At 40.8% G+C, this 144179-nt stretch overlaps 3 protein-coding genes across 3 annotated transcripts; 2 read left to right on the forward strand and 1 right to left on the reverse strand.

Moving 5' to 3' along the window:
* Positions 1–6466: 6466 nt before the first annotated feature.
* cyldl (cylindromatosis (turban tumor syndrome), like) lies at positions 6467–15303 on the reverse strand. The gene is made up of 15 exons (XM_011474274.4): positions 14988–15303; positions 14296–14756; positions 13627–13914; positions 12696–12774; positions 12444–12607; positions 12034–12190; positions 11006–11147; positions 10409–10519; positions 10235–10326; positions 10084–10147; positions 9861–9993; positions 9313–9421; positions 9113–9231; positions 7607–7820; positions 6467–7538 (listed from the first exon to the last, which is right to left on the reverse strand). The coding sequence occupies exons 2-15, from the start codon at positions 14746–14748 to the stop codon at positions 7354–7356; spliced, it is 2310 nt and encodes a 769-aa protein (XP_011472576.1). The 5' UTR covers positions 14749–14756; positions 14988–15303; the 3' UTR covers positions 6467–7353.
* A 347-nt stretch (positions 15304–15650) lies between these two features.
* Positions 15651–80637, forward strand: zc3h3 (zinc finger CCCH-type containing 3). The gene is made up of 12 exons (XM_004068230.5): positions 15651–15786; positions 17524–18805; positions 18907–19076; positions 48580–48730; positions 61601–61758; positions 63734–63788; positions 64158–64313; positions 65932–66001; positions 68516–68647; positions 78009–78172; positions 78239–78396; positions 80411–80637. The coding sequence occupies exons 1-12, from the start codon at positions 15741–15743 to the stop codon at positions 80455–80457; spliced, it is 2589 nt and encodes an 862-aa protein (XP_004068278.1). The 5' UTR covers positions 15651–15740; the 3' UTR covers positions 80458–80637.
* A 14260-nt stretch (positions 80638–94897) lies between these two features.
* mafaa (MAF bZIP transcription factor Aa) lies at positions 94898–98394 on the forward strand. Its single transcript, XM_011474275.4, has one exon. The coding sequence runs from the start codon at positions 96043–96045 to the stop codon at positions 96973–96975; it is 933 nt and encodes a 310-aa protein (XP_011472577.1). The 5' UTR covers positions 94898–96042; the 3' UTR covers positions 96976–98394.
* Positions 98395–144179: the final 45785 nt, after the last annotated feature.

The following is a 144179-nucleotide window of genomic DNA, read 5'->3' on the forward strand; positions in this document are numbered from 1 at the left end:
ATGAAGCTAATTTTCTGTTTAAGGCAAAACCTGTTATGCAAATGCATCATATATTAAAGCACCAAACAATGTTGATTAGCTTTCCATTACTTTTTCTTCAGCAAATTTTCTTTCTATAAAGCACTTTTACCCACTTCTCTTAATTATACTTCTGTGCAACTTTGCATTTCATAATTTGGTCTTTAACAGTTTGCTCTACGATTATAAGGTGCTAACATAAATTATTTAGATATTGTAAGCATGTTTCTCAAGCATTGGGGTTGCTGAACAGCAAGAGGGCACTGAAGTGTAGAGAATTTAAGCTTTAACCTGGGCAGAGAGGGGTCCCTCGCACACTCTGTGTCAGGACCCTCAAAAACCACACAACTCCAAGTGAGCTGCTCATAACGTCCCAGGATTTCTGAGTGTCCATTGTCACCGCCCCTTGAAGCAGACTAGAGCTACCGAGTAGGTTATTCCAAACAGGCTGCCAGAACAGGGCAGGGGCAAAGGCAGACCCCAATCTGGGAACTGTGTGCATGTGGTAAGCCCCCGTCCCAAACAGGAGGACAAGCCAAAGCACACCAGGCCTTGTTGTCATGCAATGGTGGAGTTGTCCAACTATTGACTGTTTACAAGAGCTGGACTGAGCGACCCTTCCCCCTCACCCCTTGTTATAAGCTGACCAACCAAAAGCCAAAATAATAGTATGTCGAACGTTTGAATGACAGATTTGATGCAGGCTGTTTTTAAGTAATAGGGGTTTAGCCTTCCAACAAACTTACTCCTGATTGGTAAGAGCAGTTGCCATACAAATATTGACTCAGACTGACTATAACCAATTGCTGCTTATTGACATGGTTTGGTTCCAACATGGCGATGTCTGTATTACAAAAAATTGGGAACTGACTGTTGTACATCCTTTCAGGAGTCGCCATGGTGAATTAGCTTTCACTAATTCCCACAGGTGCTTTGGCAGAGATTTTTCTGCCAGATGCCCTTCTTGACACGACCCTGTATTTTATCCAGGCTGGGGGCCGGCACAGGGGGACCCAGCATTGGGCCTCCTTGTGGCTACATAGTCAGGCTGTCGTGTAAGGGGTCTTGCCCAAGGACCCACACTGGATGAAGCTCATTATGCCCCCTGGGAATCAAACATGGGTTTCCCATGCACAAGACCTACACGCAGACCTACACACAGCCAACTGAAGCAACCCAGCTGCTGAAAAAATGGCGACTGAATTGACTTCATTTTGTTGGAGGCAGAAGTATGCCATTTTCTAACGATGACCTCACACTCACTCAGTCCAGGTCTCATATACAGTCAACATACAGTTGACTGCCAAGTGAATGCATTTATTATTAGAACAGTTGCATTAAAACCCAATTATAAAGGTGCTCCTATGCTTAGCTTCTAACACATTGTGTTTTTATAAATCAATTTTGTATGCAAGTTAGCATTTTTATTTTTGTGCTGCAGTAGGATTTTGCATTCACACCTAAATTAAAATAACTGTAAAATTTTCCAGTTTTATTCTTACAAATGTTTTCATTAAAAACATAGATTATTATGCCTATGAAACCTCAAGCTTGAGCAACAATATTATCGGCGTGGCCCTTTTTGCGTGAGGTCCTTCCGTTTGTGTCTCCTTCGTGGCGATATTTGGCTGATGTTGCACACGAGATTCATTTTAATTTCAGATTTCTTTCAAAGTACAGTTCAGAGAAATTCCATCTTTTATTGGGCGAATCCAGCATATCTGTTGTTGTGCCAGTGCTATTTTTGCAAATCAGTGAGTGTGGCACCCTCGCGACACATTAAATCAGAGATTAACGCAAAGTCACCAGCTGCACAGAAAACCTGTGGGAGATCGATCTGCGGTTTCTCACTAAAAGCCACGTCTCACAGCCCCATTAGGGGTAAACTCATCTCTCTGTTTATTGTAATGGATAAATCAGCTGCCACTCGCTGAGCAGCTTCTCTTTTTTCAAAAGAAATATATAAACAAGCAACCGCCCTATTGACGATCCTCTGTCTTAACTGTGTTTTCTAGTTATTTTTTTACACCTGAGATTTCCACATGATTATGTCAGCTTCTCTTCCGCCACCCATCCCAGCTGTTGTGCCAGGGGGCTGAGGTAAAAACAAAAACAAAAGAAACAAAAAGGAGCCATCTCAGCACAAAGGGAGAGTATTTAAAGTTGCAAATGAGATGGAATTAACCTTTCAAGCTTTATAATCTAAAAAAAAAAACACACATCAGATGGAGGTAGATCAAGATCCCACAGGTGCTGACGTAAAAATTTGAAACAAATCGCAGAATTCTCTGGAGAATTAGGCCACTTATACTCATAAAGTTGACTGTATTAGGCGAGGCAGTGTGCTTTAAGACAACATTGATGAGTGCTAATGCCGCCCAGTGGTTGATAGACCATATGGCTGGGAAAGTCATAACTCTTCTGGGAGAGGTGGGGGCAATAAAAAACTTTTTTCTCATGGGAGAAGAGGAACATTTTTTTTTTACTTGGGTCTCAGCAGAATGTGGCAGTTGGTGGCGTTTCTGCTTGAAGTCAGTCAGACGAGCGATCCCGTCTGATAACTTACTTCATGTTCCCGTGGACCATGTTGGTCTTTTCTGTCCAGAGGCATCAGAGAACTTTTTCCATGTACAGATTCAGACTGACGTAACTGAAAGTGTTTTCATTTGCTTTTAACCCTTGTGCAATCTTAGATGACCCCACCCTTACATTGACGTGTTCTCCCTACCATGACAAAGGTGGATAAAGGTGGAAAGAGTTCATGTAATCCATGGACACCAGTGAAGATCACAAATCATTGAAAAGGGTTCAGCGCACTGTCTAGTGGGTCTAGATGACCCAACTCCCAATGTTAAAGTGCCTAGTATAGCACAAGGGTTACATTTCTTCTAAAGTCAACAATGCTGCAATGTGAAGATCTTCAATTTGTACTTTCTGATTTTGACAAGTTCTTCACAAAGCTACATGTGACCATTTTTTTGGAGTATTCTTTTAAAGCTGACAATAAAAACTCACTAAAATCATCTTTTGGACCCATTTTTAGTATTTCTGGTAGTTTTCCATAATGAATGATTGGCTTGAAAACACATTTATTGTTGTAGTCAACAGTGAAACACATGCTGTTCTCACTGATCTAATAGAACAGCAGCTATACTGCTATGATCTAGATTTACATCTATGTTAGCTTTCATCTTTCTCCCATCTGAGCTTTATTATATTGTGAGGATGTTTTTTTGTGTTTTTATCTTGCAGCTGTGCATTAGGCATTAAGGCCAATGGGGACGTCTTTCTCTTTTTATATGCCTCACAGTTTTATAAGCATTAAGCTCAAGCTAAATAATATGGACTCACAGCTGAACAGTCAAAACACAGCGCTGCAGGGCAGAAAGTTCAGGTTACATTTTGGCACAATGCTGCAACTCGACAAACAGAGCAGCACGGTGACCTCACTCCTGCATGCAAAGTCCTTGTTTAAAGGTGCAGCAACAACATTGAACTAACTAACACAATGGTCAAAACAGTAAACAAAACAAGAAACCAGACTAATAAAACTTCAAAAACCTCAACAAACATACTTAAATACATGAGCATAATGAAAAGCAGATTTTAAAGTGAATCGCCCAAGAAATAATAACACTCACCCAAAAAAAGGCGACTGAATTGACTTAATTTGATTGGAACTGGAAGCAAGTCATTTTCTATTGGTGACGTCACACTCACTCAGTACACTTCTCATTTACAGTCAATAATCTTTCCTGGAAACCTCATATTATCTGGTTTAAAAAAAAAAAAAGTAAAAATAAATACTATGCTGTATGAAGTTCTATGGTCATTGGATACCAATGCATTGTTTTCAATAGAAAACTCCCTGATTATTCCACACTTGATCTATATTGAAATTTGGTGAAACACAAACAAAACATAAATAAATCAAATTTTCATGTGCCACATGTGGCTCTTTTAGCCCTTCATTGAGGCCCTGGTTGAGGAAAAGCAAAATATTTTTAATTTTAAACAGCGATATATTCTTAGGACTGTAAAGCAAATCAATTACAGTCAGAAAAAGTCAATTTATTTGTTGCAAGTAGTTGAAGCACAGTATGCATTTCTCCTCTCGGTAGCAGTGATGCTCCAAAAATTCCATCTAGAATTTTAAAAAATATTTGAGCACTGAGTACCACAGAAAATCAGTTTGAGGTCAGGAAATTCAGCCAGAATTTATAAATTATGTAATGTACGCTGGATTGTAATCAGCTCTGATTTAAAAGCTTTTGGATTAGATACACCAACAATGGTAAAATAAACTGAGTTTAGTTCTTTTTTAATACCTGCGGACATCATACCTTCTACCTTTGATGTAATGTGGCACAGACTTATTTTAAAAAGGAAGTTATGTGAGCCTCTCTTAAAAGTATAAGCTATTTCTTATTTAGAAAAATAGCCATTTTATATGTTTTATGTAAGCAAAAACACCTGTTAATATTGATCACAAAAGGAACAGTAACTCAAGTACAAAGCAGTGTTAAGCAGTAGTCCAGACATTTTAGATGGTCTGTCACCTATAAAAGTTACATTTTTGTGTCATTATGCCAGAAAGAATCCTTTATTCTTATAAAAAAATAATTGATGAGATTCTGTAGATTTTAATCTCCTGATTCACTATAAATTCACACAGACTTATGTGCTGCCGGGCTGCAAGACGCCTTTTTCCCTTTTGCTGCGCTCCTTATCTTCTTTCAACAAACCCAGCGGTAGATCAACTGTGCCGCTCAAACCGCCATACCTCTTCCCCTTACATAAACACACACGCTGCATCAGAACTTTTTTGCATAACTGTAATTATGCTGAACATGTGCGATCACAGGAAGGCTGCTTTGTGGAGTTGCAGATCTCGGCGTTAAGCCTGAAGGCTGCTCCCTCTGCCGCAGCCTGTGCCCTGGAGGATACTCTGAGCCCAGCTCATCACAGCGCTCAGCAAAAGCTCAGCACTCATCGCTGGAGTAGAGGTCAGTCAGGAGGCTGATTATAACGAGACAAAGGGAGACAGCAGGATCAAAAGGAGCTGGAACGAAGACAAGAATCCAATGAAGCACCAAAGTAAGTAAGAGGAGCAAAAGTTGGAGGAGCCTCCCAACCTTCATCTAGGAAATCCTTGTAAGCATTCATGTCACATGACTTATGTTTTACATGTAATCCTGATGAGGTGGTGTGTGTGGGTGTGTGTGTGTGTCGGTGCTTCAAAGCAGATGTTTCAGGTCCTATCAAGGAGGGCCGTAAGACCTGGAGCAGTGCTTTCTGCGACTGAAGGAAACCTATAACAGGACTTTGGTTGCTGAAAAATGCCTTTGCTGTCAAATGAAAAGAAGAAATAAAAACCCCAAAAAGCTTTTTGATCTTTGATTCCATAAGACGATTTGCTGCAGACGGAAAACAAACTGTTAAAAGAGGGACTCGAGTGGAACACTGGGGTAACAGGGAGCAGAGGCGGAGAAGTGGAGGGCGTCAAGTATAGTCCAAAACGACAGAGGGTGTAGAGAGGGCGGTAGAGGTGTTTGCAAGCAGGGTGACGGGGGGGATGGAGTAAGGCATGGCTGCTCAATCCTGGTCCTCGACATCTACCACCCTGCCTGTTTTCCAGATCTCAAAGCCCTGCTAGCTGCTGATCAGCTTAAATAAGATGTCTCCAGACTCTGATTGAATGAACACACCAGGTCCAGTTAATCAGCAGTAAGCAGTGCAGGGAGAGCTGGAAAACAGGCAGGGTGGCAGATCTCAAGGACCAGGAATAAGCAGCCCTGGTCTAAGGTGTGATGAGTGACTAATGAGATTCAACAAGAATGGATGGAAACGTGTCCAAGACGGTGGGGGAGAGCAGCCATGTTGTTGGTTTAACAGACCCAGGAGCTGCTTGGGGGTGGGGGTTGCCCAGAGCCCCATTATTAGCAACAATGCTAAAGAAAACATTTTATGCCTTTCATGATCCACACATGTAAAGAAAATTCAGATTTTAAAAAATTGCATTTCTGAGTAGTTTTTTATTCAAATCGTTGTGAATCAGGAGCAGATGAAAAAATTGTGCTTGAAAAGATTGTATTTGTCATAAACTCACTGCTCTGAGCTCTTACCAACAGGGAGTGTCCCGCCCACAACTCAGAGGTGAATTTCTAATGAACTACTGCCACTCTGCAGAAACTCTGCCACTCTGCAGAAACTATGTCCTACAAATCGATAGGTTTTTTTCTTTTATTTTGCTAGAAATGACACGATCATAATAAAAATGATCACTGGGAACACTTTAAAAATAGATCAACAGATGATTCGATTGGGACTTTAGAAAGTCGATACAGGAATTTCCCACATTGTGTTAAGTCCATGAATGCAGCACATCAGTTAAACATTTTTACTCCACTTGTAAAGTTTTATTATAAGAAAAAAACTATAACACTACTCTGCTTGGACCAGCACCAACACAGTCCATTTATTAGAGTCATCAGTTAAAAGGCACTTAAAAAAAAGTATAAAATTTCAGATGACCTCCACTTTAAAAAGAAATCTCAGACATGTAACTCTTGTGACATCCTAGGCACTTTACCATTGGGAGTTGGGTCATCTAGACCCACTAGACAGTGCTCTGAACCTTTTTTCTTCAATGATTTGTGATCTTCACTGGTGTCCATGGATTACATGAAACCTTTCCACCTTTATCCACCTTTGTCATGGTAGGGAGAACACGTCAATGTAAGGGTGGGGTCATGTAAGATAGCTCAAGGGTTAAAGGCTATTCTGCCAATTTTTGTTTCTCCCAGCATTGCATATTACAGCAGAAAAGGAAAAAAACAATTTATTGCATCAAAAGCAGACATTTTATTTCCTATAGGGTGAAAAACGACATTAACTCTGTGGTCCATTCACCATGACTCATTAAAAAACATCAACCTCAAGCCTTCAGGATAAATGAACATGTTTAAGAGTTACTAATCATACTCATTTGTTTTATCGTAGCCAGAAGCCCTCCTTTTAAACACCCATATAGAGGTAAAAACAAGTAATATTGATATTAGAGAATTGAAAACATTCGTCACATTTTTGTCTTTAGTGCAATTTGTTCTCAGAAAGTTGTCAGTTGTCCTTCCTGCTGTAAATGAAACTTTAGCAGTTCTGATATAAATTACTTTGGCAGGATTATCAATTCCCCACAGCAGATTTTTTTAAATGTATTTGTATATTAAATGCAAAAATGTAAATTAAAGCTGTTTTTTCCATACAAACCTGACAGAAATCAAGTAAATGAATGTTGGAGTAAAGTTAAAAGCAGCCGGGTTTGGGAGTTTCCCATCAGCGGTAGAGGCACATACTTGTGCTCTGGTACAGGTACATGTAGGCATCACAGAAGAGACGCTTGGCCACGCCTTTCATGTCTCGAGGTGCCTGATTGACAAGCTCGGCAGGAGACATTTCAAGGTAGATGGCGACCTCTGGGCAGGCGTGCACCTCTGGGATGTTGAAGCCATCCGTCTCTCCTGAACACAAACGCCGTCAGAGATTGATGGAGTTCACAGCAGTTTGATGAGGGTCAAACAGAGCTCACCTTGTCTGTCGGCCATGCTGTCAAAGAAGATCCAGTCGTGGCTTTTTGGTCCGTGTTTGACAAAGGAAACGTAGTGACTCGTCTCGATGCAGAGCACGGCAAACAGCTCCAGTCTGTCCCTGGTCAGGGTGTGGGGGATGCCACGGCCCATGTAACCCTTTGGAATCTCCAGAGCAGTGGGCTGATGGGAGCGCCGCTTGGGGTGAGAGTGCACCTGTGAGGGAAATGCTTTTACTAACAAATTGAAGGAGATTTACAAAAGGCTCAACAATTATTATTTTGCTCTGTAATAAAGAATTAGTGACAGCAAGGCAAGCCAAACTATTATCCATCAACCAGCGTGACTGACAAAGAGTCAAAGTGTGAGCTCCAAAGCTGAATTAATCACTCTGTGACATTTCTGTGTGGACTTTTAATGATTTTATAATAACCATCAGCCTGATGGAGAACAGCAATCGTTTTACTGATACCATTGCTTAAATCACACAGAGGCACGTGTTAACCACTATTGACTGTATATGTGAAATGGATCATTTTAACATATAATATAATTTTCCTTATAGGTATACCTCAACTATGAGACAAAAAACCATCCAAATGCTCTCTAGTAAACTTTAAACGGGTCTGCACATGTACTGGCTTTAGCAGGGGGACACGTCTGGTACTGCAGGGCTTGAGTCCCTTACGGCGTAGAGTGTTACTGATGGCAGTTTTTGTTACTTTGGTCCAGCTCTCTGCAGGTCAATCACTAGGTCCCTCCGTGTGGTTCTGGGATTTTTGCTCACCGTTGTGGGGATCATTTTGACCCACAGGGTGAGATCTTGTGGGGACCCCCAGATGGAGGGAGATTATCAGTGGTCTTGTATGTCTTCCATTTCCTAAGAATTGCTCCCACAGTTAATTTGTTCACACCAAGCTGCTTACCTGTTGCAGATTCAGTTTTCCAGCCACCATGGTGCAGGTCAACAATTGTGTTTCTGGTGTCCTTAGGCAGCTCTTTGGTCTTGGCCATTATGGAGTTTGGAAAGTGACTGTTTGAGTTTGTGGACATGTGTCTTTTATAGAAACAATGAGTTCAAACAGGTGCCATTAATACAGGTAACAAATGGAGAACAGAGGATCCTCTTATAGAAGAAGTTACAGGTCTGTAAGAGCCAGAAATCTTGCTTGTTTGTTGGCGACCAAATACTTATTTTCCACCATAATTTACCAATAAATTATTTAAAAAACAGACAATATGATTTTCTGGATTTTTTCTCTCTCATATAGTCTTTCATAGTGTAGGTATACCAATAATGAAAATTACAGGCCTCTCTAATCTTTATAAGTGGGAGAACTTGCAGAATTGGTGGCTGAATAAATACTTTCTTGCCCAACTGTACATTTAACTTATTATATTTTTTGTTTGTTTTATTTTTACTTCAAACCACTAATATCAACTTTTTTCTAGCAAATGTTTCCCGCTGCATGAAGGAAAAGCTGCCTTTCCCTGTCAAAGCTACCAACCTGAGCCGAACATTTCTTGCAGAAGATCTTGAATCCCGTCAGGCTAAAAGTAGGATCTTTAAAACAATCTGCACACTCTTCTACTGCCAAGTTTCCACACATTATGCACTGCTGAGGACCTGAAACACACGAACACCCCAGGTGGAATTCACTGTGAGATGTCATGTCGGTGCGTGCATCTTCTGCACATTGCATCGCACCTTCAGAGAGCAGATCAGTGATGTCCAGCTCCAGAGAAGGAATGATTTTGTCAAACATCTTAAATTTCTTTCCAAAGCGAGGCATCTGGAGGATGAGGCAGGATGGTACCTGTGGATGGAGCAGAGAGAGATTGACCCAACAGAGCCACCTACTGGACGCTTCACGTTAGACGATAGCTCACGTGTCCTTGATGCCCACTTTGATAAAAACGTTGTTTTTGGTGTTCTTAACATGTTCTTGTGGGATTTTTCTGATATAAAGAAAATTAAGCTAAAATCTGCATTTCTGAGCATTTCTTTATACTAACTGCTGTGAATCAGGAGGAAAAGAAAAGATTATATTTGTGTTGTAGAAAATAATACGATGCACAAGCTCAAAGCTCTCAGCAAAGTCTTTTAGATGTTGATCTTTTGCTTTCATCAGAGTGGGTCTTTATAAATGCTGACTAGAATCAGGAAGTCCTCGTTTAAAATAAAGTAGCAGATTTCCACCTCTGATTGTGGAGTTTTGTTTGTTTTTCATAACTTAAGTAGAAGTCAGCGCCCACCTCTGCCAACCTGAGTCCGGCACTGTGAAAGGAGTGTTCCAGCAGCTGCTGAACGGTCGGCAGAACAAGGCAGTGGTTCTGATCCAGAAATATCTGATAGCAGTAACTCTCTTGAACTTTACCAGCAGCTGACCTAAAGGGGAAGATTCCACAAATGAAAGCTAAGCAGTGTAGTGCTTAAAAAAAACAGAAGAAGCATTTTTGAGGTTTTTAGGGAGAGTACAGCTTCAGCAGAGGGTCCAGGGCCAGGATGTGATGCATGACCACAATCAGAAACTCCTCTGGATCTGAAAGACAGGAGTCCCAACCCAGCTTGAATTCAGAACTGCAGAAACTTACAAGCTGTTTACTGTATTTTTATTTCTCAGACCAACCCTTCTCCTCTGTGGTGAAAGAGCGACTGTAGCCGTGTTTCTGCAGCAACTGCCGCAGCTTCATGACGTGTTGACACTCTACAAAGCCCTTACTGCAGAAAAGAAATGTGAAGCATTGCTTTAACAAGAACCCGAAAGATGAACATACGGGATGAACTGACAAGGAAAGCCGACCTGCGCAGGGGTACAACAATGTCACGCAACAGGGTTTTCTGGATCGGGGCATCTTGAGAGGTTGTTGTTTTGAACAGCATGGAGTCCATCGCAGAAGAGCAGGAAAACAAGCTAAAAGGGAAAAAAGAGATTAAAAAAAAAGTCCCCCTCTGAAGACAATTGTGTTTTTTTAGTTTTTGACATGCATGTTTGCATTTTTCTTATGAAAGAGGACAAATGTAATATAAAATGTATAATTAATAATTTCATTTTTGCATTTCTGGGTATTTCTCCTTTTAAAAATCCTGTCAATCAAACAAAAGATGCTCGGTTTGAATTAATTGTGACGTCACAATTAATTCAAACCTATACTAAATATAAATCTGTACAAAACTATTGGAACAAACATATTTGACAAGAAAATAGTAGACGTTGCTGTTTGGCTCCTGGTAAATGAAGATCTAACAAATTAATCAAGTTTTTTCCATTTTTGGAAATTCTTAAAATCGACTTCCATGCCACTGAAGAAATGCTGGAAATGTGTTTTCATGAAATTAGGAAAATTAGCATTTAAACATATACTTGTATAAAAACAAAAAGAAAATTCATCATCCTGACCTAAAGAGGGCAGCATCCATGTAGCAGGAGTTACAGTGTCCTTGGATCCCCTTCATTCGACCAATCAGGAGATGGTCAATCTGCTCTGTGCTGATTGGAGGAACCACATCCGGATTTTCACCACTGAAGTCCTCTTCCATTTCTGACACAAACATATGAAGTTTTAGTGCCTCAATTATGAGTTTCAATCAACAAGTTTTCTTCCTTTTTCTTATACTCATATGCCCTTAAAAAAAATCATGTTTCTCGCAGTACTACCTACCTATTCCGGTGAAAATTGTGTTTTTGGTGTTTAACGTGTTTTTATGGCATTTTTCTGATGATTAATCATTGTGAATCAGGAGCAGATGAAAAGATGTGGTTGGAAAAAGCTTATAGTTTTGATGTAGAAGCTACAGCGGCAAGCCACAAGAAGCTACCTGCTCTGCTCCATTCTGATAATCCACTTGCAGACAAACAGATCCACGTACGTCTTCATTTTCCTCATCTGAACTGGTAACTGGCTCAAAACTGTATGGCTGGATAGCTCCAGTGTTGCTCGCTGTAATTGTTGCACCGCTTATGTTAGGTTAGGGGTGTAAGCTAGTAGGTGAGAGTATAAACAGAGGGGTGATGGGAAGTAGAGATGGCCTTACTCAGCACCAACAGTCTAGCCCACAACTCTGAGGAGAATTTCTAATAAACTGCTGGCCCTCTGCAAAACCATGTCCAAAAAATGACACAGGATTTTGGCTAAAAATGACTCATCATAATTAAAAGACAACTATGAATGCTTTGAAAATAGATCAGAAGAGGATCGGTGTAGAACTTTAAATAGCTAAAAGCAAAAGTTTCCAGTCTAAGTCAAGCTCCATTTTTTCCAATATCAGGTTTGTTCAAACATCTTCAGCTTTAAGTAAAAAAAAAGATGAAAATAATTGGCAACAAGTACCGAAAGTCTCTGACAACTTAATTTCAAGATATAAATTAGATGCAGTTTCAGTTAAAGAATGTTTTTCAGATGTTAGCTAGCTATGTTTTGTACTAACCAGTGTAAAAGGATTTTGACGTCTCCTTGTCCGACGAGCCATGAAAACGTGAGTCGGGGTGACAGGAGGTCAGCTTCACAAACAGAGCTCTCTTGTTAGGACACACGAAGAAGCGGACGCCCTTGAAGGTGCCGTCGCTGACTCCTCTGTCCTCCTCCTGCAGAGACATGCAAACTGATCAGGATGGCTTTAATCCAACGGATTAGAGCTAATGTTTTGTGTGAATTAGTGGGCAAATTTTCTGCAAAATAATTCTAATTTAGACACAGTTGTGTTTAGACAAGTGTAATGTCAAATCCCAAGTTTGATACGTCATTGTATGAATGTATAACTGATGATTGTAATGTTTTTGTGTACTACTCTTATCTGATTGCTTGAAATAAACCATTTCAAATCAAATCAAAACATACCAGCTCAAGTCCAGCCATAATTTCTTCTCGCTCAGGAAGTTTCCCAATCCAGCGAATTATTCCATACAGATTGCCTGCTCCTAAAGTCACCTCCACCATAGAGTTCACATCCAGGTGAGTGTAATTCTCTGCTGGTGTTGGGTCCATATCTATTCCCTCGGCCTCTGTGTCGTTTGGAATAAATGTATAAGAGAATTGCCCAAAACATACAGAATGTGCAACAGATTTCAGGATAGAAGGAGTTAATCAAACCTTCAGGAAATTCTCCTTTAGAAACGATTTCTAGAGGAACGAGAACTTCACCCCCTCGCCGTCCACTCTCATCTGTGTCCTGAAAGGATCCGCAAATCAACAACAACGTAAATGTCACGTAATCTGTGCGTGTGTGTGGGGTCTTTGAAAACAGGCCCTTTAATAAAAAGTGAAAAATTCCAAAAATCTTGACAACTTTTCTTTAAATAAGCAAAATAAACTGCCAATGGGATAAGAAAAATTGTCTTACAAAAAATTCTTACTTTAAGAAATTAATCTTGTCACCAAGACATGCTTTCTTAAATTATTTGCTATAGAAAATGTTCTTGTTAAAATAATCTTTTGGCACGACAAAATAAGACAATCGCTCGAGTCTTTTTTCCTTTAACATTCAGTTTCTGCAGTGTAAAGGTTCTTCAAACACACCGGCTGTGACTATATAAAGTCTGATGAAAATTTTAAAAATACGATAATCATTCAGGACCATTTAGTTTTATAAGAAAATGTGTCTGCACATACGTGGTGAAACATTACATTGTGATTCTGATTTTGGTGACCCGTCCAAACCTGCTTAATGCCATGTAGAATAAAAGGTTGGTTCAGTTAGTTAGACAAAATAAAAGAAATTAAATAAATCATACCATCAAAAGATTTTTATAAACCGATGCAAAATAAATAAATAAAATAAATCACTGATATTGATAAGAGTCTGAAAAGGCTACACAGGCAGTTAGTTTCTTTCATAAGGTTTAGGGTTTCTGAAAAACAACACTTATAATGTAACTTTGAACAGTTCAGAAATTTCCAAGGGGAGACCCTCTGTTCAGTCCAAAAAATTGTTTTGGAAACACAGTGTTCCGTTACAGTGTGATTTGTGTCTGGCAACAAACATTTCTGGGGAAAAAAAAAAAAAAAAGATAGATCAACTCACAGTGGAGATCCGAACTATTTGCTTCCCTTCCTGTTGCTGAACCTCCACCACCATTCCACTGCGGCCTTTATCATCAATGAAGTAGATGACTCTGTCTCCTGGAAAAAGCTCGTCTGTTTGTGGCTCACTGTGGGCCCTGGACAGCTCAGTGCTGGGAGGCGAGAGGGAGCTGGGGACGACGGGTTGGATTCTGGAGATCGGAGCTAAAACGCCACAATCTTTGTCGCACTGAAAAAGCGTTCTGCAGGGATTTGTCCCTTTTCGACTGGCCTTCCCCCTGTCAGGTCCCTAAAGAAAAGCACAGCAAGACAAGTCACTAAGTTATCAGCATGCCTACGCATTGTTTACATCCTTTTAGAGCAAAGTTTTTATTTTATTGATCTATAATTGTGAATATTTACAATAATATATAGAGTAAGGATGAAGAACCAGATTTTGTTTTGCGTGACTTTGCAACGTTTACAGTTGGGTACTGTGGTCAAGACCCGCACAGACTGATACCAACTATCCATCAACTGTTTGTGAAAGAGTTGAAAAGTTTGTTACTTTAAGTCCTTTTAACTTTGCAGTTACTTTTTTAAAACAAAAAAGTTTTTCTTCAATAGGTTGTAGACCTTGTGTAAAGCATGAATCTGGAATGCATATGAATAAGACGAAACTCATTCCCACCAGTAGCTCAATCCCGTAGTACGTTCCACTTATGGGGTACGGATACTCTGGCTCTGACAGCTTCCCGATATAGCGAACGATTCCCCTGAGAATTTTCCCATCCTCCTCCACTGTCACTGCGCTTCCCACCGTGACACTCCGGACTGCTTGGAATGCAGGCTGATCATAGAACATCCTCAGTCTCTCCGCATCCTCTGAAACTCCCAGCAGCAGCCGCGCATCCTCGAGGTTCAGCTCCTCCAGGCAGCTGACCTCCAAGTCTTTCTCTAGATGCGCGCGCGTCCCAAATACAAGGACGGAGAGGGTTTTGGGATGCTTCGTTGTCTCCTGCTGTTGTTGTTGCTGTGCGTTGTACTTATGTGAAGTCATGTAACACAGGCAACCCACATTGACGGATTTGAAGTTGCGAGGCTTTTTCGTTACTATGAAGTAACGGCAGTTTGTACTTGTCATGTTGAGCCCTGCAGGAAAGCACGAAAACAGTTAAACTTATAAATGCTAAAAAGACAACTCCTTGCTGAAAAACCCACCTAGCTAGCTAGCTAACTAACTTTACAACTAGCAACAAGATTTAGAATAGAAACGAGGAGCACGCACGCTAAAGTTAAGCGAACAGTTCCACGACAGCTTCAGGGTTCAAACAGTTCATTGGACAAGAGTCTATGACAGAACACGTTTATTTGTAAGTTTACCTTTTCGTTCCGTCTCGCTTATTGTTTAGCTTAACGTCACAGCAGCTGTTACTTGACTTGAGGAGTTTCACTTCCCTTTTGGTTTCATTTCGCGTCCAAAGCGGCGTCACCTGTCGCTTCACGGAGCTCCAACAACGGTGACACCAACCAAAACGTGTCGAAAAACTATTTCAACGTCTAATTTGACACACATTACACTGAAATTGTTCTATTTTCACTGTTAAAACGCAGAATGCGTCCAGGAATCGTTTATTTTAAAGCTGTTGACTGACGGTCACACGTCAGAATCAACAAATGAAATATTAGTCCCCAGTGATGTCTTACAGGCTATGTGGCGTTTCGGATGTTGGACTAACAAGATGAAATTGGGAGAAATACGTTGTATTAAGTAAAACAAATTGTGCCCAAATACGGGTTAAATTTGAATTAATAATTATCCACAAACTCAAGGAAACAATATCTTCACCAATTTGACAAACACAGCATCGACGTGTCTGCAAACATAGATCATTTTTGGAAATGTACTTTCTTCGGAGTGCTTTAGTTTAGCCAACTAGCAAAACAACAAATATACACGATTTAATGTCCCAGTGGTTTGTTTTGTTTCAAATGTTTTATCGCTAACATGTTTCAGTTTAATCAGGTTAACTTTTGATGAATCAGTAGGAACCTGTAAGTCTGAGATCAGGGATTACCATCTTCACAAGATTCGCGTTGTGATTGGCCAACGAAAAAACGTCACACTTTGCAAACATGGAGGAGAGAGAAGCCCTGAAGAGGCAGATAGAGCTTCTACAGAGTGAGTTGTTGTTTTATTGGATAAATGGTGGCTGTGATAACTGTAAGACGTAACTACAATACGTACATTTATTGTATATATTGATTTTGGAGGAGTCTAGAATGCAGTAGTTGGCGTGTTTTGATATGAACCGGAAGCCTCACGTCCACCGCCGTTACGCCATACGGGCTTCAGTTCCAATAACCATGATAATGTATTGTTGCGTCATTATCGTGGTTTTTACGGTACCTCTTCAACAGGAGTCTTTTAATTTATGTCAGCCAGTTGTACAATATCCTATTACCTCTATAGTAAGTACCGAATTTAGTTTTTTATGAAGCTTCAGGGGAAAAAAGTAAATGGTCGATTTTCTGACTACTAGTCACCAGAACGAGCGAGAGCCGTGAAGTCCCACCTAACAACAAACACTCTTTATTTATATTTTTGTGGCCATATAACCATTTACTTATAAAATTTAGCTCATAAATATTTACAATTATCAAAACATTGCTATTATATGACTTTTGACAGCAACACATATAAGTGCCTTTCAAAATAAAATACATTCTGTCTCAAATAAGAGCCTCTTGTCTTGCTGTAGTAGATTTACTAGCAAATGTACTGTAAGAACTTTGCCTCTGAACAGCAACTAGGAAAAAAAAAATACGAGCTTTAACTTTTCTAAAACACTCTGACACAAGAAAGACCAAACCTTTTACCATCATCTTGCTCAGTAATCTGACCAAAATGCTGGAAATGGTAAAGCTTTCAACGCCTCTTGATTCTCTTCATGAAGTCTTTGTTATGAACAAACGCATGTAGTGTCACTGACTACTTTTTCTCTCTCTACGTTGTGTTGCATGAGGCGAACCTCAGAGACTTGAAAACATTGAAACAGTGGAGAGAAGCAGCAGCACTTTACACTGACACGCATTTCTAGTTTGTGTAAATGGATTCTGCGATGTACCAACATCATATTTTTTGGGCAGTGTTTGAAACAGTAGATATTTTGGAAAAAGAATGTCTGCCCAGATGTTTTTAAAGCAAGTAAAAACTGAATTTCTGCAACCTGGTGGTTGTTTGAATGCAACATTTAGGACCAATGATGTCAAACTGACATTAATAAAACGCTTAATGTCAGTTATTATGATTAAAATAAAACAGCATTAAAAGTTAACGGACATCTGTGACAATTGTTTAAATTGGTAATTTCGTGACAACTTGATTTATAAAAGTATTTTACAAAAAGTGGCTGTGCTTTTGGGTTCTATAAAAACCATAGTAAATTCTCAATAAACATTGTTTATGAAACCCAAATAATGTGATGTTTATGTTGGAAACGTTTACAAAACGTCACTGTAAACTTTTCTTTTATTTTGGTAATCTAAATTTCTTTTTAAATGGAACTATTCAAAAAAATAAATGAGCTTACATCTTGAAGTCTTTCTGTTTACACCGAAACTTAGACAAAAGGAGAGTCTTTGTTTTTAAAAGACCCTCCGATCATCTTTGGATCTATAATTTGATTGATTGTAGTTTCAAAGTCACAAATGCACTCTGTTTTCCAACATCATTTCTTTGTCCGCTCCTGATTTACCACAATGTGAATTATAAATAAATACTCAACAATGAAATTTTAAGCTTAATTTTCTTTACATATGTCCTCCATCATGAGAAAAGTGCCATAAGAACACGTTAAAAACTCCAAAAATACCATTTTCATTGGAGTGGGTCTTCAACATTGTTCGTTCTCCTCAGATCTCATCAACAAACACAAGAGCATCCATGGAGACGCACCGTTCAACAGAGCCGAGCAGAGACTCCCAGAAACCTCAGCAGCCGCCAGAGGCTTCTCTGATGTCCATCGTGGCTCCAGGGGGAAACCATATGAGGCCCAGAACCGTGGAAGTTGGAGGCGGACGTACTCTCTTAAAAATAAAAGCCCCCAGGGGTCTGGCACTTCCTCCATGTCCTCCTTTAGCCACCAGTCCACTTCTCACAGCTTCCCTCTGCCAAGTCAAAGCAGAGGAGTGCCGACTAATCCAACCAAAAGTGCTGCCTCGCTGCCTCTGAAGAAGAAGGTGAGCACGGCAGGGCTTCAGGGTGAAAAGAAGAAGCAGAGTCTGAGTCCAGCAGGCGGGTCCTTGACGCACGAAGCTCCAAAGTTTCAGCAAAGAGCTGAAGCCCGACAGGTCTTACTGCCACAAAAGAAGGAAAGGGCTTCCACGGAGGTTCCCCCCTCATCTAAGGCAAAGTCAGCCAGCCCGCTTTTCACCAAAACCACAAACAACAGCTGCCAGATCATTTCTGCTGCTGCTCCTCTCAAAGCTGCTCACACCATGCCAGCTCTCCCAGATCTGTCCACCAAACACCTAAATGTCTCGTCTGCTACGGGGCCCCGCCCAGACTTCCCGAAAACCTCTAAGTTCACTTGGGTAAAAAGCCAGGACTCCTTTAAAGATGACTCCAGGCAAATAACTTCCCCCTCAAAGAAAGCTGCAGCTGTCACCATATCTGTATCTGGAGGTGCCTCAGGGGTTCCACCCGCGGGGGCGCTCAGTAAAAGAACTCCCCCCAAGAAGGTTGCGCGAAAGCTCGGCCCAGTCAGCGCGGCTACCAAGACCTCCAAGTACAAATGGGTCTGTGCTGCCGGATCGCAATCGAGAGCGCTGCGGAAGCTCCCGTCCCCGAAATCCCTGACTCCCCAGAGATCCCTGGAGAAGGGGGATGTCACCAGGAAGCTTAAACCTACCTCCACCCCCCCTGCCAAACTGAAGAAAGGCGCTTCGGGAAATCTCTCGGTTTATAACAGATACAGGTGGAAGGCTGGGGCCCAGGGCCCTTCTGGGGCAGAAGGAGGCGCCCTTGCTTCACCTCTGCGAAGATCTGCCTTCCACTGGACTGCAGAGAAAAGCAGCAAAGGGATGAAAGCGGGGCTCCTCCCCCCAGCTGCACCTCATCGGCCCTGCCCTCCATCAGCTTTACCTGGGGGGTTCAAGCTTCGCAGCAGGATGAAGATTATACGGAGGTATTCCAGCAGGTAAAAAAAAAATTCCATTCTATCTTTGGCCACTAGGTGGAAGCAGAGTATTTCTGTAAACCTGGGGGTTTTGGATCATAATGTCCTTATGGTCTCCACAGTGGAGGGTCAGAGAGGGGAGGGGGCCAGTCAGCCGTAAAGTTCTCCCCCCGAAGCCGAATGCACGCCTCGATCAGGAGTCCCGCCGGGGTGCGGAGGACGCCCTCCAGAGAGCTGGTGTCTTTCGGACGACACAAGCTGAGGCGACTCTCCTCACCGCCGACGAGAACAAGTAAGGCGGCAAAAACGGTTTTACAGAAGGGAACCAAAATCAAGAGTTCAGACATGAAAACAAAACATTTTCTAAAGTAATCTGATTTAGAATAAAAGGAAACAGAAACAGGAAAGCTCCAGATCCGCTACAAAGGGACAAGTATTGCTAAAAGTATCAAACCGTCCAACCAATTTCAATACTTGTCAGGTGAAGTAGCAGGAAATCTCCTTTGATTTATTCGTCTTTATTCATTTCCTCTTTTCGTCTCGTTGGATTTGGATTTATTTTGTGTGCTGGTCACTCAGATAATGACTGGAGCTTGGAACAGACATCTGGCAACACTGGAAGCCAAAGGGCCAGGAAGCTCAGTCAGCAGACCACAGTCCATCCGTCTCCTCCAATCACAGAACCCATCTAATCAGACTAGATATTCTGAAGGATTAAGTGCTGTTTAAAAGTAATTTAACAAAAAAGGCCAAAACCCTCAAAAAACATATTGTTTCTTATCTTTCTTATAGTTTTCATGTCAAAAGTTAATTTTTGGTTTGTGTTTAAGATGTAGCTTTTGGTAATTATTTATTATAATAAGCTTTTCCAAAAATCTCTTTTTACTAAAGAACATTTCAAACAGGCTAATTGTGGAATTAGTGCCTGCTGGGTAATTTTGTTTTTAGGGAAACAAATACCTCCAGAGAAAAAGTTAGGCTTCCATGCTGACAGAATGGATTTTAGATTGGGTTTCATGCTCAAATTCCTGAAGCAATCCAGATGAAGATTAATTTAAGGACCCACTCTGATGAAAATGGTGTTTTTAACCTGTTGTAGCATTTTTCTGATGATGGAGGACATCTATAGAGAAGATTAAGCTTAAAATTGCATTTCTGAGTATTTCTTTATTCAAATTGTTGTGAATCAGAAGCAGACGAAAAAATAATGTTTATAAAATATCGTATTACCCTGGGTGGGCCATAAACCCCCTCTCCTTAAAACATTTATAACAATTGTAGAACACAAAGCTGACTGCATCCTGGATTTTCCCTATTGCGGGTTAATTTTAGAGCATAACTCCTGCAATAAACGAGGGACCAATGTTTCCTGAACTGAAAAAGTTGTAGTTTTCCTTATTAAGTGCAAGAAACAGTAATAAAAGAAATATTTATAGCCAGTAAGATAAAAAATATCAGAAATCTCCTCCATTCTTAAAAAAATCGAACTTTGTTGCCATCTTTAAAAAAATAGTTCAATAAATGCTTAGGATTTTGAAAGAATCTATTGATTCTTATTCTACTGATTAGAGGAAACCAAAGAATGCTTTTATTGCAGCTTAAACCTGACAGACATACACATTCAGCTTTAAATTGCTTCTTTCTTCCCAAGCTGCTCCCTTAGTGGTTCAAATCTGCATCAAACACACGTGATCATCTGGTGATAATGAGCTAAATCTATGTCTGATCAGTTCAACTTGCTATAGAAGTAACACAACTTTAGTTTCTAATGTTTTTCTGCAAGTTATGTTTGATAAATGACCCTACACACACACACAGACACACACACACACACTCTGCTTGCTCCTCCATGCACATCCCTTTGGAGGAGATAACTGCACCTCTGGGTGACTGCAGCTGCTACCTGGTGTGTCCAGCAGAGGGCGGCAGACCACATCTCCTGCTAAAGTGACGGCATCCTGCTTGCTGTCACGGGACAGGCATTCAGACTGAGTGGAGGAGCAAAGGGAGTGGGGGGGTGGGGTGGAGGTGGGGGTTAATTGATTGCCCAATTCAGCCATGATGGTGAACAAGTGCAGATAGCGGGTAATTTGCAGAGGTGGAGGCAGGCGGCGGTGCCGCTATCATGCCCTGGCACCGCTCTCCCTCCAGCAGATAAAAGGAGCTAATGCATAATTATCCGTTTGCAAATTGGATTGTTTTAACGAACTGTAGAATATAGGCCTAACCTGATGGAAAGCAATCACTGTTTTACAGCCACTGCCCCCCTCTCGCTTCCCTGTTCGTGCCCCACCAACCCCTGCGGTCATTCTGTGTACCCCGCACTCGTCGTGCCCATCCCAGCGTAATCTCCCGCTCTTGACGAAGTCAGAAGACATTAGAAAAGCCATCACTATTAACATTAGGCTTAATTCCTCCCTGTAGTTCGCTGTCTCCTCCGAGCTGCAGTCGGACGGAAACCTCCCCTGTCCTCATCTCCGCCACCTTTCCTCCCCACGCTTTACTCCACAGAAACAGGCGCCCCTAATTAAAGACGGGCGTTCAGCGGCAGGAAAAGGTGGAAGGGGGCGGAGGAAGATGGAGTGAGGAGAGCTCCTCTCAGCCGTCTGTGCCTCTGATAAGAGCTGCTAATAAAGAGCAAATTGAATTACTAATGATGGGAAGCAGAGTCCCTATAGATGAGCCCGTTAAAAAACACAACCTTATGACCACTCTCACATGCATGATAATACACTTGCAAACAATGGTTCTTAATTTCCTCTCCAATGGCCAGTTTGTGCCCCCCTGCCTACATCAGGCAGGATGGAGTGAAGGGGGATGGTGGGGATGGGTCCTCCTCTGAGGTGCTGCTTATCTGTGGTTTAATTTAAAGAGGGCATAAACCTCAGTAAGCAGTTAAGACTGTAATAAATCCTGCGGTGTGTGCGTCTCCGTATGTATTTCTGTACATTTAGGTTGTAAAAGTTTGCGAAATCGACTCGATTATAGGTTTCTGATCGTGTTGATAACCTCAAAGTTGAAGCGGTTTCAAAGAATATTTAAGTAGGAACATTTTTTCAAGAGGAAATAACAAACACAAATACTGTCAGTTTTAGAAGAGGCATGCAATTTCGCCCGCGATATTCGCCGACGTTTAACGCCTCGTGACTAAACAAAGGGCACCAATGTGAGTGTGCACACCGACGCGAAAAAACGCCACGCGTCAAAGCGTCACTTTTTAAAAAAGGCCTCGGGTTCGTTTTTTTGGTTTGATGCGTCGCGTCAAAAACTATACGACCAATGAGAACGGCGCTTTTGCACACGTGTCTGGAGCTTCTGAAGTTACAGTAAAACACAACTTGGGGGGGCTCAAACATCAAACTGCCTTGCTGAGCACACATACCAGCGAAGAAGGTAGACGCCAAGTAGCGTCTACACAGCTGCGAAGAAATAATGACGGACATTCTAAAATATCCCCGAACCAAGCACCAGTTGGAGCTACTGGTGCTTGAAGTATTCATGTTTTCTTTGTATGATTCTGGCAAGCACGTAAATACTTGCTCTCTTCTTCTGAGTAAAAAAGCGACTTTAAGAATCGTAAAGTTGTGCAGCGCCACCTTGTGTACAGGAGTATTTCTGTTTTACATTAAGTGCCATCTAATGTCAGGGAATGAAATTGCATGTTCACTCGGCTCATCGTCAGCGAAAATCGCCTGGGTGTGAACACAAAAAACGTGGCGAAAAACGCTGGCGAATAACGCCTGGCGAATATTCGTCCCGGTGTGTACGGGCCTTAACTGTTCTTGCTCCCCTGCCTTATTTTTTAAATGTTCTTGATTATCCACAGTTTTTTCCATGATATTTTTTCTTTATTTCAAAATAGTCAAGTGTTAAACTAACCAATCAGATGCCTGAATAAAAGTGTGTGGTCTCACATTTGAAATGTTTGATTGACAGATTCTCCAGAGCTCGTTTTTAGTGGGGTGGACTTCTGACAAGCTCACTCCTGATTGGTGAGAGTTGTTGCCATAGAAATGTTGGCTAATTTCTGCTTACTGACCTCGTCTGGCTCCAACATGGTGGCGTCCATAAAGTGAAAAAACGGCGACTGAACGGACTTCATTTTGCTGAAGGCGGAAGTTTGTCATTTTCTGTTGGTGACATCACACTCACTCGCTCCAGGTCTCATATACAGTCAAGGATTTAACCCTAGAGCATCCAAGCCGTTATTTTGTCCATAAATCACACAGGCTGTTCAGAAGAGAGGCATTTCCTCACAGAATGGTACAATTCTGAAATGTATCAAACTGAATCAACAAGTTTTATTTAACGTGTCTGCTCGGATCTAGCTTCTCCTTTTCAGCTTCGTGCCGAGATCCTTCATCTTATATAACAGCAAATGCGTGGGTGTAGCAGCCTATACATTTTTCAGGCTTCGTTACATCTGCAGCTGCTGAGTCCTCCTTTTTTTTCCTTCCTAGCTTGGCCAGACACACATTGTTTATTTCTGCTTGTTTATTTGCATCACTCTCTGGTTCACACTTGCTCCAGTTTCTCCCACTTTTCCTTCACACTGAGGCCACATGTCCTGTAGACTGGTATGTGTGTCTTACCGCCCCACATTTACACCCGCGCACCGCCTCACACACACAGCTTGCTTGGTGCACGCTGTGGGACTCGTGTGTCTGTGAGCTGATCTTTCTCCCAACTTTTGACTGCTCAAATTGTTTTAGGAGCTTGTTTGTGCGAGGATCTTCCCATCAGCTGTTTTTTCCCCTGCATACCGTTCTGGGAATGCCATTCCCGATGGCGTTATCAGTTGGTCCGATGGTGCACACACACTTGCACCTTATGGACGTTAACCTGATGAGGGGAACATGCATGCATTCTGCTCATTCCTGTGCACTTTCTCAGGCTCTCTGTGTCAAACAGGTGGAGCTTCTCTGTGTCCTGGTTCCGTTTTTTTTTTTTCTTCCTTTCTGTCCCTATTTGTCTGTCGCACGCGCTCTACAAGACAGTCGGCTCCGTCGCTCAGTAAAGGACGGAGCGTAAACGCTCTCGTTTTCAATCGCAGCGCACATTTAGCAGGAAGGCGTGCATTTATCACGGTGCCTATAAACAGCATGGCCGCGCAGGACCGTGAATGATTCTGCTTCTCATGTAAGATGATGTGTTGTGTAAGCCCGGGCTCAGTATAGCTCTCCGCGGCGGTGCGCAGTAACATTTGGCATTTTGATTAACCCTCGTACTGAGCTGTCCTGTGATCCAGCTAGAGTACTGTAAACCTTAAGTAACTCCTCCTCCTCGACTCTCATCAAACTGTCAACTGGCCATAATTAAAACTGAGCTCATTGGAGCTCAACATGCAGGCCGACCCCCCTGGCCTTTCCAAGCTTTGGTAAGCACTTGTTGCACATAACTTCTTTTGCAGATCCAAATTGTTCAGTAGTTTTCGTCACAGAATAGATGTGGTTTCTCCCGATGAGATCATATGTTGAGGGGCGATATTTGTCCTCAGTATTGGTGGGGGTCGGGGGAGATTAGCGGCATGTGTTGAAACATGAAATCTAGACCATCGAGTCTCGAAACCTGATCTGGAGATGATGGGAACTCGTTCCCAGTTAAGGAGGTAAATGTTTTCTTGGTATCCAGAGGAGTGGCCCATATGTTGGGGCGTCTGAACAAATCACAAACCCGACAGGACGCAGGCAGAGCCGCCACTAATTATTTGGGAACACATGCCTACTAAGTCCGGTGTCTGGGGATAAGCTAAATGGATTGGCAGCCAAAAAGAACACCTTTCACAAGTTTGCAGGTGTTTTAACCTACATTCTCTCTTTAGATAGATCATGTAACATTGTCCGCCTGCACTCGGTTGTTTCAATTGAATTGTTAGGTTCAGGTTTTTAGTTTCCATTGACTGTATATGAGAACTGGAGCGCGTGAGTGTGACGTAACCTATAGAAAATTGTTCACACTAAAGGAAGTCCATTCAGTCGCCATTTTTCTGCGATACGGACATCGCCATGTTGGAGCCAGATGACGCTAGAAAACACTGATTGGTTCCAGCCAGTTTAAGTCCTCATTTCTATGGCAACCAAACCTTGCCAATCAGGAGTTAGCTTATCAGTTAGCTTATTGGGGCGGCCGTGGTGCAGCGGTAGGGCGGTCGACCCATGATCGTAAGATTCACGCCTTTCACACCCATGGGCAAGACACTGAACCCCACCATGCCTCTGGTGGGAGGTTGACGCCAGTGTTCGGCAGCGATGCCGTCACCAGTGTGTGATTGTGTGTGTGTAACTGGTTGAATTTGTCTGTGACTGTAAAGCGCTTTGGGCCTTGTAGGTAGAAAAGCGCTATATAAGTATACGCCATTTACCCTTTCTCAGAGGTCCACACTCCTAGCTCATAAAAGTAGGCTTGGGAGAATGTGTCAATCAAACATTTTGAACGTTTGAGGGTGGGGCACCACATACATTAACTGAAGTATCTGATTGATCAGTTTATAACTTGAATAACTAAGAATAAAGAAAAAAATATCATGAAAAAAATAGAAAACTGTATAGTGCGGCACTATGTAGCAATTCGGACACCATGCTCTCCACTTTTTTTTTTTTTACATCATCGCTTTCATGAAATTAAAATTGAATTAATATGAGCGTGTTGCGACGATTATTTATGAATCCATTGAAGATAAAAGCATTGAGGATTTATTAAAAAGAATACATTTAAATACATTTTTTTGGCAAAAATTGTTCAGACGCAATGCTTGTGGTCTATATTCGCCAATCTAGTGAGCATCGATGCACACTGGTTTTTCGCTGAGACTTCTGGGAAATTTCTAGGGCACTTGATTTGGGAATTGTAGGTTTGGACAGCACTACAACATGGCGAACGCACTAAATAGTGCACTATATAAGGGTTAGGGTGGGAATTTGGACATAAGCTTAGATTAAATGAACTTCCCTTCCAGGAAGAGTCTGTGCTGCTAGCTCCGCCCCCAGGCTAACACACCCACTCACTTTTCCCGTGGAGCTAGCAGTGATCGGCAAAAACGCTTTCCTTTTCTATGCACAATATGCACATCCATCTTTGCAAAAGTTCAGATGTTGTTTTTTTTTTTTTTTGTGGGCAAGACACAGAAACGCTGCAAAGGCCGACTATGGGTGGACGTCATGATCTGAGCAGCACTCACAAGGAAAGCCGGTGCATCAGAAATCAAGTCGCCTTACTTCCGGGTAGCAAAATGAACTCGCAAACATAACTCATATTCCATAAAATCTGTTCTTTAGTGTGCCTATGGTAATATATTAATATAGTATATATTAACATATAGATATAGTTTACTATGAAAGGCTTAAGAAAAGCATGATATAGGCCCTTTAAACAAGCTGTAGATCAAATTTAATAAAAGTTGCATATCTTCTCACTGGGGGGATGGGGTGGGTGGGGGGGTGCAAAGCCTTGTGTGCTGAGTCTGCAGTCCACTCATCAAGAATGTCATTCTTTTGCTTCCATTATGGCTGCATTAAAAAAAACACAATACATAAAATAATAATTCATAAAACACAGCTAAGGTGCAATTAATTTGCGAGAGAAGAGCGCTTTAAAACACTCCCTCCCGGGCTCTGACAAAATGCTGAATAAATGCAAACTTCATTGTGATGAATGACAAAACTGAGCCAACTACTTTTCATGCCTTCTTGGAGTAAAGCGAGAGCCGTAATGGACAATTGTCAGAAATCACGCGGCGTGGGTCTCGCTGCGCCGCATGAAACCACGTGTTAGTCTGGCTACAGGGAAAGTGGGGGTGGTGGTGGGGGCCGTTAAAGCCGCTCCATAAATCTCCTTCCTTTGTCAGCTGGAGATGCGCCCGCCCAGCTCCTCTCCCAGCCACCCGTTGATGGTAACCCTATCTGCCCCGACTCTCTTCCATTTGTCCACAGACACTGACACGGTGCCATAATAATCATTGACGGCTTCGCCGAATATGTGGGAAGACGAGCGAAGAGCCTAAAGAGCGTCTGGCATGTTAATTATGTCCTGCACACGCTGGCATGGCAACATATATTTTTAAGCTTGGTTTTAGTTGAAAATTCATCTGAAATTTGAAGGTTTTTTTAAGTCAACTCACCACTTTTTGAGTTTCTGTGTGTTCTGGAAAAGTAAAAAAAAATTGATCGCATTGTTTTAACTTTGCATAAAAGAGGATTTCAGCCAGCAATGCCAAGCACAGACTGAGACCTTCCCCCCTATGCTTGAGTGAACCCATCATCAGCTCTTGTAACTAGTAGCTTAATATGCTCCTTTAAATGTTGTGCCCTCTTCGTACCCTCATGCTCCACCTGGCTCTCCACTTGAGCCTTAGAGCCAGGCTGCAGGTCGTGGCCCTTGGCTGAGGGGAAACTCGACACCACATTATGTTTACTTTTTTTTCAGCCTTTCTAACTTTCCATTTCAGTCTTCCAACTCTCGATATCTGAACCTTTGCTCCCCCCAAGCCTATTCTGGTCTACTGGAGTTATTCATTGAACCCCCCTCCCTCATCATTGCTCCTTATGCTCATCTCTAAGGTGCCCCGTTACTGTCATGGTCTTCTCTTCTTTCCTCCTTTCTTTCCGTTTCGTGTTCATTGGTCACATGGGCGGAAAGTTAAGTTTTCTCCGTTCTCTTTGGGGCCCTTCAGAAGTTTGACCATGTGCCTCCAACCATCACTGGCATCTAAATCTGCGCTCCACGCTTCATTCCCATAACTTTCCCTTATACCGATGACCTCCCTGCTTACAATCGACCTGGTGGTCTCTAAAGTCCATACTGATCTCCCTACAGCAGTCTTAACATGAGCTTTTTTGAAAAGATTCTTCCCAGGATGTGATGGACAAGTGTTTATGATGACCATAAATCCTGTCAACTTCTCTTGTGGCCGCTTTAGCAGCATGGGACCTATTTTTTAGCTACAATCTGTGCTAAAGGAATAAACTTTGCTGCAAGACAAAGACTTGTAGGCTTTAAATGATCTAACAAAATCTTTACTTTCTATGCTTTTTTTGTCTTTTATTACTTAAAAACTTTAACTTAAAATAAATGTGCAAAACTGAATTCTCTGGCAGCAATGGACTGCATAGTTTTATAAACAATACTTTTATTAATATATTTGTGAGTATTTCTACCTAAAGTTCCTGCAAAACTGTCAAATATTTGTAATAAATGAAGTCTAAATACTTGAACCCCAGATTTTAGTGTTTCTTTGAATGACTTTTAAGCAAGGCTTCAACTCCCCCATCCCTCCAGCATCCATCAAAATGACCCCTTTTAATTGTACATGCCTTCAAAAGAATATTCTGAATTTATGTTGTAATACTGTGATTAGTAAAGTGACAAAAATGGGGGCAAAAAAGCCAGCAGCAAGGCTGCAAAATGTCTAGCTTCTTGTCATTTTCAGCTGAAGAGTAACACGCGAACTAGTTATGAAATTTATCAAGATAAACAAAAAGTGTGAGTTTGGCACATTTGAAAGCGTTTTTTTTTTTTACTCTTCATCAGAGGATTTCTTGCAGATCAAAATATGCTATGAAACTGTACCAACTGCAAAGCTACTTCTTCAATCGGGATGTTTTTTTTTATCTGCCCAGAAGTGTCTTGAAAAAATGACGGCCCCCGTTTTTCTGTTTTAGTTAAGGCTACTTACACACCGCCCTCTGCAAAGCGCATTCAACCGGCTCCTTCCAATATAAATCTATGTAAACACGTGTTTCAGGCTTCCACATTCAAAATCCTTAGAATTGAACCTTCTGGACTTCTGTGTACAAAACGTGTGGCCATTGAACGCACGTTGTCAACTAAACTAGTTTAAACTTTGACCAATCAGGGACTTGGATTTGGTGAAACTCACCAACCTCAGAGCATAGCTGGTTTTTCTGTCTGATGTCTGCGTGGCCAATGACCCTCAATAAAAGAGAGTCAAAGCAGATTCTTTTAAGGGAAAAACGTTATGTTGGCGAGAAGAAATGGCACTTTCAAGCTAAGTGGATATATGCTTACTTTGTCATACCTTAAGGGCTGGATAAAGTCATGTGCCTGATTTGCAAGCAGGTAAATGCAATGCTCAAAGAATTCAAAATAAATCGTCACTATGTTAAAAATCATGAAAACTATGACAAATGTACCGGCGAGGAGCGCAACAATAAGCTCCAACAACTACAAGGAGGCTATGCTGCACAGCAGATGTTTACAAAAATTGCAAAATCCAGTGAAGCTGTGACAGAAGCTAGCTACTTGTGGCTTTGGAAATGACCCTGTGTAGCAAGCCCTTAAGTGACGGGGAGTTTGTAAAAAGAATGTATGCTAAAAGTAGCTGACACTAGAGCAAAAGAAGAAGTTTGAAGAATGATACACTAACTAGACGAGTAGAAGATCTGGACAGCAACCTCTGGGAAAGTATCTGGAAGGCTTGGTTATTTGTACAAACAACACTTGGTCATTAAAGTTATTAAAAACAACGTTTTCTGTTTATCCATTTTTTTTCACCAAAATTGGCCCCCAATCTAAGTCTAGCTCTGAATTTGGCCCTCCGCTACAAAAACTCTGAGAACCCCTGCTTTACAGCCATCTTGAATGTTTTTTTTTTTCTGCAGTTACAACTTAAATAAGTAAGACTAAGTAATTCTTGCATAAATAAACAACTGCCCCATAATTTATTTGTGCCTCCCCATTAGTCTTTCTCGTTTAATCCCCCAATTGACTTTATATCTGCGCTCCAGGTTGGGTTTTTACTTTTAATAATGGATGATTTTTTTTCATTGTGTTCTATTGTTAAAGGCCTGAAGATAGCCGCTAATTTCAGCTAGGTCGTATTGATTAGCTGTACAGGGTGTGGATTGTTTTATAGTCAGAGAGGAACCCTGCATCCCCCTCCATTACACTTCCCTCCCCTCATTCCTTCCTACCCACTTTCAACTCCTTCCGTCAGAAGCCCCCCCTCTTACTCTCTGGTTGAATAATTAATGCTTAACCTATTTAATTAGTGAGATTTGCTCCAAACAGAAGCAGAGTAATTGAGTCTTTGGATCTGGTTGTCGTGGCGAGGAGTACCTTACTGCGATTAACAATACCTGCTTTACTGTCAGAGCGTCTGTGTTGGCAAAAGTGGCACATGTGGTGGCACAAGTGTGACCGTTTTGGAATGACAACTGCAGCGCTGGAAGCTGTAACTTCCTGCAGCCGTCCTGCCAGCAAAGTTGGCACGGAGAGCCGGGTGGGCAGCGTGACAGGGCCGATGGGGGAAATCAATCTTACACTATGAGCTGTGGTTATGATATTAATAACTGCTGCTGCAGGCCAAATCCAATGAAGATGATGATTTGTGTGTCAGCATTGTTTGTTTTGGTTTTTTGTTCAGCAGAAAAAGCAAAATCCCTTACCGTCACAGCTCTATGGCCTAATTTGGATGTTCAGTTAAAAACTTCTTTGCAATGTCAATATTTGGGGAAAATAAAGCAAAGAAAATACTCAAAAGCTCAAAGTAAAGATATTTTACCATTTTAAAAGGGATCCAACATAAGCAAAATATGTTTAAACGACTTAATGTCTGTGTCCTCTCAGTTTTCTTTCAGGTTTAGTGCTAGTGATGTAATAAATTTGTCTGACATCTTTTTCGTGCGTTAGCTCAATTGTTGCAAGTCAAACAGATGTTTTTTCATCACTTTTAAAGATGTTTTTATGGTTTAGTTAAGATTTAGATGCTCCAGTGCTCCACATCGTTAGCATTTCTGCCTACGTTTGAAACGGCAAAAAAAAAAAGAATCTTTCAAATCACGTCTGACTTATTTTGTTGGTCATGTTGAGTCAAGAAGTAGACATCAGCCTGATTTCAATTTGCTTTGGTGGCAGCCGTAACGGAAAAAAGCAGCAAAGTCATCATTTGATATGCTGACCTTTAACCGATCTCCTGAGGTAAAAGCTGGCTGCTGGTTGGCTGTCAGCAACAGTTTGACAGTCTTGTTTTCCTGCAGGAGACAGCACTCTCGGCCTCGGTCTGCCAGTGTCGATTCTGCTGCGTGTTTTTAAGTCCAGCAGAGAGCTGGCAGGAACACATGAACCCGGGTCTCTTCTATTTATGCTCACATTTGAGTAGGTCGGGGTGTTCAGCCAGATTCACTGCTCAGTCTCACTGTCTCACGTACGTTTTTTTAGAAACACCATGTACAAAAACATCCGTGCACCTTTAGATTCTCATGGATTTCTGACAGTGACCTGTAGAGGGAGCTCTGAACATAGAATCTGCCAACCGGACCAAACTTCTCCTTTAATGATTAGTTCTGGACAGTTTTCTCCACACTCATGGGACTGTAGGTAATATGAAGAAGACAAAAATCCATTGTTAAGGTTAAAAAATTAAAAAAATGAGAAAATCTTTTAACAAAAGTTTAAAAAGTAGATGCTTTTTGCTGGTTTTTACCAGCATGTTTTTGGCGAAAAGGACCCATCCATTATGGGAAAAATCCCCAATATGGTGCATTTTCATCTAAAAGTAGTAGCTGGTGCCCATAATTTTTGTTTTCAGAGCTTAGCATGGACACACTCCAACATATATATTCCTGACCTTTTAACCCCCTACTCTTGAGCCTGATCCTTCAGCTCTACAAACCCAATTTTTTATAAATTCCTCAAACCATTTACAAAACATGACTATTTTTTGCCTTTGAAACTGTCGCTCCTCGTCTTTGGAATTCCCTACCTTTGTCGCTATGTCAGATCAACTTTGTTGAATGTGTGAAGATCTAGGACATGATGTTTTAATTTAGGAGAGCTTTTAGTTCATCTGAGCCTAATGGCGTTGGATGTTTTAATCTGTCTCTGATTGGGTTTTGATTTTTTGCTCCTTTATTTTTGGAAGGCACTTTCTGATTTTATTCTGTGATAAAAGCTATATGAATACAAATGTACTTATTTACTTATTGGTGGCCCAAAGTGGCTGATTTTGAAGCTTATCCCTTAGTCATATGCACCCGTCAGGGGTTGACCTGTACAGTGCTGTGAGTCTTTGGATGGTCCCGGGCCATAGAAGGTTGTAAAAACGAGAGGCTGCATCTTTAAGGGGAGTGCAGGTGTGTCTTGCAGTTCTTTTGAGGCTCATACATGCCACCTTAAGGGACGTCATGAAAATGGAACCCGTTCGTTGTTGTGTATGTGGTAAATGAACTGTGAAGTATTTGTAAGAATAAGTTGCACACACTTCTGACGTATGGATGATGCTGTCGTAGGATGTCCTTAAGTTTTTGCAGGATCAATATACACTGCTCATTACATTATTAAAACAATCACAAGATGTGAAATCTTACTTTAAAGTCCCACTCGATTTATCTTTTGATCTGTTTTCAGAGTGTTCCCAGTGGTTTTTTTTAACTATGTGTTTTGAGCCAAAATCCAAAAACCTGTGTAGCTTTTTAGGACATAGATTTATACATAGCGGCAGTGGTTCATTAGAAATTCGTGGGACCGTTGGTATGGAGTAAACCTGCCCCACTTCCCACCACTCATCTGGTAACACGCTCTCTCACTAGTTAACAGCCCCTTAAAACCCCAACCTAGCATTACCGGTGCAGCAAAAATGGCGAGCAATAATGGAGCTATCCAGCTGTCCAGTTTTGAGTCAGATCCCAGCTCAGACGAGGAAAACAGAGACCTACATGGATCTATTTGTTTACAAGTGGATGAATCAGAATGGAGCAGAGCAGGGAGTTTGTGGCCTGGCGATTGTAGCTTCTACATAAGAACTACGCTCTTTTCAAACTGCGTTCTTTCTTGTGCTCCTGATTCACAACGATCTGTATAAACAAATACATAGAAATACAACTCTGAGCTTAGTTTTCTCTGTATATGTCCTCCACCATCAGAAAAAAGCCACAAGAACATGGTAAAAACACCTTTTTCATCAGAGTGGGTCTTTGAGTATAATCTATTGATCAATTATTCTTTTTTTGTTTTTGTTTCTCTGCTTAGCTGTTAGACTTTAATGTAGGCAATTCTCTTTCTTATCCAGGGTATATTACATTTAAATTGAAAATAGCAACAACAACAAAAAAAGAAACAAGTATTAAACTAAATAGTTAAATCCGTTATGGAAATCCTCAGTGACACCAAAAAAACCTTCAACGTGAAGTTGCTTCTTTGTTTGGCAAAACTCACAGATCCAGTCAGCATCCTTCATTTAGACTTCATTTATGTTTACGTGTCCATCCATATTTAGATCCTGAAAGCAAATTTAGGCCTCTGTGTCTGTTTTCTGCTGTGCCTCCGTAGCTGTGCTCCAGTGTGCGCCTGAATAAGAGCAGAGCGTCTCTGTGAGAGTACAGTATCGATCCCGGGCAGTTCATTTACTGCTGTCCCCCGTGAGTTGCTCTGGGGGAAATGGCCAGTTTGTCTCCTGTCATTGTAGCTTCTGAGTTAAAGGGAAGTTAAAAAAGTAAAGTGTAGGGGAGGGGGACAACATGTCTGCTGGACACTAAAGAAGCAGCCCCTTCATCAAGCCTTCCTTTTTTGGGTTAAATATCTTGTTGAACCATAGCATTGATGAGTAGGACACTTGTTTGCATGCCTACGTTTGGTCGGATCTGCATGTGGGCTTGATATTTGGATGGGCTTCCCTGAAGAAGGTCGTATTGATCACCGATTGCTCACTCTCCCTGCTCCCTTGGGATCTGCTTTTCTGGAAGTGGTTAATTTGTCTCCTGTCCAGCCCCCCCCCCACCACCACCTAACGCACCTGCACCTTCTGTAGCTAATTTGTGCTGCTGTCTTTTGGGGGGCTTAGCTGTTAAATACCTCTCTGCAGATTTTATTGATCATTTCGTCCGATGACAGTAATGCTGGACTGATTGCCAAATAGCTGCCATTTGGAATATAAAGTCCAATTTCGATGTGGAAAATGAAAAGCCGTGTGAGACGTGAAAAGTAGTGGAAACATTTTTGTGACTCTTTACTCTATTGTTATCAGACTTTGTGTCTCCATATCATCCATCTCTTATGAGAATAAAAAAAAATCATCTTTTGAGCTATCTTAAAAGCATTCCCAGTGGTTATGATGATTATGCCATTTTAGCTCAAATCAAAAAACCTGTGGCAGGTTTCTTAAAAACCAGTTGGTGGCCGGCCCTGGAGGCCCGAGTTAGACACCCCTGCCTTACGCGATCAACGTAAATCATCTGATTTGCAGAGAAAAGCAACTGTGCATCGGCCTGCAACACTTTAAAGCAGCTTTCTCGCTGATATGCAACACATTACTAATAAAAAGTTTTGATCGTGTTATGGGTTGAAAAGTAGTAGGTAGTCTAGGGAATGCAAACACTGGAGCTAAAGTTCCGGTTGAAAAGGGTAAAAATTTTTACCGATCTGAACATTTTTGTTAATATCAATTTTTAAAGAAATAGAGCAATTAATGTTTTTTTGCCCCATTTTGAGCTCAATCGTAAAGACTAAACCATTTATTCACATTAAAAGGTTTTAAGAAAAGGTGCTTCATTTCTGAAAACTTGTGGAATATCCCCCTTTTGGTATGATGGTACACACTGACTTTGCAGTTAGATATGATGAAACATTTGGTGTCACACACGAAGACGTTCAGGCCGGAAACCTGTAAAAACTCATGCAAACCATTCGAAAACAAAGAGTCTACATTTTTTGTTGACTCTTTGTCCATGGTGTTCTGAACTGCCTTGTGGCAACGCCTCCTGTTTACAGCAGCCCCTCCTGCATGCGTGAGTGACACTGGATAGGGGGGAGCCTTACATTTTAGTTCGAGTATTTCAGGTTCGTGGCCCCAGAACTATTTTTAGGGGGATTCCTTTTTTTCTGTTCACCGCTTATTTCTCGAACCTATATGTATGTTGTTTACTGCATTCTTGCTTCAACGAGTTTTGTGAGCACGAGAGACACTTTTTTAAATTCTGCACAGTGAAGAAATTAGAACAAACCTTGGATATTGGGCTGTAACTTTGTGCATTAAGTTGCATTTAGTCTAAAAAGCCAAATTGCATTAAAAATGGAGTCATCTCCTCAAATGAAAGACCAAACTCTGCAATGCTACAGCTGCTGTGACTTTGAAGGACCTTTCGGTGTGCGCCTACGAGGGCACCCATGCCAGCGCTTCGGAGGCAGTGTCCACTCCGAGCAGATGCCCGCTCCTCCCGGTTGTGATCAGCATTTTAGTGCTCTGCTCCCAGCTCCTCCCGGACCCAGAGGGACCAATTAGGCCGTGGCAGCTGTGCCCGGAGTGCCACCGCAGAATGGATGGGCCACGGGTGGGCGGGTGAGGATGTTGCGCAGAAAAAAGGGGAGAAAGAGCTTAAGACGTGGATGTAAACAAGCAAAGAACCATTACAGAGAAGCTTGGAGATAACGGAACTGGTGTTGGAAATTCCTTGACAGAAGTGCACACAAAAAACAATAAGGTAGAAAGCAGTTTGTTTATTTGCAGCAGGCCTCCTCCCAGCACCTGTTAGCCTTCCATGGAATTTGAAAGAGGAGCGTGAAAACCCCTTTGCCCTCATGCATTCACCAAATTAGCACCCAGACCCACAAGACAGTCAAGTGCTCCTCACCACAGATGACCTTTTAGCCCCCAGAACCTTTCCTTTTCACCTCGGCAATGCCATGCCACACCAGGAGCTGGGCCTCCTCTCACTGAGCTTGGGCCAAACCGAACTGTCAGAGTCCAGTTCTTGAGTTATTCCAGCCACCCACTTCATTACACACAGACTCAAAGGTCAAATATCTGAGTTATTGCTCAGGGTTTTCAGATAATCTATACTCCAAGGGTTATTTGACATGCCGACTTTAAAAATGACACAACATGTTGGGATGATCTCACTAAAGGATGAGAGCTGAAATTTGATTCTTTTTTAAAACTAAATATGTAACGTTACTTCTGTTAACTACAGGGACCTTCTGTACTTTCCAAACAGTTTTTTTCTTTGACAGCTCTATTCCAATATATGAAACACTGTGTCCCCAATTCCTCAAGGTTCAATGTAGTTTTACTTTTTACACACGTTCAGTGGCCACGCCTGTTGTGTGTAGAGCTTGCAAACGGTCGTAGAAACTTGGAAATGGATGCATTAATGCGAGAGTTTTGAACATGGAACCCCAAAACGCGCCTCTACACAGACCTTTCATTGGAAGAGGTCGCTTGAACGTGTGTTGCCGAGGGCGACTTGAGCGTAACTTTGCAATCTATTTCTTATATTTGCTCATCGCATTAGATATAACTAAATAATCTGAAACATTACAACTGTAACATATCAGGTGCGCAGAAAGGTCAACTCTTTTTAAATAAAGGAATCTTAGTTGTTTTTATGCAAAAAAGGATAAATGAAAAATATATATAGCAAGACAGCAAACGACAAACCGACAAAGAAACATCTAAATCTGAGTGTAATTAAAGTACTGTTTAGGAAATAAGTGTTCTTTGATTATATGTTTTTTAGCTGCTCTCTCTTCTTTTAGTGGCTGCCAACTTACACTAATTTAAAATTTGATTTTATGCCAAATGTCATTTGTCCCATTACTTTCAAATATTTGTTTTAAGCTTATAGTTCCCTGCTACGTACTGGCAACCTTTCTAGGGAGTTCCCTGCATTTGCCAAACAGTAGAAAGTTAGGCTCCAGCAACACCGTGACCCCAAAGGGTTTAAGTGGGGTTTAGAAAACAGATGGATTTATGTAGTTGATAACTGTATGGTAAAAGGTACATGGATTTGCAGTTATTGAACACAAACTGTTTTGCTTTTTATTGGTTTTGATTTTTCCACAAAGGAGCAATATATTTTTGGCACGCCAGAAAGATACTGGCAGCAATGATCACACAGCAAACATGATTTCAGTTTCCTTTTTTTTTTTTTTTTGGCTTTCTGTATTTTCTGGTCTATCTTCCAAATTATGTCATACATAAGGCGCACCGAACTACAAAGCGCATGAAGCGACAGAAAAAAGCCAGAGAAAAGTCTGGCAGTGAGTTTTTATAAACTGCATTCACAATAATTTTAGAATTTATTTGCAACACGCCACATGTTAGCCATATTAGAAGCTTTAGCCACGTTAGCATATTCACAAAACCAGTAGCTCTCAACCTTGTTTGTAATACATAAAAAACAGACTAAAATAAACGTTACTGTGACTGTGCTAACTCCCAACCTAGTTCGTAACAAAAGAAAAACACAGTCCAACATTGCTATACGTTAGCCCATGTTAATGTATTTACAATAAGACCCAAACTTGTTTGCAACTTCTAAAAATAACAGATTGACATTGTGCGCAACATACTGTCATAGCAGCTTACCTTAACGTTGCAAGTGCTCCTCCTTTGTTCCTCCCGTTTCTCTGTGAAAAAACGTGATCTCCTTACAATTCCTCCCCGGAATTGTAAATCTCACGAGATCTTTCGAGACTTCGACACTTGTTGTTTGAACTTATTTCAGTGAAGTTGGCTCAATATATAAAAATTAAGTAAAAATGACTTTGTGAGGTTTTAAGACATATTTACTTGAAACAGCTATGCACATCTTACGAACGTGTTTTATTCGAGCAAAAACCACAAATTATGGATGGAGAACTTGTACAAACAGCCTGTTTCCCTTTTTTGAGTGTAATGCGCACTGTTTTACCCTTATAGCGTGGAAAATACCATAATGCTTCAGACAATTTTGAGATGCATGTGCCACTCAAAGCTGGAATGGTTTCACTGAAAAGCAATTACAGCTTAAAATTGTAAAATTAAAAAATTAAAATTTACTCCCTCTTGTGTTTTGATGCAACGATACAATGGTGTGCTCCTCGTCTGAACAGTAAATAAATGGGAACACTGCCTGGCATGTCCTGAGAATTTAGCCATTGTAAAGAGACCTTGCATTAGCAGGGGAAAGGCATCACCCAAAACCACCATTACTTTAGATTTCTCGAACTCCGAAATAAATGCTATTACAAATTCAAATTTAATGCCAATAAACCAGCAATACATGGTCTCAATGAAATTTGTTCCGCCCTAACGTGATTTGTATCCTACATTGTTTTTTCTAAGGAGTCAAAAATGAACCCCTTTCACTAAAGCAACTTTTATTTCAAATGTTATTTTCAACAATAGTTTGTATGACTGATTTGAAATGTTTGAGTATTTTAAAACCCCTTTTTTGCCGTTATCATTTATGATGTTGGGAGGTTGAGGGGGGTGTCAGTTTGACCCTATATCCCCAGAACTGTTTAGGAAACAAATCTAGAGGCGTTTTTGTTCATTTTTAGCTTTCCTTGAAGTAAATTGCTATGTACTGTTTAAAAGTAAAACATTGCTATTCTTAGCAGAAATTGCTGTCTCTCTTCTTCACGCCGAGTTGCAAATCAAGCTGCTCTGTCCGGGTCAGGGCAGCATGTTCCTGTCAGTCTATTGACTCGCTGCTGTATTGAGCTGGTGATCTGCAACAGAGGTGCTCAATGAAGTAGAAGAACTAGAGTCTGCTCTAACATGGTTTCTAGAGCAATAGTTCCCATTTCTGATCTTCAAATACCCCTGCCCATGTTTACCTTTTTTCGTTGCCTGAAGCGATGTACACACGTGTGGGGCTTTCAAGAACGCGCTGAACGTAGGTCTTTAACACGCTTTTGGCATATGGTGTTCACAAAGGTCTGTCGCTACCTGATATTAGCGCATGTACTCACAGATGGAAGAGTCTTGGTGCAAAGCGTCAACATGGTTCAAATCTCATGAATCTTGCTCCAGGCTTTTTCATTCGCAGCTCATTTGCGCTATATGAAAAACTTCTGTCCCGGGCACAAACCGCAATTATTAATTTCTCCTGGATAATCGATTTTCAACCAGTTGACACTTCTGTGAGTTGAAAAAGACTCTGCCCAAACGTCTCTCCCAAATTCAAGTCTTTATTTGGTCAAAATTCCACATGTTTAACGTTCAACGTGTGGTTTGTAAGTAGAGCCCAAACGGACTGAAAAACTTCCGTAACGTTGCATGAATGCAAGAGTTTTGATCGCAGAAACCTTAAATGCACATATACATGCGTTTACATACGGTAATCATTTCATTGGTCCGGTGTAATAGTAGCCTAACACACTTGATTAAGCTCATCATTTCTGTAGGGACATGACAGATTCTCTGATGGAACATGTTTGACATAAAGTTACTTGTAAATTTTTCCAATTAAATGAAATTCTAACTTTTGAACCTATGTTTTTTCAGCAAGTAGCCCCCAAAATATATTCTTTTTCACCTAAAATTTAGGGCAGTTTTGTTTCACCATTGTACACCGGCCGTGGCGCTGTAGTAATGCGAGTCGTTCCTGCAGAGAAGACTTACTGTAAATACTTCTTATTACCGGGCATCCTCTGGCCCTTTCGTCACCCGGACCCCTCCCTCCCTTTGGCTTGTTATCTGTCCAACTTCTCTCTTAACCCTCTGACACATTCATGATGCTCGTGTGTCTCCCGCCGGGCTTGCACGTCTCCTCTCCATCTCCCTCTGTGTGTCTCAAACAGAAGTTGAAGGCCAGTGTCGGACCGGCTGACTGGGGTCCATCACTCACTGGCCCAAAAGAATCGGCAGCATGATGGATGCGCGCTGTGCTGGCATCTGCAACCAGAACCCCAGTACTGCTTTAAATCTAGAACAGTGTGCTCCCGTGTGTGTGCGTGTGTGTTGAAGCTGACAAACTGCAGGCTCCCGCATGTGTCTTCGAGCCATCACTCAGTATGATGGAGTCTAACCAACACAGTGTTGGCCTACACGCCAGCTCTATATTACTACATTTCAGTGCCACAGAAGACAGGATGTTCTGGGCATGTGAGTACTCCTGTACTCGAGTACTTCTGTTTCCCCTCAGAAGTAGAGGCAACATTTCTCAGTTTAAGGAAGAACAGCTCAGTAACACTGTCTTAACCGTTTCACGACCTCTGCGAAGAATTAGTTAAAATTATTGTAATAAAAATTTTCATTTCAAGAAAGTATAATAAAGTTTTCAGCACTGTGGTCGAGATGTTTTCAAAACCTCACACTTTGTTGCTTTTTGTACTACATATTTAAAATTATTTTTAAGGCCCAATGGGTAAATATGTTCCTGCTCAAGACGTTTGCAAAAAGTCATGGCAATTTAACAAAGCTACTCTAATAATACTTTATGTTTGTGTTTTCTTGTCATTCAAATTAATACAAAAATAAATAAAATATTACAAATTTTAATAATTGTTAACGATGACTAACTCAGTATAAACAGTAGGTTCTTTTTTTTTTGGTACTTATAAATGATAAAATACACGGGAATATAATTTTGACTTACCATGGGTACATTGTTCAGAACAGTACACCAATGTATATTCATTTTTGTGTTCTCTGCTGTGAGATTTCTTCTTATTTGTATTGCAAATTTACAATTTATAACCCTAAAGCTACTTTCACAATGCCCTCGGGAACGTGCGTTAAAGCGATCACATCCAATGAAAAGTCTAAGTAAATGTGAGTTTCCGGCTTCTGTGTTCCAAACCTTTGTGTTTATGTGTAGCTACCCCCCTTTTTTGAGACTCTACGTACAAAGTGCGCAGTAATAAAAAATATGTTAAATATTAAACTAGGTCAACTTTGACAAATCAGGGACTCTGATTTGGTAGTGACGTATGGATAGGACATTTTATTATGTGCATTTATGTCTGTGTGTGTGGGGGGGGTTACTTGGCCGTATACCCCTATGAAATAAGGTAGTTGTGCCCCAGAGTAGTACAATAAGAAGTTTAAAATCCAAATACTCACACTAAACTATTCCAATGTGGCCAACATAAGAGCTAATGTTTACATGACCAAAATAAATAATATACGTTTATGATAAGAAAGAAAATCCCCCTTGTACACGCTCAAAGCCAGTCTTTTACCTATCATTTGCCCTCTTGTATGTTGTCTCTACTCCACCACCCCTTACACCACCCCCGTCTACATCCCTATGAATTTCTGCTGCTCCCCCGGGCTTCTCCTGTGTTCGGGGTCTTGACTTGTATGATCCAGGGCAGGGGTTCACATCCCTTGTGGAATCTCGAGTTGCCCTTTAGAAATGCTCTTACTAAACCTTCAAGTAGCCCTGTCACTAAAAGAAAAAGCTGGATGACATGCTAGCCCCCCCCCCCCCCCCCCCATTTAAAAAAAAACCTAACCTTGCCCTTTCTTTACTCACAAATAGCTGTACCTATAACATGTGTAATAATGGAGGGGGTGAGCTCCTAAGCGGAAAAACCCTGAGGCTCTTCCTCTTGATGTGTCTAAAGGGATCTGCTGATTGACAGGCACAGTCACACCTTTGACCAAGCAAGACCCCCTGTGTGTAACACAAACATCATGGGACGCTCAACAAGGTGTTTGATGTGGATCAAAAACTGACAGAGTCCAGTTCAACACCAATGTTTTGTCATCCATTGGTGTTGGGTCAGGGTCAAGGTTGATTTGTTGCTGAAAGTGTTTTTATCATGTCTTATTTACGTTATTGATGTACTTCATGGCTTTGGGGAGCATGTGGCCCCTATGGAAAAAGCACACAAAGGAGCTGTTCTTCAATTATTTATCAAGGATGTTGTCTCCTTGCAGATTATTCAACATTTGATAAAAAATACTTGGTTAACACTTTAAAGATTTTACATTGTAAGGCATTTATAGCAAAAAATATGTTCTTGATAGCTGATCAAGTTATGAAGACTTTCTTACTTTTGGTAAACATTTGCGAAATAATAAACATCAAAAACATTAATTTTAGATGGGAATTCTGACTTTTTTACAAGGCGGTCATGGCAAAATTGTTCCCCTCTGCCACCAACCTCCAGTGGTCATATGAGGAATTGCAACATTCCTATTATTTTACATTGCTTCAGATCTAGGACCAGAAGGTTGTGGCTTGGTCCATGGGCAAATCAGAGGATTGGGACAGGAAGTTCATCTTCTGTAAAACACAAATTAAATCATTACAACCCTCGATATTTGCATGTGGTGACTTCTAAAGGTTTTCTTCTTCGAGATAGGGAATACCTTGTCAATGAATCACTTTTAACTAGGATTTAAGGAAAGGTGAAAGGTTGAAGCTGGTTTGTGTTCGTGAGAAAACACAGATAATGTTGCGTCTCCCTAGCTTTTGATCACGCAGACAATGGTGAAGATGTTCAACTATATCCAACAAAAATGTTTGTCATAGACTCAGGCTACGAACACACCAGCCTCTGCAATGTCGGTTCAAGCGACCACTTCCAATCAATAGTCTATGTAAAGGTGCGTATCTGTGTGTCAGGCTTCTACACTCAAAGTTTTTGCCTTCACGCGTTGCTCTGCAGGTTTTTAAGTCAATTTTTGGGCTTTGTGTACATTAAACATATGTTGAAGTTTAACCACTTGAATCAGGGACTCGGATTAGGTAGTAACCTCCACCTATCTGTAACATACTTTTTAATTCAAGGAAGTGCCAACTGTTTGAAAATTAATCATGAAGGATAAATTAATAATTGCGGTTTGTGCCTGGCAGGAATTAAATGTCCTCAAGTATTTCATTTATTGGAATAGAGGTGTGAAAGAAAAGCCTTAGACAAGATTCACAAACTTTGCTCCCATTCGACATTTCCCACTAAGCCTCTTTCAGCTGTGAGTACATGCACTAGTATCGGGTAGCGACAATCCAGTGTGAACACCATATGCTAAATGTGCGTTCAAAAACCTGGAATCAACTCGTTCTTATAATAAAAACAAAAACAAAAAACAAGATCGGCTACTTCTTAAACCACTGCATAGAAAAACTGTTCTGCCTTCTCAGTTTGTAACATACGTTTAAGTGTAACATTTTGCAATTTATACCTATTTTACCATCTCACTGTTTTATGACCAGTAAGCCCCCCGCACATGTATGAGGGTGTTCCCTCCTTCTGCCTTGTGGTCAGTTGATGTTTCCCCGGGTCAGCTGGTGTCTGTTACAGCTGATGGCTCCATCGCAATGATTGACGAAGCCACGAGCCAGTGGCTACCCCACCTTTTTCACCCCGCTATCATTATAACCACGCATCTGTATGGTGACATCATTGAGCTGACGGAATCAGCCACATGGAGAGGAGACCTACGGTGTCCTCTAGAACAGTAAAAAGCTGCTGATTGATGTTGAGTCTGTCATCACATTTACAGTTACTCTGCTTCTCTGGAGGCATTTCTGTTATCAGTCTGGAATGAAGGGGCCACATTTGGAGTTCAACTTCCAATACTTTACAGGTACTCAGGTATTTTAAAACCCCAAACACAATACAGATTACAGCTTTTTGAAATTGCATCACTACATTGGACCACCTTCACTTGTAAATAACTCCACATTTGGAGTTCTAGTTAAAAGGATCCTGCTGAAAACATTTAGAAACTGAGCATCAATAATGCGTTTAAAAAAGATGGCTTACCTGAGTAGCAAATCACATCACAGTATTCGATTTTTCTACTGTTAGACCTCAGTATTTTTGCTTCTAGTGAAATTAGTAAATCTTATGAAGTCTCCAGTGGCATTTCACAAAGTTATGTTAAATATCCTGTGGTGAAGCCACCAACAGTTAAAAAAAAAGATTTCCCCAGAAAAATTTGAGTATCTCAATCTTTTTAGTCTCAATGGTAGTTACTGTTCCCCATCACAGTGAAGAGCTACTTTTGTTCCCCACCAGGATGCCATATGGACATCAACTTGAGTTTTATTGCTTTATTACAGCTTTTTCCAAATCATACATCTATTTCTTTTATTTTCATTGTCCATTTCAGGGTCTATTAGAGACCAATTTATCTGTTTATGGGTGGGGATATAGACATGTCACACAGGTGCAAATGACCAGACCCATTCTACTGGCAATCAAACATTTTTGTCTTAACATGAACCAAACTCTAGTTTCTGATTCCAGAGGACATCTGGAATGGGAAATCTTCCCCCATCCCAATTCATTTACGATGCAAGTGTATCTTTATAGTCATTTAAAGTGTTTTGAGTTAAAAGATGCTGCATTTTTTAGATCACACAGTTTTAGTTGGCAGGACACTGTTGACTTTTTGCAGATGGGGGTGTCAGGAGTACCTCTGTGTCAAACACTCATAACCATACAGGCTTACATTGGGTTATTAAACTGTGATAACTCCCTTGTTAAGCGTGACGTTAGCGTGGCATCACTATCTTGAGTGAGCGCTTTGGAGCTGTAGGAGTCAGGGGATGAGCCCCAGGGGACTGGAACATGGGATAGCAGAGGGAGCAGGCACTGTCAATATTAAGATTTATTATTCGTCAGCTCGTCCCGGGAAAACGGGAGACCCGCTGGTCTTCGGAATTAGCCGTCAGGAGGTTCCGTGCTGCTGCCTGTCAGTGCCCACAGTTAGAGGGCTGATGATTGGAGACAAGGCATGGAGGAGAACTTTGCTCAAAGTCAGGTCTACACTGCTTAGATGAGGCTCAGTCATCTTAGGAGACTGGTAAAACATTTTCAGATCCACTTATATAATGCTGTGTCTGTCTCTTCATGCTCATAAAGCAGGATCTACATTTATGAATTGTCAGCAGTTTTGACTGGATTCCTCAGTTAGAGGATCAAAACTGCTAGAGAAGATAAATGAGATAAACCTTTACTCTGCTTTGAAAAGTGGAGTTCTCCACATTTTACGTGGATGTGCAGACTGTTAGCAGCAGCTAATAATTTTCTTATGCGACACATATATGTCTGTCCACAACTTTTCCCCACAGCCAGAAAAATAATAGTTGTGACCATTCTGCATTTGTAATGTGTCATTTATTCAATTAAACAAACATTTCACTTTGGTCTGCAAGTGCAACCATATAACTTACTAACTCAGCAGTTTGGATAAAAGGTAAGTGTTCATAATGAAGGGCCAAAGAGACTAATTTATTTGTTAAGTCTCCAACTGATGCTTAGCTGTAAAACCATTGGACCAGAATCTGATGGTTAATATGTCCTTATTTTGCATCAACAATAATGTCTTTTTTATATATATATATGAGCTAGTTTGGTATGGGAGTATTAGAGCTATTTAAACTTGGTTGATGGTAAACTTCATAATAGTTTTGTTGATATCAGAGACTAAATTGTGCTTCCTTTTCTTGGCAAGAACTGGAATTTCCATGTCTTTACATCCATCTATTCCCATTCAGCGACAAAAAAAAAACGAAAAAGGAAGCCTCAGAGAAATAAGTGGGAAAACATGTTGAACCAGCCCTTTAATGTGGCTCTGAGATGGCAAGGCAGACTGTTTGCAGGAGGAGCGATGAGTGCGTGGAGAGTAGATTATCTGAGGATTCGCAGCACCGAGTCAGGGAGATGGATGGACAGTGTGCGAGCTGCATGCGTCTGCAAATGGTGTCTTCACAGAGCCTGGCGCCCCGTGCGAGGCAGGCCACTGTCAAAGGTCTATTAAGGGAAGATTGAGACCCCAGGTGTACATGTGTGAGTAAGTGTGTTTGTGTGCGCACGCTGAGGTGTTCACATGCTCATTGGTCATGGTTCTGTAGTGGAAGATTGAGACCCCATCGCTCCCAGAGTCACTCAAGCAACACAACCTGCAGTGTTTTACAATTGGCGGAGCACCGTCCATCCATCTGTGCTCTCCCACACCGCTGGGCGTAAATGCGGCCGTTCACGGCAAGTGTCATCAAACTGTAGCCAAGGGGAAAACAGCTGTGTGACAGCGTTCAGGACACAAAAAGTGTCACAATGTTTGCAACAAGGGTTTAGAGGCAGATTAGGACTAGGGTGGAGCGGGTGTGCACGGGTCTACGGGTTGGGAATCATGGCAGCACCTTTGACGAGGCCTATTTGTCATCTGCCAGGGCGCGCAAAGAGCTCTGACTGCAGTACGGATGGATTGTTAGAGAAAAAGCGACTACAAGCCAGGCAACTAATCCCAAGCAATCCGACCACACTCACATTTACACACATACGCACATCCAGGGATCTTGAGGCTGGGGGCCCTTTTCCAGTGATGCAGATCTTTTCCTTTCCATTTAGTCAAACTGCAACAACAACAAATGCTACATACACACCGGGCACATGTACAATGTCTCAAGAACACACTAAATGGACATTCTTAATTTGGCTTTTAGCCAATATACGTTGTTCAACATAGAGTGTTCACACTGGACTGTGGCTACCTGACAGTAGCACATGCACTCACAGTTGGAAGAGGCTTGGTTTAAATCTCGTGACTCTTGCTCCAGGCTTTTTCTTTCATACTCTTTCAGTATATGAAAGACTTGGTATTATATAATTTCGTCCAGGCACAAACTGCAATTATTATGATAAATTTTTAAACGGGTGGCACTTCCGTGTTTTTAAAAGGCTGTTACCCATATGCCACTACTAAATACAATTCCCTGATTGGTAGAAGTTCAACTGGATAAACATTTAACTCCAGTTCAATGACTGAAACTGACTTAAAAACATGCATTACTATGTGTGCATGTGAGAGTTCTGAATGCAGAAGCCCGAAATACTTTTCTTTGGAAGTGGCCGCTTGAACGCATATTTCCGAGCCCAGTGTGAATGTAACATTACATCTGTTCAGTATTCAGTTATATCTTTCTGGATTAAGAATCTCAGGCCCATGAGTCTGGAACACAAGATGACATGTGTGAACATATCTGCATGTAGTTGTGATAAGTAAATAAATGAGTAAGTAAGGTTTTGACGTTTAAATGAATATGCAGGAATCAGACAGTTTCACTTGATGGAAATATAGTAGCAATGAGGTAATAATAACACAGCTTTCGTTAATCTTATTAGAGAGCCTCAAACTTGAATGATTAATCAACCAATTTGTATTATTTTCTGGGTATCGGCCTGGACAACCCAAAAACGCACAGCACCCGTATGGGATAAGGCAATATAGTAAATAGAACATGGTGTATACCTATAGCGCTTTTCTCCCTTGATTAAGACCCAAAGCGATTTGCTATCACTGTCCCAACTCACCCATGTATCACTCATTCACACATTGATGGCGACTTATGGTCATGAAGGTCTGTCACAGAGAAACTGACAGCAAGATTTAATCATGTTAAAACACAAGCTGAACTTGAAACAAATAGAAGGGAATCTGTGAAGGAAAAAGCAGAGAGGCTGAGGTTTGCTCAAAATGGGGAAGGGATGAAGGCTTGTAGCAGAAAGACAGAGTGCACGTGTGTGAATGAGAGCAACTCATGTGAAACGGTGAGGTTACAGGAAACAGAGGGGAGGATGGGGGAGGATTTAGATTTCTTGGGATCAACAGTCCACAGTAACAAAGAGTGGGGAGAGGAAGTAGAGATAAGTGGAGGAATTGGACTGGTGTTAAAAGTGTTAAAGAGCCACTTTGACAATCTTTTAAGCTATTTTTAAAGCATTCCCAATAGTCATTTAATTATGGTTATGCCGTTTTTAGCCAAAATCTAAAAACCTGTCTTGTTTTCTTGGACATAGTTTCTGCAGAGCAGCAGAAGGTCATTGGAAATTTAACGATTTATATGAAGAAAAACTCAGAAATGCAATTTTGAGCTTAATTTTCTTTGTACATGTCCTCAATCATCAGACCAACGCCACAAGAACATGTTAAAAACACCAGATACACAATTTTCATTGGAGTGGATCTTTAACATTAATAAAAGGCGAGATCAGTGATGTCGTATGGTTTAGACAAGAAGTTTGGTAGCAGAGACAAAAAACTTGAAATCTCCCATTTTAGAAGAACTTTTAACATTCAGTACAGATGACTTGGACCTAAAACACAAGAACTTTGCACGGTTATGTTACTTGAAGCTGCTTTTTTTTAACTTGTTGAAGTTATATATGGGAGTAACATCAAAAGAAACACTTTTTAAATAAAGATTAGAAAGACAGGATGAGAAAGCTGGACATGTTCAATGGACAGATGACAAGTATATTGGTTAAAAAACATCCAGAGGAAGACCATAGAGGAGATTTATGGATGCAGTAAAGTAGAGCAAGAAGATAGTCAGAAAGACGGAGTGCTGTCGCCAACCAACACCGAAAACAAGGGGAGGGGGAAGAGGTACGAAAGATAATGACTTTTCTTTTGGCAGAATTGGGTGGATACTTTTGAGTGTAATATTCTATTTGATAAATTTCCATCCTGTAAAGTTTGTTGCGAACAGAATGCTATAAGAACTTCTTACAAATGCGACAAAGTATTGGGAAATCGGGATTAGAAATAAAATTAACGACTACAACCCAAATAGGTGTTTGTAATTAAATTAACATAAATATGCATATGAATAAATATTTATATAAGTAAAAGTTCTAAAATGTTTTCCACTGTATTTTATAATTTAATATGAACTATTGTGAAGCAGACAATGCCAATTCTATTGTGTGCACCAGCCAACTTGATCATAAAGCAACATGATGGATACCAAATAAATAAATAATTGTATTTTTTTCTCCTCCTGTCGTCCTGCTCTTACGCCTCTTCTCTGATGGATTTGTAAAATGATAAAATGAATGAGACTAAAAGAAAAGTGGGAGGCTGGGCAGGAGGGATGAAGGCAGCGCAGAAAGAGACAGAGCGCATGATTTATTAGACTCATAAAAATTCTGCTGCTGTTATTCCCTCATTTTTAGATGTGAAGCTTATTAAAGAGCACACCTGCCAGAGTCCTCAGATGCTTGTGTGCGTGTGTGTGTGTGTAAATGATTGTAGTGTATGCATTTGAAATGATGTGAATGTGCATCTCTTCCCACAGACAGGATCTTTCATTCTCTCATCCTTTGTGTGTCTACAGATCCCTCCTCATCCTCGCATCGTAGCCCCGCCTCCCAGCGGGTCTTCAGGACACGCTATAAGATGGTGACTCGTCCAGGCTCCAGCCCCACAAACACCCTTAACTACAACCCGGCTCTGTCCTGGCGGGCCAGGAGGATCCATTACGCTAGGTGTGATCGACTACTATACCCTGCACACAGAAAAATAATACAACACGCGAATGAAAGACAATCCACAGAAGAAACCAGATAGCACAGTTTACTTCTGAGATGAGTTTTGGCTTAGCAAGTCTATCGCCAGTGGAGGGCATTATGCTCTCAAAGCTCCTCACATGTTAGTTAATTCAGGCAGACACACTAATAAACATGAACACAGGTGCCATGAACTATTAAACAGCCAAAACAACTTTGTTAGTAAACCCACAGTTAGATGCTCTAAGCTAAGGTCAGCCAATCAGCTGCTGCATCACACTGAGTGTTAAGAAATTCCATCCAGGTTTATGTAAAGTTTGTGTATCTCCCTCTCTGCAGAGCAACATGAGTTCATTAGAGATTCGTTTCTGAGATTTTGGTAGGACCACTTGTGCAGAGTTTTTAAATTTTAAATTTTTTAAAAAATTAAGAAAGTTATTTTCTCTATTGAAAAATAAACAGCTATTACTCAGTCATATTTGTCAGGACAACTATTCTTGCTCTGCTACATTTTTTTTAACAAATTCAACATTTTTGAGAATATTTTTTCTATAGTGCAAGTTATTGAAGTTATAAACTGACCAATCAAATGCCTCAATAAAAGCATGTGGTCTCATGTTGAATGTTCGAAACGTTTGATTGACAGATTCTTCCGAGCTTGCTTTCAAGTGTTAGGGGTTTGGACTTCCAAACTAGCTAACTCCTTATTATGAGAGTTCTTGCTATAGAAGTGTTGACTCAAACCGATTCGGACCAGTCACTGCTTGCTGACGATTTCTGGTTCCTGCATGATGTCGTCCATTTGCAAAAAAACTGACGACTGACTTGCCCTAATTTTGTTGGAGCCAGAATTAAACTGTTTTGCATGGGTGATGTAACAGTCACTCCGTCCAGTTCTCTTATGCAGTCAGTGTTTAAATTACATAACACAATTCTTTGTACTGAATTGATCACTGAATCAATATGAATATGGTTTATATACAAAAGTGTAAATTTCATTTAGAACTCTTTGGAAAAATCTTTGTGTATGGGCGGGACACAAAGGGGTTTTGAAAAATAGTTTTAAAGCCTCATTTCTGAATTTTGAAATTAAAGTGAATTATGACAAAAACTTGTCCTTAACCAGGATAAACGTTTGGCTTTAAACAGGTGAAAAGGATAAGGTATGAATTGAGCTTATGCAAATATGGCATTTGCAGGTATATTGATTTCATAATGGCATTGCAAGAGCAGAAACCCTAAAATAATGACATCCATTGAAAATGATGTAATACATAATCTATTTTCCAACACTCACTGTGTTTGCAGTCATTTGTGGAAATCTTTTTGGCCCTTTTGCGCTTAGAATTTCCTTTTCTGCATGCGTCATTTGTGAAATCCAGATTTGGTGAGACTGTGGAGCCTGATGTGCAGACGAACCTGGCCTCTGGTGACTTATTACTATTCATTTAGCTGCTGCAGTAAATATTGATTCATCAAGGGATTTTCAATTTGAGCTTCTTGACGTCCAGTGAAATATCACTATGTGTGGAGAAGTGAGCGGAGAGATAGAGAGGGAGGGGGACAGGTTAGGTCCCTTAAGAGGGGGGAGGCACTCCCCCATTCAATCACCATCTCGCCGCTCATTCTTATCTATCTGTTTAACTCCGAAGCCCAGCAGCACTTTTATCAGCTTGGAGCTATTGAGCACATTGTGAGCTCATGTTTCTTTACTCTTAACTTTGAAGTGGTGCTCTTCATCTCTGCTGGATCATTCCCAGTGATCCCTGTCCACACAGGGAATCACCTCTTAATCTGCATATCTGCTCACAGCTGGATGCAGACCAGACACTCGTCCTGACCCAGCATTCATGTTCTCTGAAGACATTGTCAGTGCTTAAGTGAACCTGATGTTCAGAGCTGTTATAATCCCAAATATTTACTGCATTGCTCCACAACAACTCATCCACTCCCTGATGTTTTTTTTCTTCTGAATGATCTAAATGGTTCTAAACATCAAACATATTTAGAAATGTCACAAGCAGTGCTGTAGCTAGAGGGGGGCAGAAGACCTTCGAAGGGTAAATGGTAGATGGCATATACTGATATGCGCTTTATTACCTTATTAGAATCATAGTAGTAGGTTTAAAGGTTGTCATCTGGACTTGGTTTTTAAAGTTAAAGACGTTTCATCTCTTATTCAATTCAGAATTGACAAAGCCTTTAAACCTACTACTATGATGGAATCTACCTGGATGAATGAGAGTCTTCGTAGACATATACCTTATTAGAAAGCGCTTTACAGTCACAGTTCCGTTCACCCATGCACACACACATTCACACATTGAGGTACTATTACTAATGCTTAAAGAAGCTTGTATTGATGATTTCTTACTCTTTGTTAATGATGATACTAGTATTGACTTCAAAATTTAGGGGGCAAGTGTGTGGGGCTGGGGGTTTCATAAATGTATACCCCTTGCCCCCCTATAGCTCCACCCCTGATCACAAGGATTAATGAACAAAAATGAAAAGTTCTAGAAAACCACATGCCCTTATGTAATGAAGTAGCTTACCAAGTTTAGGAAAGCTATATTCGCAACCACTTTCAATTAAAAGTCTATGTAAACTATGTAAATGCGATTTTTGGGTGTAGCATTGAAAACTCATGCTCTCACGTAGCAATGCAAGTTTTAGGGCTCTAAAACGGTTGTATTTTGAACGTGCATTGAAAGTTAAACCAGGTTGAACTTTTACCAATCAGTGACTCAGATTTGGTAGTGATATATGGATTGTGTCCCCTTTGAACATTGATCATGGAGGAGAAATTCAATAATTGCGGTCTTTCATATATCGGAATATATCGTAATTTCCGGGCTATAGAACGCACCCGTTCCATTTTCAAGGGATAATCCATTTTGTACATACACAAGCCGCACCAGTATACAAGCCGCATGTGCATGCATTGAGGAATGTTAAAATGATCAAGCTAGTGCGTTTCTAAAAACCCTGCCCCACTCTGAAGAGTCTCACAGAAGGTATAATACACAGCATTGCAGCCTATTAAATTTAACACACCCACAAGCAGTCAAACAGCATGGAGCTCACTTCTGCTCATAACCCCCTCAGTCATGGTGAGGAACTTTACACCCACGATTCCCCACTTCCCATGAGTCTTAGGGGCTGAAGGGGGGGCAAACCCCCTGGTCGCCACATTGTGTTGTAGATTGAGGATGTATATGTGCTGAAACCGCACGCGCATGTAAGGAGCAGGGAGCTGCAGCGGAAGGAGGAGGGAGCGCTTGCAGTGAAAGTGTGTTGGGGGTGTGTGTTTATGTTTGTTATACAGAGTGAGAGAGAACTGTAAAAAAAAAGGTTTCCCTCTGAAGAACCATGAATGATTCTTTATTAACCCACTCTAGAGGGTCTGAGCGTCCGAACGGGGAAGTAAACAACCGAAGGAAGATCTGCCTTCGGCGGAGAGGAAAGAAAGAAAAACAGTAACGCAGGAAAGGTTCACATGATATATTTACAAAGAAAGACGGTACACAGAAAGAGTTTTCAAATTTTGAATGATATACCTGAGGTTTTCTTTCCAAACAGTGCCTGTGACATGGCAGTAACACGGCAGCAATATGGTAGTAACAGCACACGGCGGGTTAAAAAAACATACCGGTAAAAGTCACAGAGCAACAGTAACTTATAGGTACGTGCACGCTTCCTCTGTAGGTGGTGGACATGTGCTAGAAACAGTGGAAAAAGGAGAAGCCCTTCCCTGCTTGTTCGGTGTAAACACCATGGGCTAAATGCATGTTTAAGAACGCATGTCTCTGGCCTGGTCTGAACGTAGCTAGAAGTGTTTCTGTCCATAGTCACTTAAACAACATGCTCTTTACATTTTCATTTTAGTTTATTTTTTAGATGACAGAAAATAAAAGGACATTTCAGACAGATTTAAAGAAGGGTTTTGACTAGATAAATCTTAAATACTAATTATATTGGTTTGCTCTAATTATGTAGTTCTTCTCCAGAACCCAAAACTCTGTTGAATTTTATCCTTCATGTTTTTCTGGTTGAATTCCCTCAATGTTGTCCAGGTCCTGAAGCCCACACTATCATACTACCACCTCTGTGTTTGACTGTTGTTCACAGTGTTTGTGCATTTTCTGTCTATAACCATAACCAAGCCGACTGTGATTAACAGTTTGAAAGGAGGATGGGGGTCAGAGTGGGGGCGGGGGGGTCTCCTCGACAGAAAATTGATATAATCCTGACATTAACTCAATTAATAGTATCAAGAGCTGAATTAAGAAAGCAGTTAAGCATGCACTCAGGAGGATAACTTACAGCCCCTCCTCCCATTCGTGTGCCTTTCTTTAGATTATGTCCCCCCACCCCCTGTTACTTCTCCTTTTCTTTACCGTTGCGTTTAAAAACAGTTCCCCTCACTTTCTTCCATATTTCTTCGCCGTATTTCTTTCAGAAACGTTAAAGCCCCAGCGCGGCGGCACCGTCCAGCTCCTCAAAAGTACACTCTCCAAGCGAGCGCGCACACACAGTCGGTGCGGGCGCTCATCTTCTTTATTGCTTCAGTATCGATCAACACAGGATGTAAGAGACTGGGCAATAAAGTGAAGCAGCGCTATTTCCCTTCTCCACTCCTTTTGCTCCCACATTCAGCCCCTTTTACCCCCCCCCCATCCATTCATTCATTTACTCATTACCTTTCACATGAGTCATGTGCTCCTCGCTGACACTTGTATGTTATGATCCTGCATGCAGTTCTCATCAGGTGGGATTTGATGGGATGGGCTTTAGTTTTTGTTTTTTTTTACGTAGAAGAAGAGCAGCAGTCCTCCACTTTCGACTTGATGACTGCTTTTTTTTGCTGCGCTCTGTTTCAAGGGTAACTGTTTCCCAATATGAGCGAATTAATGCTTGGTTTGCAGACAAACAGACAAGGGCAGCATTATTCTGAGCAGCCGCGCGACCATCCAAACTCTTCCCTGTCACTAAAACAAAAGTCGGATCATTCATCAACAGCTCGGGTAATGCTGAATCGCGCTCTCCTTTATCTGTGCATCGCGTGGTCAGAGGAATGTACACACTCAAACACACAGTGTACATGCTGGTCTCAGGGGAACTTCCCTATGCCCGTGCTTTGTCCTCTGTTTCTTCTTTTTTGCCCTCATATTTTTCACCGTTGGATTTTGATGAGTTTAAGTCTTTCACTCTGACCTTCACACACTCTGTTTTCCCAAAAGAGAGAAAGATACACAAACTTATCATTAGGAGAGGAGTTACAGCATTAAGCAAAAATGACAGAGGCACACATGCTCCAGTTTCTTTGTTTTCTGCATTACTGTCATTTAAGGAAAATACAGAAAGAAGCCACACTTTTTTCTACTTTTAAACAGTTTTACAACCATAGATCTCCAGACTTTTGCTATCTTTTTGCTTGAAATACTGGATCCAGTATTTCTGTTTTTATGTCACAAGTTTTACAAGAGCATTTTGTACAAAATTTAGGCTGTTTGCGTTCCAGAAAAACTTTTTGTTTAAACTTTTTGCCTCTTTATGCTAAACAACCATACAATTAAATATTATTTTACCAAGAATTTCACTATGAAAAGGCCATCAGAAAGACTGATGAAATTTTACTTCAGATTATGGTATTTTCAGCAATTTAGGGGGCACCAGACCAGATTATTCAATAAATAGACTAATTTGGAACTTATATCATATATAAGGCACACCAGCGCATTAAGCGAGACAAGAGTCAGGCCTAAGTCCGTCAGTCAGTCTGACTTTATTGACTGGATTCACAATTACTTTAGAAATTGTTTGTAACACGCTACTTATTAGCCATGTTAGAAAAAAAAAAAAGAAGCATTAGCATATTTACAAAACCTGTAACTACCAACTTTCTTTGCAACACATAAAATACAGACTGATACCGCTAAACAAAACATTACTGTGACTATGCTAACTCCCAACCTTGTTTGGAACATGTAAAAAATAGAGTCTGAGACCGTTACACATTAGCTGCGCTAACATATTAACAATAAAATCCAAACTTGTTAAGAACTAGTAAAAAAAATAAACTGACATTTGAGAGGGCGCCGTGCACATCCCAAAATTGCTTTGACATCAGTAAACACAACCAGAATGAATCTATTTATAAGGCACTCTAAATTACAAAATGCATAGTTGTTTCTTGAAGAAAAAATGAAGGCTTTGAAGTCTGCCTTATAGTGTCGAAACTAATGTACTTGAAAAATTTTTTGATATAGTCTGACTGTGGTCAAAACATCATGGCTCTAAGAGCAAACTTATCTGCAAAAAAGGAAAAAAGTGGCTCCATCCACCATGTATGAAGTTGGGTCTTTTTTATAATGTTGCCAAGGTAATCAATCCTTTTGATTGCTGTAATGTTCATTTCTGTTTCCCTCTTATTTTGCAAACGTACATTTGATCTAGGCTCTTCATAGCTGGCTCTGGCTAATTTCTGGGATTGGTGGTGGTAGTGGTGGGGGTGCTTGGACTCCCAGGCAGTGGTAGGCCCCTGTCAGGGGCTGGTGGGGTTTCTGGGTGGATGGGGCGTTGAACTGGCATCAGGTCGGAGCTTAGATTCTCCATGCTCTTGTGCCTTCTTACTGTCCAGCGGCAGGGGGCTCCTTTGATGGACGTTCTTGCCATTTTTTTGGGTGGATGGTGTAGAGTTACCTCTATGCAATCTGGAGGGCTCTGTCTCCCACTGCTGATGTTCTGTCCGCCACTGGCTCTGTGTTGGAGTGGGCTGCCGGTTTCCACCTTCCTTTACATATTTTTTTAAAGGTAAAGGTAAAACACTCCTGACATGTTCTACCTTACATCTCAAAACATATTTGAGATTCAAAGATGTTTTGAGAGTGCTTTGATGTTTCTTGCACTGGTTTCATTGACCGTGTTAACAGGATCATAAAATCTGACGGAGATCAAAGAATTGGTATTGAGATCCAATGTGATGACCTGTGTTTAAAAGCAGTGTTTCCACCAGAGGTCATGGATCTTCCAGCAGGACAATGACCCAAAAATACACTTCACATAGCTCTCAGAAATGGTTACAAACAAAGCAATGATTTGTGAATTGCCCAACAATGAGTCCAGATCAGAATCCCACAGAACACCTGTGGAGAAATTTTAAACTCTTAATCGGATCATGTTTTAATCTTTGTTAAAAAGGTTCTCATAGGTCTTTTATGTAGGATTTTTCTATTTCTAGCCAAAATCAAAAAACCTGTGTCATTTTCTGGGGCAGAGTTTCTGCAGAGTGGCAGTAGTTCATTAGAAATTCGCCTCTGTGTTGTGGGCGGGACTGTTGGCGCAGAGTAAGCCTACCACCGCTTTCTGTCATCCTTCGTTATACACACTCCCCGTTAGCTTACATCCTCTCCCAACCCCAACCTAACATTGGCAGTGCAACAAAAATGGTAACCAATATTGGAGCTATCCAGCTTAAGCCAAATGGCGGCACGGATGATGAAAACAAAGATCATGGATCTAGTCGTCTGGGATGGATGCATCAGAGTAAAGTGGAAGAGGGTGCTTATAGTCTACTGATTATAGCTTCTATGTCACACATACAAAGTTTTTCAAATGAAATTTTATCGTCTGCTTCTGTATCACCACAATTTGAATAAAGAAATACCCAGAAAATTTAATTTAAATTTCATTCATAAACATGTCCTCCGTCATGCAAAAAATGTAACAAGATTATGTTAAAAACACCAAAAACCTGTTCCCTGTTTTGTTCTGTTGTGTCTTGTTAGATACTAAATTATGTTATTGAAAAAAAGGAAAATAATTGTTGAGAATGGAGATATGTCATGGGTTCAAAACTGGCCCTAAGTGAATTTAAATGGACTGTTTTATAACTTTCTCAATGCTCATAAATAAAATTTTGAAAAAAAAACCCACAATTTTCATCAAAGTCTTTAAATCAGTTGGGAGAAGTCATCCTTTAAATCTGGGTTGGCTGGAGCGGTTTGCAAAAGAAAAGTGCAAAAAATATCCTGTAGAGTGGTGTAGAAACAGTTACCAGAAGCAAGTCATTTGAAGAATTTTTTCTCAAATTGGGTGGTACCAAATATTAAGTTGAGGCTGCCAATGTTTTTGTCCTGTCCATTGCAGTGGGAATATCTACCAGGTTTAAATTTTCTTCTCGTTTTTTTGTGTGTTGTTCCAATGGAAACGAAAAACAATTAACCAAAGCGTTTGGAACAATTTTCTGAGAGAACTGTAGCAACTTCTGAGGGATTTGTAAGGGTGAGAATATTTTAGGCCATGACTGGATTCTTGGGTTTGTATAAATGTGTATTTAAAAAAATTGTCAAAGGAAAAAAAAGCTGCAATAATCATTCTTGTCATGCTTTTTTTTTGTTAGAATTTGATTGCAAATTGCCAATGTCCATATTACATCCATCCTTATCGGACATATTTACGTAAAGATTTGCTGCTCAAGTTCTATTTTTTTCTTTTTTTTACTTCACTATTCAGCCGTTTTTCAAACCAGATTTATTCCTTCTTTCATTGAAAGCTGGCAAAAAGCAGCGAGACATGAATCTTCTAAATATGACCACCATTTGTTAAGGCTCCTATCTTCATTTTAGTCACTCTCTTTATCCCTGGTTCTGTCTCCATCAGCTCTTGAGAAGAGGAACTGATTCAGCACTTACGTGCTCCAGTTTTTATACCAGATGGATCTAGCATTGCCGTCTGCCACTTTGATTGGTGCAGCTCTGAAAAAGTTCATAGCATTTCAGCTCCCCTCATGTAATATATAACATAATTATTTTTGTTCAGGCTCAGCTGATTTTTTTCTCAAACTGAGCTGTTTCAAATGGGTCACATGGAAATACTATGAAGACTGGTCAAAGAGTGCGTGCAGCAGTCTTGAATTTATTTTCTCAAGAGAAAAGTTATTTAAAATATCTATCATACGGTAAGTTTTGTTGCCTATAAATTCAGTTTTTAAAATGTTTGAAAAGTATAACTATGGACACATTGAATTGGGCTCTTAAGGGGATAAATGCTAATGTTCTGGTCTTTGGTCGTTCATTATATAACCACCGTACCATATATAACCATAACACAACCAACCCCGGTTCTACATTTCTTAGTATCCTTGCACTACTTGCCCCCCATTTTTAGATGGATTTGGGTTCCGATCACCCGAACTGTTATGACCCAAGCTGCTGGAGGGCCGCTGATGCCTGAAAAAGAAACAAGCTTGTAGATCTTAAGGACCAAGGATGGGTAGCTTTTCTTTAAGGTCAGGCAAATGTTGTCTTCACATAATAGTCGCTTCACTCTGAACAGATCAGCAGTTGATCAGCCCATTCTGATGCAAAAAGCACAAATCAGTCAATAATTACCTGAGCCAGGTAGGTAAAAGTGCAGAATTAAAAATAAAAGTGCCAGCATTTGTCTTACCATCTCCATGTAGACCCCTCCATAAAGGTGTCTACATTCTACACTTTGCCATTCTGAGCCAACCTATCATACCCTGCTAAGTCAAAACACCTGTTACTAAGACCTATAAAACTTATGTAATGTGTAAGTTTTTTTTTCCTATTCCTTGCTGCTGTTCATTTGAACTATGGTCATATAGCATTTACAGTGGTCCCTCATTTATCACAGACGTTACATTTAAAAATGACCTGTGAGAGGTGAAATCCGCAAAGTAGGATTATACAGAACGTAAGTAAGACGTTTTAAGGCTGTAAACCCCTCACTAAACACTTCAGACAGACATGAACTTTTCACACTTTTCTCTCTTTAAAACTCTCAAAGTTCAAGTTCAAACCTTCATAGAAAAAATAAGTTCACCATTATGGAATGAAAACAAAGATTTGATCGCAATCAAAGATTTATGTAGATTTGGAAAATTCTGTAATGGATGGCACAGAGAAGATTAATTGACAAGATTTACAGCCAGTCAAGACGCAGAACACAAAATGGAAAAAAAAACTTTAAAAAGCGAATGAAAAGCTATAATCTGCTAAAGTCCACTAGACGGTGAGAGACGGTGAAAGTTAATTGTTTATGGTTCATGCCAGTTGACAAAAAAAAAATGCTATATACAATAATGGGAAAATGCAGGCTTTGCTCCCTCTGTTGCATGGGAAAAGCAGGGCTCATGAGCCACATGACAGGGATGACAATGTGATGTCTGCCAAACGCTGCAGAAGCTAGTCTGTCTGAATTTTGCGTTCAAAACAAAAAGTACCCACTGTTTCCAAGAAACCAAAATCCCCGAAACTTCTATTGAGAAATAAAAGCAGGTATTGTAGCGCTACTTTTAGTGTATTGCCTTTACACTTTCAATTTAAAAAAAAAAAGCGTGGTCTTTGTTCTCATTGCTATGGAAAACCATTGCTAAATAACTGTACGAACCCTGAAAGGAGTTGTTTCACCATGGACATACCGCTGTCCACTAATTCAGAAACCTACAACGGCATCACATTTCAAAATGGCCCATATAGTGGGTTTATTTCTCTGTTTACTTTTAAATATTGAATTAGTTCATTGGATTTTAAAGTCTTGTAGTTTCATTTCATTTAAAATTGTTCCAACTTTTCCAGAACTTGTTATTTATGTATATCCAGACGTTTTGGGTTGTTTTATTTTAAATTCTGCTTTTTACAACAGTTATTTTTTCAAAAATAGGTTGAAAAATCCTGAAATACATGTTTTTCAAAAGATAAATTGGGTTGTAAAAAATCGTATCCACTATTGCTTAAACCTTTTGACATTTCAGACAATTTTCAGTTTTAAACAGAAACACAGTTTTGTGAATGGAGGTTTGAACTCCTCCAATAAACCCCCTTACAGACAGGGTGTTCACACCCTGGTTACCCCCCCCCCCCCCCTTTGTCTGCAGCTGGGTGTCAGGGTTAACTGCCATCTGTGTTAACTGTTCATGTCATATCCCCATTAACCTCCATTGTGGCTGTGGGGGCCACCCGTCTCTGTTTAAGCCTCCCTGGGTGGCAGTCAGAGCTCCAGCATTAGCCCCCCATTACAGCTCCCCTGGCTGCAGTTGCCCCGTGTAGGGCAGCCACCGATCTTGTTTCAGTGAAGCCGAGCGTCTGTGCCGCTGAGTTATGACGCGCTCATAGCCGGTGCCCTGTGCACGTGCGAGCGCAGCCGGCTCTTGGTATTTGTGCAGGTCGCGCTCTGGTTTGCAGCACTGCAGCAGCCCTCCATGCGTTGAGCGTCCGTGTCAGTTGTTTTGTGCACGGGGTGCGTTCGGGGTAACCCTCTCCCTTCCTTTAATGGGAGGCATGAACTCTCGCTCTAAACCCATTTCCAGCCCATCTGAAATACGGCAGCAAATTACCTCCTGCGGCGCCCTGCACACAAGCCCCAATCCGCCCCAAATAGAAGTGACAGGACAGTGCAATTTATCGCCATAACCCCTGCACCCCCTCCTCCCACCACCACCACACACACATACTTAGCCTCAGATGTGCAGCCCCCCGCACAAGCCAGCTGAGTGACTCCTGAATGGAGAGCCCATGTACAAACCTGGGGTTGTGTAATGTACATACTGTAACAGGAGTGTGTTGCAACTGTGTGTGCGTGTGTGGTCTCTACACTCCAGCGTCGGGGCCAACCTTGCTGCTCTGGCCCCCTGCCCTGCCTATTATCTCATTGATTTCCTCCTCTCCTCTTTTCAATTCTCTCCATTTCCACACTGCCGTCCTTTCCATTAGAGGAGCAATTTAACAGAGTGCTGTGACACGGGAGGAAGAGCAGGAGAGGGGGTGACTACAGGATGGGAAACATAAAGTGAAGAGGGGAGATGTAGTGGGAGAGCTGGAGGGAAGATGGCCCCAACAGGGGTGGAATTTAAAGGAGGGATGAGCAGATAATATTCCATGTCTGAATGCAGCCTGAACAAAGACTGTTTGAGAACTGAACCCAGTGGAAATCTCCCATAATGCCGCTCTTTAAAAAAAGTAGCAATGCACATTGACCTCTCCCCCCTCGGGTTCCAAGCAGGAGGTACCCACTGGTTACAAGAAGGCAGAATCCCATTGACCTCTATTGAGAAATAAACAGCAATTACTTAGTCATACATATTGTCAGATTCTCCCAAGCTACTTTCAAGAGATAGGGATGAGCTTTCCACCAAGCTCACTCCTGATTGGCGAAAGTATTTGTCTTAGACCGACTCGGACCAATCACTGTTCACTGACGTTGTCTGGCTCCATCATGACTTTGTCCACATCGCCAAAAAAAGGCAACTGAATTGCATTCATTTTGTTGGAGCCAGAAAGTAATTTTCCATGGGTGACGTCAAACTCACTCGGTCCAGTTCTCTTATACAGTCAATGGCAATGATATTTTCAAATGTGCCAGTACCAATTAATCTTCATTTCTCAGTTTACGACGACTGTAAAGTACATTTGTTCTCTGTGATTTCCAGCCAAACCACATGTTGAAGTTTGTTACTGATGGGTTAACAGTTGTTGTGGTCTCTAAACTCTAATCACAACTTCAGTAGATTCAAGGGATGATTTAGTTAAAAAAAATCAGCCAATGTTTGACGATTCTACTATCAAGAATTTACTCTAAAAAACACAAATACCGTTTTATGTAAAAATTCCTGATTTTATCAGTGAAAGTCATTAGTTATCTGAAAAGTGTTTTTCATAACCAAACCAAATAGATTTTAAACAATATTCATCAGTATTGAAATCTATTCTGAGATTGTAAATCGAAATGACTTTATATTTTTGTAGTGTATTTTTGTAGTACCCAACCCCACTACATTTTTTTTTATTCCTAACCCTTTCTGCTTTCATCTCTTGTGTGTTTTAGGAGTTTCCTGCAGAATCGCCTCCGAACTCCTCCTGACAGACACCCGTCACCCAGCCAGCGGTGGGCAAGAAGCGGAATATGCTGGATCCGTGGTTCACTGTATAGAGTATCTGCAAACAAGCTGTCCCGTACCGCCAACATGTCCATCAACAGAACAGGTACAGCCGTGGGCATGAGGGGCATTGAAAGACTCGTTTGGAAGACGCATTTGTATTATTGCCAGTCACATTTTTGTCAAACATACACATCTGGAGCAGCCTGAGAAAAGGAGGATTCATTTAAAACAAAAAGCCCATCATTTTTATGGGAAGAATTTCAGTTTTTACCTAATGTCTTCATCACATTTGCATTGAACGAGCTGCACCTCTCAGGTTTGCGTTGAGTCTGTGAAGCCAGCAGCAGCATCCACTCTGTTGTGGTTGCAGCAACAACCACACACTTGTTAATAGACTGAGGGGAGCAGGCTGGATTTGCCATCTGAAATAATAAAGTTGTCATCTGTCAGAGCGGCCAAGGGGAGGGCCCGGAGAAGTGGATGGCTCAGATTAAAGCTCAGATCTGCCTCCACTTCCTTCACACTTCTCCGCCACCCCTTTTCACACTTTGTACCACAACCAGAGCCTGCAGGTGAAATTGAACAGCTGCAGTTTGCGAAACTCGTGACTTGCATCCCAACACACGCCCGGCTTCCCACAACCTCCAGAAACGCACATAAGATATCTATCCGGCGGGAGTTGTAATTTGACGTCCAAACGCAGCGAGCGTCACATTTGTCCCTGGGACGGAGCCACCAGACTGTCGTCCAGCTCGGATTAAATCGCAGCAAAGCACATACTTGATGAGAAGCCTAACAGCCATAAAAGTTCCTAACTTAGAGGCCTGAATAAGATCATCTGTAACCCCAACCTCTCCGTCAGCGTCCTCATGCCCACACCTCTCACAGGCCTCTATCAACGCCCACGCACCTTTCTGCTCCGTGTTTGTGTTTGGGGGGTTGCATAGGTCTACTGATGCCCTCACACCGAGCTGGACGTCACCTTTCTGTTTGGCAGCAGCAAGTCAAAGTTGCTGTATAAATAACAAGTCGCATATCAAGCTCTACTTTCATCTGTCTTCATGCACAACTTCTGCTGTGCTGTATAACACGGAAGATGCAGGAAAAGTGTTTTGGAAATAAATCTTTAACGTTACATTCTAAAGTGGATGTTACAGATGTCTTTCTTAAACTTTTAAAACAATGATTCATTTGAAAGGTGATTTGATAAATGTTTTGCAATTTTTTTTCATTATTTTGAAGTTGTGGATAGCCATGGACACAGTAAAACTGTATTTTATCACGGTACAGATTTATTTTAGAGATTGTATTGCATCCATTTTTACTTGTTACAAAGTTTTCTAAAAGGCATTTCAGACAGAGTGTTGTAATCGGGGTGGTACCACTGCACTTTGCGCAGAATCTCAAAGGAACATAAAAAAGACCCACTCATGTTTTTGACCAAAACACTTTTTAAACTAGGTAAGATTTTTTAGGCGATGTATGAAATCTGATAACTTCCTTTTTATTGTATTCCAGAAATCAGTTTTCTGAAACTGATTTTTTTAAAAATGCTTGTATAAATTGTCAACTGCACACATGGGGGTATATACTCTGTCCACATAATCTATACATTTTGTTTTAACCACCTTTTTCTCATTTTTTTTTCTTTTGTTCATTTTCATGTCTTTTATAATTTCCTAAAATCTTATGTGCTACTTTTGCGCAGACCCAAATTAGATGTCTTGGGTCGCTCCGCTTCAATTTTTCGATAGGATCTGGATTCACGGTCCAGTAGTAATGGGACTTTTACAGCCCCATTCTGGATACAGCTATCTTTTAGATGTAATCCCAAATAACCTGAACACTTGTCACTGGTCATGTATTTTGTTTTCAGACTTTGTAAAGATTAACATTTATTCCACGTTGATGAAATTATGTAGAAATGTGTTAATTGGTCAACATTATGGAAGATTAAAAAAGCGGAACTGCTTTTTGTGAAGTTTCTTTAGGATTTGGAAAACCTCATTGGAATTTAGAATTTAAAATTCAGTTTAACCAATATTAAGTCCTTTTACCTTTTTTTCTTCCACTTCCAGGAAGGTTACCTGGCTCTTCTTTGGCCCGACCCTCCAGCACGCGTCACCTAGCCAGGTAAGAGACACAGCACCTGTGCCACTGCCTGTCATCAGACACATCAGAACTATTATGCAACAAATCCTATAAAAAAATGACAGAACTTCCTCGCTTTATACTTAGCAGCAGTTGTAAGTGGGTCAGACTCTCCTTTTACCATGAAATCGAACCCAGCCAACATGTTTGCAACTGATGCTCGTCATGAAACTGCCTTGATCACCTCCAGCGAAAGGCCTGTGAAGCCACAAACATGCTTTTAAAATTAGTGAATGTTGGACATTTTTACCCAGAAACAGACACAAGGTCGAGCTGAAACTGAATCTGCATGACCTCAGATTTATGACTCACAGTGGATACTTTTGGTTTGTCTTCATCTCCTGAATCCAGCCGGGCAGTGCAGCGCAGCATCGCCATCATCAGACAGGCTCGCCAGAAGAAGCAACAAAAGCAGTACTGCATGTATTACAACCGCTTTGGCAAATGCAACCGTGGCACGAGCTGTACCTTCATACACGACCCGGACAAGGTGGCCGTATGCACCAGGTATACCCAGATGCCCCTTTCTATTTTATTTTATTTTAAAAGAGCAGCACAGAAAGTAGCATGAGCAAAAAAGGGCTCTCCCAACTTTCTTGCTGCTGTTCTTTCAGCATCACTTTGTTCTTCATAGAACTTTGACCAAAGCAAAAATTATTTTGACTCTTGGAAGTTCCAAAAAATACAGTGCATCAGTGTGTGCAGTTGACAGTTTTGTCCATGTTGGAAAACTTTGTCAACGTTATTTTTTTGGGGAAAAAATACTGGTAGTACTTACAACGTCCTAGGTAGTTGACTTTGGAGTTGTAGTTAAGCCTACGGTCCTTCATATTAAAGTTCCTCTCATCTGTTGCCTCATGTATTGTCAGTATAGAGAATTACTTGTAAACATGTTTCTCAAACGTTTGTTTTTTACTATTTTGGTCTTAACTGAAGTCAATCAGATTAATTTAGTATTCTTTGTAGCTTCAACATCAAAAATCCACCCCTCTTGCGATATGAGCCTGACTTCCTGCTTTACAATGTCGGAACTGTAAAAATTCATTTGAGATAAAGGTTATACTGCCACTCTAACTTGTTTAATTTAAAATAATCAATTTAAAGAAGTAGGATCCCTAGAGGTGGGGATGATTAAAAGGCCTGTCCAAATTCAGATTTATCTCTGTTGAGCTGCGTTCACACCAAACACGATCCGCATGTGAAATCCGCTCCTGACAAATGTGGGATGACCCTAAACGTTTTTAGCCCAATCGCTACATGGAAGCATTGACTAATTTATAATGCATGAAAGACAGGGATGATGTTTAGAGATTAGGTTTAATTATTTTTAAGAGCTCTACAAAAGCATCGGTGAACACATCTCTATGTTTGGGTTCATGAGATCACTCAGAGACTCTCCCAGTACAGTGAAGTTCACCATCTGAATCATGTCTGCTTTCAGGGGTACTTCCATCTCTGTGACCCAGTTTGATGACTTCTTGCCCCGCATTTGTCAGAGGAAGGAAAAAATAAGGATAAATTGCCGTTGGATACTTTTTGTTATTGTCTCTGTACAAATAAGAAAAAATCATAAAGTTCAGGAAAACGATCAGATTCTCCTCCATGTTGGTTTTACACTCTTCCCGCTGATCATGTCATCAACACATCACGGGCCAAAGTTGTGTTCCTGATTTGTTGATACGACACATCTTCTTCGCCAAGGTCTGACAAATGTGCTGCTACCAGGCCGCCATGCCACGCCCGACGCTGAAATCATGCTGTCGGACCTCTGAAATGTACACTGACTTGAGACTGAAACCGATTCACTAATCGCATCGGTGTGAACGTAGCTTTGATGGCAGTCATCCTCTCCATTCACTCTTTTGCTGTCTGAGCAAAACTTCCAAGCTGTCATCTGTTCACCCAGCATTCGACTCAGGAAATCTATTCATACACCATCCATACAGTCAGTCAGTCTGTCAGCAAAAAACAAATGGTAAAGTAATCAATATCCAGAACGCCTCTGTGTTTTACTTTTCTTTAAGTTTAATTAAGAAACTCAGTTCCTTATTCTGAGCTAAACATTTTGAGGACATGGACCCTACATTGCAACACAGCTTTTCAGTCAGATTTTTCTTGTCTTCAGGTTTCTCAGAGGGACGTGTAAGCGGGAAGACGGCACCTGTCCTTTTTCCCACAAGGTCTCAAAAGAGAAGGTAACCCACACTCAGCCCCTTGATGCTGGACAACGTGGTGTTTTATGGTGGTATGGCCCAGGCTTTGGTACGTTGCAAAGGTATAAGATGACTGTTGGGTCCAGTCTTCTTGGATGGTATTCAGGCTTTTGGCACCGTTCCTGTTTCTGTGGATGGAAAGCAGTGAGGAAGACTTGAGCTGATTGGGGGTGGGGGGTGGGGGTCAACTGTTCAATCCGCCTTCATTCCTTTGAGGCGTGCGGTTGTGAGATGCCTGTTTTTGTCATTAACAGACACAGGTGTTGCACAGGTGGTGTTCACATAGAGCAGTGCTCATGCCGCACCTGTGAAAACATAATCTACTATTTTACTAAAGTAAGAAAAAAGGTTATGGTGCACTACTGCACTCTGTGAGATGTTGGTCATTCATTTATGGGTTAAGATCTGATCAAACCCAATACAGCTCAGGTTTCTTGATACCAAGTTCTGGAAAAACAAAAGATCTTGTTGCTGATTTTAAAATAGAAATTGTTCCGATAATTATTATTGGAGAAAAGATAAAAATTCTTAATCATACAAACAGCTGCACATTGGTAAAATGTTCAACAACTACTTCGGTCTTTAGAAACATTTTTAGAAATTGAGATATTTAGAAACCCTGAGAGTTTCTGACTTATCTAGAGCTCATGAAGAACAACATCAAGGTCTTTAAACAGTCAAATCTCCCACATTGCTCCTGGAGGCTTCTGGAGATTATAGGCTGGCAACAGAACCACTATGGGTGTGTGAATGTGTGTGTGCATGCTTGAATGGGACTTGACTGTAAAGCGCTTTGGACCTTCAAGGAAGTTATTAAAGCGCTGTATAAGTATACGCCATTTACCATTTTATATTGTTTCAAAATGTCCGATAGAACATGTAACGACTTCTTTTCCTACCAGGGAAGGTAGAATCATTTATTTTGGGGGGTAAAATGATTCATAATTTGGTTTTATTCATGCTTGATTTTTATATAGGCTCAATGGAAACATTGTAGAAAAGAGCATAGAGTCAATTTAAGTCAAATTCACTATTTTTTTCCCTGAAATTTAAGTTAGAGGAGGTTTGTTTGGTAAAGTTTTGATTGCTGTGTAAGGGTTTGAACTATTGACTGTATATGAAAACTGGACTGAGTGACTCCTCCCTCCTCACATTCAGAGTAAGAAGTACCCGCTGGCTCCAACAAAGTCCTATAGACTTTTATTGGGGAAAGAAACATATACTACTCTGTTATTATATTTGTCAGAATAACCATTCTTGCTCTGATACCTTTTTATAACATGTTCTTTCTAATCCTAATTTGTTTATGACATTTTTTCTTTATTGCAACTAATTGACCACTCAGATGCCTTAATAAAAGTATGTGGTCTGATGTCGTATGTTCGAAACGTTTGATTGAAAATGGTGACTGAATCGACATTTCCATTCAATTCCAGAAGCAAGTCATTTTCTTTGGGAGATATCATACTCACTCGGTCCAGTTCTCATGTACAGTCAATGGTTTGAATTCAGTGCAAAATTGGGATAAAAAGGAGAAAGTTTTCGTTTCTGTTGTTGTCTTTGTGTCCGTCTTGTGTAACAGTTGCCCTGCTGCCTCACCCTGAACTTAAACACACACCATGCTGCACACCTGTGTTGTTTGTCACACTGCTGCCCAGACAAGCCCAGCTGTCCATTTGCAATACCCCCCCCCCCTCATCCTCATTCTATCGTCAGACCTGGCCCCTCCCTTAAGGGGATACACCCGCTCTTCTTTCAAGCACTTGAGTTCATCTGGACTGGGTGGAGGTGCAGGGTTATGCATCCCCCAAACTTGATCCAGGCACTAGTGTGGATAGCCTCCCACAAATACTTTGTAACTAGACTCTCCCAGGCTAATCCCCCTGCCTCCCCTTTCAACGCACCCCTGCAGGAACACCAGCCGGCCTCCACCCCTGCCACAGTCCGTGCCCACATCCAGAGCACATAAACACATCCTGAGAGCTAGACGGGCAGCAGCCTGGATAAATATTTCTGTTGCAGTTAATTAGGTAGAACCCATCCCATCTCCCAGAGGTGGAGTCCCTCCCCCTCTCCCCCTTCACCACTCGAAGCCTCCTCAGAGGTATATTTAGAGCGGCCTCCACCAGGCTCGCCCCTGCATGTCAGAAAGCAGATCTCTGTGCATAGACACTCACCGGCGCTGTCAAGACACCCGTTCACTCTCACTCTGCTGCTGTCAACTGCAATTAGGCTCATTTAGCTGCTGGGAGTGACGGATCACTCAGCTCCCCACAAACCTGAACAAAACAGGACTAATACTCACAGATTTGTGTTCCCACATCCTATAGCACCGCCTTCTTTCTGTTGTTCTTTCAGTTACAGTCAAAAATAACAGTTTTCACAGTGTTACACATTCACAGACATGGCGGGGCAGACTGAAGTCCAATCCTGTCCGTGTTTCAGGGTCACCCAGGGCCAGAGTGACGGATTTTAAACTGTGTCTCATGCCTGCAGATGCCCGTCTGTTCCTACTTTCTGAAGGGAATCTGCAACAACAGCGACTGTCCTTATAGTCACGTTTACGTGTCCAGCAAAGCTGAGGTGTGTGAGGACTTCGTCAAAGGCTACTGTCCCGAGGGAGAGAAGGTGAGAGGACACACAAACTCTCAGAAAAGCTAAACCAGATGAAAGTGCGACAACCTTGTGTTCATTTTTTACAACTCGTCTTCTTATCATTGTGTCTTAAATGACAGTGGGAGCTGAAGAGAACTCTTGCCAAAATGCGCAAGGAAATTATATTTGAATAAGGCTGCTAACACATCCACATCATTTTTTTCATATTTTCTTCCTCTACCTCTTCCTGCTGTTTTTCTGAACTCTCTGCTTCTTCTTTTTTTAAACCTTTTTTAGGGGTTTGGCTTCTTAGTTCCTGAGTAGTTCCCGCAGCAGTGTGTCTGTGAACAAATGTCTTGAGTTTTACATATTAGGTAAAGTCAGGGTTCAAGACAGACCCACACAAATGAAAATTACATTTTTGGTGGGGATTTTTCATGTTCTTGTGGCATTTTTCTCATGATGGAGGACCTATAAAAAGACAATTACGCTTGAAATTGCATTTCTGAGTATTTCTCTATTCAAATCGTGTTGAATCAGGAGTAGACTAAAAAACACAGTTCAAAAAAGCCTGTAGCTGTGATGTAGAAGCTACAATTGGAAGACAAGCTTCCTGCTCCTGCTAGACGACTAGATCCATGTTCGTCTTTGTTTTCTTCGTCTGAGCTGGTAAAACTGTATGGCTGGATAGCTCCAATATTGCTCACTATTTTTGTTGCACCGGTAATGTTCGGTTGTGGTTGTGTGGGACTGTAAGCTAGCAGAAATGCATGTAAAAAGATATATGATGGTAAGTGGGGGAAGGCTTACTCCACGGCAAAAGTACTCCTCACAACTCAGAGGCAATTTTTATAATCAGACAATGTTGCAGATAAACACAACATTACTTTTTTTTATTATTCTATATGCTTCTGTGTGAAAAAAAAAGATTTTTTTGTCTCTTTTAAAACCAAAGTTCTGATGGTTTATCACATCTTTAGAAGGCTGAGTTAAATTTCTCTAGTCACACCAAGGCCACTTGTTGCCACACCTGCAGGACCTTTTCGTACAAAACCAAAAGCCAAAAGCTGGACCAACCGTGCTGCAACCCATGAATCTCAGGAACATATGAGACACAAAGTAATTGAGATTGTTTCGTCCAGAAAAAGTTGTGGAGCAGCCACTTCTGCTTCTGGGACTCCAGAGAACCACAGTAAAGTCCTTACCCCACAAACGAAGTAAGAAGCACCTCAATGACTCATCCAAATGATTACAGAGGACTCCTTAAAATCCACAGAACTACAGGTCTTACCTGCATTAGTTAAAGCTTTCTAGGACATAGTTTCTGCAGAGCGACAGTAGTTCATCAGAAATTGTTGGGGGGGGACTGTTGGTGCAGAGAAACCCACCCCACCGTCCCGTAGTCCACGTGTTTACATCCTCTGCTAGCTTACAGCCTCTCCCAACCCCTAACCTAACATTACCGGTGCATCAAAAACGGTCAGCAATGTTAGAGCTATGCAGCCGTACAGGTTTGAGGCAGATACCAGCTCTGATCATCTACTACTGGATGCATCAGAATGGAGCAGAACAGGAAACTTGTAGTCGCTGATTGTAGTTTTTACGTAACAACTAAAATCTTTTTCAAACTTCATTTTTTTCGTCTGCTGCTGATTACCACTGATTAGAATAAAGAATGTAAGCTTAATTTTCCTTATATGAAGAGAAAAATGCCACGAGAACACGTTAAAAACACACATTTCATTGGAGTGTCTCAAAAAAAAAAAGTCTTTCAAAATCAAACACGTTTATAGTTTCCCTTATTATAATAAAAAATAAAATGGTTACAAAACAGAAAAATACTAAGTAAAATAATGTTAAAAAGATGTAATTATTAAATATCAAACCATATCATACAATATTACAAGATTTACATAAAACATTGTCAAAAAAATTATTTTTAAGACATTTTTTGCTATTTAAAACATTTTCTTCGATGTAATATATTTATAAAAGTTTTCTTCTGCTTTTTCTGAATGTCTCCTTTTTGAAAGGGAACAAAAAAAGCGACAGCTGTTTCAGATATGTTTTTTTTTTATTTGAACATACAGTAATGTGTAACAGAGATAAGGTTCTACTGGGGCTAAACTCAGGCGTGAGTAAACAAGTATTCTGCTAAGCGACACAGCGGCTGCACACATGCATGTGCACAGTGACTCACAGGCAGCAACAGCTGCGGGGGGCAGCCGTCCATAATGGCATAACTGCAGAGTCTGAGTGACACATTGAAGGCCTGATGGGTAACGGAGAGCCATTTACACTTCACTGGAGATGCTCAAGTCATCAAATGCACACATTGTCCCATGTCCTTCTCAAACTTCTCCTCCTCCTCCTCCTTTTATCTCCTCCCTGCTCGGTTTTGAGCGCCGAGTGTGAAACAGATGCTTTTTCACACTGTCAGGCCTCATTTAAATGGAGCGTGGGGAAATGAGGGGATAGAAAACAAAAGGGATATTAATATTTATTCTATTAGCTGAAGTGCTTACCTCTGTGCTTTTTTTCTTCTTCCTCCCGTGTGTGTTTGTTTCTGCTGTGGGTCCGCGTGTGTGTTTGTGGAGCGGCGCACTGTGAGGCTCTGGCGGCTGCATGATGGATAGCAGGCAGTAATTATAGATGGGAAAACTGCTGAGGATGGCACTCTCAGCCGGTTAGGCAGACGCTCCAGCAGCTCACGGGTTAAGTCTGCTTCATCTTCCTCCTCTTCCTCCTCCATCACTCCTCATCCTGGCTTTGTCTCACTCCTACGTCTCGTGTCTTCCCCTGACGGGATACACTTTTATCCTGTTTTCTTCTAATTTCAAATGTTTGATTGGGTTCATCATCGTCCAAGTTCCTTTTTTATTTTATTTTTTTAAGTCCACAGAAACCGTGCTCTCATCCGTCATCCGCGCCTGTCCTACATTTATTCTTGGCTTTCATTGACGGTCATCAATTCCTGTTTGGCCACTTCAGCGTGTTAACAAGAATCTCTCACAATCTGTGCTCTTTAACCTTATGAATCAGCAAAAATAACCATTTTAGAATATTGCTTACATGCAAAACAGAACTTTTTAAAGATTAATTAAGATTAATAGGAGTGTAAAAGAAACCTCACTGGTCCGCTTAACAAAAAAAAATACTTGTGGCTGTTACAGTATTTCTAAAAGGTTGAGTTTTCAGCTTTTAATGTAGTTTGTGAAACTTTAAAAGACAGAATCTCAGCATGTTGAAGCACAATATCTTTATCCTGTGCTAGAATGTAAAAAATAACTGGAGTTTTTGGGTTTGGAAGCACATAAAGGTCTTATGAACCAATTCACCTATTAATATCACCTCTGTTAGATGGCCTTACTTTACCACATCTACTTAAAGAGCACTTGAGTTGTCTGTGCAGACCTGAAGATTTTTACAGTTATGTACCAGAAAGTTAAAAAAAAATAAAGCAATACATAGAATCTATTAAGATTTACTAAGAATGGTTTCAAAGTTCATACCCCTTGTTACACAGACGTTACAAAATTTATAAATTGAATAATATAATAGATGCAGCAGAATAAAATAGACATTCGTTTCATTTTGTGCCTAAACGCAGCACAAGAATTTAAAAAGAAATTAAGTATACAGTGAGTAGTGTTTGTTTTAATTCTAACTTTAGTTAAAGGGCCTAAATGCTTATTTATTTAACTCTGCCACATTTGTTAGAAACACACATTTGGAAAGGGCAAAGCTGAGTTTGTGAGTTTTTTCGCATATAAAACTGAATCCATCTTCATTTGTTATTTGTAAGTTTCTCTACTTTAAACGTTTGGACCCATTTTTGTATCTATAGCACCTGCTTTGGTTCAAATCTCACATTTTCCGTGGTTTATATTTATTTGGTTGGTTTTTTTGTGTTGTGCTATTTATTTTGCAGCATTTCAGTTCAGCAAGTAATCAGATTGATCACCATATTTTCATTTTCCTGTAATGTGCTGATACTTGTGTTCTCTTTTAAAGCTGTTGACTTTGCCTGTTCGGCGATCTCTTCTTTAAAGTCCCACTCTCTATTATAAAGCGTTCCAAGTGGTCTTTTAATTATGATTATGCCGTTTTTAGCCGAAATCCAAACATGCGTCTCGTTTTCTAGGACGTAGTTTCTGCAGAGCAGCAGGAATTCATTAGAAATTCACCTCTTGAGTTTTGGGTAGGAGTGCTGGCATGGAGAATGCATGCTCTCCCACTATCTTACATACAGCCCCTCACACCCCATGCAAACATTTGCTCTGCAACAATAATGCTAATATTGCAGTAATCCAGCTGTACAGTTTTGAGCCAGTTGCCATTTTAGACAAGGAAAACAAAGACATATATGAATCTAGTAGTCTACAAGTGGACAATCAGATTGAAGTGGAGCACGTAGCTTGTGGCCCCGCCCACCATATTTTTTACATCACAAGCACGTCTTTTTCAAACGGCACTTTTTTTAATCTGCTGAAATACTCAGAAACCAATTTTAGTTTTATTTATGCATGACCTCCATCATTATAACAGAGGCGGTAAGTTTCAATGTTAAGTCAATGGTACAGATGTGATCTGAGGTCCTGTGGTGCCATTAGAGTGACAGGCATGGCGCAAAGGTCTGGCAGCAGCGCAATTTAAGTGACATGCACAACTTTGGCGGCTTCCCGTGGCAGGCCAGAGTAAAAAAATCTGAACACAGAGGTTCAGGCATCTGCGTTGTGTAAATCAATCAGAAACTCAACTTTGAACATGTGATGTTTTCAGAGACAACAGGTAGAAAACTCATCCAACATTGTGGATCGATCTGATAGTTCTCCTCCTGAACTTACATCCATTTTCTTAACCTTTCTTAACGTTTCGGCGCAGCGGGGTTTCTGGAACCCATCCCAGCTAGTGTTGGGCGAAGGTGGGTACACCCTAGTCAATCTGTCGCAGGGCCCACAGGCCTGGAGCGATTAAGCTCACTTTGCGGCCTCCCAGGAGCAGGCTGGCGGCCAGAGAGAGGGCCGCTGCTGGATGGGGAGGCACTTTATGATCATTTTCTTTGTCTTATTTTCAACGCGACAATAATTGAAAAAGGTGGCCTAATTTTATTCTTAGGTTTAATTTTTTCCCTCTCGGGTTAACGCGGGACATCAAGCCTTTTAAATTCGGTCAGAGAGAGATGAAAATACCACAGAAGCGGCTGTCCAGACACAGCTCTCACTCCGGGGATGAAGCTCACTGTACCGGGAGAATCTCTGAATGATCTCATGATCCCAAACATGGAGACATGATTACCTGTGTCTTTGTAGAACTTTTTAAAATAAATAAATCTGATCTCACAACATAATCCGTGTTTTCCATGCATTGTAAATGGCATAAACACAGACACCGCTCCATGTAGCGATCAGGCTAAAAACATTAGCTGGTTGCTCCTCCCACACACAGCCAGGAACACATTTTATGACAGGCTGCGAAAGAGAAGCGGCCGACGCGAAGTTGCTGCGCGAATCGCGTTTGGTGTGAATGCAGCTTATGAGGTTTTGAAAAGTGAAACACGTTATAGCAAAGGACTGCTGTACTCAAGTTACCTTTGAAAAATAAAAGCTTGAAAATCATTTAAACAGAAATGAGAAATTGAAACACAACCCCTTTTATAGTGGCGTTAGATAAAACTGAGCTAACAAGTTCCATCTCTGGAGAATTCCTAGAACCCCTTCTCCTGATTGACCCATAAATGGAGCAGCATCTTTTGGTGGAGGCAGTGTGATGGTTTGGGCATCTCACTCAAAGTAAAATCTGACATATGAAGTCACGGTACCAGTGGCAAATTTTTAGATTTCCAAAGAGACAAACATCAGTCATTCAAAATGAAAAATAAAATCTGCTGAGACAGCGTGGGAATATTTGGGTTTGATAAGGAAGACTTGGCAAAACTTTTACGAGTGTAACCTACTTACGCAGCTGTGCTCTTACAAATTATTTTGAAAAGGAAGCCGACTTTCAGGGGGAAAGGGTCTAAGGATGTATTAGAAGTGAATGCAGTGAATGCAGTTTCTCTTTTTACAGTAATACAATTCAACAGGAGCTGTTTTTTTATTCACTTAAAGCTCTGTGCATCTGTGCCTCCACAGCATCAAAGCAGTGGTATCCCATAACTGAATTAGGATGTTAATGTCAATCTGATTGCAGCCTGACGCTGCGAGACAGTGAACCGCATTTCTTTCTCCATATTTAGCTCTAGTAAATTTAATAATCTATCAAGCCGGGCTCTTTTATTGTCCCTTTCCACTCACTGCAAGTTGCTCTCAATGAGTGTTGGCCTCGTGCCGAAGTTGTAAATGCATGCAAAGTCCCTTTTTTATTTCACCGTCTTCTCCGCCTCTCCCCCTCCCCTCCACTGGGTTTCTGTCTTTCCCTCCCCGCCTGTTGGTAAATGTGCTGACTCCTCCTGGTTCGGGCCCAGCAGAGAGCTCTCTAATAGACCCGAGAGACATCCCAGCATTCCTTAAATCAAGTGGAAAATTGTTAAATTGGTGTAGAATAAAGATGTTCTGTCCACTTTAGCTTTTTCCCGTCTATATCTCCATCGCGTTCTGTCTTTTTATGAAAATGAGAATGACTGGGACTAAGGACTGCGGACTGAGTTTTTTTGCAAGCAAGTTCTTGGGCTCGCACCGTTTCCAGCTTTAAACTGTCACGGTTAGACCCAAAGGAGATGTGTAAGTGATGAGAATGTGGAAATTAAGTTTTATTGCAAAGTAACATCCCAAAACTTTATTAGTACATCTTGACGTAGCAACTTAGATTAATACTAAATTTAAACTTAATTTAACTTGATAATTATGGTCTGCAGCAGTCCTGGACTACACAATTCTTCTTTCTGACTGGGCATTTGAGGAAATATTTGACCTCCGCCAAATACTCAAAAACTCACCAACTGTCAAAAGTATCAAAAGATGAATGGGGCCAAAATCTCTTATGGGACTTAAACAATTGTTGAAAATCCACCAACGACACCAAAATACACATCTTGGGGATACCCAAAGGAGGTTTTGACATAATAATGTCCAAAGGACCTATGGCTTGGGGCCAAGTTTTGTGAAATTTACATTTCATGCAATACAAGAAAAAAAAATTTGTTCGAGCAATCTTTATAAAATTTGCTGCCACTTAAGTCTACAACCACAACTAAAGTTTTGTTGACCTTTGCCCTTAAGAACAGGCCGCCATCTTGAGTTTTCAAAAAAAATTAATTACCTTTAGTACCTTCTAAGAATTGAAACTTGTCTTGGCGATTTTATTTCTTCCTAGCATTCTTGGAAAATACTAAGGGAAAACATTTCTATTTTAACAATTGTAGATTTTGAACTGCGTTAATGTGGAAAGCTCACCAAAGTTGCGTTCCCCTGTTGTTTGCTTATTTTCTGCTGAAATATTGTTTAACTGCATGAAATTTTATTTTTGTATTCCAACGTTTTTTATATTTTCGTGTACATGTGAATACACAATAGCAAGTACCCACAGTTATGCACAAACTATTTTGTATGAATTACACTGAGACTATTTCCTCTCCATAGTTCTTCTGGCATCATCTAAAGTCAGACTTCAGAGAAGCGTGATTCCTGCAGTGCTCCACAGTCACAATGATTTACACCGGGGTTTCCTAAATCTGGTTGTCTGTTACCCACCCTCGCCCTGCATGTTCTACCCTTTTACTTATCTTGTCCGACACACCTGATTCAATAAAGGTTCTAAATGACATTCCATTACAGGAAACTCTGGAAATACGTAATCCTGCAGACGTGATCTGTTTAGAAAATGTGAGGTCTCTCAGGTATTACCAGCAAGGAAACAGATTAGCTGAAACCATAAAACAATTTAAAAAAAAGAGACGTCTGAACCGTCTGTAAAGCGATCGCCCTCGACACCTGCAGCAGATCGGATTCAAACAGAGAAATGTGTCAAAACTGCGGTGCTACAAGCTGATCTGAGAAACATCTGAGAGCAAGCGGATTCTGGGTCACGCTGCCACCCATGGGTGCAGCAACACGAGTGTGAGGGTGGGGGGGCTTCGATGGCCCCTGGTTCATCAGGGGGTTGACTGAGGGTCCACAATGTTCCTGGAAAATCGATCTCGCACTCGCGCTCTATTTCTGCACTCTTTACCCCTCATCCAAAGACACACACACACACACACACACCCCCACACACACACACACACACACGCAGCTCAAACTCCACAGTGAATATAATTAGCCTTTATGACAGGTGGGAGGGATCAGGTCTCATAGAGAATGAAGTTACCAATTTACACCAGTATTACACTCCTATACACACTCAGTTGCAAACATGCATGTGAAAGCTCACGCTGTGGTGCACTGCACTCCCCAGAATGACATTAGGTGTGACCCATTTGCTCCACTTGTCAGTTAAAAGATAAAGTGACAGAAACACAGTCGCTTAGAAGGAGAAACCTTCAAAGAAGTACCTGATCAAGAGGGCGGTGTCGCATTTACTTCTTAAAATTCTGCTCCGTAGAGGTATTAGAGGCAGAAACCCATCCACGTTGTTCCCTCTAGAGCTCCTGAATTTAATTACATCTTTAATGTAAATGGGCAGGATTAAATTTCGACACCAGAAAGCACTGTTTTCCTGATTAGTGTGAGTGGACTCTGACTACCATAAACAGCAGTTGTGTCTGCAAGAGATGCTGCATGCCATCATCTATAAAAGGGATGCTGCTGTACATAGGTATAGTTTATAGAAAGCTACCAGAGGATGTTTTTTCTTCTGAGTTTATTAAAGTCCTAAATCAGCTACTTTTGCTCAAATGAAAAGATTGGCTTTGTTTTTGCCCGATCAAACTGTCAAGCTAAGGCGGCTGAATCCCTTAGAAGTCTATGGACTTAACGTTGACTGTATGTAGAACTGGACCGAGTGAGTGGTCAGACCTAACTGGTCTGAGTCATCATTTCCATGACAACCACTCTCACCAATCAGGAGTGAGCATGTTGGAAGTCCAAACCCCTATCACTTGGAAAATACCTGTCATAGTGAGACCACATACTTCTATTGAGGCATCTCTGATTGGCCAGTTTATAGCGAATAACTTCCACTACAGAAAAAATATGGACAAAAATTCAGATCAGCTAGAACATGGTTAAAAAAGGTAACAGAGCAAGAATGGTTATTCTGACAAATATTAATGACTAGCTGTTTATTTCTCGATAGAAGTCTATGGGATTTTGGCTTCTTAGAGCCAGTGGGTACTTCCTATTTGGAACACAAGAGGGGGAGGGGTCACTCAGTCCAGTTCCGTTATTCAGTCAATGGGACTTCAATGGGACTTCATCTAAATGACTGATGGGGCCCAATCTGCTCTGTTCCTCAGTGCAAGAAGAAACACACTCTGGTGTGTTCGGACTTCTTTAAGACGGGCTCCTGCTCTCGAGGCTCTCGCTGTAAGCTGCAGCACCGTCAACGTCTCAAACGCACCTCCAGCAACACCTCCAGCGCTCCCGGCAAAAGAACTCGCTCCAAGGAGCCTCAGAAGAGGTGAGGATGAAGTTATAAGGTCACTAAGATGGGTTTTGTTTTTACAATCTCCTTTTTTTTTGGAAGGCCAACTCTGTCCATCATCATGCCAAAAGATGCTCAAACGCCTCCAAGGACGCTCCCCACAGGTCTTCTTGCGTTACCGTCCTTCATCTCCCTGTCCAGCTCCCCAGAGGAGGCAGACCCACTGGACACACTGCCAGCTGACACCACACAAGTCAAAGGCATGAGCACTTGCTAACCAACCAACCAAAGCAGTTGTCACATTAAGAAACATGACAAGTTGTAAAACATGACACTCCTCTACCATAGCTTGGAATGAGGGAAGTCCAGCACACAAAAAGAGGTTTGCATGTGTGTGATTGCATGTGGTCATCATCATACTTGTTCCTCCACCCTCACTGCCCAACTGATGTTGTGCTGGTCCATCATCGACACTCTTCAGCGTCCAGAGCCTCATTAAAGGTGGACCGCAGCCAAACAAGCTCCTCTTCACTTTGCATAAATTAGCTCCAAGCCAGAGTCTCACTGCCAAACTACAACTTCACGTGCACAGATTTCCTGCACACACATACCTCCTCTTCTTCATTTACTCATCAACTCAGTTCTCATCATTCAGCAGTTTCAGACGTTTAAAACGCAGCAGTTTGGTTCCAGTGCTGAGAAAAGGGTTCTCCCTATTTCTGACATCTTTTTGTTTGTGTTTGTCAAACTTATGAGATTCAGATCATTAGAATAATCTGTTAGGAATACAAGACTGCAGGAAAATAGTCAAATATCTTGTTTTGTTAATGTGTTCCCTGATTAATTGCATGAGTTACAATAGGTGAAATCCACAAAGTAGGATTCCAGATGTTTTAAGGCTGTAAAATACCTCACTACACACTCTATACACTTTTTTCAGACAGACATTTTGACACTTTTCTCTCTTTTTTAAACGCACAAAGTTAAAACCTTCAAAGAAAAATAAGTCCGTCATTAAAGAATGAAAACAAAGATCATCCTATTTGCTGGAGTTCTCTGCACTCTGAACACAATTCTCTATTAAAAGAAAAAGAAAGAAAGAAATTTGCTTCTGAGTTGTAGGTGGGACTGTTGGTGTACAGCAGCCCGGTCCCCCTTCCCGTCACCCATAACTGAGAGCTATCTGTCAACATGTTCTACATGCTAGCTTACAGCCTTTCACACCGCCAACCCAACATTACCCGTGCAACCAAAATGCTGAGCAATATTGGACCTATCCAGCCGTACAATTTTGAGCCACATACCAGTTTAGAGGAGGAAAATGAAGACGTACATGGATCTAGTCGTCTACAACAGGATGCATCAGAATGGGGCAGAAAGCTTGTTGCCCACCCAGAAAACAAATACAATACCATACAATACAATACAAATACTGTAAAGGAACTTTTTATTCTGCTTCTCTTTACAAAACTGTTTCAGACTCAATAATTGCTTTTTGAGCATGGACACGCGTTATGGGTAATCAACCAAAGTGCTTAAGTCCGGCTTAAGTACAGACTTTGACTGGAACATCCCAGAATCCTCATTTCTAGATGTTATGTAGAAGCTACTACGGCAAGCCACTTGCTTATTTCTCTGGCCAAATATGATGCATCCACTTGTAGACTAGATCAAGGTACGTCTTTGTTTTCCTCAAATGAGTTGGCATCTGGCTAAAAACTGTACGACTGGATAGCTCCCGCGATGCTCGCCAATTTTGTTGATCCGCTAATGTTATGTTGGGGTTGTGAGGGGCTGTAAGCTAGTGGAAGGGGACGAGTGGAGGTGGGAATGGGCTTACTTCACGCCAACAATCCTGTCCACAACTTAGACAGATTTCTGATGAACTACTGTCGCTCTGCAGAAACTGTGTCCTAGAGAACGACAGATTTTTGGATTTTGGCTACAAATTATGATTATAATTAAAGACCACGTGGAACACTTTTAAAATCGATCAAAGGATGATCGGAGTGGGACTTTAAGTAATTAATGGGGGATATTCAACTACAGGATTTTCTGCTAGAGTTCAAAATTCATGTTTCCATCAACCCTGACACAGCCCCATATCATCACACTACCACCACCATGTTTGGCTGTTGCAATAATTGACTCCAGATGTAACAGAATTGAAAGCTTCCAGAAACTGATCTAAATAATTTAGTACATAAAAAAACATCTATATGTTGTAGAGAGTTCAAATACTGTGCCTTAATTTTTTTTGTCTTATGTTCACAGAGAAAAAGTTGCAGATCAAGCCACGGCTGAGACCTGACACCAGCTGAACCGTTGGTGAAAACGTCTCACCTCTTAGTGATTTCTGAGTCACAGGTTTGTCAGGACCCCCCACCCCCAACTGCATTCACTCAGGGCCTGAACATTTTTAACCTCTTTATCCTGATTTTTAAATGAGTGTTTGTGGTTCTACCTTCTTTTCCTCAGGTTAAAATAAAGCATTAGCTCAGTTTGTGTCTCCATTCATTGACTCTGCTTGTGTCCATATTGTGGCAGTGTTTGCGGGTCGCGTGTGCGCTCATGTTTCGAAGCGGCCCGCGATCGTGGGAGCTCTCATCGGCGGGGTGGTGACAGAAGCAGCAGTGGTTCTCATTAAACCGCCAGGAGAGGAGACACTCGAGCGCACAGTGACTCCACCCACAGCGCTGGGAGTTTGTGTCCTCTGCCTCGTGTGTTCATACTGCTGCTAAATGCCAGACTCGCACAGTCACCACATACTTCTTTCATCGCTGCAGCCCCATCCAGACTGGATGAACATTTCCCGCTGGCACAGTGAAGCCAACATTTACATTCCATGTAGATTTTGGCAAAGGAAAGAAATATTGCAAGTTTGTTTGTTTTTTCGTGATGTGCCTTTAAAGAGTTCAGTTGGACATCTATTTTTTTTTTAGCTTTAAATAGAACCAGCTGTGGTTGTGTGGTAGTCAACCTCCTTTTGGCTTCACCTTTAGGTCCCATTGAAAGCATTACAGAAGTGTTTGAGTGCCAAACAATGTCAAAAGAATGTTTAAAGATAAAGAAAAATACTCAGCATCAAGTATCCATCCATCCATTTTCTATATAAATAAAAAACACACATATATACCCACCTTCACCAGACACTATTAGGTACACCTTTCTAGTATCAAGTTGGACCCCCTTTTGCCTTCAGAACTGCCTTAATCTTTGGTGGCATAGAGTCAACAAGGTACTGGAAACAGTTCTCAGAGAGTTTGTATCACATAGTTGCTGCAGATTTGTTGGCTGGACATCCATGATGAGAATCTCCTGTTCCACCACATCCCAAAGGTGATCTATTGGATTGAGATCTGGAGACTGTGGAGGCCATTTAAGTCCAGTGAACTCATTGTTATGTTCAAGAAACCATTCTGAGATGGTTCCAGCTTTATGACATGGTGCCTTATCCTGCTGGAAGTAGCCATGAGAAGATGGTACATTGTGGTCATAAAGGGATGGACATGGTCAGCAACAATACGCAGGCAGGCTGTGGCACTTGAACCATGCTCAGCTGGTACTGAGGGGCCCAAAGTGTGCCAGGAAAATATCCCACACACCATGGAAGCATGGATCCATGCTTTCATGTTGCTGACACCAAATTTTGACCGTACCATCTGAATGTTGCAGCAGAAATGGAGACACATCAGACCAGGCGACATTTTTCCAATTTTCTACTGGCAGTTTTGGTGATCCTGTGTGAATTGTAGCCTCAGTTTCCTGTTCTTAGCTGACAGGAGTGGCACCCTCTGGGAACTTCTGCTGCTGTAGTCCATCTGCCTCAAGGTTGGCCGTGTTGTGCGTTCAGAGATTCTTTTCTGCAGACCTCGGTTGTAACCAGTGGTTATTTGAGTTTCTGTTACCTATCTATCAGCTGGAAGTCCGGCCATTCTCCTCTGACATCCAGACATTTCCACCCACAGAACTGCCACTCACTGGATATTTTCTCTTTTTTTTTGGACCATTCTCAGTAAACCTTATGGTTGTGGGGGAAAATCCCAGCAGAACAACAGTTTCCGAAATACTCAGACCAGCCTGTCTGGGACCAACAAAGGTCAAAGTAACTTCAATCACCTTTTCTTCTTCATTCTGATGCTCGGTATGAACTGCAGCGCATCGTCTGAACCCTGTCTACATGCCTAAATGCATTCAGATGCTGTAATGTGATTAAATGATTAGACATTTGCATTAACCAGCAGTTGGACAGGTATGCCTAACGAAGTGGCCAGTGAGTGTAATTAGGCTGGTTAAATAAGGGATATCTTTTTACTGAAGATTCTTTTGTAAAATTAGGCTGGAAACCTCAATGTTTTAAAGGTTCTCACCCAGATTTTGATACTAGCAGGTCAGACGTGGCACATTTATTTTTACTATTATTATTTTATTTTTGCAGCATTATTCTAGCTGTGTTGATCTAGTTACTTTTACTTTAACCATTAATTTACATGGATTTTATGTCAGTTTTTTTTTTTTTGCGGTGTCAATTCAATCATCATCATTCTGACAATATTATTCGTCTTTTTTTGTAAACTGTTTTTTTTTTCTCTCACTAAAAACAAGGGTTTTGGTGTTTCTTTAATGAAACTGTTGCTCTCACTACCTCAGCACTCAGAGGATGCTGGGAGCAGCGGCCTCATCTCGTAAAACTATAAATACACACCGAGTGTGGAAGTGACAGCATCTTTGAGTGCAAAGTGTCGCATTTACATCATTAACAAGCTATTTAACCGAGGTGCCATGATGGCAACAACAAGCCAGGCTCACTCGCGCAGAGACTCGGTAGGGAAAGATGTGTGTGCTAAACAGGAACATGTGTGACAGCAGTGCATGTGTGTGTGAGTGTTTGTCATACTGTGAGCCGATGCCAAAGGTAACACAACCACACTCTCATCACAGCATTATGATGCACCTACAGTAAAGAGAATAACTGTTACATCACCATCCGATTATATAAAGTTTGTTTTACTTAAACATTGATCCAGATTACTGTCTAAATCAAGTCTTAATAATAATAATAGCTCATTTTAGGCAGATTACATTTTAACAGATTTCATTGGAGTTTTTTTTTGGTGTAATCTCTGTACAAAGCAAACAAAAAGCAACAATGAAGAGGAAAACTCCATCTAAATGGAAGGATAGTAAGGATAGTAAAGTTATGTAATTTTAAATATGTGCGCTGTATATGTGATATAAAAGTTGTACATCAGTGGAAAAGCCTGTTAGACATACGTGAAATGGTCAAGCCACAAATTTGTGTGTGCACCTCGCAAAAAATCTTGCATATTTGCATAAAATTTACATAATAATTCATATTTAACTAAGTAAAATACACATAAATTCCATAATTCTCAACCGACCAATAGTTTTGAACAGCTGAAACACAGGACAAACATCCTGAAACATTTGTTTTTCAATAGGAAAGATGTTAGTCATTGTGTAACAGTCAACCAACAATATACATAACAAATATATATTTATTTTAAAATATTTTATATGTTAAAAGAAATCCACAAGTAACTCCAAAAAGATGAAAACCATAAAATGACATTAGTGACAAACACCCCTCACATTTACTCTTAAGGGACAAATTTTAGAGTCCCAAAATTAACCTCTGAGGCATGTTTTTTATACTCTGGGAGGAAGCAGGGATGTCTGAGGAAAACCCACCCATGGACGAGGAGAACACGCAAACAAGTCAGATGTCCCCCACCCAAGCCAACAAGAAAATCAACACACCCCTCCACTCACTTCACTCATTTAAGAAGAATGGCACGCAGCTGTGCTTCTGTTTGACCCATGCAGCAGAGGAGAACTCCAGCACACAAGGAAACTTGAGACACAACTGGTATGATCTCAAAAGACTCAAATCAGAGTTCAAAACATTTGTTGACTCTGTTTTTTTTTTTTTGTTTTTTTGGTAAAAGGTGAATTTAAAAACTTGAAATTGTTTAATTAATTAATAATACTTATTTTTATGGTTATCAACCTAAATAGCCAAAGTCATTGATATGAAATAAATAAAAGGTAATGAATGAGTAGATTCCAAGTCCTTAAGCGATCAAGCCTAGACCCAATGGATAATGGAATGTTTTTCAAACGACAAATTAGAGCCACCCACAAGGTCATATATGCTCTCCGAGGGAAAGGAATGTGCCAGCCTGAACAGGGCACTCAGGTGGCCCGCTGGAAATAGGATTGTAGACCACTCCATGAGCCTTTAGAGAGAACATTTTTGTGTACATTTTTCTATGGGCATGCTTCAAGCCAAGTAAATAAGGGTGAAGTAGGTAAGACGCAGGCATGTTGTACATATTTTTCTTTGTTTTAACTCTCCCTAAATCGTGAGGACTGCCCATAGTGCTGTTCACGTGATAAGTCCAGAGAAAGACCAGTACACGCACCTTAGTAATAAGTGCGGCATGAGGGCATCAAACGAGCCCATCACAAGTGCGTGTAACCTACATTAGCGTTGCAAAACTTCACACTGCATCACACGCTCAACATTGGTAGGTTCCATTTTCTTGACGTCCCTTAAGGTGGCCTAACGAGCCTAAAGGGAACTATTTGACTCACCAGCACTTCCTTTTAAGATGTGGCTGCTTCTCTCTATGACTCCACACAAATAGCCCCAAATCCCAGCACCCATATGGGTCAACCTCCCTGTACAGGTGCATCTGATGCCACAAATTCACCACATTCAGCCCAAGAAAACAACAGTTTAATTCAATGTAAGTTTTGATTGAAGACAGAACTTGAAACTTTTTTTCCCCTGTTTTTCAGAAAACTATAAAAACCAAACTCTCATCTTCAGATTTGCCTTGCTTTAACCAGCAGGTGAATTAGGCGGGATCCTCTAAAGAATCTATTCATACTTTGTTTTCAACCAGATACTCCTGCTATAGTGTGGACCCAACAAGACCAGTGTTCAATGTGGAGTGAAAACACAAAGATTTGCTCACTTTGCTAATTGGACAGATTTATTCTGGATTAAGAGCCAGCGACTTTGCGTCGCTGAATATGTGTGTGACTGGAGTGTAGCTCGTTGGTGTGTATTTAAAGAGGCACAGATGAACGGGCAACACAATTATCCTGCTTGATAAGCTAAACCGAGAACTGCTTCATCTGCATCAAGGCTGAGATAAACTGTTTTGCGATGAATATTGAAGAGAGCATGCACTTTAATATCATTGATTTTATACTTGCTGTTTGGATTTTTGAGCCGAAAGATCATTAAGCTGCATTGTGGAATTTTCTGCCAGGTGCTCATTTTCCAAAAGAAGCATAAATAATTAGGAAAAAAAAAAAAAAGAAACGTCTAGTTTTAATATGAAATGTTGCTTCCTGAGGCCAAGAAGCTGCAGCAACAAAAAAAGGATTTGTAATATATTGGTTGAATTGGTTTTGTCCAGTTGAAAAACACGTTTTTTTTTAGCATGACATTATTGAATGCTTCATTTTTATTTTACTTCTGTCAGTATTTTTAAGAATATCATATGTTGATATGATACTTAGATTACTTAATAATATTATATAATATTATATAATAAACAAACGCATATATGTATAAATAAAAGTTCTAAAGCAAAAGGAAGACTAAAAAGTTAGGTTGCACACATTGAAATAGCCTTTTCAGGCATAATTACTATGATTCAATTTTTTGATTAAGTCCTAATCATCAAGTGGTCTTGCACTGTTTTTTTCTTGTTTCCCACATTTTTTTTCCCCGCATGGCAATCTATACTTAAAAACCTTTATTTTTTTTCCCCAAAAACGTCAGTGTGCCTTAAACTCTGTTTGACAAGTACACGGCGCTCTGTGAAAATGTTTGATTGGATGTTGTTGTGCATATGCTAATGTGGCTAATGTGTCGCGGTGTTGGACTGTGGATGTGAAACCAAATTTCTTCACTACTAACTAAGTCGTACACTATTGTGCGTTCACCATTCTGTAAAGCTGTCCGAATCTGTGATTCCAAAATCTGGTGCCCTAGATATTTTTCAGAAGTCTCTGAGAAAAACCAGTGTGCATCAATGCTCACTAGATTGGCAAATATAGACCGCAATGCATTGCGTTTGAACAATTTTTGTTAAAAAAAATTATTTACATTTTTAATGAGCCATCCACGTTTTCATCATGAAAACACAATGGAGTCATCAACGGTCTTAAATGCTTATCTCTAATGATTTTTACTTTGTAAAAACGGTCGTATTTGCTGTTTTAAACAGAAAAAAAGCAGAGGGCATGGTCTGAATTGCTCATATCCAACGTTCACTTTTAGCCTTAATGTCCCACTCTAAACATCTTTTGTGAAAGTATTTCCAGTGGTCTTTCAATTGTGATTGGGCCGTTTTTAGCACAAATAAAAATAACTGTTGTTTTTTAAGGACATAGTTTCTGCAGAATGGTGGTAGTTCATTACCTCTGAGTTATGGGCGTGATCAAACCTAGCCCCCCTTCTTCTCCCTTTACAGAAACGGCGAGCTTGTAGCCCACCTAGTGTATTTTCTATGTAACAAATAAGCTTTTTTCCAACTGCATATTTTAGTCTCTTCCTCATTCACACCAATTTGAATAAAGGAATAGCCAGAGATGCAATTTTAAGCATAATTTTCTTTATGTCCCCCTTCATCAGAAAAATGCCACAAGAACATGTTAAACATACCAAAAACCACTTTCATCAGAGCAGGTCTTTAAATGAACTCAAATGTTTGCATGTTATTCTACGTTCACACCAATGAGTTATATCGCTAGAGGAGACACGCCCGCTTGAGAAGCCTGACCACCGGTGGCGGAGCGAGACGCCATCTTGGTGAGGTCGTCTGCGTCCATATTGCCTTTAGTGGCATCTAAGTAGCTTTTGTACAATGTATATATGTTTATATTTATATATATTTATACATATATATTATATATATAATTATTTACATATATAATATATATAGATGCATCATTTGTTGTTGTTAAATAAGAGAAACAGTCAGCCTTAAAAGCTCAAACTTTAATGAGAAATGCATAGTTACAGGACTTTTTACAAATCTTCTTTCTTTCTCTTTCGGCTTTCCCCATCAGGGGTTGCCACAGCGAACAAGTCGCATGTTAAACTTGGCAATGTTTTACGCCGGATGCCCTTCCTGATGCAACCCTCTCAAAGCAACCGGGCTTGGGACTGGCACAGAGGTAGAGAAGGGAACAGGGAGCAACCCGGATTTGAACCCTGGTTTCACGGATGGAAGGCGCCGCAAACCAGCACGAGCTAAACCGGCTCCCCTACAGGACTTTTTACAAATAAAAGTTTTTTTTTACAAAGAAATTTTAAAAATAATTTCTAAACGTTTAGAAGTTTTTTCTTTGACATGTAATTTAAACTATTTAGAAAAGCCCAACAATAAGTCAATAATAATAATAACAACAATATTAATAATAGATCATAATAAATCAATAGTAAGTCAATAAAAATAATAAATAACAACAATAAATAAATAGGTCAATAAATAATAATAATAAAAATTATAATAATAACTAAGTCAACAAAAAGTCCAAAAGTTAACAATAGATGTACCCTCAAAAAACAAAGAAAACCCATAGATTTACTGATTCATGTGAGTGATACATTTTTGTAACACAGATATTATGGAGCCGGGTTTCAAACGAACAGTCTGGCCAGTCTTCTCAAAATCTGTTTCCACAAAATGTTTTGAACATGGCCAGACTGTATTGCTAGTTAGTAACCACAGTGATCCATCTGGGTTAGCTCTTTTGATAGCTAAGGACCACTTTTTCCTTAAGTCTGAATCCACTAGAAACCTGCAAGAAAAGTTCAGTCACTGAGTCAGAAATGTATAAATCTATATTACTATAATAACCTAGTTCTAGTATACTGTAAATAGGTTTAACACAATAAAGTTTACATTTATTTAGACAGCAAATTATACGTACATCATGCAGCATGTTGATAAATAGCCCTGCAGCATCATGCATGTCAACATGTGTACTATTAATGAAGCCCCTGCAGCATTAAAAGAAAAAAATTATAGTACTTACCTGTCAAATGTTATGCCTTCCTCTTTCATGGACTCATTTCTCCAATTTTGGCAGTTGAAACCCGCACAATGAACTACCATTTTGCAAAAAAATGTGTTCACATGCATGCACTGCAGCAGTGACTTGACCTCACCAAGATGGCGGTGCTCTCCGCCGATGAGGAATCACGTGATGTCTCATCTAGCAATATAAGTCATTGGTTTACACCATGTATTTGACGCACATTTAGCCCATGGTGTTCACACTGGACAAGGAGGGAGGGGCTTCTTTTTCTACTGTCCACTAGTGCATGTCTGCCACCGACAGTTAGACGAGGCTTGGTGCAAAATGTCAAAGTCATGCAAATCTTGCGAATTTTGCTCCAGGCTTTCTCTTTCACAGCTCTGTTGCAATTTTGGTCAAAGTTTGAATTGGTTTAACTTTTAATGCGTTTAATGGCCGTGTGTTTTGTATGTAGAGCCTGACAACTGTCTTCGAATGAGTGCGTAGCTATGCATGAACATGAGTTTTGAATGCGGAAGCCCCATATGCGCATTTAGGTGCGTTTACATGAACGTTTCGTTGGAAGTGGTCACCTGACCGCGTGTTGCCCAAATTCAGTGTGAACGTACCGTTAAATATAATTTGTTCATACCTGATGGTACTAGAGGTTAAGCACTGAATCACGCTGAGCTGAAACAGTTTTACTACCGGTACACAATATGAACACACATCTATAGAGACACTTGAAGTGCTGCAGCCATAAAGGTTTACTGAGGTTTTTGGATAGTTTCAGAGCAGAAAGAGGAGAGTTTCACTCGCTTCTTTCTCACACCTGCATGTTCTGAGTATATAAACTAGACATAGAGAGAGTAACGGAAAAACTTAGGACACATTGTCACACGGTCACGGTTTAGTCGTGTCCAAGACAGCTGGAGCTGCGTGTGCTGCTGTCAGTCCTCCTAGCACTTCCCTCTTAAACGTATCGACGGCGGCGAGCGGAGATGGAGAGCTCGACATGTTTCTGAGAAAAGGCAGGAGACGTGGAGCCATCACTCTTCCTCTTTCACTGCACGCCCCCCCCCCCCCCTCCTCACGCGCAGCGCTCATCTCCTGCACTGAAGATGTAAGTGCCTTAGACAGATGTCTGCTGCCTCTTGTCTGAGGCCCTCAACACGAGCTGCTGAGCTCTGCAAACTCTAATTAAGATCAATATTTCAATTTTTAGTAAAAGCGTACGAGATGGAGAGACGACGCAGGGAGAGGAATCATCTGTCCACCGAGACTCACAGACAAAAGAGAAGGTCAACTGAGATCCTTCACAGTGGGTGTGTTTGAGGACGTGTAAATGTGTTACATGTGTTAACACACGTAAAAACAGTTTTGCTAGAACATGGTGGGATGATGGATGGATGGAGGATAATACAGACAAAACAGTGAGAGTGTTGAGAGACGAGAGTTCTTCCAACAAGATAATGATCCTCTGTGACGTTCGGAACCAGATGTTTTGCTAAAAAAAAAAAAAGAGTATTTTATGTGTTTTGGAGGTTTAGGCCTTTTTTGTTTTTAAAGTTTGAGTTCTGTTGAAGTGTTACACAGTTCTTATGGTGCCACAAAGTCTGTAATGTTGAAGGGGGGAAACTTCTTTGGTTTTACGTAAGGGCTGCTGGGGGGGGTGTGATGATTATTGTTCTCATCTCACAGTGAGTTGAAATGCCGGCTGGAATTTGTGCAACAGGATGAAATCTTTCTTTATGTCTTAATTACAGAAAATGTTTTTAGTCCCTAACCCCCCCGTTCAGCTTTTAGCCTCTCCTTCAGATGTTCTTCTTCGCTGGATTTTCCTTACATGTTTGCCGCTTACTTTTCAAATCTCCCTGTTTGGTGGGACATGTGGGGGAGTATCCTGTAATTATTGGAGTTCTGTTGTAGAAAATTACAAAAACTTTAAATATGTTGATGTTTGTGTGTTGTAAGGATTAGCTGATGTCCCTGTGCCTGTCACACTAATGCAGGAGCTAGGACGGGCAACTAACACAGCGATATGTTTCTTTTCTTTTTGGAAAATGGTCACATCTACAACAAATGGTGGTCTCCAAGGGTGCTGCTGTGTCACAATGTCCTTTATTTTTCTAAAAAAAACAGCACAGAAGTCATCAGGTTACATTTGCATGTTCTCCTTGTGCATGAGTGAGTTTTCTCTGGGCATTCCGGTTACTTGCCATTGTCAAAGAAAACCTTCATAGGTTAATTTGGTCTTTAAATTGGCGTAATGCTACGTTAAAATGGATCAGGTGATGTTCAAGAGCATTTTGAACGCATGTTTAGCCTATGATGTTCACACTGGACAGACAGGGAGGGGCTTATTGTTCTTTTTCTTTTTCTACTGTTTACTAGCGCATGTCCACCACATACAGGTGGAAGAGAATTGGTGTGGAATGTCGAACAGTAAATCTTGTGAATCTTACTCCAGGCTTTTTCTTTCACAGCTCAATTTCAATATGTGAAAAACTTGTAAGACTAGGGGACGTCATCCATATGTCACCACCGAATCCAAGTCCCTGATTGGTCAAAGTTTGACCTGGTTTAACTTTCAAAACACGTTCAATGTATGTGTTCCAGTTTATTTAGAGCCCAAAAACAGTTGTGGAAACTTACATAGTGATGTATGAACACAAGAGTTTTGAACGCGGAAGCCTGAAATGTGCATTTACGGAAGTTTACATAGACTTTTCATTCCCGAGGGTGGTGTAGACGTAGCTCAAAAGGGATACAGCAGTTTCTGAAGACGGATGGAGGGTTTCGCTCAAACTTCATGTCGGAGTGCTGCAAGAAAGCACAAAGTTTTTGTGCTGCTTTGTGATCGGAAACGTAAAAAAATGTGCGGCCGTTGCTGGGTTGTTTCCAGACCTCTGCTCTGAATCTGGGCAGTCTCATCATAACCACGAATGAAGCCGACGTGGCTCGCTTTCTACTTCTTTGGGGCCCTGAATCCTTTCTAATCGGTCAGAGAAACTCCTGATTTCTGAAGTTAAGCCCGGCCTGGTATCTTCACTGTCTGTGTATGTGGGTGTGTGTGTGTGTCACCCGCGCACAATTAAAGCTGATTCCTCCGCAGAGGCATTAGTGACTTACTGGCGTTGATAACCCTGAGCCACCTCTCGGATGGACTGGATGCGGGCTCTCCCGCCTCCCTCAAAGCTCCACCTTGCTGATGTCCATTTATGCTTAGGGAGAACTGCGCTCACAGCGAAGTCCCAGTATGCAAAGACACAATAAAAACCCTGACTTCAAGAATTGATGTCTCGAGCCCTCGGCCGCAGACACTCCTCTTCTCCTGACAATGAATGGACCACAGCAGATCTTCTTAAATGTGCCGTTTCAAAGCGCTCTGCTTAGCTGGCCGTTTCAAGGCCAGCTCCTGCATATTTGACTCTCTTCTAATGACACCTTAAATATCTTATTTCCGTCCCTTCATCTTCCACTCTTCTTTTCATCCTTGCCAGCAGATTTAAGCCAGAGAAGGGGGGGAGGGGGGCACGTATTTCATGACCAGTCCGGACTGGAAGTTCAGCTCAGCAGCTGCGCAAGGCATTCCTATTGAAGTTCAACTTCTTGCATCTGATTTTATTAACCTTTTTAACTCAAGCTAGCACTTTTATTCCAAATTGATCAGATTTATCATGAAGGCTTGTAAAATGGGGTAGAATGTGTATGGGGGGGGGGGGGGGGGGTCCTTGTTACTGCAGGTATATTTGAGTTGAAAAGGGATCCAGAGAAGTGAGAATTAAGTTAAAATAAATATTTGATTTTACGCTTGAAGACACTTATTTGCATAGAAAGCAACAGCAATACAGGCGTTTTTTCCTCATGTGGGTGGGGTTACAATGATCTCCCGGCCACGTCCAACATATATTCAATGGAGGACTGTTGAAACACCCTTCCCTCTATTGGATATTCATACCAACATGTCAACGTTACTTTATTTTTTAAGGAAACTAATTGACCTATGAAGCATGCTTTTTAGACTGTGGGAGGAAAATTCCCGGAGAAAACCCATACATGCACCAAGAGAACAAACTCCCAATAGAAAGCTCTCAGCTGGGATTCAAACCAGAGCTTTCTCACTGTGAGGTGAGGCCGCTAACCACTGCACCAATTGCACATTTAAATCAAATTTGCAGCTTTTCACCAGCAGTCTCGGCCACATCCTTTTTTTTGTGAAAGGGTTGCAAAGCTGGATTAACAATATGTACTACTGGGCAGTCGACCAGAGGCACGTGAAGTGTGAGAGTCCTGAACGCTGCAAGCAGTTTTCAGATGGAGTCTGATCACTGCAGCTGGGTAGTCGTGCTGCTTTATCTAAAAGGCATGCTGCTGCTGCAGGACGTCTCACCTGCCACTAAAACAAAACTCTTTCAGGTCAGTTTGGGATCACTTCAAACATCTGAGAAAAGACTCAAGTGTTAATGTTTCTGGACTGGAGAGCTTTGGGGAAAGTTTAATTGCCAGTATTTCTTTTTTTTTTTTTTTTTGCACAAAATATTTTGTTATGTCCATATTGTTCTGGGGGTTACTACTGCCTGGTGGGGTAGTGGTTAGGCTGTGCCTTACAGCGAGACGGCACAGAGTCAAGTCCCAGCTGAGACCTTTTTGTGTGGTGTTTCCTTGTTCTTCCTTTAACTGCATGGATTTTCTCTCTCTTCCTGTCACAATCCAAAAACATGCTTTATAGAGAAATGTGTTTCTAAATATCTGCTAGGTGTTACTAGGTGCGGGTTCGTGGCCCTGCGACAGACTGGCACCCTTTCAGGCGTTTACCCTGCCTCGCTCAACAGTAGCTGGGATAGGCTCCAGTAACCCATGACCCTAAGCGGATTCAGAAAATGGCTTTCCTGTCACTAAATAACCAAATCAAGTTTGGGAGAAAAGCTGTAAGTGTAGTAAACAAAATTATTTTTATTTTTTTTAAACACATAACTTTTGGAGCCGGTTTAGCTTGTGCTGGTTTGCGGCGCCTTCTGTCCGTGAAACCAGGGTTCGAATCCGGGCTGCTCCCTGTTCACTTCTCTGCCTCTGTGCCGGTCCCAAGCCTGGTTGCTTTGAGAAAGTTGCGTCAGGAAGGGCATCCGGCGTAAAACATTGCCAAGTTTACCATGCGACTTGTTCGCTGTGGCGATCCCTGATGGGAAAAGCCGGAAGAGGGAGAGAGATTTAAACACATAACTTTTAATTAATAAAACTAGGATTGTGATAGTGGTCCAAAATTCGTCCAGAGCTATACTTAAGGACCAACTGCGATGAAAATTGGTATTAGGTTGTTGAAAAACCTGTTGACTGTTCCCTTTTATATATTTTAAATTACCAAAATAAAAGCACTTTGAATTTGCTTGGGTAAAAGCAACTTATATATATGGTTAACATTGTGATCATTAAGTAAACTGAATTTTACAATTTTATTGTAATGACGGACATATTGATATTCGTTTTTTTCTTAAGTCATATTTAAAAAAAAATAGAAAAGAAAATGTGTTCCGGTATGATATCGGGATTGGTATCGCATCGTGGGACGTGTATTGGCATACGCATTTTTTTCTTGTTTTAAAAATGATCACTTTTAGGTCTAAAGGAGACAGGGGACCTTTGGGGGGGGCCGTGGATCCAATTACTCCTGGAGACCCAGAAATAATTTGTTGCGCCTCTGAGCTGCGCTGCACTCATACTTATCAGCTATATCGACAAACTGCTCAGCCTTTTGCTTTGATTACCCCCCACCCACCCACCCACCCACCACCGTAAAAACCGAAAGCCCCCACCCCTCAAGCAAAAAAAGAAGGGGAAAAAGGGAGACAGATGTGTGCAGAGTGGAGCAGTGCTCGCAGCGGCGGGGCTTAATTACCCGTCGATCCTCTCGGGTGAGTCTGGATGCAGTTTGTGGTTAATTGCCAATGAAAACCGCCGATCATACTTAACGCGCGCGCGGCCCCCGCGCGGAAATGCGCATCGATTTCCCCCGCCCTCTTTTTGGCACGCAGGCGAGCGGCCTTAAATCGATCCGGGATGGATTGATTTGACGGTTTGTGGTGTCAGGGGTCCGGCGCGCCTTCCTGCCCTAGTCCTATGTAAAGGAAGTTGATATGAAAGCGGTTTTAAAGAAGAGGAGCCTTTTTTGTTGTTTTAATCCAATTATTTAAAGTGAACTTTAACTCTTGTTTACTTCTCCATAAACCTTTCTGTTTACATTCCGTTTATGCCCCGTGCGCATGTTAGAAGTTTGTCGTTATTTGGAAAATGGGGTGTGTTAGAAAAATTAAACTCAGTTCAGTTTGTTTCTGTGCTCAAAACGTTTAATAAAATCATAATTCATATCTTTCCCTTTGGTTTTTGGGTGAATGTGTGCGTTATAGGAGTTCAAAAACAGAAGTTCACAACATTTCTAAAAGTTTTTTCAAGTGTATCCTTGCACTCTGTGTAATGGTTTGAAGAAGACGCTGACAGTCCTCCAGAAAGCTGCAAATTGTGCATATTAAGTCTAAAAGATTACAAGATTAGTTTTAAAATGTACGTAAAGTGACTTTTAGAATTTAAGAACAATAACTAACTTCATTTGAGCGGTGAAGCCAATTTTTTGGAGTTATTTCAGATTATTGTGTCCTGCAAAACTAGATTTAACCTTAACCATCAGTCTGGATCGTGACCCCCGGATGAAAAACCTGGAAGCGCCTCTTTCTGGAACTCGACGTGCGCACAGAGTCCTCACATTTCACAAAAGTCTTCCAAGCAAACATTTTTTCTCTCAGAAACTCCCGCAGATCTCGTCTTACCGCCGTGCAGTTGCGCTCCCTCGGTCACTAGAGGGGGGGGATCTGCCGCACCTGTTCTGCCTGTCCCACCCGCACCCCCCATTTCGGCTCCGCTCGGTTGTTTTCGGAGCGGAGGCTGCTCTGCGGGAGGATGCAACTTCGGAGCTGGGATCTCCTCTCATTGGTCTGATACACCTCAGTGTGGGAGGGTACGTACAGGAGGAGGGGCTCTGCGCTGAGGGCTGGCGCGATGATGGGGAGGGGGGACACTGTATTTATAAGTGCCCGCCTCCCGGAGGCTCGTTGACACTGTGTGGTTTTAACTGTGAAGCTCAGAGGAATCAGGAACAAAGGCTCAAATCAAGTGGAGTTTTGCATCTTTGAGCCACATTCCCCAAACATCCAGTCAGTGAGGTTAGCGGCGCGCGGACAGAGGTGCGAGGGCCACGTGCGGAACCGAATTTGCAGAAGTCCTGCAAATTAAGAGGAAAACTCCTGCAGAACCCAGCGCACCTTTTGGATTTGTTACTTTTTTGGCACACTTTTACGCACGCGTGTGCCGCGCTCTGTGACAGCGCGAGAAACTTTGCTTGTGCAGAGACCTCACCATGCTTTTTTAAAGTGTTGGATGCTTGGGGAAAAAAAAAGTCGAACCGAGGACTGTAAATCAGAAGGAGGCGAATTCGCGCAGAGGTGAAGCGAGGACAGATAGGCTGCTTTCTCGCGTTTCAGCCGCTTCGGGGGCGTCCATCTGACCGGGGATAAGTTGTCAACAAGAGCGGCGAGCGGAGGCGCGCTGGCAGGTGTACAAGTTCATTTACATGCATACGTCCTATCACGCCACTAAATATAGAAGTTGTCCGAGCAGCCTTAACTTTCTCCTCCCACCCGCGGCCCTGCAGCAGCTCCACGCACCGGGCGTGTGCGTGTGCCTATATATACACCACACAGGCTGGTTTTCCTTCTCGCAATCTGTATTCGAGAGGTCTGCCCGCGGTCGGTTTGGCTGTGAGGGCGGGAGTCGTCGCATGGACTGACATGGCCACCGACCTTGCCATGAGCGCAGAGCTGCCCAACAGCCCGCTGGCCATCGAGTACGTCAACGACTTCGACTTAATGAAGTTCGAGGTGAAGAAGGAGCCGCCGGAGGCCGACCGCTACTGTCACCGCCTCCCGTCCGGCTCCCTGTCCTCCACACCGATCAGCACCCCTTGCTCGTCCGTGCCTTCCTCGCCCAGCTTCTGCGCCCCGAGTCCCGGTACGCAGCCCGGCCAGGGCCTGGGCGCAGGTGGAAGCGTGAACAGCAGCGGCAACAGCAACAACAGCAGCGGCACCAACAATCACAGCGGTGCGGCCAAGCCCCAGCTGGAGGACTTGTACTGGATCCCGAGTTACCAGCACCACATCAATCCAGAGGCGCTCAACTTGACGCCCGAGGACGCGGTGGAAGCCCTGATCGGCAACGCGCACCACCACCACCACCACCAGGCCTACGAGGGCTTCCGCGGGCAGCAATACATGGGGGAGGACCTGTCCGCGGCCTCCGCCGCGCACCACCACCAGCCCCACCACCACCATCACCACCACCACCACGGCCACCATGTCCGCCTGGAGGATCGCTTCTCAGACGAGCAGCTGGTCAGCATGACAGTGCGCGAGCTGAACCGGCAGTTGCGCGGCTTCAGCAAGGAGGAGGTGATCCGCCTGAAGCAGAAGCGGCGCACCCTCAAAAACCGGGGCTACGCGCAGTCGTGCCGCTTCAAGCGCGTGCAGCAGCGGCACATGCTGGAGACGGAGAAGTGCACGCTGCAGAACCAGGTGGAGCAGCTGAAGCAGGACGTGGCGCGCCTCGCCAAGGAGAGGGATCTATACAAGGAGAAGTACGAGAAGCTGGCCAGCCGGACCTTCAGCGCCGGCGGAGCTGCCAGCACGAGAGATCCGTCCGCAAAACAGGCCGACTTCTTCATGTGAGCCGGACTCCGACCTGCGCCGCCCATCTTCCCATCACCTCCCAAACACACCTCCTCTGCGTTTGTTTACAGTTTCCCCCATTGAAAGAGAACTCTCTAAAGCTCCGCATCTTAAACTCAAACAGGCCTCGGAGTCTTAAAGACGCTGCGCTCTCAGCGCGCGGACTTTACACAAGTCTTAAAGAAAGTTTTCACTCAGATCCGAGCGCAAGTCCACAAGGAAAAAAGAAAGCTTTTTGAAATTATATTGGACCTTTAGGACTGCAGCTGCGCGCGCAGCCTCCACTTGAACACTTCTGCAACCCTGCATGCAGGACATGTACGGTAACCCCCCTCCCCACTTTTCCACAACCAGTCATCTTCCGTCCACATGTATGAAGACAGCATGACCCACGCTTCCCCACCCACCCATCTCCTTACCGCCCCCCCAGGAGAGGCGCAAAGACTCCAAACAATCCGCTCAGAACGTCTTTAATTGCTATTTTCAATCAACTTTTCTATTGTTTTAAAAAGAGATTAATCCAGACTGTATTTATGTCCACCTGTATGTACATAAGGAAATAGAGAAAAGAAAGGCCTCACTTATTTTCTCTTTTTTAAAGCTTTTGTTGCTTGGATTATCGTCTTAAAACAAATGTTTGTATGTTACAGCATGCAAATTGTCTATGATATCCTCCTTTGATCCTATGTGATGAACTGCACTAAAAAGGTGATCAAACTGGTCAGGAGATGTTTTTTTTTTTTTTTTAATAAGAAAACCTGGATGTAAATTTGATCATTTATTGGAAGGACTGCTGCTAAAACTCTATGCACCAATCTGATGATGAAAATGTGTTTTTTGTAATCTGTAGAGGAGAATGTGTCGGGCCTGCGGGTTTGTCTGATTGTAAGAAAATTAGATTTTCTTTCTTTTTTTTCTTTGCCTGATGGTAGCTGTTTGTTCTTGGGGAAAACTTGCATTATTCTGTCTACAACAAATCTCTGGTACGCGTGCGCGTGTTTTTCTGCTGCGTTGATATATGTGCAATATTGTGCAGAAGGCTACCTGTTGCATGGACTGCAAATGATGGCGTTTAGGTCAAATATTCGTTTGTTACAATTTTATGCATTAACTATATCCCCCAAAAACGTTTTATCTAAATTATTTTTATTTAATTTAAAACTTTTTTGCAACAATCCCTGCAAAAATTATTGTCATCTTCCCTGTTATAAGGAACTTTCTATTTTACCAGCCGTCCATGAAAGCATCAACTTCTGCACAGTGCTGTCAATGTATATCTGTACATATAATTTCTATATTTATTCAATGTCCTGATGTGTCAACAAGTAAGAAAAAAAATCCTGCAAAACCAATGGAACGTTGTTGGAAAAATTCTTGTTTTCATAATGTTTAATAAAAAGTTCTGTCCCCCCCCCAAAATTAAACGGAATTGTGCGCGCGTTTTATTTTGAAATAAATAAATAAAGGCCTCTTGTTCAAATGTAAACGATGCTACAAGTGCAGCGGGGTTTTATTTGAGCTTTTTACAAGTGCGCTAAAAATGATCGAAATATTAATGACAAAATTGCTAGACTTATTTTTTATGCAAAAGAGGTGACAAGCTTGTATTGTATAAAAAAAGTTTTATTTTTTAATAATACAAATTCTTTCATTTCGGGATGAATTGTCGAAACGAAAAAAAGGTAAGCATCAAAATAATACTAACCAAATATATAGTCATTTTTAGTAAATATTTATCCAAATGTGTTATTCCCAGCGTGCTTCCGGCTTCCTCTTCCTCCCTGGTGTTACAGCGTCGCGCGCCCTCCCGCAGATGGAGCTCCGCGCGGCGGGCACGCTGCCACTGTGGATCCGGGGATGAGCAGGCCTCTGCGCGCCTTTTCAGCCGCTGATGCATGGAAGGATGGATGCTAACCCGGTTTCTTTCTTTCCCTTGGTGAGCATCCTTCCCTTCTTTTTTTTTTTTATATCCGCATGTCTAAAATCCTGCTTCTGACTCTAATGTTTGTCTTGAAATAAAATACAATTATAATCTTGATTTGTTTGCAGGCCCAAATTATTAGCCCTAGTAATACATTTTTTTTTTAATTAAACACATTTATTGACTTTTTTATTTGAATTTGTAGTCTCTTCCCTGTATATTTAAAATATTTTGTGCTAAAAACGAAATTTATCTGCATTCTTATAAAGGTTATCTTCAATAATAATCATTTGCTGAGTCTTGAGTTAATTTTCTCCTAATATCCACATCTTTCTCTCCCTTCATCAGCTTCTCCATCACTCTCCTACTTCTACTTTTGCTGACTCAGAGCAAACATTGAGCCGCGTGACAGCCATCACCTCCCTGGCTCTCAGAATGTATGTGTGTGTGGAAGATGTGGTGGATTGGAGGGACAGGCCGGTGCTCTGTATGTGTGGCAGAGAGAAAGATATCACCGTGACAACGCTGAGGGCTTTTTTTTTTTTCTATAAATCAGGGCAGAGTCCATCTGAGCTGAAACAAAGCGGAGGTGGAGGGGTGGCGCGGCGTGTCTCTGGCGTCTGGAGCTGCTGAGATTCAACACAGTCAGCGTCTCTTCGGCTCAGCTTACCTACAGTACACACACACACACACATGCACGCAGTGACACACACTTCATAAACAGACTGCAGACAAACACAGAAGCTTGTGGCTTCTCATCCTTTTCATCAAACCCATACCATGACCTCAACCTCCTTCTTCTGCTTCTTAACACCTGACTGCAGTGGGGGTTTCACTGTCTTTTTGTAATCTGATTACCTGCTAACTTTTGTAACTATTTCTACCAAAGAGCGTCCCACCAGCTTTGACTGTGAGTTTTTTTTTCTTGTTGAGCTTCTTGCTGAAAATTTCTGCTTATTCAACTGAGACATCTCTTTATAATCAGACCGGGAATAATGAGCCCCTCGAGATGAGTGCAAAGCTGGAAAAAGGAATCTGTTCATGCATAAAAAGTGTTAGAAATGTAGCATCCAGGTTGGAAGACAAACATTTTTTTTTCTAGGTGTGTAACATTTATGAACCGATTAATGTTCTTACAATCCAACCAGATTGATCTGTCTGAGGCAAGTTGTTAAGCAAATCGACCTATACCATTATAAAATCATTTCAAAATGAAATTAATCAAATTTTGGGAAATACCCTTTGGATTGAGGCATAGATTTACATAAAAATGACCAACACCCATCACAGCGGACAACAGCAAAAAATGATCAAACCATCATTACAGTCCAATTGGGCGGAATGATATGAAAGTTAAAATGTGAATGTATGCCAATAACTCATGTTTACTTGTTTGTAGAAATATTTAATTCACACTTGATTAGCTTTCAAGAAATAAAAGGAATCTTGCAAACTCCACCTGCACTGTTCAGTACCAGGTATTTGTCTATGAGTCACACTGGTTGAAGTTTTGGCCAAATATCGATTCAAGGTCAGGGAATCACATCGTTCAAAATAACCAATATCGACGACAAATCGAATCAGCGACCACAAATTCTGATATGAATATGAATCCAATCGTTAAAAAGAATGGTGACCCCTCTTTTGATTTAAAAAAAAAACATTTCTAAAAGTTCTTAATGGTTTAGTAACAGAAGTTGGCAAATCATCTGTTTATTCCTGTTAATCCTATTCTTGCAGGTCAATCTGCAGATACTTCAGGTTATTCTTTTCTTGAGCACATGCATTGCAGATTTGACTATCGTTTCTTGACCTACTTTTTTGATTGGAGTCCATCCTATTCTTGTTTTTCAGGAGCTAGATAACCATTTTAACTCTTTTAATTGAAATTAAAGAAAATCAAGCTTCATTAAAGCTATTTTTCAGAATTGTCTTCTTATAAAACTTCCTTCTCCTTCTTTCTCATAAATTATTAGTTGAAACATTCATTTTTGGAAGTGTTGGAGCACATTGGGTTACCCTGGCCGATGTTTGGAGCAAATCTATTGAAAAACTCTGTTTTTAGCTGTTAGATTTAGTAGATTTTTGTTGCAGCTACAGAGATATTTTTGTAGGAGAAATCTCAACTGCAGGAGACAGCAGTTCTCGGTTAGCCATGCTAATCTCTAGGTGGGCGGCTGTGGTGTGAAGCTAGAGCGGTTGACCTTCTATCGGAGGATCACAGGTTTGGTTTCCACCTCGCCTCCCTATGTGTCAGAGTGACTTTGGGCAAGACACTGAACCCCACAAAGCTCCTGGTGTTTCCAGGTTGGTGCCTTGTAGGCAGCAGAGCTACCGACGTTGTGTGTGTGCGCATGTGTGAATGGGACTGTGACTGTAAGTAGAAAAGAGTTGTATTGGCATACGCATTTTTCCATTCAGTATGGATATGTCTGTGAAGGTTCTCATTTATCCAGGTGATGTCTTAAAGTCGAGTCACGTTATCTATACTTAAAATCTCCTTCCTTGAACATTTCACCAGTAGAAAATTAACCAATCGGGGACTCAGATGTAGTAGAGACATGGGTAGCATCCTTTTCAAGTAATGTAAGTGTCAACCGTTTAAATATTGATCATGATGGAGAAATTAATAATTCCCGTTTGTGCCCGTTTGGAATTTTAAGACACAAAGTCTTTCATTTGTTGGAATAGAGCTGGGAAAGAAAAAGACTGGAGCAGGATTCACGATCTTTACACCGCTTCAACATTTCACATCAAGCCACTTCCAACTGTGAGTACATGCGCTAGTATTGGGTGGCAGCAGTCCAGTATGAACACTGTGTGCGTAAAGTGCGTTCAAGAACCAGCGTGGTTTTGGTTGTATATCGCTTGCCCGGTGTGTACTTAGTATTACATCAACAATGCTGGATTTTCCCAGTGGGACAAATGTATTTTTGTGTAATATGGATCTTTTTGTGAAGTTGTTAATTTAGGTTTTCAATTAAGAAAATGTGACAAAACAACAAATGACTGATGAAAAAGGCAAAAAGCTGTAAGATCCACCAGAAAACAGGGCAGCTTGCAGATTAAAAAAGTTGTGGAACAAGTTGATTCAAAATTGTGACAAAATTGATCAAAATTGAAATTAATTTAAAGTATTTTGGTGTTTTCTTAGTGTTTTGTCAAACAACTTTTGTCCAAATTTCTTCATTTTCTTCATCATTTAATCATTCCAAAAATCCAACAATAATGTGTTCTCCTGAAAGGGTCTTAAAATGTATCATGCATTTTTAGCAAGCTCAGCTGCTGCTTCATGGATGTTGTCCATACGAGAAAGGGTTCAAACCAGAACCTCTGAAACACAGAGACATTCTTGGATGTCCCCAACGTGGCCAATGAAAGCATGAGGCCCTGCGACAGACTGGCGACCTGTCCAGGCTGTACCCTGCTTTTGCCAAACAGATGTTTGATTTACAACCAATTGTGACAGAAAATTAACATTTGTAAATGTATCTAACCTCAAGGATTGAGATTTGACCCCCCCCCCCAATTATTTCAAAAAAGAAAAACCAACAACAAACTTGACAAACACCTTAGAACCAGAAAAACAAGGTCCAGTGACTCTGTCTTACCTATAATGTTGCAAGGGCAACCTTGAACAATTTTGAATCTATAAAAACATGAATAATTGCCATTTTTCTTTCTACACACATAAAGACATGGAAAAAAACCTAAAGTATGACTGCATCCATGTTAACACCATTTGTACCACTTTTCAATATCTAAGGGCTTAGTTTGGTTACTTAAATCTGAGCATGATAACTGTAATAAAACTTCTATATGCATGTTTATCACTTACATCCACTTGACCCTTAACAACGGAGATGTCACTGACATCACCTAAATAAAACGCGCCTTGACATACCGTAAATCTTCAGCTGTTTACAAGATCAGCATGATCTCAGCTGATTCTGATATGGAGAAAAGCCGCTTTTCATATCGGCTTAGCACTGACATGTAACAAAATGCTGGTGTAAAGTGTTGCATAACGGCGCAAATTTGCGTTTCTCTGCAACAGAATCTGCTTATTTACGTCATTTGCGTAAACACTACACTACTGTGTAGTATTGAATATCAGCACAAAGCTGCTTTTATCTTCTTTGAAATAACTTGAATTGTCTCAAGGGTTGAAAAGTTACGGCAGTCGAAAGAATGTCAACACTGGAGCTAAAGCTCCGGTGCTAACGGGTTAATGCAACCAACACAAAACTTCACATAGTGATAGCAGGTGTCATGGCTAACAGAACTAAACAGACCCAGACGCTGGAACCCAGAGGAAGACGCAGGTGAATACTGTAATGGTTTGGAAAGGTTTAATATTCAGGACTTGATTAGAGGGTTTTCTTTAGTGAAGCGGCTGACTCCGGGGAGGACCCACGACGAAGATGGAGGGTTTACGTCCCCTCGTGACGTCACTGGTGGTTGTGACCGCCGCTCATGATGGGCTGAAGGCTCGGCAGAGGCTCGTGGTGGATTGAAGGAATGGCAGAGGCTCGAGGCTTGACAGGAGGCAATGACAAGGCTGTGTTCCGGAAAGGCTGCTGACGCAGGCGACCACTCGTGGCAATGAATTCCATCAGGGGCAACGGACTGGCGATGAATACTGGTCCAGGAGCTCCTTAAATAGGCAGGTGGAGAAGATGAGTAGAGTGGTCGCAGCTGGGCTGAATCAGGGAACCAAGCAGAGAGGGGAGGGGGAGGAGTCTGACAGAGGCACCATGACAGCAGGTCCCCGGTTCAAAACATCTGTGTCATTTCTTGTTTTCTTTTTTTTTTTTTTTTTTTTTTTTTTTTTCAATATCAGCAGTAAGCCGACATTTTAAACCAAACTAACGTTTGCTATATAAATTAAAAATAAATAAATTTACTTTCTAAATAAATTCATGAGCCTAAAACCAAACAAATTCACTGTGGTTGCTGTAAATCAAGGGTGCCCACACTTTTTTTGGTATGCAAGCTACTTTTGAGACAAAAGCACCAAAAATTGATGCCGGAGCATGACGTTTCTAAAGCGCGACTGGCTTAACCACGGCTGAGCAAATGGCGTCCTCTTCTCCATGGGCAGCGCTCGAGAAGCATGTGCCCCGCTCTGGGCATCACTGCTGCCTGAGTGGGCTCGTAAGCCTTGGGCGGGAACTGCGGACCCGGCCGCAGGCGCCATGGCAGGACGCCTCTGTCAGTCTTTGTATCGTTTCCAATGGAGTAGGCACCCCGGCCTCAATAAACACTCCTGCGGGCTGGAGTGCATTACATCCTTCGCGATGTAATAATGTGCACCCCTGCTATAGACCGGCCACCTTCACCAGGCCGTTGTTTTAAGAAACGTAAGCATTTACACACAACTTTTACGTTTACACACCGGAGCTCTAGTGTCGTTAATCTTTTGACTATCGTAACTCTTCAACCGTTTACGCAATTCATGTAATTCCAGTGGATTTTTTACAGTAGGGAAGTGTTGAGATAAATGAGCTGATTCTGACGCAGAAAAAAGTGGCTTTGTTTTGTTATGCTACACTTTACGTTAGCAATGTGTTGCATGCCGGTGCTAAGCCGATATGAAAGGCTGCTTCTCTCTGCGTCAGAATCCAGTGATTTCGGTTGATTATAGATTTACAGTATATCGAAGAGCGTATTTAGGTGCAGCGGTGACATCTGCGCTATTAAAGGTTAATATTTGTAGCTGGAAAGCAGCCAGACACATAACACACCTCTGTTTATACTTTCTCTGAGGGTGGAGGGGGGGCTCAATGATGAAGACGCTGTTTGCGCTCCAGTTAGACTTGCTCCCGTGGGACGTGCTCGGCTTTAAAAAGTTGTCACCGGGCGCAGAATGTAATCGACGTTTTTGATAAATCACCTGCGTGCCGTTAACACTCACAGGGTATTTATAATTATTACTCTTGATCTGGCAATGGAGTGAGTGACCTGGGGGCTACTGTGCCCCCCCCCCCCCCCCATTCAGTCCCCGCTCGACACACCCTTGGAAAGCAATTTGCCACTATTGGCGACCCCCTAACTGTGCTGCTGGCCCTGCCCCCCTCCCTCTCTCCACACTGTCACACACCCACAGAAACGCACACACTCGCTGCATGCTGAGTCGACAAATTTGAACATGCTATCACAGGAGAAAATATGCTCAAACAGCAAATCTAACCTTGTCCTATGTTTAAAAAAAACCACAGTAATAAAGCAACTAGCCAAAAAACAAACAAACAAACAAACGAACAAATGAGGCCGTTGGGATGATGTGCTGATCCTAAAATGGGAGCGGGAGGGGGGTTATAACTGAAGAAAGCAGCACCTGAAACTTGGAAAGAAAACTTGTAAAATGTGGCCTAAATGGAGAAATAACTCCCAGGGAGGAGAAGAGTTTTTACTTGTATATGTCATATTCAACCGCACCACCAGCTCAGAGCTGGGTGTCACTTAAGCATCCCTGAAGGAAGTTCCCCTCCTGTCCTGTTGATCACAAGAAGATTTACTGAGTCAATCATTTATTGAGGGAAAGTTTCTGCTGAATCTTCACTATCACTTCCCTCTGAGCTTCACCTCCTGATAGCCCTGTGTCAGTCTGAATGACTAAGCATTGAGGCCCAGTTTGGCCAGTCATTGTTTCTCTTCATTCAGGTCCCACGGGGCTTCCCATTTCAATGATGGTTGCTGGTTTCAACTGCAGTTTGTGGTTCAAGTCCCAGATCAGCCAAAATAAAAAATAAAAAAGTCCAAGTACAAACTCCACCACTCCTCTGAGGATCTCACCGGGCACACTGGGCATGGGATACGGTAAAGTTGGGTTCTTGAACGCCATACAGCCCATGGTGTTCACACTGGACAAGCAGGGAAGGGCTTCTTTTTCTTTTTTCTACTGTTTACTACCACATGTCTGCCAACTACAGTTGGAAGAGGCTTGGTGCAAAATGTCAAAAAGGTGTAATTCTCGTGAATCTTGCTCCAGCCTTTTTCTTCCACAGTTCTATTCCAACATATGAAAGACTTGGTGTCATAAAATTTCGTCTGGGCACAAACTGCAATTATTTATTTCTCCTCCATGATCAATTTTCAAAAGGTTGCCACTTCCATGAATGAAAAGGGACGCCATTCATACGTCACTACCAAATCTAAGTCGGATTGGTCAAAGATCATCCTATTTTCACTCTTAACGCTCACTTAATTTCAACATGTTACGAACGTAGAGCCCAAAAACGATTGTAAAAACTTGTTTAGCGATGTGTAAACGTGGGAGTTTTCAACGCAGGAGCCGAAAACATGCTATAACATAGATTTTTTTTTTAAATTGGAAGTGGCCGGTTGAAGACGTGTTTCTGGGGGCGGTGTGAACTTATTTTCAGGCGTAGAACATAAATAAAACACAGATTTTATTTATTTCTGGAAAAATTCTGGTCCTTTTGCCACATTCAGACCTGTTTGCTGTCTGACCTGCAGAGTAAAGAAATGACTTCTCCCTAAGAATTTGTTTAACAAATCGAGAATCAGTCAAAAGACCCCAGAAAGCAAAACAAAAGGGTGACATCTGAAACCATATTTAAGAATAAATGCAGAACAAAGTCACTGACATACAAGCATGTCTGCCTGAAAGAGCTACGGGACTTTAGAATGGGAGTTGTTTTCCACAAATGGAGAGAACTTAGAACAATTCAAATGAGTTTATTTATAAAATGAAACAATGAAGAAATCTCCCAGGAGTGACTCTGTGACTTTGGCCTCCTCATCCAAGAGGTCATCAAGAAAGCTGAAAAAAATTTGAAGAACTGCGATTCTCACTGACTCAACAAAAGGAAGGGACAAAAATGGATCTATGGGAGAGTTTGAGCAGAGGGAAGATGCAGAGTAAAAAGAACACAGACTCGACTTTCATTTGACAAAAACATCTGGATTATTTCCAAAACCTTTGAACACATTTTTTGTAGAGTGATGAGACATGCAAGGATTCAAACAAACTCATTATTCTAGCAACAGTCAAACACGGTGGTGGGAGTGTGATGTGTGAGTTTGCTGCTGATGGATCTGGAGTACTTTATTGATGTTCAGTGTTTCCTTACTATAGCGAGGTTCACCTTTACTGTTCTCGCCGTTCTGCAAAAAAATTTTCTGTGCAATTTTGCATACTTTTTTCTAAAACACCCCACTTTGTTTTGCATCCTAATTAACGGAAAAGCTTTGTCCATCTCCTCTGTGCCTACAAAAATCTTTGATTGCATTCAAATCAGTTCAAATCAAATTGTTTTCATTCTATAATCCTGGACTTATTTTTCTATGAAGGTTTGAACTTTGAGAGTTTAAACTAGAGAGAAAAGTGTGAAAATGTTCACGTCTGTCTGAGAAAACTGTATAAAGTGTGTAGTGAGGGTTTTTACAGCCCTAAAAAATCTTAAAACAAACCTACTTCACAGATTTCACCTATTATGTTATTTTTAGAATGTAACTCTCGAGATAAACAAGGAAACATAACCATGAATTAAACAATTTACTCAAATTCCAAATGAGAATGCATGAATCAACTCTTGAGTAGAGTGAGAAAAAAAGTCGAACTTTGGTTGTTTATTTATTGTGCTGCAGGATCATGAAAGTGGCTGTTGTTCCCAAAATGTCAATACTGTTTTTTTTAAACTTCTTAAATTACCTCTCAGTTAACTAAAACATGAACTTTTTATCCCACTTTTTGATTCTGACTGAGGTCAGTTTCGACCATTGACTGTATATGAGAATTGGACTCAGTGACCCCTCCCCCCTGGTGTTCCACATAAGAAATACCTGTTGTTTCCAAGAAGCCAAAATCCCATATTCTTCAATAAAGAAATAAACAGCTAGTACTCGGTCATTCTATATGTCTATTTCTACCATACTTACTCTGATACTCTGTGCTTGCTAATCCTAATTTATATATATATATATATATATATATAAGTGTGTATAGATAATATACATACATACACACACACAGACAAGACCCAAGGTATAGGCTGTGTAAAGAGGCGCCTGAAACAATCTAGCACATAACTGCAGGGTGTAAGATGCTGGCCGGTAAAGCATACATGGAGCGCCACAATCAAGTGGCTGGAATAATATACAGGAACATGTGTGCAGAATATGGACTGGAAACCCCAAAGTCAAAATGGGAAACACCCCCGAAGGTGGTGGAGAATGAAAGGGCAAAGATCCTGTGGGACTTCCAGATCCAGACTGATAGGATGGTAATGGCGAACCAACCAGACGTAGTGCTGGATAAAGAACAGAGGAAAGCCGTGGTGGAGGTGGCAGTGTGCGCGTGTGTGTGCAGTAATGCAGAACAGAGGACTCTCCGCAGTGGCAGTGGACGGTCAATCGGCAATCAATTATTTCACTCAGCTTGGCATGCGGCCACACCAAAGACTTACTCCCAGCACCAAGTACCTAGCCTGGCCCCTTCCCCCAACGCCAACAGCACACACTCCATCTCAGACACTGTACTCACGTTCACTTCTTACATAACCTTCCAAACCCTCATGTTAAAGGCCCCACTCTGAGGAAAATTGTGCTTTTGGTGATTTTAGCATGTTCTTATAGTAACTTTTCAGATGATGGAGGACACATGTAACGAAAATTAAGCTTAAAATTGCATTTCGGAGTATTTCTTTATTAAAATCATTGTGAATCATTAGCAGACTAAAAAAAATGCCATTTGAAAAAGTTTGTAGGTGTGACATAGATGCTATCTGCAGACAAATAGCATCTGGCATCTGCACATAAAATGTATAGCTGAATAACTCCAATGTTGCTCGCTGTTTTTGATGGACTGTTATTGTTAGGTTGGGGGGTGAGGGGCTGTAAGCTACAGGGAGAGCGCATAAACAGATGGATGATGGGGGGCGTTTACTCTGCTCTAAGTAAATGTCTAATGAACTCCTGCAGCTCTGCAGAAACAACATCCTAATAAAAACAAGTTTTTTTTTGGTAAAAATTGGCTAAAAACAGCCCAATAATGATTAAAAGATCCCTATGAATACTTTACAATAGATTAAAAGATGATCCGAGTGGGACTTTAAAGACTCAGCACTGAATGTGATACTGGGAAAATGTCACCTCTGTGTTTGACACTTGAACATGCTGGCAAAAATGCATGTGTTTGCAACTTCAACAACGCTGGTGGGTGTGTCCATCAGCATGGACCCGGATTCTTCAAATGAACGTTTTTCCTGGAACTGAAAGGCAGAACGAAACTTTCTTGTTTATATCATTCAAAGTATTCCTCTTCAGAAGCCGTTCTCAGCCCTGGTTCTGTGGTCTGGCTGCCGTCCAGCCTCAGAGGTAATGGCATAGATTTTCTTCTTGGACTTTTGCCGGTACTTATTCTCTGTTGAAAGGCAGATGGGAAACAATGCAAGTCAAAGCATGACTGATGGGAGAGGGACTGTGCCGGCGCCAGCTTCTGCTAACTGAAATTCTTTTTGATGAATACTTATCCATGCCTGTACAGATGTTTGCCACATAATCGGCACATAACTTTTGAAGTTGTTGTATTTATTGTTCTTTTCAAATATATTATATTTGTATGACAAGGAAATCTTCCACATCACAAAACATATCAAGAATTTGTAGAAAAATTCCTATAAATGTTCCTATTCACAAACGTGCCCATCTCACTTTTTTGTATTTATTTACACATTGTAAGATGTACAATGCAGCAAACCAAATAAAAACAGAAAACAAATTTGACACATTTAAATAAAATTGCCGGGAGTATCACTCATCATTGGTGATTTGTTGCAGATTATTATAAACTTTTTTTCTCAGTCAAACTAAGGTGTTACAAAAACGGTGAACTCCATAACAAGATGCATTGTAGTTGAATTTGGGTCTAAAGTTTGTAGTTATGTGAAATTTTTTTTTTTAATAAACTCATTGTTTTATTTCATGTGTGAAATGTCTTTTCAGTCATGAAGATGTGCATTTTTCCACTGACTTTTTCACGAAAAACAGAAATTCAGTTTTGTAATATCTGTCATCAGCAGAGCTAGTGAATAAACACATGACTGTGTCTGAAATATGGAATAGATAAACATTAAAAACAAAAAAAAAGAATAAAGGTATATAAAGTTAAAGGGGGACCACAGGAACAGAGGTGAGCCACAGCTCTCCATTCCTCTAGTTTATGAATAAAGTCTTCGTCACCTATTTTAGGTTTTAAGAATTTACTCATGAATGTTAAGATGGTACTAACACTTTTAGCACACTTTTCTTCTGTAATACTTAAAAAATGCTGATAAAAATAATGTTTTTCTTTGAATCTGATGAAAAAACAAAGTCACTTTTTTCTGCCTGTAACCAGTGAAATTAGGGAGTAGAAATCTAGGGGCCCGTTGTGTCCATCTGAAGCTAGATTTTTGACTCCCATCAGCATCTTTGAATGTGACTTTACCAAGCCCCACCTCTTGCTTTTGCTTTTTTAATTGTCGTCAAGATCTTTAATGTTTTTGCCTCGAGTGATTTGTTGATGGGATTTGTTCTTTAAGCCTCAGACAGAGGCAGATCTTCATTGGCTCTCTAATGCCTCTGGAGCTTAGGTTACGTTAAACTGAACAGAGCTGTGATTGTGTAAAAGTGTAAAAGTTGTTAACAAAACATTCCTTTTTTTTGTGTATATATGCCCCCACTTAAAGAAGTGCGAAAGAGAGCGGTCGAGCCTACGCTCAGCAGACAGCGCTCTCCCCGCTTCAGTCCGCTTTTGTCTCTCATCAAGACTGTGAGGAGTCCAGACTGAGGAGCTGTTTCATCTCCGAGGGACTCCCTCTCCTCTCCTGAGGGTGGATCCTTCACAGATGGTGGGGGAGAGCTGGTATCACGCCGCCCGTCGTCACGCACCCTGTCAGAGTCTGAGCCCACAAAGTGCCACGCAGGCAGTCTCACTCGAGCAGATGCGGTGACTGAGGTGTCACTGAGCCTGACACACACTGTGGACCTGAACCCAGAGGCAGACAAACACTGTCCACTCCGATGCACGTCCACATGGGGTTCTCCCTCTATAGACACAATGAGTGTGTGTGTGCGCGGCTGTGGCCTGTTTGTTCACTTGATTTTAACGTGTTTGTCATGCATAAAAGATGAACTCTGTCCAGACTGTTGACAGATGTACGGCAAAAGCAAAATAAACAAAAAACACCACTAAAAGCTGAGAAAAAGACCTTTGTCCTCCTGACATCTGGTTGTAAAACAAGACTTCATTTTTCCAGTGAAAAGAATAAGAAAAATTTCAAGCAATTAGGATTTACAGTTAGAACATCCCCTTGATTGGGGTTTGAGCTGCTCGCTGATTGTTTTAACAAACTTAAGACATTTGGAATCTGTACCAATGTTGAGGCCAACATTGCTCTGATGTGGGAGATCCTCTGGTAGCGTCCGTCTGTGTGTGTGTGTGTGTGGAGGGGGGTGCTAGTGAATCATTTTCAAGAGTCTTTGCTGTTGCGTTTAGTTTTTAAAATTTGAAAATGTTTTAGTCTCTTTCAGTCTCATTAGTAGGAAAAGTGCTTTACAAATAAGTTAGAAACACATTTTTAGAAAGATTTTTTCATTTGAAGAAAGAATTTAAAATTTGAGCGCAGTTTCACCCACAGGCCAGACTTTGGATGTTTATTTTTGAATAATATAAAAGTCTCTTTTTTGCTTTAATATAAAATATGACAAACTGGCGTAATGTCACTGTCGACTGACTATTCAAAGACACAATATAATAAAAGTTTAGAAAAAAATTACCAAATTTGTGGTAAAGATTCTGGTGAAGTTTGCCGAATACTGAATTCCTAAAGTCAAATAAAGAAGATACTGTATTGCATTTTTGGATTTATGGAAAATACAGGTTTAAGACAACCAGGATATTCTATTTTTGGACATTTTTACAATTTTATGAATATAAAAACAAAAATTAAAAGATCAAACCAGACACAATTCCAAAGATTTTGGGTATTTCCGAAGAAATGCTACAGTATTTATAATATCCGTAGTCTCACATCCGGGCAATAAAATCAGAACACTTCTAGTAGCTTTGTGCCAAGTTTAAACATGATGGGAAATCAGATCAAAATGTGTTAGCACAAGTTAGTGTGCTTAGTGTTTTCTGTCTTTTTCCCTCAGTCCAAAACAATTCTTTCAATTCTCCTATGATCTTCAGTACAATTATCTCTATCAGGTTCCTGGATTAAGTCAATTATATGAACGAAAGTTTGGATTTTCACTTCCTTAATACATTCACCTTCCCTTGAGGTGGATAAGAAGTTGGAAAATTCCGAACTCTTAAAACAGGGCCTAAAAACTATTGAAATACACGAGAATTGTAAGGAAAAGCACAAAATCTACTTTAGTTTGAGCAAAGACAAAGACTCAACAGGCCCTGAATTTAAAAGGACATTTTGTGCAACATGGTTGAGAGAGAGAACAGCAAGTTAAAAAAGCAGCAGCGACCACATCAACAGCAGTGAAGGTAGACAAGGAGCACAGCTGGCCCCAAACTGCCAACATCTCTCACCACAAAAAATACTTCTAAACAAAAAGGCAACACGTCAGACAAGAAGCTCCTCTCCTCCTTTACTTTCTCTCTTTCCCCGTCTCCTCCATGACGGCTCTGTCACCGAATGAGGCCTGCCATGACAGTTTGTGCTCCGTACGCCGCCAGCAGTGCTGAGTCTGCACTCCTGCGCCGCATTTACTTCTTCATTCTGTTTATTTCTCCTGGTCTTTGTTTTCCGCAGCAGCCTGATATTAAACAGGCTAAATGAGGACAAGCTTTTTGGGTGTAGCCCAGTTTAAGTTACACAGAGGGAGAAGACGCAGCTCTGATGCTCTGACAGTCACTCAGGGAGCTGGAGTTTTTCCTTCAGTCTACCGGAAACTTTCCCAACCACAAGTAGAAGAATCTGAGACATAAGTTCGGGTTCTGTTGTCTTTAAACAAGGTGGATTATTGTCTTGGCCTGAGTTTCCCTGGTCAATAAAACAAACCAGAAGGTTTTATCCTTTATTTCTTAAGCCCGTGTCACACAGCTACTGCGTACATTTTGCGCATATTGCATGGATGAAAATTGGTCACACGTGAACATACGTGGAAAAAGTGAGAAAGGTTTTGCTCTTTACGTGAAATTTTCAAAGATGTATCATGAATGAATGAACCATGTTAAAACCATGGAAGAAGGATGAATAAACCACGCAAAGAACACGTAAAATAACGAGAACATGAACTGTGCGTGATTGTTGCGCTGTTTATATGCAATTCATTAGTGATTTATACATTATTCTGCTATCTTATTCTATTAATGATATCAACTTATCTATTGTGCTTAAAGCGTTTTTTTTTATTTTATTGTGTTTTTTCCTTTAAATCAAAATAGTGTCCTAGAGGGTTTTGAAAGACGCTTTTGAATAAAAATACATTATTATTATTATTTTTATCAGTTATGTAATTTTTTACGTGATGTGTGCTGTATACATTATAAAAGTTATACATCGGTGGTACATACAAATTTGCGTATGCATCTCACAAAAATCACGCACAATTCCGTAAGATTTGTGTAATAACTGCACATAACCACGTAAAATATGTAAAAGACATGCAATTCTCAACTGACGAAAAATTTTGAACAGCTTAAAACTAAATTCACTTAAAGACCTGTCCGGCGAAGCCCTCGACGGACATCTGCCCACATTGACGAATGACGAATGCGAGAAACACTTATGAATTACGTGTATCACACATGTATCAAGAAAGAACGAAATTTCATACCTGCAAAATGCACATGATGTAAGTGGCTGTGTGAAATGGTCTTTATAAGAAAGTAGTGAATAAAAGTGTAGGTACAGTTTTTAATCAGTAATATGAATTCAGATAAAATGGAATACCTTTTGGGCTGCACGGTGGAGCAGAGGTTAGCACTCTCGCTTCAAGTTCACATCGCCCTCGGCAACACGCGTTTAAGCGACCACTTCCAATGAAAAGTCTGTATAAATGTGCATTTCAGGCTAAATGAAATAAATAAATCGCGGTGTGATTCAAAACTCATTGAAAGTTAAACTTGGTCTAACTTTCATCAATAAGGGACTTGGATTTTGTTGTGGCGCATGGATGGCACCCTTTTTTTTGGACTGGTGTTTATATCATTTTGTTTTGTTTTGTTTTGTATAATTTACTTGTCTTTTTCTTGTTTTTGTAAGTTTTGTCTCGTTCTTGTCTTATTCTGTTATTTTACATTTGTTTCACTAGTCCAAAATAAAAAAAGACTACTACTACTACTACTTTTTCAATTCATGGAAGTGCTAACCATGTGAACATTGATCATGGAGGAGAAGTTGATAATTGCAGTTTGTGCCTGGCCAGAATTACATGACAAAAAAAACCTGGAGTAAAGTTCATGAGATTTTCACCACTTTAACATTTCACATGAAACCTTTTCCAGCTGTAGGTGGCAGACATACGCTAGGAAACTGTAGAAAAAGAAGAAGCCCTTCACTGGCAAAATGCGCGTTCAAGAATGTGTGTTCAGCACGTTTTTTTGAAAGCTCGTCAAATTTCCAGTGTGAACGTAGCATCACAGCGAGAAGGGCCTTGTTTGAATCTCAGTCGGGAATTTTTTGTGTAGCTTTTCCTTGTTCCCCCTGTGGACCTGTCCAGGATGTACCTCGCCTTCACCCAAAGTATATGGGATAGGCTCCAGCATCCATGTGAGCCCAAAAGGGATTCAGCAGGTTCCAAAGATGGATGGATTTATGAATTACCTTACTCTCGTTTTTTTGTTAAAACCTTTAAACCTTTACTTAAGAGTTGTCATGAGGGATTGCTGAATGTTATGCTGCCATGGAGTTATCTTGCTGCTGGACTTCCCATGATGCTCTTTGCATCCCTGTCAAAGCATAAGTGGGTGAAACAGAAAAGTTGCTATAAGTATTTTTATTCATTTATTTATTTTTGGTAAAATCTAACTGTCTGCATATTGGACCTAGTACAATATCTTGATTTTGCAACCAGCAGGCAACTTTCTCATGTCGTCTCTCAATTGTAAAGACCTACTGTGGTATGAAAAAGTTTGGGCACCCCTGATAATTTTTGAAAATTTTCTTCATAAATAATTGATTGTTCGGATCATCAATTTTCAGTTAAATATATCATATAGCAGATGAACACAGTGATATTTGAGAAATGAAATGAAGTTTATTGGATTCAAAGAAACTGTGCAATAATTACTTAAACAAAAATAGGCAAGTGCGTAAATTTGGGCACCCCTGTTGTTTTCTTGATTTGACTACCTTTAGCAATAATTATTGGAACACAGAATTTGTTTTACAAGCTCATTGACCCTTGACCTACATACACATGTGAAGCCAATCATGAGAAGAGCTATTTAAGGTGGCCAAAAGCAAGTTTTTCTCCTCTTTGCATCTTCTCTGAAGAATGTCAACATCTGTCAGATGACCCGAAAACAAAGATTGTTCAACATCATAGTTTAGATGAAGGATACAAAAAGCTTGCTAAGAGATTTCAGCTGTCAATTTCCACTGTGAGGAATATAGTGAGTAAATGGAAGACCACAGGCACAGTTCAAGCAAAGGCTTGAACTGTGGCCGGCCCAGAAAAATCTCAGATAGGCAGAGGCGAAGGATGGTGAGAACAATACAACTCAACCCACAGACCAGCTCCAAAGACCTAGAATGTGATCTGGCTGCAGATGGTGTCACTGTGCATCGTTCAATCATTCAGCGCACTTTGCACAAGGAGATGCTGTATGGAAGAGTAATGCAGAAGAAGCCTTTCCTGCGTACGTGCCACAAACCGAGTCGCTTGAGATATGCTAAAGCACATTTGGATAAGCCAGCTTCATTTTGGAATAAGGTGCTGTGGACTGATGAAACTAAAATGGAGTTATTTGGACATAACAAGGGGCGGTATGCTTGGCGAACAAAGAACACAGCATTCCAAGACAAACACTTACTACCCACAGTAAAATTTGGTGGCGGTTCCATCATGCTTTGGGGCTGTGTGACCAGTGCAGGTCACACAGCCTTGTCAAAGTTGAAGGTCGCATGGATTCCAGTCAGTATCAGCAGATTCTTAAAAACAATGTTCAAGAATCAGTGACAAAGTTCCATCATGCTTTCGGCTAGATACTTGAACAAGACAATGACCCTAAACACTGCTCTGATTCTACAAAGGCATTCATGCAGAGGAACAAGCACAATGTTCTGGAATGGCCATCTGAGTCCCCAGACCTGAATATTATTGAAAATCTGTGGTGTAATTTAAAGCGGGCTGTCCATGCTCGGAAGCCATCAAATCTGACTGAACTGGAGATGTTTTGCAAAGAGGAATGGTCCAAAATACCTTCAACCAGAATCCAGGCCCTTATTGGAAGCTATAGGAAGCGATTGGAGGCTGTCATTTCTGCAAAAGGAGGATCTACTAAATATTGATGGCATGTTTCTGTTAGGGTGCCCAAATTTACGCACCTGCCTATTTTTGTTTAAGTAATTATTGCACAGTTTCTTTAAATCCAATAAACTTCATTTCCCTTCTAAAATATCACTGTGCTAGACTGCTATATGATATAGTTATCTGAAATTGATAATCCATACAGATCCACTGATTTATGGAGACAAATCTTGAAAATGATCAGGGGTACCCAAACTTTCTCATACTACTGTAATTCAGAGAACAGAGATGAATGTGAGAGTCCTTTCTATGATACTAAAATGTAGATTAGAACATAGAAAATCACAGATATATTATACAAATGGAAATCTTAAAACTAATAATTGACAGATGATGGTTCTTGATGGATAAAAAAGTCTAAAAGAAACAGGAAAACAGCACAAAGACATAAAAAATGACAGAGACTCCAAAAAATGCAAATATGTAATTTCCCAGATCATTATATTTCAAGCAGGCTCTGGTTGACACAAGGCACATTCGGTTCCATGAATTCATGGTTCTGATTCTCTGTTTTTTTTTTTTTTACCAACACAAACAGGATGTTGACCTTTACCAGCAGTAGCCTCTTCAGTGATTCTTATCTTTAGCTCCAGTTTTGACATTCTTTAGACAAGGGGTCAGCAATGTTTATGACATGAAGTGCTAATTCAAAGTTTTCTCCTCAACAACTGTGCCATCTTTTGTAACATTATGAGAGACAGGGCCTGAGTAACAATGTACAGTGGTGGACAAAATTTTTGGTACCCCTCAGTTAAAGAAAGAAAGTCCACAATACTCACTGAACTGACTTGAAACATTCTAAAGTAACAATAAATTAAAATGTATTGAAAATTAAATAATCAAAATCAGCCATTACTTTTGCGTTGTTGATTAACATAATTACTTAAAAAAACAAAATAATGAAATAGGGCTGGACAAAAATGATGGTACGTCCTTAAAAGACTGAAAACAAATTGTCCAGGGGGTCATGATGAACTCAGATATGTCCTTTAATTGAAATCACAGCCGTTTTCAAACCCATAATCAGTCAGTCTGCCTATATATAGGGAGACAAATAGTCACGTTGCTGTTTGGTGAAAAGGTGTGAACCACACTGAACATGGACAACAGAAAAGCGAAGGAGAGAATTGTCCCAGGACATTAGAAACAAAATTATAGACAAACATCGTAAAGGCTATAAAACCATCTCTAAGCTGCTTGAAGTTCCTGTGACGACAGTGGCACATGTTATTCAGAAGTTTAAGACCCACAGGACAGTAGCCAACCTCCCTGTACGTGGGCGGAAGAGGAAAATTGATGACAAACTGAGGAGACGGATAGTTGGAACTGTATCCAAAAGCTCGGAACAACTTTCGAAGACATTAAAGGTGAACTCCTAGATCAAGGTACATCAGTGTCAGATCGCACCATTCGTCGTTGTTTGAGCCAGAGTGGACTTCATGGGAGACGACCAAGGAGGACACCACTGTTGAAAGGAAATCATAAAAAAGCCAGACTGGAATTTGCAAAAATGCATCTTGACAAGCCACAAAGCTTCTGGGAAAATGTCCTTTGGACAGATGAGACAAAACTGGAGCTTTTTGGTAAGGCACATCAGCTCTATGTTCGTAGACTCAAAAATGAAGCATACAACGAAAAGAACACTGTCCCTACTGTGAAACATGGAGGAGGCTCAGTTCTGTTTTGGGGCTGCTTTGCTGCATCTGGCACAGGGTGTCTTGAAGTTGTGCAAGGTCAAATGAAATCTCAAGATTATCAAGGCATTCTGGATAGAAATGTGCTGCCTAGTGTCAGAAAGCTTGGTCTCAGTCGCAGGTCATGGGTCTTCCAACAGGACAACGATCCAAAACACACAGCCAAAAAACCCCAAGAATGGCTAAGAGAAAAGCATTGGACTATTCTGAAGTGGCCTTCTATGAGCCCAGATCTGAATCCCATTGAAAATATGTGGAAGGAGCTGAAACATTCCATTTGCAGAAGACACCCGTCAAACCTGAGACAACTGGAGCAGTTTGTTCATGAGGAGTGGGCCAAAATACCTGTGGACAGGAGCAGAAGGCTCATTGACAAATACAAAAACCATTTAATTGCAGTGATTGGCTCAAAAGGTTGTGCAACAAAATATTAAGTTATGGGCGCCATCAGTTTTGTCCAGCCCTATTTCACTAGTTTTTTTTTTTTAATAATTCTGTTAATCAACAACTCAAAAGTAATGGCCTATTTAGATTATTTAATTTTCAATAAATTTTAATTTATTGTTACTTTTAAACGTTTCAAGTCATTTCAGTGAGCATTGTGGACTTTTTTCTTTCACTGAGGGGTACCAACAATTTTGTCCACCGTGTGTTTACAGTGTTTTCATTTGCGGGATGGTGGGCATTAATTTAAATCGCCCGTTCATAAAGACTGATGCGGAAAAGTGCCCGTATTTATATATGTGGGCTACAGTAACAGCGCTGCGTGAATAGACCTTTTCCTTATGACACCATAGAAGAAAAAAAAGCCTAATGTGAGAAGAGATTGTCACTCAAGCCCAATTTTTTGTTTTTTCAGACCCGCAAAATACAAACAGATGACAACCCAGAGTTTTCTTTTTTTCGCCCAACATAAACACCTGTAGCCCTTTCTGCGATTTTTGTCTTTAGCTCCAGTGTTGACATTCTTTAGACTGCCGTAACTCCATGTGCAATAAAGGTACTTCCAGCTGATTTGATTGATTTTCTCCTCCCACAGTCCAAAAACAGACTAACTGGTGATTCTAAATGAGTCCTTGGGTGTGTTGCTTTCTGTTTTTGTTCCAGGGGTGTACCCCACCTTCATCCATTAGTAGCTGCATAGGCTACAGCAACCATGTGACCCTGATCAGGAAAAAGCAAGAAAGTGGGTGGATGCTTCAATGCCGAAAAAGTAAAAGATATCAGATTAAATTTAAAGGATACAAACGTGTAATTGAGAATTAGCCAAGAAGATTTTAAAAGGAAGACCAAGCAGGCCAAAACACAAAACAATTAAAAAAAAAACTTAAATTCAAATTGAAGGGAAAAAGTGAAAAAATATTGTTATAGAAATACTTTGTTTTTTTTTTGTTTGTTTCTTATTTGTTTTCTACTCTTGTTTTAGTATAAAATCAAGAAAGTTCTTTAAAGTTTTTGTAAATTTTTCCTTTTATTACTTCTTTTACACAATTGAATTTCTCAAATTCATAACTTTGTATGTGTTGAGCTAAGTCTGAGTCTCAAGTCCTCTTTAAAACACCCATAAACTAAGTTTTAGATGCAAGTTTGCTTGGCAGGTGTTTCCTAGAATGAACCCCCCAAGAAGAGAGTGTATTGATAAAAAAAAAAAAAAGAAGATGAAGTGCATGGAAGGGTGGAGATGCTTGCCCAAATAATATGACACTGCATAAATGTATTAGAATGAAATGACGTGTGGATTTCCAAATACTTTCTTGCTTTCACTTCTTGCAAGTCAAAAAGGGAACAACCGTAAATAACCACATTTACTCAAACCGAAAAATTCCTGTTGCAAAGAACGTTCAGACAGCTTTTCATGACTCTCTTCAAAAATAAACTTTTTGGTTCTTTTTTATCTTTACTAATTTACTGATTCTGATGTTTGGGCATTTCTCTCCTTGAGTTGTACTCTAAGACATGTCAGTTCAACTTGAGGTTTAAAACAAATGATCAAGAAGACCGTTCTCCTGCTGCCACCTGTAACCTCTGGGGCTGGTTGTCCAAAAAAGTGTGTTGCAATAAGCTGCAACCCTGCACATGCTCGGCTAACTGAGGTGCTGAAACAGTGAAATACTACTCATTTTTTGTGTAAATAAGTGACAACGCAAAATTCCCTGTCTTACTTTATTTTAGCCCTGTTTTTGCTTCAGACTTTGTGATGCTGAGGAGCTGACTCAGCACTTTATGACTCTCAAACATGTTTGTAGTTGAATCATCTGCTCCTCTATCAGCGCAAAAAAATAGCGCAGTAGGCACAAACGTCCACAAGCCGGATTTTATCTCAGCATGACTCAGTGATAATGAGAAGAGTGATGGCGGTGAACCATTTCAGATTTTTGCTGCTAAGGAGCGAACCTGTCAGTAAGTTTTCCAATGAAACTTTACTCTAGCAGGAAACTCTAGCTTTACTCTAGCTGCTCCCTTTATTGGTTGTCACAGCAAGTCATCCTGTGATTCTTATAACTGATTTAGTTTGAAATCTTTGCCTCCTTCTGCCTCAACCATATTTATTCATCTGGAATTGGGACAGGCACAAAAAAGCACCAAATTGTGCCCCCTTGTAATTGCATTTTTAAAAAATTATTTTCTATTCGGTTTATTTTTAATTTCCAAATAAAAAGTGGCCCCAAATGCCCGCAAAAAACTTTGGTCAAAAATGATTGTGCAAATTTTGTTCTTTTTTTTTTAAAAAGGGACCACCGAAACTGTAGCAAAAAGAATTTAGTAAAATCCTATATCACACGAAAAACAAGTATTGGGTTGAAGAAATAACCGAAATGTGCGTTTGTGGTTTGAGGTCATTGTGGGTGAAACCACCGTAAGCTGAGTAGAAGTTTTAATGTTTGCATAAAAACTGTAAAACCAAGCAAAGGGGAGTCACTTTTCTCACTTGTCTCATCAGAGTACGTGTTGCGTTTGATGTGTTAGTCGGGTCTAGTATCTGTTATGACTCAACAACATGTGAAGTGTTTTGGTGTTGAAAGTCACAGCCTTGGTAATTTCCACTTTTTTATGGTAGAAAACAAACCAAATCCGGGTAACCTGCAGCAGGCTTGGCGAGGAAAGATAGAAAACAAATGAAAGGGAATACAAGAGAAGCTAGACTTGACTAACATGGACCTGGATAATATAAAAACTTTATTTGAAGATCAAATCTGGAGCAGGAGGACAGCCCCTCCTCTGCAGTCTGTCAGGCCGAGCTGGGGTGAAGGTTAAAATGTCAAACCTCTCATTAGCGTGCTTATAACGACAGGGCAGCGTGCTTACAAACCTCTGAATTTGCATTAGGAGAAGTGTGTTGGAGATTCATCAAATCTGTCAAGAAGATCCGGGTGGGATTCCACCCCCCTCCCAATAGGACAGATTCATCTTCCACATATGGTAACACCAGCCAGCTCTCCGCGATTATGTAACACAGGGATGAAGGTGATAAGGAGACGAATGGAAGGCGCTGTTGTTCACATCTGTAAAACAACAAAGCAGTTGAAGATTATAACTCCAGGACCACATGTCTTTCAGGTTTCATTTAAACATTTTTTCTTCACCACAGCATACATTTTACTGCCAACACCTCTTACATTTTTAATAGTTTCTTTATTTTTAACAAACTCTAAAAATGGCAGATGTTAAAAAGTTCCAAGTTTTTAGGTTTAAATAGTAAATATCTTTTTCTGGTGAAAAAAAAAAGGTGGTTATATTACTCAAGGGAAGATAGTAATTATACCTATCAAAATAAAAGGACACTTGTATATATGCACAGAGAGTACCTGTTTGATTTTATATGGATGCAGACATGCAGCCATTGTCAGAGGGAGATTGAGGGGGAAGGTAGGGGTGACGGCACACCCAGCAGGCCAACTTCAGGAGTGAGAGAAGAAAAAGGTGCTGAGTTACCAAGGAGACAACTCCTACTCCAACACGGCGTAGTGACAGCCCTAAACTGGCTCTGTCGCACTCAAACACCTGATTGGGTGTTTTCCAAACTTCTGCGCAGGAGTTTCTAAAGTGAAAGAAGAGAACTAACTCTTTTTACTCTGGTTGTGTAAGGACAAGTTCACATGTTTGATCCCTGTGATGCTACGTTCACACTGCCCACGGCAATGCATGTTCAAGGGGCCACGTCCAATGAAAGGTCTATGTAAATGCACATGAATGCATGTTCGTGCTCAAAAATCTTCCGTGTTCAAAACTCTAGCGTTAACACGTCACTGGACAAGTTTTAAGCCATTGAACATGTGTTGAAAGTAAGGGTGTGTTATTGGCAAGGGTCTGGTGGTAAGATGTGTATCGTGATACGTGTCTCATGATCTTATATATATCCCAAGACTGTACCAGAAATATTTTCCCGTTTTTTTAAAGAGTATGACTTTGAAAAAAAGACTCTGCCTGAATACAATGACACCTGTCATTGTAATAAAATGGTAAAATTTATTTTATTTAATGATCATAACGTTAAGCGTTGCAACTGATTCTCCTATACAAGTTGCCATTAAAGCACTATTCAGGCTCCTGAACCGTTCACACAGTATTGAAGAAGCTACATTTAGCAACTTTGGAAATAAACAGCATTTTGTGATACATTGTGATATCTCATCACCAGACCCTTGCCAATACACACCCATAGTGTTTATAGTAATGAGATTTGTTCTGTTCTTCTGGGTAATAGAGAAATCTTATTGTGAAAGTCCATCTGAAACTTATAATTGAATAAATCAAACATATATTTATGTTGTTTATTTAAACTGAGCTAATCACTTCCAATTGGAGGACAGATAGAACAGGAAATGTGTAGAGGGTTACCAACTGAGCTGAAGTCATTCAGTCCACTGCTGAATAATTCAAACCTCACTTCCCTGTGCCTGTCACTCCACCTTTACTGTTTCTTTGGGTTAAATCTAAGTTGTGTTTTCACAGAAAAATGCAGAGCTCGGATTTCCTCCACTTACCCGATGATGACTTTAACTAACCCATATGCCTCTGATTAACACGTTTGATCTGGGTGTGATCCATCATTCAGCTGTGACATGTCTCTAATAGGAAAAGTCAATTTCTGTGTCTTACCATCCTGAATAATTGAAGGCGGGGCTAAAGCCAGGTGCTGCAGCTGAATGACAGCTCTACTCTCACCTGAGTGCGATGGAAATGCTGTCAAATTATTAATGCACGGTCTGCCTCTTACCAAGCACATACTGTAACATTTTTTTGCCTTGATTTTCATAAAGGTGAACCCACTTTTAGATTTGATCGGTTCAGCTTCTTCAGGTATGACTTGAAGGCCATCCTTAAAGAGCTTTAACTACATAAAAATAAAGAGAGTTTTATGTGTGCACATATAAGGTTATTTCTATATCACAATTATGTCTCAGTAAGTTACGTCATCTTTGTAACAGAAGGAGCAAATAACAAATGATTAGAAAACAATTTTTTGTATCTGCCAAAAAAAAGCTCTTTTGTTGTTAACATTTTGTGTTCTTCTCAGGCCTTCTCCTTAAAAAAACATGCAGTTTTAAATAATGCCATTCTGAGTCCTAAAAGGAAACCCTTTCTTCTATTTCATCCTGCCTCTCTTTTAATTGTATTAGTGTAACAAAGAAGGTCAAGAAGTTTCATAAACCTGCCACAAGAGAAAAGTAAACTGCATCCATTGCTTCTCAGTAAAAACCTGTTTTGGATATGAGAAAATAACTATTTTACTTCTAGACATCATTCAGACATCATATTTGTATTTTCAGAACAAAAAAATATATTTCTCAAATTTTCTGGAACTCAGATCACGGATCCCTTTCAATGTTGCTCTCAGAGAAAAAATGTTTGCTGTTAATTTGTGCTTGAAAATAGGTGCATCGTAGCACCTGTATTAGTATTTTAAACCATTGTGTTGTGTGTTGGGGATGTTAAAGTAATTTGACAGCAGTTGGAACCCCATTTTTTTGTGTATGTAAAAACTAAGATTTAAAGTTTGTTGAAGCACATGGAAGCTTGAAACAGTGATGTGACACTCATTAGAGGAGCTCACATGTGACCACGCCCACCTCAGATTCAAGTGTTTCTGCAAATCTTCATGTCAGCAATTCCAGAATCTCATACATTTTAAATGGAACTGGTCAGTGATTGCATAAGGATTCATTTGGCTTCATAAAAACCGATCACAAACAGCATAAGACAGAGCACGTAGACCTGCTGCTTGGAGGAATGCAGACTGCAGCTCCTGGTTCCAAAGTCTGTTCTTTAGAACAAACTTATTTATGACCTGACAGCCTCTTTGGTTACTACAATCAGGAGAAATTCCTTATAGGACACTCAAGATTGTGACTCTTTCAGCTTTCAGTGAAACATTTGTGAGAATTGATCATAACATTTTATTAGAGAGACTGAATTGTGTCATTGGTTTTATAGGGACAGCTTTAAGATGATTTGGTTCAAATTTATCGGATGGATCCTAGTTTGTTCACAAAGGTAAGGAGTCTTTCACACACAACAGATTCAATTATGCTGTACCACAGGCTCTGTGCTTGCTCCTTCCACCTAATCTTTGCACGTTTCCAGCCAACAGCATCACTGGACAGTTCTTCATATATTTCTGTTATTCTTATGATACAAAGATGTCTCAAAACATAAGGCTTCAAGCACCTTTTTAAAAGCTTGGATGACTTAATTATTTTTTTTTGTTATGAATATAAGGTAAAAGCTTTTCTTCGACCGCAGCACTTCAATACAGAGCCCTGGACATGATGGTTAAAAAATAAAATAAACAAAATTGTTCCCTCAATTTAGTAATTTAAGGGGACAATTTAGTGTTTGTACACTCAAATTAGCCTTTTTTAGGCAAAACTTTGTATTTTTGGAGCACAATTTGATGTTTTGTGTGGACAAATTAATATTTCTGTGCATAGAAATGAGGATTTTGTGCATAGCAATGAGCATTTTGTGCGCACAAATGAGCATTTTACGGGCAAAAATTAGCATTTTTTGCAAACAAATTAGCCATTTGTGCGCACTAATTACAATTTTGTGGCCACTAATTAGCATTCTGTAAACAACTTAGTATTTTGCGTGAACAAATTACCATATTGTGCATGCAAATTAGTATATTTTGGCCACAAAATAGTAATTTGTAGCCACAAATTAGTGATATGAATTGACTATACTAAAATACTAAGTAGTGCCCACAAAGTACTAATTTCTGCACACAAAATGCTAATTTGTGCCCTCAAAATGGCAATGTCATTTGTGGCTATCAAATACTAATTTGTGCGCTCAAAGGGAAACAATTTATTATTATTATTATTTGGATGTCATGTCAAGGGTTCAGTACTTCAGAGATTTGTTTGGTAAAAAGTATTTTTACTCTGGGAGGCCTTCAAATGGTTTCCAGTTATACTGTGGGATGTCATTTTGGACTTAACTTTAACTCTCACATAAATCAAGTTTCTTAAAACGGTTTTACTTGATATCTATAGGTTTTCCTGAACAAAACAAAAAAACATGCTATCTATTTGAGGATGAAACAGAAAATAGTCCAGACAATTTTTACTTTGAGTTTTGACTGTAATTTACTGTAATTTGTTTTTATCAGATTGTTTTGAAATTTCTTTGTCAATTGTCTGATCCTAAATGTTCCTAAATGATCCTAAATGCTACAGCCAGTGTTTACAAGAATTGGAATTGGAGAAATCACAGCAGGTCACTCTACAAACTTTGATCTGGCAAATAATTATTTACTTTCATCAATTTATACGCATTTATTTTTTTCTGTTCTAGCTTTTAACCAGTTTTAAATGAACTATATTCTAGTTTCAATCCCTTTTGCCTCATTTAGCTCACTTAACTCTGTTAAAAAGATTAAAAATGTGTTAAGTATTGGTTTATTTGATAAATTATCACTAACAAGCTAAACTACGTCATTTGATTTTTTAAATCACTTTATTTTTGTCACTTTTACCTTCGTCCTCCATTTCACCCAAAAGGCTTTGCTTTCAAGAGCTCAAAAGCCCCCACCCCCCCACCCAACATGTCAGTGCAGCTCAGCCTGCAGTAAAAACACACAGCGCAAGGTTGTGTACATGCAGGCGCAGAGGGAGAGGGTAATTGTGCGCACTTATGTCAGTGCAAACTTTGAAGACATCGTTTCAAGTTCAGCTGCGCCTGGAGTGCTGGGTATCTGACCCCGACAGACCTTCTGTCAGCAGCCTGGTTTAAGAGAACACACACGCATCGGCTTCATGAGCGCACACACACGCAGGGTGGCTGAGCAAACAGCGTCAGCAGCACATAAACAGGTGAAATCAAACGCGCAAAGTGCTGAAGAGGGTGGAATCGGTGACGGGCGTGATAAAAGGACTCTTTGAGCGGCTAAAAAAGTTGAAGACGGCAGAAGACGAAGAACAGAGAGGTGTAGGCCTTGGCCTGAGGCTTGTTGGTTTGTGTCTCCGACAGCAGTTTGTTTGAATCTGCGCGTGGCCTCCTTTCTTATTGACAGCTCCTCCTTCATCGCGGGGGCAGGGAGCTCCCGGGTGGATGTTGGTGTTGGGGGGGGGGGCTGGTAGCTTGACACCTCCCCTCAGTGCTGGACGCTGGTGGTAAAGCGCTGATGGTTAGCTAGCACAGCTTCCTTTGTGCTGAAGCACCATCTTTAATTTGCTGCGTTTGCCTCCGACACACACGTACGTTCAAACACACCTCAGCAAAAAAACAAAACAAAATCCCCCACTTCTACACCAATTCATCGGCCCATCGATACACACCCGTCACCTGGAGTTTGGAACTTGTATATGTGTACTGTGTATCTCCCATTATCACCTGGACCCAGAGGTGCCTCTCTCAGCTGTTTCATACGTGCCATCACACAAACACACAGTCATGTTGTACCCCCTCAGAGGACACCACCTGCCCCACATCACTGATGCGGTCATCAGTAGGGTTGCTCCTCAGAGTAACAGAACAACACAGCAAGGAAGGAAACCTTTGCCTTTGTGCTTTTGTTTAGCTTTTCTTGCAAGCACCAAAGTTCAAATAAATTGTTCTTTTAACAAAGTTTTCATAAATCATTAAGCATTTTTTCCAAAGCAAAGACTTTTTTTAAAAAGAGGCTTTCCTCAGAGAGAACATTACAATGCATGAATCTCAAGTGTTTTATGAGGGAATTATTTCTTTTTCCTGAGCTGTGTGAACAATAAAAATGTCTTCATTAAAGCGCTATTAAAAGAAAAACAGAAGTTTGTTTTTTTGCATTCATCAAGACTTGTCACCTTGATCACAATTTACATGAAAAAACCTTTTTGTTTTTTGTTTACTTGTTTGTTTGACAAAAAACAATAGAACATAAAATTTACTTGCCCTATTTTCCGCACTTTACGTTTTTTTCTTCAAAAAACAACGTTTTGCCTGATAATCCAAAACGGCTAATATACAGATTAATTCTGGTTGTACTTCCCAAGGTCAAAGCGATTTCGAGAGTAAACTGCGCTCTGTCAAAACAACAGTTTTTGTTTTGAGTTGCAAACAAACATGGGTGATGTTGAGAAAACGCTGAAATGGCTAGTATGTAACGATGTCGGGCCGTGTTGTTTTACGTGTTTCTAACAAGATTGGGTGTTGGGTAAAATGTGGCTAACGTGTTGCGGTGTCGGAGTGTGTTTTTTTGTGTGGTACTTAGAAGTTGGGATTTTGGCACAGTTACAGTAACGGTTGTTTTAATGATAACAGACTGTTTTTATTTTTTTTTACGTGTTGATCTTTTATTTTATTTTATTTATCTTTTATTGTACTAGGAAGTTCCATTGAGATCAAATCTCCTTTTTTACTGGAGACGTGGGCCGAAATCCACCATCACAATGAAAAAAAACATGCAGTTCAAACAATATATTAGAAATGAAATACATTTCAAATGAAAAGTATAACAATGATAAAAAGTTAAATCATGAGTTATACAGTGAAGTCAAGAGTGACGTTACAGGTTACAGGTCTTGTGAATACGCTAATGCTTCTAACAAGGCTAACGTGTAGCGTGTTACAAACAAGACCTAGAATTACCGTGAGAGTAATTAATAAACCCTGAATAACTGACGGACTTATCTCTGACTCTTTTGTTGCGCTTAATGCGACTTATTTATGACATAAATTGAAAAAACAGCATATTTACTGTCGGTGCTCCCTATTGTGCGAAAAATACAGTACTTATTTAACTGAGATTTCTCAAATAAATATTTAACTTAAATAAAAAAACTTAATGTGCAGCTGCAGAAGTTTTATGTTTTCATTCCAGACCGCCTCTTAAGCCTGTGATGTTCCTCTGTCCCTGCAGTAGTTTGGTCTGCGTCAACCAGATTTGTTTATTTTTGCATAAAACTTTTGTTACTGTGAAGCGTAAAAGACAAACTTTTCTTTAGAAAGCTTAGGCTAGGACTAATGCAGTTAGAACTGTTGAGAATCAGTGAGGGGTCTTCAGTAATATAGAGCCGCAGCATATTTTCCGTGTGTGTAAAAAGGGGTTGAGGGGCCAAGATGCTGCATCTGTCGCGAGCCGGACGATTTGCTGCTTTAGCATTTTAGCATGTTGCTGATTTAGTTGTGTGCAGGAGGTAGATTTGTGGATTTTTTTTTCTCCTGATGTTGTCCATGTTTGTGTGTTTCATCTGCACTTCTCTTTGGAAGCTTCTGCCTCATCTGCTGATTGTTTGTGTCCGTGGGTGTGAGACAATGAAATAGTGCGCACGTGTGGCGCTGTAAATCCTCTCTGTTTGTCTGGTTTCCCCCTCATTAGTGCGAGAGAGTTAACGTTAGCACAAGTGTCCTGCGTTGGACCGTGAGATTAGTAATTAACGCGGAGCCTAACGAAGGGAGAAAAAAACAACACCTCGACAAAGTCCGATCATCAAGTCCTGCTGACGGTGACAAACGCTCTCAAACTGTGCCTGGGGTGCACAGCCGCATAAGCAATGCATGCACTGTTTGTTTTAGAGGGCTTTAATTCATTTCCAGTGGTGACGGACGAAGCGGGAGCAGATAGCAAGCAGGAGCTCAGGGGTCAGATATAGAAACCCCACCGCCACCCTTTTTTTTTTTTTTTTCATCTCCAGCTGTCATTTTTAATTTCAAAATTCAGACACAATCTCAGTGTTTGAGCCAATCACACACTTGGGTCTCTCAATCTCACAAAACCTCTCCACTACCCCCCCTGCCAATCGACTTTCCCACCCTTTCACCATCTGGCTTACAGAAATCCCAGAAATCCAAACGGATGGTTAATGATGTCACAGGCTGATCCATTCCTGTGTCCGCTATGCTCCCACTCAAATCCCCCACAATTCCCATATGTGCTCCATGATAAGTCCCATCATGCCTTTCAGCTGACCCTCCTTGGCCCCCTTATTCATTTCAGCCTGTCTCCTCCTGAGCGTGGATTTGGGTGGACAGGGGGTGGGTCTGTGAGGGGTTAATATGAAGCTAAAAGAGGGGAAATGAAGGAAATTTTTAGCTCAGTGTAACAAAACCAAGACGTGTTCAATGGGGGAGTCGACAGGGGATGACCTTCATTCAACACATGGCTGTAAATCCTGATACCTTTCCCGTAAATTCGATTTTCTTCTAAAAGTCAGACTGTATTAAGATCTTTAAAAAATGCTGAAGTGCAACTAAACGATTGATTTTCTTTTCTAACGTGCTGTGTAAAGCCTTTTCGAGTCTATCAACAGCTTAACATAGAATTAAAGAAAAGTCTTTAAAAGTTTACGAAAGCTAACAAATATTTCTGCAACCATTTAAAGCTAATTTGAGCAGAGAAGCTTAACAGAGCGCTAAAGGGCCTTAATGTACTACATGGTTGAGTGTACGTTTCCTTCATTGTTGCCAACCTGGCAACTCATTGGCTGGGTTCTATTTTCAGTAAAAACAATAAGCTACTAGTTCTCTAACATTTTCTGGTGTAATCAGGGACATTTTTTTTGTTTTTAGTTGCAGATTTGGAGTTATCATGAGATTTTAGTGGCAGGTCAAATTGAGCGGAACACTGTTGCACTTTGAGGTGCTTTTGGTGAAATTTTATGAACATGGTACAATCCTGACTCTGAACTTTCATGGAAATGATTCATAATGGGTTTCAAAGAGGACGGTAGATAATCACCATGAGTAAATGAGTCATAAAAAAAAAAAAAATTATGCATTTATTGATTACATCTGTTTAATTATGTAAATACGTGGAAATCTCTTATTCGATGATTACAGCATGGATGAATTTGTTTCGACTGCCAGAAAAATAATTTTAACCCTAAAGTGATGCAGTAAGCAGACTCATTTCTGAAACAACTCTGTCAGATGGGACATTCTGTTTGTGAAAAAATTATTTTGTTACTGGCAAAAAAGGTAAACCAAACATCTGGAGATTTGACTTTAAATACTAAAACATTTAAAAAAATACTTTGTCTGACAATTTCTTATACACTGGAAAGGAACAGAGGAGAACTATCATCCCAGAAGAAGACATCAAAACAAACTTGCGTTTTTTGAGTTTGGCAATCACTTTTGCGTTTAGTAATGTCAAATCCAGAAAAAGTAACAGTTGAAGTAGTAGTTTTTTCAATAGTGAAGGAAAAAAATTTCAAAACTGTAAAGGGAACTCAAACAACAATGGTGTAGCCTTAAAGAAAACTATTTGAGATTGAGAGTCAGTTTAGATGACAACCTGAAAAAAAAAAATGATGAGTTGATCTACAATCTTTGAACGAGTTTTTCTTCCTCCCTTTCAGTAAGGACAACTATTAAGAATGCCAGTAGAGATGTATTTGTATTACAAAAAATGTGCATGTAGACCATAATCTTTGGCGGTTAGGTTCTTGGCAGATTACGTCTCTGCGTACTTGGGAGGAAGTTGGACCATACATATATAAACTTCAAAGTCTGTACGAGGAGTGTCCAATTCCAGGCCTCGAGGGCCCGTCTCCTACACGTTTTCCAACTAACCTACCATTGAAGCTCCTTATCGGCTAAACACACATGATTCAGGTAATAGGCAGCAGATAAGGCAGGATTTCTGGAAAACCAGCAGGTCAGCCCTCGATGCCTGGAGTTTGACAACCCTGGCCTAGATGCTAGTAGTAGTTAGAAACCAGACCATTCCAAAATATCACATCAGGGTAAAAGAGGTCCATGTCAGAGTCCATGTCATGATTTCAAGGCTGAGCGAACCCAGATGCTGGAACCCAGAAAGAGGACCGGGACGTGGCAGGTAAGAAGGATTTATTATTTTCTTCGAGGATGGCAAAAGGAGTTGGCGAGAGGTGATCCGGGTAGTGATAGGCTGTGGCACGGCTGGAGGTACGAACGCGGCAGTCCTCTGGTTCTTCCTGACAGCACGCAGTGGTGTCCGCGCTGACGTCACTCTTGAGCGGGTTTCCTGGGACAAGGAGACAAGATTTAGAGCCAGAACTAGAAACTAGACAAGATGTGCTAGAGCTAGACGAGACCAGGCTAGTCACCATAATGGGCAACGATTTGGCGTTGATTTGTGGCGTTGGGTCTCCTTTTAAGCAGCAGAGGTTGATGAGTGCAGTGACGGCAGCTGGAGAGTAATCAGGAACAGAGTGGAGCCAAGCTGGAGGGGGAGGAGTCTGACAGAGGCACCATGACAGTCCAACCTTTACATCCATAGTTAACCTTTGGGATGTACTGAATGCTCTCCCACCAACAATATGAAACTTTTGGAAAAAGATTCAAATGAAGCTCTGAAATAAATGTTTTCAGTTTTTCAATATGATACTCAAGTGAATTCTTGCTGTCTGATGCTTGTACTACAAAAGTTATTTGGGGCGGCAGTGGTGCAGAGGTAGGGCAGTCAGTCTCTGATCAAACAATCACAGATTTTGTTCCCACCGCCCATGTGTCGAAGTGTGTTTGGCCAAGACACCAAACCCCACATTGCTACTGTTGGTTATAGGTTGGCGCCAGTGTTTGGCCGCCATCAGTATATGAACGTGTGTGTGGGTGTGGATGTGTGGGGGTGGGGGGTGAATGGGACTGTGACTGTAAAGCGCTTTGGGCCTTCTAAAAAGGTAGTAAAGTGCTAAATAAGTATACGCCATTTACCAACACAATATTAAGAGGTGTAGCTGTGCATGATTACAGGCCTGAGTATATGTAAGCTTTTTCTCAACAGGCTTATATTGGTAATCATTCTGTTGGATGTCAATGAATGTTAAACAAGCAACAAAACTGGTGGATATTGACGAGTTAAGAAAATGAACAGAAAGGTCTCTCAAGTTGAAGCCTGCTCACATGTCTGTATGTGTTTGTGGCTTTGTTTGTGTGCAGGTGAAAACGCTCTCAGCCCCCAGCTTCTACACGGTCGGGGGAATGGGCGAGCTGTGCCTGTGAATAATTGATAATAAGTAGATTTCAATAGGCTGAACATGTCCCTCCTGATGAGCCGTCTGTCCATCAGTCCGGACCTCCCTGTCATTGGGTGCTTAAAAGCTGATGGACAAGAGATGGAGGGAAATGGATGGAAAAGTGGCAATGGAGAGAAGCAATGATGAAAATATGTGAGAGTCAGGTGAGTTGGAAGCGGTTGGGTGGGGGCTCACCCCCCCATCACTTCCACTGCGTAACTTTCCTCTTCAGGCCTCAGGGACGTCAAACTTAAAACATGTCTGGAGTGGAACACTGTGAACCCGTGACGAGAAGCTGAATTAGAGGTGGAAAGTGGCTAAAAAGCTCTGGGAAAGCTGCTGACAGAGGCACTTGTTTGGATCAACTCTCTCAGGTGGCTGCCAGCTTTTTTAGGGCTCCTTTTGGGCCTTCACAACTCCGCAAACTCGCAGTGCTTTAGTATGTGTGTGTCCGCCTGAACGCGAGCGAGCTGAAGGAAAATAATCTGGGTAATAGCAGCGGCGGGCAGAGAGTTACTCAAACCAAATGGGGCTCAGCTGTCGGCTGCAGTTGAATTAACTAAGTTTAGGGTGGAGTAACATAGAATGACATCCCTATATGCTTTAGTTTAATCCTAATCTAATCTGACAGGCTAAATGCGGGAAGTCTGGTGCCTACTCAGTCTCCTTCAAAACTCTTTTTACATCATTTTATTTTATCAAACAAGATGAACCTGTTTGAGGAGAACTGACATTATCATTCGGTTTCTCAAAGAAATGCAAAGATTAACAATGATTACAAGTGATCTGTACTGAAACAAATTGGTGGAAAAATAACATAAAATGGAACGACAAATTCTTCTATCCATTTCTTCTAATAATTGGAAGAGAAAGACAATACAGTAGCTGGTAGGGATTGGTTGGGAGCAGATTGTGTTTAGTTAAGAAACCAGCAAATTGCAACAAAAACTCATCTAAAATGTATTCCTTTAAAAAGTCACTTGAATAGGAGAAAATTGCCAAAGACTTTTTTAAATCTGAGCTCTTTTGCTTAAATTCAGATATTTGTAAAACGTTAAACTACGGTTACATTGCCTTCAATAACGTCTGTTCAAGCAACTATTTTCAGTGAAAGGTCTATGTAAACGGGCATAAACGGGCTTCCGTGTTCAAAACTCTCACATTTACGCGTCGCTGTCCAATGGAATTAAAAGACACCAAGTCTTTCATGTATCACATATGGGTGCATGTGACTAAGACTTTATCAAAGGATCTTGTCCTTTAGGGATTTTAGAAGGTTAATGTAGAAGGCAATTTGCTGCTCATCTGAGTAAATACATCAGTTCTAACTATTGATGGTGAGTTCAGGTTCTTTATTTGCTGACTTTTTTTTCGGATGATGGCAAAAAAAGTTGAACGTGTTTTGTTGGCAGATGCAAATCTCATTGATTCAGAGCTTCGTATCGAACTGACTTTTTTTGTGTGAACATTCTCAAAACTTCACAGTGGGGATTTAACTTTGAAATGATTTTTATTTTGAGTTATCACATGACATAAATAAATATTTTGCTACTCTTCCAATTCTTTCATTAAATAAATTAGTTCCACATTGTTAAGTGTTGCGCAGGGAAGGTAATTAGTGTGACACACCCTCCCTGCACCACACAGCAACTGCCCTCCCTCCTCAGTCGGAATGAACAAGTCTGTGCAGGGAGCTGCGCTTGTGCTGTCCACTAATGCCATGTTTTCGTGTGCTGTTTTGAAGGCACTAAAAAAACAGGGGCCAGATTTGAGAGTCTTGTCTTGTGCTGTGCGACCATACTGAACCTGTTACGCTACTTGGAATGATTGACTAATATCCTGTTACAAATACATGTTCTATCTCACATTTTTTGAACCTTCTGACTTTCTGAAGGTGAGGACGGTTTGAATTGGTCCATGCTCAAATGTCAAAGTGACATACAGGTATAAATTGACGGTTATTCTTATTTAGTGACAAATATAAAATCAATTAAAAAATAGGTTAGATTGATGACTTAATGGGTAGATTAGTACTGAGCATAGAGGAATAGACTAAAAACAGGTTAATGTCATGACGGATGGTTGGGTGTAGAGTTGAATTCTTGGGAAAATAGTGTCAACCTTTAAACAAATTTGCTGAAACAAGTAGCCAGAGATCTGAATGGAAGGATGGTTTTTAATGTAATTTCCCACCTGAACAAAAACATGTCAAGGAGCATTTCCATGAGACTCCAACACGTGTATCTCTGCCTTTCTACATCTATTACCTTAGAAACTGTCTGATCTCCCTCCCTGTAAAGCACACACTCACACATTCACAGACAGACTCCAGGTGCTTGGGGTCTCGGGTATTAATGTTTCACCACAGCAATCTCCGATGTAAGTGACGGACCCTCAAAAATTCTCCCACTGTCTCTGCTGGGAGCCCTTCCACATGTTTGACCAACACTGCTAACAGCTGCCCAAGGAGCGTGAAGGGGGCCATGTTTTTTTTTTTTATTAGTTGCTAATTATACAATTTAACACAAATTAATGTGAACGTCAAAAAGACTTGTTCTCTCCTCATAGTCAAAATGAAATCTAAACACGTGTAATTCTTTGGTCTTGAAGCACATTTTTGCAGGTGACTGGAGCCAGGCAAGCCTTGTGTGCCCTTGACAGACCTTTTGAAAAATTAAAATCCCTTTCCTCAACCGCTCTCCCCCTTCCTCTGCCTCCACTGCCTAGCACTCACGTGTTTCTCTTCAAGTCTCGTGTGCACCGACTAAGGTCAGAGGTCAATTTTCTGAGGTTTCCAGTTAGTGTGCAACTCTGAGATTTATTTATGAATCTAAAACAGTTTTGTCAATGAAAATGTAACTGAACATAAAACTATTTAGGCATCAATAAGAGAATTATGGTAAAACTCTGTAAAAATCATGCCACTAACAAGTAATGCAACTAAAACCTTTTACCCTTAAAGTTGCACTCCAATTATATCTTGATCTATTTTGAAAATGGAGTGGAAAGTGGAACCCAGTGGAATTTTAATCATGATTATGGCAGTTTTAGCCAAAAATCACATAGGACTGAGTTTCTGCAGAGTAGCAGTAGTTTATCAGGGAAACAAAGACGTATATGAACAGTATTTTGTCATCTGCTCTTGATTCACATGATTTGGACAAAGAAATACAATTCTAAGCTTAATTTCTTTATAGGGTAAATGGTAAATGGCGTATGCTTATAAAGCACTTTTCTACCTTACTCGAAGGCCCAAAGCGCTTTACAGTCACAATCCCATTCACCCATTCACACACACATTCACATACTGATGGTGGCTCCGCTGCTGAACACTGGCGCCAACTTTCCACCAGAGGCAAGGTGGGGTTCAGTGTCTTGCCCAAGGACACTTCGACGCATAGGCGTGCAAGAATCGAACCTGCGATCTTATGATCATGGGTCGACCGCCCCCTACCGCTGCACCACGGTATATATGCCCTCCATCATCAAGAAAATGCAACAAGAACATGTTAAAAACACCAAAAACGCAATTTACATTGGAGTAGGACTTTCAAAGCTGTAAAAAAATAAAGATGTATTTAGTTCTACAATGTATATAAAAATGACAATTATTGTCAAAAATGCATTTTTTCCCTCATATTAAACAGAAAAAACACCAAATGGATGGAAATGAATTATTTTCCAAAAAGAGTGGTCTATTTTCAGCTTGAGTTTAAACACTTTAAGGGGATTTTATTTCCACATAATAAAAACACTGAGTTAGCATGTTCTCTTTGTGAATGTATGAGCTTTTTCTGGGCACTCTGACTTCATTCCACAGTCTAAAAACATGCATCATGATAGGTCAGTCAGTCAATCAAAGTAATCCTTTATCGTATTAATGTTGGTTTGTGTAGTATGTGTCTGCATGGCCCTCTTAGGGACTGGCAAACTATCCAGGATGTACTCTACCTTCCCCATACAGTTGGTATAGAATATAGATGATTAAAGAAAATATCCTTTCAAAGTTTATTATGAAACTTTTGAATTATCCAGATATCGTGAGAGCATCAGCAATCAGCGGTAATGTGGCAAATCTTAACAAAGGAAGACAATTTTTTGTGTAAATCCACATAGAACTAAATTGTTCTTGCACTATCAGAATCCAGTTAAACCAATCCCTAAATTTGGGCAAATCTATCTTAATACAAAGAAGCATAAAAAAGAAAACCTGGTTAACCTTTCTGAAAAATAAACTGCATCCACTGCTGCTGGAAATAGAAAGAAAATACTTAATGTTGTATTTATTAAGTTTAGTTTCAGGTTTTGTTTTCAAACAATACTTTAAACTCATAAAAAAGTCAAAAAAATAAAATAAAATCAGGTGGAAAGGAAAAATATTGTTTTTCAGGGGGAAAAAAACTAAATTGTAAATATTTGTAGGCCTCAATGTTTAAACATACAATTAACAGTTCAGTGCAAAAATGCAATATCTGTACTATATTACAAAATAAAATCATGCTTTCAATTTTTTACAAATGTGTGCAAATCAGCAAAAGGAAAACACCCGGTGTTATGTCTACTCTGATTTGTATAAAATGGACATGATTAATTCATGGCCCTTCTGTCTTCACATGAGAACATTTTACTACTACAGCCTGACAGAGTCTGAGCCTTTTTTGATGGTCAATCACCTCATATTTGATTAGAGATCTGTGAAATCTTTAAGACCTGCAGGCGTGTGGTTAAAAATTACACAAAAAACTGGGAAACAAATCTAATGTAAACATGTAACTCTCTGCAGAATTCTCACATGCACTCATAAACGTTATCAAACAAGTGTATGTTGCCTCTTATTTGTACAACAAAAGCTCAGAGCTGAAGGCTTAGTCCTGATTGTGGACTTGAGTCTCCTTTTCTGTCCTTTTAAATCTTTGACTCCGGCTGCCTCTGTTTGAACTAAACACATCTTTTCTTCTTGATCCTTTGGAAGCTGTTTGAAGAGTTCCAGTCTCTGCCTCCTGTCAGTGACAGCAGCCTTCTCTTGGCTGTTGGCTAGCCTGAATCCTTCGGCTTTAGGTCTCTGCAGCCTGCTCTCATCCGAGGCTGATCCCAAAGAGGAGAGCAGAAGTGGCATCAGAATGGATTTGACCACTCTTCCTCATCCTGAAGGATGTCCAAAGGGCTTTCACAGTGAGCAAACAAACATCACAGAGCAGCCGGACTCTTTAGGGTATCAGAAGCTGGATTTCAAATGAAAATTCCTCCTATAATGTTATTTTACCTATTTTTAAAATTTAACAAAACTCTTTAAAATAAATTTGGCTTTACAGGGCCCTATGATTCATAAAAAAAGTAATCAATTGTTAAAAATAAAAATGTTAATACAAGACCATATACCCTGCTCTATAGGACGCACTTGAAAGCCTTGATAGTTGGGTGCGCCTTTTGTATGACATAAGTTTGAAAAAACACCATTCATTAACTTATAATCTGGTCTGGAAAATACAGTCGTTTTAATTCACCTTCGTAAAACTTAGAAAGTGGTATGGTGGTTACAACTGTCACCTCATGAGAAGGCACTGGTTTAAATCTTGCTTTGATTCTTTCTGTAAGGGGTTTTCAGATGTGTGTTTTATCTAGCTGCTCCTCCTTCCTCCCAATAACACTAATCCTAAATCGTTCTTCAAATTGTCCCGAAGATAGAAGTTTTTTTTCTACATCAATGTTTAAAGTGTCACCTAAACTCCAAAAACTAAACAAATAAATAAATATCAAATTAAAAACTATCAGTAATCCCATCTTTTCAAATCGTTTAAACTCAGTAGTAAAGGTTTATCCTTTCCTGGATCCTTGTTTGGAGAATGTGATTTTGGCGACAGACAGGACATTGACTGGGTCAGGATGTGGCTGGAATGTGTAGACAGAGCACTGAGAACTAAGCTTCATTGATAAACTTCTTCCAGTCCCAGACAAGGAAGGAAGCAGTCAAGGCCGAAGGCAAAGCAAGGGACACTCTAACGATCCTGCATTGGGACAGGAGTCCATCCACTGCCAGGTATTGATCCTGATTCCGATCAATCAGGAAAGCATTGAACAGCCCGCTCTAAAAATAGAGAGGAAAAGCACCTCAGAGCGAGTCATGAAAAGGGTCAGCAAGGAGTCACAGCTTGAATGTGCATTTTAGAGTTCACTTTAAGATTCTTTTACTTGTTTTTAAATCTTTACATGGTCTTGCCCCGCTTTACCTCTCTGAACTTCTCTCTCCTTATCGCCAGCCTCAGATCAGGTGCCTCAGATCAGCTGATCAGCTGTTTCTGGAGGTACCGTGGTCCAGACGGAAGCTCAGAGGGGACAGAGCTTTTGCTGTCGCTGCTCCAAAGCTTTGGAACTCTCTGCCACTGTCCATAAGAGAGGCTCCATCACTGCCCATTTTTAAAACCCGCCTGAAAACCCATTTTTATGCTCTGGCTTTCAGTAAGTACAACATGAGACTTGTGTTATTGCTGTGTTGCTGTACTGGTTTTATTGTTTTTATCTCTGTATATTTAATCTTGTGTTTTAACATGTTTTAGTTTTTGTTTTCTTTATTTTTTGTGTTCAGCACTTTGTGTCGGCTGCTGTTGATTGAAAGTGCTATATAAATATAGATGAGTTGAGTTGAGTTATGAGAGGTGAAATTTGTAAAGTAGAATAACAGATGTTTTGAGGCTGTGAAATCCCTCACTACACACTTTAGACACTTTTCTCAGACAGACATGAATATTTTCACATTTTTTTCACAAGTTCAAAAAACGCTCTGTATAACAGAATTAATACAAAGTTCCACTCGCGACCAAAGATTTATGTAAATTTGGTACAGAGACACAACACAGGAGATTTTTTTGACAAGGTCTCCAGCCAATCAGAACGCAAAACACAGTGCACTGTTAAAATAAAAAGGAAATAACAAGAAAGAAGCGTACAAAATGGCACTAAAAAAAATCAGCAGAACAGCAAGACCATGAAAGGTGAATCTTGATATAGAGAGAGACGACTCTACTGGGATGAATCCCTGTTGTCCATTACACAAACCCTCTTAATAAAAACCCTATCGCCCGTCTTTAACTGTATGCACTTTGGTACAACCTTGTTTTGGATCTTAAGTCTTTTGTGAATGAAGTCCTAAGGGCATTGATGAATTGATCAAGACAGAGCTATCGATTAATACCAAACTCAAGACATGACGTGATTATGGAAGTTGATTATGGAGGTGGGCAATGAGAAAGACAACTTAACAGTTGGGAATGTAGAAGGTTAGTTTCTCTGTGGCACCAGAAAATTCTGAGGACATTACTATTTGCAATTAAGATTTTTTTCTTTAGTGTTTATCACGGTTTATGGGGTTTCTAGAGTCCAATCTCTACACACACCACTTCCTTTTTTTGGTTCTTACAGAGGACCAAAATATCCATAGACATGTGGCTATAGACATGTACGGCTGAATTGCATTTGGACAAGAGTACGATTCTATTTCTCCATGTTCAGATGACTATTACAAGCTACTCATTATATTATTCATTGATGATAAAACTTGAACATTGGAATTAACAGGACTAAAATAACCTCTCCTAAAAAAGGACCTTAACTTGCTTTAATTTCCTTATTCTGATAAACATCTGTTGTTTGTGCTGGAAAAGCAGGAAAGTGAGTAAACAGATAGGTGACAGGAAATGGGCTGTCATGGTGCCTCTGTCAGCTCTCCTCCCCCTCCCCTCTCTGCTTGGCCTCTGATTCATCCCAGCTGCGTCCACTCATCTCATCACCCTACCTGACCTACTTAAGGAGCCTCAAGACCAGGATTCAACGCCAGATCGTTGCCCCTGATGGTGCTAGTCTGGTCTCTCTCTCAGTCTTCTCATGCCAAGTATCTTGTCCTTGTCTCACGTACGTTTCCCTGTCTCCAGGATCTTCATGCCCACGAGTGGACGCCTCGAATCAAGTGATTACCGAGCAGAACTTCACCGGAAGCCACCTACCTCGTCACGGAGCCTCAGCCACGTTCAGAACCATAGCCGAACCTCCAGCCACGCCAAGAGCCGCAGCCGACCCGAAGCCACGTCGGAAGCCGCAGCCGTACATCTAAGTCTCGCTCCGGAATTTCGGCGGCCTCCCAACTTCGCCGTCCTCCTGCCACAGCAAATTACGTCACCCTCTGGAACAATAAACTCGTTTACTTACTTCCATTCACCTCCTGTCCTCTTTCCGGGTTCCAGCATCTGGGTCTGCCAAGTTAGCGAGTCATGACATGGGCGGGCTTACTCCAAGCCAACAGTCCCTCCCTACAACTCAGAGGCGACTTTTTAATAAACTACTGCCGCTCTACAGAAACTATGTCCCAGAAAACGACAACTTTTGGCTAAAAACAGTATAATCATGTTTTTTGTTTTTTTAAACTTGTCCTGTCCAACAGCTGGGCAAACAGATGAGAGCTGAAGGCCTCTTGTGTTGGACATATTTTACTTTAACAACAGGGTTTATAAATCTTCTGACAAACCAGAGGTATGTCTGAATAAACCCCTTTTGTAATGGAGGCCAAACTTTATTCATTTTAATAATATTTGAAAATCTTATGTGTTGGACCGGATGGAAAATGAAAAGAAGAGAGAGGGATATTAGAGAAGGGGAGATAGGAGGGTGATTATACATAGCGTGGGGTAAAACCATGAAGCAGCATAAAACAACAAGTTGCTGGATGGTTATAATCATTATATTGAGGTTCAGATGTAATACAAGTCTATAAGGGCAGGGCCTGTCCACACACACACTCAAATGTTATAAACACACCTGTTGGCCCAAAAAATGTTCACATGTCAACATGTACACAATACAAATAATGTTCACACACGCATACTTATGCATTCAAACCAACTAGTGTGAAATATTTCATTCAATCATGCAAAGTATTTGTGCCAAGGTGAGCTAACACCTGTGCTCAAGTGAGTGTTTATGTTCTTCTAAAATGGATGATGGAATGTAAAAAGAAGGAGGGAGAGTGCCCAGTCATCCCCACACATAGACCCCCGCCACAGCGGCAGCTAGAACCCCCTAACGCCCGCACGGCAGCGGATAGAGAACAACTGCCTCCCGGGCGATCACATGTTTAAAATACCACTGGGAACACTTAAAATAGATTTTTTTCAATGGGACTTTAGGTGCCAGAAAAAAAAAATTGGTTTAAAATAAAGGATTGAAAAAATGTGGAGGATTTTAGTTTAGAGCAAGAAAAGAAAAACAGATCTTTCGACACTAACTTAGTTTAAACACTTAAAGACTTGTCTGCTCCATGTGTTTTTCACCAACATATTCTTCACGTTCCCGAAAGAGAGAAAAATGTGCTCCTTTAGTGTGAAATATTACTTTAAGCTGCTTCACTTTGTGAGCCAGCGAAGAGATGGTGGTGCCAGCGCAGAATAAATCTGTCAAAGCCTCAGAGATGGAAGGGGGGGTAGAGTTGGGTTTCACTAGGAAGACAACTCAGTCCTGCCCACGGGAGATAAGTGTCCGTCCTGCTCAACCTCACACACCAGGCCCTGAAAATATGTACAGTATGTATATGATATGGAGATACACTCACAAGCGTGGATTCCATCCAGATCATTTGCAAGAAGAAGGTTGCACAAACCTCAGACACCTTCGGCCAATTCACCCGCAAACACACAAACAGGTTGATGATGTTAATGCGGCGAGGACAGTGTGCATCTGATGGCAGCTGTGGAGAATTGGCCTGACTAAGCTCTGAATTTACATGGCTAAGCAAAGTTGTTAACCCTAAGAGGCAGGGCCAGTAAGGGAGCTAATGGGATTTCTCCGTTAATGAAATTTATGAAAGAGAAAAAGGAAAAGAAGGAGAGTGAGAAAAGGATGGAAAGATAGTTGTTGCACCAAAAAAAGAAAAGTACCATATGGTTTGCCGATAATTGTTTTCTGCTGCGGAAGCATTAATAAAAGAAACTTTCTCTGCACCTGTTTGTTCATGTCAGACACTGGTAAATCATTGAACATCTACAAGACTCTGAGAAGATTTGAAGCTTGAAACGTGAAGCTCTCTGGTTGCAGCCACCTCGGTAGGACCTAAATCTGAGGCTTAACTTGTCCAAACTTAACTCTGGAGCTTGTTTACAAAGTTATATTCCTTTTACATGTGTTTGTAGAATGATGTCTACACATGTAAAAAGGTTTTGCTCTTTCAAAAAAAGGAGATTAATTCTATGCTTATACCATAAATATTTAAGTTATCTCTACAAGTGGGATCTGCAAACTGCAGCAGGTTTTGTCATTTTTACGTCAGCATTCTACAGTGAGCAGCTAAACTACACCTAAAGATGCTCAGATTCATTCGAACAAACATTGCATTAGTCATACAAGAGTTTTTAAGTCCATCTTAGTCAATTGAAATAAACTTTAACACTGGAGAGTCCAAGAATACATTTTTTTCTGGGCTAAAGATTAATTTAGTAATTTTTTGTTTTGTTCAGTGTCAGTATTATGTAAGTGTATGGTTTAATTTAATAAAAAAAAATGTTGTTCTAACTGTGTTCTCAATGTATTTTTCTCAGACACGGTTTTTTTTTTTTGTCAAGCGTACCTTACATGTTTCGGCGGAATACCTTCCGCCTTCACCAGAGTCGTCATCAGGTGGTGGTGTGTGACGTCTTTAAAAACAGATGATTGTGACTGAGGCGGAATCACCTGTCAGACTTTGACAAGTGACTCTGCCCTTGATGTCCATTTTTTTGCTGGAGGATGTTGCTCCACGTATGGAAGAGCAGGAAGGCCCCTCATCCCGGTTAATGGGATGAGGGGGCCAGAAAAGGCCAAAGTCCTCCGCACTTAAGACACCAAATACCGCAGATGGATCATGAAGGCGGTGGAGATACAAAAGCGAGCCCACACTTCCATTAACCGGGATGAAGGTGCCGCTCCTCTCCCATACTTCTCCCATGGAGAGGTATGGGAGAGGAGCAAAAAACGGACATCAAGGGGCGGAGTCACTTGTCAAAGTCTGACAGGTGGCTCCGCCTCAGTCACGATCATCGGTTTTTAACCCTTGTGCTATCTTAGATGACCCCACCCTTACATACATTGACGTGTTCTCCCTACCATGACAAAGGTGGACAAAGGTGGAAAGATTTCATGTAATCCATGGACACCAGTAAAGATCACAAATCCTTGAAGAAAAAAGGTTCAGCGCACTGTCTAGTAGGTCTAGATGACCCAACTGCCAATGTTAAAGTGCCTAGGATAGCACAAGGGTTACAGACGTCACATCACCACCACCTGATGACGACTCTGATGAAGGCGGAAGGTATTCCGCCGAAACATGTAAGGTACGCTTGACAAAAAAAAAAAATAAATAAATAAATAATTTAAGAACACAGTTTAAACTTGTAGACACTATGAACTTGATTGAATTATGTTGTTCTAATTTTTTTAATTTGTCATGCTTTTTTGTGTGTGTGTTTTCTGCACAAATTTTTTACGTGTGTGTTTTTGTTCTAATTTTTTTAAGAACTACACTCAGAACTACTAACGGGCTAAGCACTAACCTCATCTGCTCATGAAAACTAAGATGACCTGCTATTAAAAGTTGAAAAGCCACAATTTTTTTTAATCATCATTAGTATACAAAATGCTTCCATGTGGTAG

Source organism: Oryzias latipes, chromosome 4 (genome assembly GCF_053564925.1).
Source record: "Oryzias latipes strain Hd-rR chromosome 4, Olatipes_Hd-rR_3.1".
Taxonomy (NCBI): Eukaryota; Metazoa; Chordata; class Actinopteri; order Beloniformes; family Adrianichthyidae; genus Oryzias; species Oryzias latipes.

Bases quoted from the DNA above. Each gene is read 5' to 3' on its own strand.
- cyldl (XM_011474274.4), bottom strand. From the start codon at position 14,748: ATGACAAGTACAAACTGCCGTTACTTCATAGTAACGAAAAAGCCTCGC. The intron at 12,775-13,626 runs GTGAGTTGATCT...GGATCCTTTCAG, and splicing joins AAATAGTTCGGATCTCCACT to GACACAGATGAGAGTGGACG. The intron at 9,994-10,083 runs GTACTCTCCCTA...CTTCCCCTTTAG, and splicing joins CTGGACCCTCTGCTGAAGCT to GTCAGCTGCTGGTAAAGTTC.
- zc3h3 (XM_004068230.5), top strand. From the start codon at position 15,741: ATGGAGGAGAGAGAAGCCCTGAAGAGGCAGATAGAGCTTCTACAGA. The intron at 61,759-63,733 runs GTACAGCCGTGG...TTCCACTTCCAG, and splicing joins CATGTCCATCAACAGAACAG to GAAGGTTACCTGGCTCTTCT. The intron at 78,397-80,410 runs GCATGAGCACTT...TTATGTTCACAG, and splicing joins TGACACCACACAAGTCAAAG to AGAAAAAGTTGCAGATCAAG.
- mafaa (XM_011474275.4), top strand. From the start codon at position 96,043: ATGGCCACCGACCTTGCCATGAGCGCAGAGCTGCCCAACAGCCCGCTG.